The sequence below is a fragment of the Salvia splendens genome, chromosome 8 (genome assembly GCF_004379255.2).
Source record: "Salvia splendens isolate huo1 chromosome 8, SspV2, whole genome shotgun sequence".
Classification (NCBI taxonomy): Eukaryota; Viridiplantae; Streptophyta; class Magnoliopsida; order Lamiales; family Lamiaceae; genus Salvia; species Salvia splendens.
In genome coordinates, this window is record NC_056039.1 from 11060045 (window position 1) to 11204223 (window position 144179).

At 39.8% G+C, this 144179-nt stretch overlaps 9 protein-coding genes, 1 long non-coding RNA gene and 3 pseudogenes across 11 annotated transcripts; 2 read left to right on the forward strand and 11 right to left on the reverse strand.

Moving 5' to 3' along the window:
* Positions 1–389: 389 nt before the first annotated feature.
* LOC121743888 lies at positions 390–1250 on the forward strand. The gene is made up of 2 exons (XR_006038339.1): positions 390–717; positions 1016–1250. It is a non-coding gene; the product is annotated as an uncharacterized LOC121743888 (long non-coding RNA).
* Positions 1251–2184: 934 nt separating this feature from the next.
* On the reverse strand, positions 2185–8164 carry LOC121744042 (protein trichome birefringence-like 19). Its single transcript, XM_042137482.1, has 2 exons — positions 7566–8164; positions 2185–3117 (listed from the first exon to the last, which is right to left on the reverse strand). Exons 1-2 carry the CDS (start codon positions 8034–8036, stop codon positions 2332–2334), a joined length of 1257 nt encoding a protein of 418 aa, XP_041993416.1. The 5' UTR covers positions 8037–8164; the 3' UTR covers positions 2185–2331.
* Positions 8165–9158: 994 nt separating this feature from the next.
* LOC121745735 lies at positions 9159–11278 on the reverse strand (annotated as a pseudogene).
* A 927-nt stretch (positions 11279–12205) lies between these two features.
* LOC121745736 lies at positions 12206–15915 on the reverse strand (annotated as a pseudogene).
* Positions 15916–23515: 7600 nt separating this feature from the next.
* On the reverse strand, positions 23516–26901 carry LOC121746165 (probable 2,3-bisphosphoglycerate-independent phosphoglycerate mutase). 2 transcript variants are annotated; one of them, XM_042140073.1, is made up of 6 exons: positions 26745–26901; positions 26035–26371; positions 25482–25627; positions 25023–25299; positions 24638–24910; positions 23516–24263 (listed from the first exon to the last, which is right to left on the reverse strand). In XM_042140073.1, exons 2-6 carry the CDS (start codon positions 26341–26343, stop codon positions 23796–23798), a joined length of 1473 nt encoding a protein of 490 aa, XP_041996007.1. In that variant the 5' UTR covers positions 26344–26371; positions 26745–26901; the 3' UTR covers positions 23516–23795. The 2 variants fall into 2 exon arrangements, with proteins under 2 accessions (XP_041996007.1, XP_041996006.1); XM_042140072.1 differs by having other exon boundaries at positions 26035–26379; positions 26745–26899.
* Positions 26902–43718: 16817 nt separating this feature from the next.
* On the reverse strand, positions 43719–46542 carry LOC121744749 (probable galacturonosyltransferase 9). Its single transcript, XM_042138369.1, has 3 exons — positions 46167–46542; positions 44513–45751; positions 43719–44413 (listed from the first exon to the last, which is right to left on the reverse strand). The coding sequence occupies exons 1-3, from the start codon at positions 46323–46325 to the stop codon at positions 44138–44140; spliced, it is 1674 nt and encodes a 557-aa protein (XP_041994303.1). The 5' UTR covers positions 46326–46542; the 3' UTR covers positions 43719–44137.
* Positions 46543–51717: 5175 nt separating this feature from the next.
* On the reverse strand, positions 51718–52332 carry LOC121743836 (basic leucine zipper 43-like). The gene has a single exon (XM_042137206.1). It carries the CDS (start codon positions 52226–52228, stop codon positions 51782–51784), a length of 447 nt encoding a protein of 148 aa, XP_041993140.1. The 5' UTR covers positions 52229–52332; the 3' UTR covers positions 51718–51781.
* A 14723-nt stretch (positions 52333–67055) lies between these two features.
* On the reverse strand, positions 67056–77811 carry LOC121745738 (protein furry-like). The gene is given in 7 exon segments (XM_042139699.1): positions 67056–68506; positions 68509–69825; positions 69828–70107; positions 70564–71236; positions 76479–76561; positions 76945–77064; positions 77776–77811. Coding segments are annotated over 7 exon segments (3960 nt in total).
* On the reverse strand, positions 77741–92688 carry LOC121744011 (annotated as a pseudogene).
* A 20663-nt stretch (positions 92689–113351) lies between these two features.
* LOC121745536 (eukaryotic translation initiation factor 3 subunit M-like) lies at positions 113352–116661 on the reverse strand. Its single transcript, XM_042139485.1, has 10 exons — positions 116451–116661; positions 116064–116193; positions 115583–115721; positions 115293–115505; positions 115068–115206; positions 114372–114522; positions 114173–114282; positions 113988–114085; positions 113831–113900; positions 113352–113657 (listed from the first exon to the last, which is right to left on the reverse strand). Exons 1-10 carry the CDS (start codon positions 116541–116543, stop codon positions 113568–113570), a joined length of 1233 nt encoding a protein of 410 aa, XP_041995419.1. The 5' UTR covers positions 116544–116661; the 3' UTR covers positions 113352–113567.
* An 8703-nt stretch (positions 116662–125364) lies between these two features.
* LOC121743617 lies at positions 125365–128305 on the forward strand. The gene is made up of 6 exons (XM_042136948.1): positions 125365–126226; positions 126309–126390; positions 126535–126601; positions 127249–127434; positions 127537–127597; positions 127758–128305. The coding sequence occupies exons 1-6, from the start codon at positions 125371–125373 to the stop codon at positions 127934–127936; spliced, it is 1431 nt and encodes a 476-aa protein (XP_041992882.1). The 5' UTR covers positions 125365–125370; the 3' UTR covers positions 127937–128305.
* Positions 128306–128949: 644 nt separating this feature from the next.
* On the reverse strand, positions 128950–130904 carry LOC121745347 (transcription initiation factor TFIID subunit 8-like). Its single transcript, XM_042139210.1, has one exon. The coding sequence runs from the start codon at positions 130318–130320 to the stop codon at positions 129175–129177; it is 1146 nt and encodes a 381-aa protein (XP_041995144.1). The 5' UTR covers positions 130321–130904; the 3' UTR covers positions 128950–129174.
* A 5886-nt stretch (positions 130905–136790) lies between these two features.
* LOC121743558 (transcription factor TCP5-like) lies at positions 136791–137850 on the reverse strand. Its single transcript, XM_042136886.1, has 2 exons — positions 137729–137850; positions 136791–137630 (listed from the first exon to the last, which is right to left on the reverse strand). Exon 2 carries the CDS (start codon positions 137546–137548, stop codon positions 136955–136957), a length of 594 nt encoding a protein of 197 aa, XP_041992820.1. The 5' UTR covers positions 137549–137630; positions 137729–137850; the 3' UTR covers positions 136791–136954.
* Between the last annotated feature and the right edge of the window lie 6329 nt (positions 137851–144179).

Below are 144179 nucleotides of genomic sequence, written 5' to 3' on the forward strand. Positions count from 1 at the left end.
AAAATTAACATAAAGAAACTGAACACTAGATAATAGTCAGAAATGAGGCCATATCTGCCTATATCTAATAAGGTGAACAGACCCTAAGTATCAAACACCCGAGTTTGACCGAAATAAACCCATTTTCTAGGCTATTTTGATTTATTGGGTGAAATTGGTAGTTTTAGAAAATTGAAATCAAATTAGAAATTATTAGAGCAATTGTTTGATGCCTTTTTATTTGTGCTTATATGTGTGTGTAAGCTACATGTTAAATATTATGTGTGTGTAAGTGTGTGAATTGTGTCAATATGATGATAAAATTAAATAAAGAAATAAAGAAATTAAATCCTATTTCTAAACACACACACACACACACACCGACCCTTCTAGAACACACTATACACACTCTTTCACATAAAAAACACATACTCAACACGTATATTATACAACTCACGGACACATCTACTGTCTACACATACCCACTACTTCTAACAAACCCACACGAGCAGCTCCTTTTCCAGCCACCTCTGGCCGTTGTCCGCCACCTCTCCGGCGACGCCTTGGCTTCCAGCAACCCCTCTTCCTCTCCCTTCACATGGTTTCTTCATCCTCATCTTTTCTAACCTCCATTTAGGGATTTCAAGATTGAAGCTTTAAGGAGCGGCGCATCCGAGGCTCGAGGATGGACAACCAAACCAAGCTTGAAGAGATTATTTTTGGATTGCAGCTTTCGAGGTGGGGTTTACTTTATCTGTAAGCGCAGTGGTTACATGGTTATAATCATTGTTGTGTCGTGTGTCATTCATATGAGCTTATGGGCCCACGAGGGGTTAGATCCACGAGGGATCATATGGGTTGTTGAAAGCCCACCCACAGGTCCACGAGGGACCGAGACTAGTCTCATATAGATGTCAGCAAAGTTGAGATGGTTCATTATGTTATGATTCATTACACAATTGGCTATAACTGCTTGCAGCGTATTCCCCACTGAGTGTGCTTGCATACTCACACCCCGTTATTTAATGCCTTTCAGGTTAAGGAGTAGGTGACGGGGCAGCAGTCAACGTGGTCCACGGTCTCCCAGCTACTTTTTTTTTTTTACTAGTAGACCCTTAGGTATTTTGGGTAAAATTGAATTGTTTGGAGAAAAATCTCTGTAACTTTTATGCTATTATATTTTGAATGATGTAGGTTGTAATCGATTAAGCAGGGTATTTTATTTTGGTTGGAATACTAGATGAAGTATATATATTTTTAACATAGTGATACATTTTGGTGTAGATATCTATATACACTTATTTCTGATGTTGGGAAAAATATTCTTATTAGTGTTCTTCAAATTGTTTTATATAAAAAATATAATGTCAATGATGATTTTCTTTTAAGTTTATAAAATCGTTTTCGTTTTTCTTATTTCCATTTAAATATCTGAATTTTCAAAATAGAAGAAATTTGTATTTTAGTAAATTGGTAGGGTCACCCGTTTTTAAAGAGTTGGGGGCGTTACAACAGGCCTAATCAGAGCTTCATACTGATTTGGAGATTACGAATATTTGTTTGGATCCTGTCTTAGAAAATATTTTAGAATATCGGTGAGACTTGATGTATATGATTTTGTATATTATTAAATAAATAGTTAGAAAATTTAAATATTTTGTAAAGTTATATTTATTAGTACATTTAAAATTACATTCACAGCAAATAAATTCAATATATCAATTATTTAGTGTTATTTTCAGATATATTTAAATCATTTTACATTTTTTCTACTCCATATAATTTTTCATTCATCAATAATTTATTTGAGTGGCCTATAGGTATTTTAAAGATTTCTTAATTTAGAAACTTTGTATTCCAATTTCGACAACCTTGATATAATTGAGACTACATTATAATAGAGCCTTTCAAGTCACATTTTAATACATACAAAGTTAGATATAAAAATTACTATGAAATAAGGAAGATAAAAAGGTGAGGTTAGAGAAATGGGTTGGAATTTTATAATATCAATTTATTAATTTAGTAATAGGGGTTTTAATCGAAGGGTCATGATAAATATACATAATATGTACACATATAATCGCGCTTTTTTGACATCTTAAGTATGTGTATGCAATTGCTGATATCTAAAGTTGTTTTATTTATATTTTTGGAATTGTTGATTTAAATTGTTTTACATATCTGTGATTTTTAATCCTTAAATAATGTAATTGTTGATACTAGTTTAAAATAATAGACGAGGCTTCCTTTTAATGTACATGTAATTGACAAAGTCAATGCATCTGTGTAGGAAAATAAAAAACAATCAAGAGATTCAAGACACCCAACAAGAAAAAAAGACTACAACAACTACTGCATTTTCTTCTTCTTCTCCTGATACCATCTTCGGGCCTCCATCTTCAACATATGATGCAAAACATCGGCCCATGAATCAATTGGGCCGGGCAAGCACCAATGCACGCAGTCATTATACAACACCACCTTCTCATCGGCCCAATGCCCGTACCTACTCGGGTGCCCATCGGGCCTCAACAGCATCATCTGCGTCGCATCCATCACTCTCATCCTCCTATTCCCTCTCCTCTCCGCCGCCCGAAACTCCTCCACTTGTGTCATATACATATCCAACGTCTGCCCGTCCAACACCGTCCCGTTGCTCCCCACCGGCCGCCTCCGCACGCAGTCCCCGCCGGCGTTCCAGTCGCCGCCCTCGAAGTGCGACGGCGCGAACGTCCGCATGAGCGTCACGCCGTCAAAATTCTCTAGGGCCCGGAAGGCAGTCCGGAAGGCCCGGCGGAGGCCGTAGGTGGTCGGGAAGTCGGTGACGTTGGGGATCTGGCAGTAGCGGCAGCCGACGATGCGGCGGCGCTCGTAGTAGACGGCGGTGCGGGTGAACCAGTGGCCGGCGTTGATGATGAGGTAGTCGAAGCCGTGGATTTGAGTGGTCCACGACTCGTCGAACTCGTCGAGGTAGAGGTTGAAGAGGCCCGTGTGGGTCGGGCCGTCCGCATCCCTCTCGGCGGACCGGACGAGGAACGGCGACCAGAAATACGACATTGTGAAGTTGTAGCTCACGTACTTCCAATGCTTGAAATGCTCGTCGGCCGTCGGAGAGACGTCGATCGGGTACTCGACCTAATCGTCAAAGTCAACATGTCAATATTTGACTTGGCGTTTCCAACATTAATCAATTTATCATTAGGCCAAAAGATACATACAATTGAACATTAAAGAACAATTTAATAAGATAAATAACTCATCTAACTTGTAAGACGAAATTACTTAAAAGTTTGAGGCAACAGTCATAAGAGCATCTGCAACGGTGGACGGACGGCGTCCGTCCGTCCGTGCCGCTGGCAAGGACGAGCTCCATCGCCGCTGCGCTTGCGCCACTGGCACGGCGCTACTCGATGCATCGAGCACGTCCGTGCCAGCGAGCAGGTGATGTGGCGGCACGCGATTGGGCAACGGCTTAGCCGTTGCCTTTGAATTTTTTTAATTAAAAATCGGTTTTTAATTTAAAAAATCGATTAAAAAAATTCCACTTCCAAAAAAAATATATCCGTTTTTACCGTTTTCCATCATTTTTTAGATTTTTTTTTATTTTTTTCCCCCAAAAATACACATTTTCATCTATAAATACCTCACTTTCACACCCAAAAATTCACCCTACACTACACAATTCTCATCTACACTCTCTAATTTCCATTCTCATTCTCATTCTCATCTTCATTCTCTCATATCCATTCTCAATCTTTCTTCCACTCCTACAACATAAGCATGTCCGGTCAAGGTGATGACCCCCGCCCTCCAACGGTTGGAACCCCGAATGGTTCGGTTCACAACCGTTTCCTAGTCCAGAAACGGAATATTCGGCCCCTCCTCAAACCCAAAGTTCGGGCGTTCCGGGTGGCTACCGGCCATACCCAATCGACGACCAAGGTGCCCCCGAAGGGCAATACGGGTGGACACCGAAGCCTAGGCCGACCGCTCCCTCCCAAACTCCGACTCGTGGTGTCCGCACACCGTACACTCCGGCGGAGATGGATAAATTGTTCACGGCGTACTTGGAAATCTCTGAAGATCCGGTGGTTGGCACGAACCAATCCGGCGATCACTTTTGGTGGCGCATCGCTCGCCGGTACAATGAAAACCGGCGGTTGGGAACAATCGAGCGCAACGAGAGTATGGTGCGCAACGCCATCTACCGAGCCAACAATGAAATTGGCAAGTTCAATGGCTATTTCCTCCAGGAAGAGCGGAATGCGGGGAGCGGCCGGAGCGAGGTCGACATCATCACTGCCGCGTTGAGCACCTACCAATCCATGAACTACAAGTCGTTCAAGTACCTCAACGTTTGGCAGGAGACGCGGACGCACATGAAGTATATGGGAGGCGTAACATCCTCCTCTAGCTGCTCCTCCAAACGGTCAAGGTCGGTATCCCTATCCGACGCCGGCTCTGAAGAAGTGGCTAGCCAACTCGCCGGAGCTAACTTGGGTAGCCCCGACGCCGGCCCGAGCGGTTCCCAACGCCGAGCGCAAGGAAGGAAGAAGGCGGCGGCCAACCGCCGTCGAGCCGCGACTGCAACCGCCGATGCTCCCGTTCCCGTTCCATATGCGCCACCTTCACCTCCCACCAACTCGTTGTGACAGCTTTTGGCCCAACTCAATATGACCGATAGATCCACGAGGCCATGATATTGGGCCTCCAAAGACAATTGGGGGTAGTGCCGCCGGATGAGTAGTCGTCCACGGGGGTATTTTTAGCTTTTAATTATGTAATTTTTAATTTTTAGGAGTTTAATTATGTAATTTTTTATTTTTAGGTATTTTTAGTATTTTAATTATATAATTTTTAATTTTTAGGATTTTAATTATGTCTTTTTTATTTTATTTGTAATTTGTAATATTTATTGTGGTTTTTTAATGAATTGTAATTTTATGTAAATGTTTTTGTTTAATTGAATTTTAAATTGAATTGTGCTCGTCCTTGTGGAAGAGCACAGCTGTGGGTGTTGTGCTCTTGCCTAAGAGCAGATATGAATAGTGGTGCCCGGCCCACAACCGTGCTCGTTGGCAAGAGCACGGTTGTTGGTGCTCTTCCACCAAATTAGAAAAAAAAAACTCAAAGTTTATGTCATCCCAATACTATAAAATTAGAATATTTAACACTCGGACTTCATTTTTCTGATATGACCAAAGCCAACTTTATTTTATTTAAAAGGAAGCAATTAAAACCAACTTTCCAAGAGATGCGTAGAAAGCAAAAGGCAGAAAAGAGATTCGTTTATGTAAATAAAAAGTTACACCTTGACATGGATTCAAACAATTATTAAAAATTACTTTTAGAATGAAGAAAATCAATGACTTAAATGTACATTGGACTCATATGTAAGAGTTTAATACATAAAATATAAAATGAAACAAAGAATGCAATAGATAGAATACGATTGATATTGACTAATATTGGGAACAAGAAAATAATGTGGTGACGCTGCAGCATATTCTATAGTCTTTTCTTTTGGCCTATATAGATTTCATACACTTGATCTATTCGAGACAAATTAAACCACGCCATGGCACATGCACTGTTCCTCTTTACAGTTGCATACTATTTTTCTATATTATTATTGTTATAAAAATATGTATTCTTACAAATTTTACATACCTATAATATCCTTACTTTATTTTAAATTTTGACCACACGATATATAAGATAATAATATATCTAAAATTTAAAAAATTAAATGAGAGAGAGAAAGACTTTGAAACAAATATACCTTAATACATATATTGTAGGGACAAGTGTGTCATTTTCAAACAAATATATATACTGGAGAAGAAAACACCAAAGTGGGATAACACTACAGTTGTTCATGTGGGTGTCGGGAGTTGGAATTTTAATTAAAAATAAAACTTAGATCTTCAAAATCTGGAAAAAAATTCAATTAAATAATTTCCATTGCAGAGCTGGAGCTGGAGATGTTGTCAAGATTGGATTCCCTTTTGTTATTTTAAAATCCATTTTTATCTATTCCCGGAAAATTAACCAACATTTACACTACAAAAGGCATCCGCCCGAAATAACAAAGAAACGGAATACTACATGGTTTTATTGGAAAAAATTAGACATGCCCACGGTTCGTAAACCGACGGTTCCGGTTTCGAGAAATGTGGAACCGGAACCGAACCGTGAGGCTATTTCACGGTTCCGGTTCCGAACCGCCGGTTTCCTGGCGGTTTTTTACGGTTCTCATGGTTCCGAACAACCGGTTTCCGGCGGTTTTTCGCTGTTCCGGCTAGATTTCACGGTTTTTCACGGTTCCGGTTTGGAACCGTCCAAAACCGGCGGTTCCGGTACGATTTCGGTTCATAAAATTTGGAACCAGAACCGGCCCACGGTTCAAAATATGGCGGTTCCGGTTCAAGAAAAAAGTCACGGTTCCGGTTTAGAACCGGAACCGGCGGTTACGGTTCCACGGTTAACCGCCGGAACCGAAAACCTTGGGTATCTCTAGAAAAAATCATCAATCAACGATGCCGTACACAACCAAATTGTCTTACTTCACAACACAATTTTTCATGCTTGATGATATATACAGTAACATTACCGTTTGAATTTTTAATTTTTTTTATTAAATTCAATTTTTTTTAAAAATGATTTATTGCGTCAGCGTGACGAAGCCCACTCGTGGGCCGGCGAGTGGGCATCACGTCAGCGCGCGCCAGCCGTCTTGGCGAGACCGGGACGAGATGGGACGCTGCAACGCGTCTTGCTGCCGTCCCGTCTCGGAGGGACGAGATACGAGACACCTGCGCGACGTATTGCGGGTGCTCTAATACTCAATGAAACTGTAAGTACAATCATTGATTACTTTTAGTTCGATTAGTTTCGGATCACTATGTAATTACTTTAATTACTATTAATATTTTATTGAATGAATTCGAGAACATAATTTATTTGATCACTAACTACTTAGATTAAATTTTCTATATTACGGTAGTAAACCATGAATAAGCACATTATTATCTTTATCTAATTTCGTAGTACTATTAAATAAAACAGTTAAGAGAGATATACGAAAGTAATGAAAAGAAGTGGATATATGTACAGTCTTTTCAACTTTAATTCCCTCAAATAATTGATCTTAGCTGGCTAATTATAGGATGATTGCAACTTCTAATAATGATGCCAATAATTTCCCAAAATTTACCAACTAAATCGAATGATAGAGACCGTTATGGGGTCAAAACATCACGGTTGTCCACCTTAGGTAATCTAACTCCATTATTAACCTGTTTAAAAAATTATGAACTATCAAGTAACAGGTTACCTAAAACTCACAAATGCCAAAAACAAAAATAAACAACATAGTTTCTTTTCAGCTCACCTTAAAAATATAATATGTCAAGGTAGTTCTAGCGAGAATGGTCTAGTATTTAGATCTAAATTCATTTTTTTAATTAACAAATCACGATGGACTGAAACATGAGACCATGACGAGTCCGCCCAGCTCACAATACTTTTGATATGTCAAGCAAGATTAATATTTGAAGCAAAAAATAAAGAAGAGGATATACCCGGGACAAGAGGCAGATCATGGACTGCATCTGATTCCTCCCAACGGAATCCCCGACGAAGGCCAAGGACTTGTCCCGGACGATATCGAGGAACTGGTAGGGGTTGAACAAGGGCAAATCGCAGGCGTCGGGCTTCCAGCGCCACTTCATGAAGTCGGAATCGGGGCGTCCGTATTTCATGCAGTTTTGGTGCTCATGGATAGCCCAGCAGGTCTTGTTGGTGTAGTACGGAGCCTCCGGATTCGGGATCCAATCCCCGCTGAAGATGTCGCATTCTTCGCGGCTGTCGACTATCTTGATATCTTGAGCCGGAGGATTAATATTGTTCGTTGATGGGCTTTTTTGTGGCGGAGAGGAGTGTTGACTGATTGCGGCCACTAGTATTAGTATTATGGCTGCTGCTGTTGCTATCCAAATTATCTTTGTTCTTCTCTTCACATTTCGGGCTTTTCGAATGGGGAGAAGATCCATTTGGAGTTGGTTGAGAAATGTCTTTTGCAAGGATATATATATATATATATATATAGATGATGATGGCCTTGTTTATATGTTATGTGTGTGTGTGTGAGAGGGCAATATGGTTATTGTCTGGCTTTTTGAAAATAGAATAGTATCGAGAGGTCGTTGTAGATGAGTGTGCGTTTTCATAATTAATTAATTAGCATCATATTTTCTATTATTTCGGCTAATAATTTATTTGCGCTTAGTTTTGTATTATGTGATATAATTAGTAGGGCATGTGATGGAACAAGTGCAACTAATCAAATTGGAAAGCAAATTGCATATTTTGGAGTTTAATGAATTGGGATAGAATGTTATTTTTGTGGAAAAGAAAAAATTTAAATTGTTTAAATTCGTGGTGCACAAAGATGTAATTTCAATTTCTAGATTAGTTCAACACACGTAAGTTTTGCGGAAGGGAGATTCGAGGGGCCAACCTTGAAAATGACTTTTAAGAGTTTGTTTGTTTTGTTGTTTTTGTTTTTGTTTTTGTATTTATTTTTGTTGTTTGGTTTGCGAGATTCTTTTATGTACTCAAAACTTTTGAAAGGAGCCCTCCCCAAATTATTGCTATAATAAATTCAATTGTGTAACCAAATTCAAGCATGTCACGATTCCAATAGTTGTTGCATGTCTTGTTACATTCAGATAAGATCGAATACGCATAGATTAGATGTTACTACTTTATTTGACCTATTTCCGTTGTGCATATTATTTGACTGAGGATAAAATTTGATTGTAAACTGCAATATTTTTGGTCTATCACACATCTTTTGGACATCTTAATTATCCAATTAGAAGGTCGATCATCGGATCATGATAAAGAAGAGTAGGCTTTACTAACATATTTTTTCATCAGTGAACAAATATCCATATTTTTATTGAACTGATGAAAATTGAAATAATTGACAAATTTTTTAAGACAAAGAAAGTATATAAAAGTATTGTCCGCATTCTACTAACAATTTGCTCCTACTTTTATTCAAAGTCAAATAATTTCTTGAAACCCTTAGCCATAAAGGAAACAATCAATCACCCAAAGAACAATCAATGAAGAAAATACCAATTAAAATGAAAAAATAAAGTTGATATTTACCCCATTTTCTTATTCTCTTCATACTATCTGCGGGCCTCCATCTTCAACATATGAAGCAAAATATCGGCCCATGAATCAATCGGGCCGGGCAAGCACCAATGCACACAGTCATTGTACAACACCACCTTCTCCTCGGGCCAATGCCCGTACCTACTCGGGTGCCCATCGGGCCTCAACAACATCATTTTGGTCACATCCATCACTCTCATCCTCCTATTCCGGCCTCTCCCCACTGAGGCCCTAAACTCCTCCAATTGGGCCGCATACATATCCAGCACCGTGCCGTTGCTCCCCAGCGGCCGCCTCCGCACGCAGTCGCAGCCGGCGTTCCACTCCCCGCCCACGAAATGCGCCGGCGAGAACGTCCGCATGAGCACCACGCCATCGAAATTCTCGAGGGCGCGGAAGGCTGTCCGGAAGGCCCGGCGGTAGGTGTAGGTTGCTGGGAGGTCGGTGGTGTTCGGGAGCAGGCAGTAGCTGCAGCCGACGATGCGGCGGTTTTCGTAGTAGACAGTGTTGCGGTTGAACCAGTGGCCGGAGTTGATGATGAGGTAGTCGAAGCCGTGGATTTGATTGGTCCACGACTCGTCTAACTCGTCGAGGTAGAGGTAGAGGTTGAAGAGGCCTATGTTGGTCGGCCCGACATCGTCTCTCACGCCGGAGCGGACGAGGAACGGCGACCAGAAATATGACATTGTGAAGTTTTAGTTCACGTACTTCCAGTGCTTGTCGGTCGTCAGAGGGGACGTGTCGATCGGGTACTCAACCTTGTCGTTAAAAAATCAGCTTGTCAATATTCGACTTGCAATATCGATAGGGTATATTTTGTGTAAATTAATTTGATTATTTGCAAGTAAAATTGGATTGATTTTTAGAGTATAGTTAACTTTAGAAAAGATTGCAAGGAAAACCGAATCCAAATTAATGAATTGATGAGTGTGGTAATTGTTAGTAGCTTGGACACCGTTAAAAACAATCTTGGGCTTCAAAATCTGGAGAGAATCCTATAAATAAATAATTCCAATTGCAGAGCTGGAGATGTTGTGAAGATTGGATTCCCCTTTTATTATTTTAAAATCCATATTTATCTATTTCGGAAAAATATACATTTACACTGGAAAAGACATCACTTTTGTATATCAAAATTATTGATCTTAGCTGGCTAAATATAGGATGATTGCAACTTCTAATAATAAGGCCAAAAATTTCCCAAAATTTTCCAAAATGAAATGATAGAGACCATTATGGGGTAAAAAAATCATGGTTGTCAGCCTTAGGGTAAACTAACTCCATTAACTCTTTTATAAAATTTGAACTGCCAAATAACAGGTTATCTAAAACTCAGGTTACAATGAACTCAAATCCAAACTCAAGACCTTTGACCTCAAACATAAACCACTCTATTACTAGGCCAACTCACACACTGTTTATATTCATATTTACAGTTTACTCATACAAGTATTGTGTTATATGCATGTGTAGTGAAGGGAGATAATGACATAATTTATAGTAGTATTAACTAAAAAAATGGAAGGAGATGAATGTGAGTGTGATACCCGAGACAAGAGGCAGATGATGGACTGCATCTGGTTCCTCCCAACAGAATCTCCGACGAAGGCCAAGGACTTGCCCCGGACAATATCGAGGAACTGGCATGGGTTGAACAATGGCAAATCGCAGCCGTTGGGCTTCCACCGCCATTTGATGAAGTCGGAATCGGGGCGTCCATATTTCATGCAGTTCTGGTGGTCATGGATAGCCCAGCACGTCTTGTTTGTGTAATTCGGAGCCTCCGGGTTCGGGACCCAATCCCCGATGGGGACATCGCATTCTTCGTGGCCGTCGACTATCTTGATATCTTGCGACGGAGGATTATTGTTCAGAGGCGCGGTTGATGGGATTTTAGGTGGCGGAGAGGCGTATTGAGGGTTGTTTACACACATTGCCCCAATTAGGATTATCGCTGCTGCTGCTGCTGCTATTATCCAAATCATCTTTCTTCTTCTTATCAAATTTCGGGCTTTTCGAATGGGGAAAAGTTCCATTTGGAGCTTCCACTGGTTAGTTGAGAAATGTATCTGGCTGTGTTTTGGAAAATGGAATAATATCTACCCCAGAGGCATTGTAGATGAGAGTGCCTTTTCTACTATTTCGGCTAACAATTAATTAGAGCTTTGTTTTGTAGTATTATTATTTACTAGTAATTAATATAATTAGTAGGGCATGTGATAGAACAAGTTCACATAATTAATTTGGATAACAAATTACTACCTCCGTCCCCCAAATATTATCACACTTTGACCCGGCACGAGTTTTAAAAAACGTAATAGAAATTGAGTTGAAAAAGTTAGTAGATTGTGGGTCCTACTTTTATATATTATTTTTATAATAAAATGTGAGTAGAAATGAGTTAGTGGAATATAGGGTCCACTACCAAAAATGGTAAAAGTGAAATGGAATAAACTTTGGGCAAACTTTCAGGGACGGAGATAGTACATATTTTGGACTTTAATCAAGTATATAGCTTCAAATTAAGCTCGAAGGTCAAAGATTTTTTAACTTGGAAAATTGGATTACTCCATCATATTTGAACTCAAGAAAAAAAGACAAGATTTTGAACCTTGTTATTTTTGTGGAAAAGTGACAATCTGAATTGTTTAAATTCTTGGAAAACAAACATGTAATTTCTATTTCCAGATTAATTTAACACACGTATATTTAGCGCAAGGGAGATTCGAGGGGCCAACCTTGAAAATGATTTGGTAGTCACACTTAAGAGCCCTCATCGAATTAATTATTGCTATAAAAATTCCATTGTGTAACCAAATTCAAGCATGTCACGGTACTAATGGATATTGTATCTCTTGTTGCAATTAGATAAGAAATACTCATACATTGATAGTCAATATTGACCAAATAGATTTAGTAGTGTTTCACTATAGTAAGTCCTCATCCCCACAAAGCATTAGAGAGATCAGTCAAAAACGTTTAGGTGTGGAAGAATAAGATGAAAAAGTAAAAAACAACGTGTGTAAATGCTACGCTATAATCTATGTATTTCTCTCTTGAGCAACTGATGCAAAAAATCATTCCAAGCTTCAATGGGTCCAGGCAAGCACCAATGCACGCAGTCATTCGCACCGGCCAATGCCCATATCTACTTGGATGTCCATCCGGCCGGAGCAGCATCGCCACAGTCGCATCAAACAGCTTGAACGTCCCTCCGCTTCTTCTCCTCCCCTCTTCCTGCGCAACTCTCAGCTCCTCCAGCTGTATCAGATACAGCTGGAGGCCATAATCCTCCAGTGCCACCTCACTCCTCCTGTACGGCCGCCTCCGCACGCAGTCCCCGCCCTTGTCCCACGCCGTCTGTTAAGGGTGCACTCCCTTAACAAGATTCCGGCGACGACGAGCGGTCGACGACGGAAGGATAAAGGTGGACGTCACTGGCTTTCCTCGGGATCAGCTCCAAAACTAGTGTTTGCAGAAAATTAAAGAAGACGATAAAATTGGGAAAATATGTTATTTCTTGATTGAATGAAATGAATAACAATGTCCACTATTTATAATAGTGGATACTAACTTAATGAGCAAGACAAAAGATATGCACTCCCTAAATATCTAACTAGACAATGCAACTAAATAATAATGCAAGATATGAAAGATATATAAATAATAAACGTATCAACTCCCCCGCGGTTAAAGTCTACCTTGTCCTCAAGGTGGGAACCACGACACAACGAAGAGCGACGCGAACATAAGCTTTGGCGAGCTCTCCCCTCCTGGATCAAACGCACACCAAATAAATATGCATCTTCCTTCATCATATCCCTCCAAAATCACCAATGGAGGACCGTGTTGGATACGAGTCATGGCAGACTTCGAAGCAATATTGTGGTCATGATATTCCAGGGCTACAACAGGGAGCATGTCAACGCGTTCAAGAATACTCAAACAATGTGTGTCAATGCGCGGAGGGATCAACCGTGCATCAGCGTCGAGCGATGTTGATTGATGTTTCATACTTGCAACATCACCGACATGCAAATCCACATAGAGAACGACAATTTTCGTCAAACCTTTTGGAATGACATATGCAACTTCATCTCCAACAAATGCACCTAGTTCAGCACCTCCTTTCTGAACCAATTCTTCAGATTCTAATCCAAGCTCATCCGTAAACAACCTTATCCTAACTTCTATTCCTACTTCAAGCTCATGCTTTGTTGTCTCTGATGCAGCCTTGTGCTCATCAACATGGACTTCAATCTCCGTTCTCTCTTCACATTCATGCATATTTGTTTCTAACTCCTTTATTGAGCTCGGAACTGCAGCTTGTTGAGGCAGATCAGAGGCCAATGGTGGCGCTGTCACTGGCAGTGGCGGCAGCTCAAAAGGCGGTGCTAGAATTGGCTGTCGTGGCGGGCAATCTGATCGCGATAGTGGTGGCGGCTGCTGGTAGTATTGGTGGGACTGGTTTGCAGCGATGGTTGCTGTTAGTGGTTGTTCCCAACAATAAGTCTGTTGAGCCTGGGGCTGATCGTATAGCCGAAATCCGAGCTGTTGTTGCTGGATAGGCCGCGGATCCCAGCAAGTGGGTCTGAGCGCGGTGTGTTGTAGCTGTTGAGGCGGTTGATAAGGCTGATCATATGGTGAGTATCCATGCTGCGTGCACAACCTTGGTGGGTCCCAACAAGAGGGCGATGGTGGCGAGTACAAATCTGGCCCATAGGACGATGGTTGTTGATACGCAGTTTCCTGGCGCAGCCATGGCGGGTCCCAGGAAGTGGGCTGACGGGCTTGGTAGGGATGGTGTTGTGGGTGGAGTCGTCCATCCTGTGGATATGGATATGATGGCTGTTGATCTAACTCTCTGATCGGATGGTGCAGGGGTTGATATATGGGCTGCTCAAGTTCGTCCATCGCGTCCAATCTCATGTTTAATTTATTGCAGAAAGTCGTCATCCGGTCACATAGGGAAACGATATCCTCCGTGGTGTAACGAGTAATGAGTACGACAATGAAAGCATCAATTGTTAAGGGTGCACTCCCTTAACAAGATTCCGGCGATGACGAGCGGTCGACGACGGAAGGATAAAGGTGGACGTCACGGGCTTTCCCCGGGATCAGCTCCAAAACTAGTGCTTGCAGAAAATTAAAGAAGACGATAAAATTGGGAAAATATGTTATTTCTTGATTGAATGAAATGAATAACAATGTCCACTATTTATATTAGTGGATACTAACTTAATGAGCAAGACAAAAGATATGAAAAAGATATGCACTCCCTAAATATCTAACTAAATAATGCAACTAAATAATAATGCAAGATATGAAAGATATATAAATAATAAACGTATCACCACCCCCTCGAAGTGCGAAGGCGTGTACGTCCTCAGGTACGCCACGCCCCTTAACCCGGCCTCGTTGATGGCCCCGAAGGCTGTGTGGAAGGCGTGGCGGTAGCTGAAGTAGGCGCTGAGGTGGGACACGTTGGACTCCGGGCAGTAGAGGCAGCCCGCAAGGCGGCCGCGGAGGTGGAAGTAGGAGGGGCGGAAGAACTAGTGGCCCGCGGAGATGACCACGTAGTCGAAGAGGGCCATCTGGGAGGTCCAGTGGCGGTCGGGCTCGTCCAGGTAGAGCTTGAAAGGGTGGCACTCGTCGTTCGGGTCGTTTTTTTAGTTTTGACTAAGTAAGGAGACCAGAACATGGAGATGTTGAAGTCGTGCTCTTTATATTCGTACCGTTGGTTTTGGTCCAATCCGGTAGACATGTCTACCGGATTTGCAACCTGAACTCAAAAATAGATCATTTAACTATTTTAACAATCTGGCAATTCAGTTATGATATAATATGATATGATATACTCCCTCAATTCCCAATTAATTGACGCCAATTTCTTTTTTCATCCGTTTCGAATTAATTAGCACGTTTACTTTTTACTCTCTCATTCATACAAAAAGGTTGAAACCCCAACCCTAAGGGCCCCACACATCCAGGTCCAACAGTATTGTGAGGGGTGCACTGCCTACCAGAAGCCCACCTCCCAAGGCCTCACACTTGTGCCTGAGAGATGTTGGAACTACACGACAGTAGTGAGATTTGATCATTGGCCATTCATACAAATCTGCCCCTCCGGAACCAACTGCGCTGCCCCTGCGGACATTACTCTCTCCGTCCCAACTAAGTTGGGTAGTATTCATTTTTTGACCTCTTACTTTATTTCATCACCTACTTTACACTCTCTTATCTTTCCTACTTATTCCTCTCTCATACTACTTTTCAACACAATTTCTTAATCTTCGTGCCCAGAAGTTTTGACTCAACTTAGTTGGGATGGAGGAAGTACTACTTTTGATAATGGGTACCACAGTCCACTAATCTATTTAACTCATATTTTGTTATAAAATTTAATATTTAAAAGTAGGATCATTACACTAACTCTTTCAAATCACTTTCACTTCATTTCCGAAAACTCGTGACAAGTTAAACGGTACCAATTAATGGGAGATTGAAGGAGAGTACTTACTCTGGACAAGAGACAGATCAAAGACTGCATATGATTCCTGGCCACGGAATCCCCAACAAAAGCTAAGGATTTCCCTCTAACAAGCTGAAAAAACTGTCGCGGCTCGAAGAGAAGCAGCTCACAGTCATCGGGTTTCCACCATTTCAAAAAACCCCTATCGGGCCGCTGAACTTGAGACAATTCTGGTGCTCCTGCTTGTTGCTACCACATGAGAAAGTTACCATCAGTTAGCTTCACTGAAATTGGAAGTAGTTGAGAGAAGATTGGTGGCAGTGTTGCCACTGTAATAGTTTCATTGGCTTATGCCATTTTGAGTAGTGAAGAAAAGGAAACAAAAAACAAGAGTAAGAGAGCCAGGATCATAGAGATCCTGCTCTGATACCATGAAAAGAAGCTGCGAAAGCTATGAAGATACACATGCTAGAGTTATGTTTGGAGAGAGATCTCAAATCAGCATTTTTCATTGCCCCGAGTGTAACAAGTTACAATACATATATTCTTCACTCTAGGACATTGTACTAATCTACTTTAACAAACTCTGAACATTGTACTAGTCTACTTTAACAAACTCTGCAAAATCTCTCTCTTCTTCATTCTATTGAGCAACACATCTCTCCAAGTACAACGGTGGTCCTCAACCTTAGCGGGCATGCTTTGCTCAATCACAGCTGTAACTCGTGTGAGCTCTCGGATTGGTTCTTTTGGTGCAGCAGCCTTTGTCGTCTCTTTTATCTTTTATGTCGCCTTGGCTCGTCTGGAGTTGATGACTTGTTTATCACGCGTAATCTCAGCATTGCAAGCAGCAGCTTGGTCAACTCGCTATGCAACGGCTTGATTGACAGCTTGATCAACTTGGCATGCAGCAGCTTGACCACCTTTGTTATCTCTTCCAGCTTGATCAACTTGGCATGCAACGGCTTGACCAACAGCTTGATCAACTTGGTATGCAGCGGCTTGACCAACTTTGTTATCTCTTCCATCACGCCCCCTCAAACCAAGTGAGGCTAGAGATATTATTCACAACCTTTCTCTCAGCTTCACGACGGGTTGATGACTCAAGGGTTTAGTGAATATATCTACTATTTGATCCACCGTTGGAACATGCCTCAGCTCAATCTCCCTGCTCAGAACCTTATCTCGAACAAAGTGGATATCTATCTCAATGTGCTTAGTTCTTGCATGTAAGACAGGGTTAGAAGCCAATGCAATCGCACTCAAGTTGTCCACCCAAATCACTGGACTCACTTTCTTCTTAATCTTCAATTCACCAAGCATAAAAGACAACCAACTCACTTCAGCAGCTGCTTGAGCTAGGCTCCTATACTCAGCTTCTGTGCTGGATCTAGCAACCACATTTTTCTTTTTAACACACCATAAGACAAGGTTCCTTCCATGATAGGCACACACTTCTGTGGTGGATCTCCTATCATCTAGATCTGCTGCCCAATCTGAGTCAGAGAATGCACAAACCTCACCAGTAGAGTTTCTAATTTGAATTCCATAATCTAAAGTCCCTGAAAGATATCTTAAGATCCTCTTCACAGCCCTCGAATGTATGTCTAATGGTTCAGCCATGTACTGACTCACTTTGTTGACAGCAAAATTGATGTATGGTCTGTTATTAGAAGCATATTGCAGAGCTCCTACAATGCTTCTGTAGAGTTTTGCATCAGAAACTGGTTCTCCAGAGTTTTTGCTCAATTCTGAGTTGGAAATCATTGGAGTTGGACAGCCTTTAGCTCCTGTCATGTTAGCTTTCTTTAAAAGATCTTTGATGTAGTTGGATTGGCAAAGATGTAGACCTCTATCAGTAGTCTTGACAACTTCAACTCCTAAGAACAAGCTCACATCCCCAAGATCTTTTAATGAAAAGCAAGAGTTGAGCTAAGATATCACCTTCTGAATGGAGTCTTGAGAAGTCCATGTGATGAGCACGTCATCTACATAGATAAGCAAGTAGATAACCTCCCCACATCTCTGTCTAATGAACATGGAAGCATCAGATTTGGATTGGGAGAAGCCAAGCTTGATCAGGACAGAATGAACTGTGAAGAACCATGCTCTAGAAGCTTGTTTTAGTCCATAGATTGCTTTGTTGAGTTTGCACACCAAGTGAGGAGCCCCTTGTTCAAAACCAACTGGTTGCTTCATGTATATGTCCTCCTTAAGCTCACCATTAAGAAAGGCATTATTCACATGTCAAGAGACACAGAAAGACTAAGGATCATTCTGATTATAGTGGGCTTCACAACTGGGCTGAAAGTCTCATTAAAATCAAACCCAAGCTGTTGAGAGAAGCCTTGAGCAACCAATCTAGCTTTATATCTAGCAATGACACCAGACAAGTGAAGGTTAATCTTGAAAACCCAAGTGCACCCTATAAGATTCTTGCCTGGAGGAAGTGTTGTTAACATCCATGTTTTATTGTTAAGAAGTGCATTAAATCCACTCAACATAGCAGATTTCCAACAAGGGACAAGTAAGGCTTCTAGAGCTGATTTAGGCAGATGAGATGACACAGAAAGAGTGAAGACTATAGGCTTAAAAATTCCAAATTTTGACCTGGTTGTCATTGAATGAATTGCTTGAGTGGTTGCTGGAACAATTGGAGAAATATGATGAGGTGATGGATCAGATGATTGAACATCAGGTGGTGGCTGTGGTGAACGACTGTTCACTGACTCTATACCAGATGAGTGATCTGGTGCAGCATTTTCCCTATTAAGTGAGACAGTAGGTGCAAGAATAGGAAATAGGAAGAGTGAACACATGATGATGATGATGAATGATCACATGATGGTGGTGATGGAGTAGCAGTAGCAGAAGGGGATGGAGAATTTTGGAATGGAAAAACAATTTCATAAAAAATGACATATCTAGTCACTATGACTTTCCCTTCAGGCAGAAGAACTTTGTATCCTTTGTGAGAGATACTATATCCCAGAAAAATGCCCCTAGCAAATCTAAATTGGAGTTTATGATTGTTATAAGGCCTAGTAAGAGGAAAGCACAGACAGCCAAAGATTCTGAGAGCTGAGTAATCAGGTTTGGAGAGAAAGAGAGCCTCATGTGGAGAAATGTTGTTGATAATTTTAGATGGCATAAGATTGATATGATAAACGGTTGTGACAAAGGAATCATCTCAGAACCTCTGAGGGAGGAAGGATTGAGCTAACAAAGCTAGGCCAGTTTCTATAATGTGTCTGTGTTTTCTCTCAGCCAAACCATTTTGTTGTGGGGTATATGGACATGAGACTCTATGCACTATCCCACTCTCCTTTAGAAAAGGAACTAATCCCTGATATTCACCTCCCCAATCTGATTGAAGAATCTTAATTCTTGATCCTAGCAGGTTTTCTCTCATAACCTTGAACTGCTTAAAAACAGCAGTGAGATCACTTTTATTCTTGAGTAAGTAAATTCAGGTAAATCTAGAAAAATGGTCAACAAATGAGACATAATAAGAGTATCCATTTCTAGATTTAACTAGAGAAGGCCCCCAAAGATCAATGTGAACAAGTTCCAGTGGTGCACTGTGTTGAGAGACAGAATGTGAATATGGTAATCTATGAGTTTTAGACACACAACAAGGATAGCAAAGAGAAACAGTTTCCATTGAATTATAGGGAATATTACAACTGTTGAGAGCAAGTTTAACAACATCTAGAGTAGGGTGCCCTAGTCTACTATGCCACAAAGACAAAACAGAACTAGAAACTTGGTTGGAACTACTGCTGGAATGTGAGTTGCTCAAGCTCAGGGAATGGACAGCTGGACTCTCTGGACTGGAAGGAGAGATGGGGACAGTGCCATGCTTGATTGAGGTATGATATACTAGGAAATGATATAGGCCTTTTTCAAGAGTTCCTTTGAGCACTACCTCCCTGGTGCTCAGGTCCTTGACAAAACAGAAATTTGGATGAAATTCAAAGAAGACAGAGTTGTCTTGAGCAAATTTGGAGACACTCAGAAGATTTTTAGTGATGTTAGGCACATGCAAAAGATTTTAAAGATGAAGCTTTCTAGAGAATTTAGCTGAGTGAGATTTAAATGTACTTTCTCCAATATTTGCAATATTAACAGCAGATCCATTTCCTAGCAAGAGATTCTTACCTCCAATGTATTCAGTGCTTATGTTGAGATTGGTCAAGTCATTGGACACATGGTGTGTTGCTCCTGAGTCTAGATACCAGCTTGAAGATGCATTTGATCCATAGCTAAACTCTGATGAAGTTCCAACAGAGAAGGATGCTGAAGGAGACCTAGGCACTGACTGCACAAGATGAGCTGAAGGATTAAAGAATCCTTGATTATGTTGCTGTGGAGTACTTCCTCTGAAATGGACTTGAGGTGGTGTGAAGTTTTGCTCGAATCTATGCCAACATTTTGCTTCAGAATGGCCAGCTTCTCACACAGCTGGCAAACAATCTTGTTGTTTCCTCGGCCAAAAACTCTACCACCTCTTCCCCCTCTCTGAAATCTTCCTCCAAAACCTCTTCCATTCGTTGCTTCAAACCTGTTGTTGTTGAAATTCTGAGACTCCCTCTTCTACCCAGACTGCTGATGGATAAGATTCAATGATGGCTGAGATCCATCTGAGCTGATGGATTTAGCCCTAGTTGATTCCATTCTTGACTCAAAACTGAGCAAGAAAGCACTAACATCTCCAAGACTCCAAGGATCTAACCTTGAAGTTATTGCACATACTGCTGGATCATAGTCCTGCCTTAGTCCCCCAAGAATGTGGAGTACTTGCTCAGCCTCTGAGATTCTACACCTTACTGAACCAAGCAAGTCAAAATATGCTCTCATCTTACCTAGATAATCTGTCATAGACATTCCATCTTTCTTCAAATGCATTTGCTGGCGATACTGCATCACTTTAGCTGTGGAGCGGCTTGAGAAGTTAGTCTCCAGTGCACACCGTATGTCTCTAGCAGATCTGAGCCCTACAACCAAGGTTAGAGCATTCTCTGATAATGAAGACAAGAGCCATCCAGCTACTCTCCTATCTTGTCTCTGCCAACTTATGTAAGCTGGATTTGAAACCATGGACTCTCCATCTTGATCTGGAATCAGTTGTGGAGGGGGATCGGTGTCCCCTGTGATAAAGCCTTCAAGGCCGTAGCCGTACACAGCAACATCAACTTGTTGCTACCACATGAGAAAGTTACCATCAGTTAGCTTCACTGAAATTGGAAGTAGTTGAGAGAAGATTGGTGGCAGTGTTGCCACTGTAATAGTTTCATTGGCTTATGCCATTTTGAGTAGTGAAGAAAAGGAAACAAAAAACAAGAGTAAGAGAGCCAGGATCATAGAGATCCTGCTCTGATACCATGAAAAGAAGCTGCGAAAGCTATGAAGATACACATGCTAGAGTTATGTTTGGAGAGAGATCTCAAATCAGCATTTTTCATTGCCCCGAGTGTAACAAGTTACAATACATATATTCTTCACTCTAGGACATTGTACTAATCTACTTTAACAAACTCTGAACATCGTACTAGTCTACTTTAACAAACTCTGCAAAATCTCTCTCTTCTTCATTCTATTGAGCAACACATCTCTCCAAGTACAACGGTGGTCCTCCACCTTAGCTGGCATGCTTTGCTCAATCACAGTTGTAGCTCGTGTGAGCTCTCGGATTGGTTCTTTTGGTGCAGCAGCTTTTGTCGTCTCTTTTATCTTTTTTGTCGCCTTAGCTCGTCTGGAGTTGATGACTTGTTTATCACGCGTAATCTCGGCATTGCAAGCAGCAGCTTGATCAACTCGCCATGCATCGGCTTGATCGACAGTTTGATCAACTTGGCATGCAGCGGCTTGACCAACAGCTTGATCAACTTGGCATGCAGCGGCTTGACCACCTTTGTTATTTCTTCCAACTTGATCAACTTGACATGCAGCGGCTTGACCAACAACTTGATCAACTTGGTATGCAGCTGCTTGACCAACTTTGTTATCTCTTCCAACACTCTGATCGTCGCTTGCGCTTATCCACTGCACCCCCTTATCATCCTTTTGCGGCCTTCTCTTTCTCTTCCTTCTTCCTTTTCCCTATCGGCAAAACAAAAGAAAAATAAATATAATTAACAATATTCCACATCGATATAAAGAGAGAAATAAAGCCACTGTATAAGTCTTTCTATCATTTCCTTTATTGCAAACACAACGAAATGCTATTTAAAGAGGGAGTTATTTCCAATGCATTATTTACTAACAAATTCAAAGAGGAATCACCTTATCCTTATAATTGTTTTTCCTTATGGGGGCGAGGTGGTTGTCCATCGCCGTGGCCTTATTCTGGTGACAGTCGGCGGAGCAAGGGTTCTCAGTTGGCGGGGGTTTTATCGGAGTAATTGAATCCACGCACTACTAGAAAAATTGCTTCTCACTACACTTTTTTTATCACACTTTATAAAAAGTGTCAGCATAGATGTACTAACTACACACTAGCTTTTCACTGCACTTTATAATATATTGTTATTGCACTTCAACGTAAAAAGTGCCATCATAGATGTACTATCTACACACTACCTCTTACTACAGGTACCCGGTGCTGCACTTGCATAAGTGCCATTATAGATGAAGTGTCAGCACAGTAATTTTCTAGTGACAATTTTAAGTGTCATTACAAGCCAATTTTCTAGTAGTGACGTACGGTGGCGACGTCGTTTTGTACAATTGTTTCCATGAATCTCTTAACGCTGGATAATATAATGGAATTGTTATAACAAAGACTAGAGCAATCAATGGAGCAAGTCTTGATGTTTTTCTTCGTGGCTCAGGCTTCCCAACTGGAAGCTCGGACGCCTGAAATTTCATTGCAATTTAAGATTTAGACATGATGGTTGATATTAATTCTCTGAATAAGAGAAAAACCGAACCTCTCTTTATGTTTTGGGAGAAAAGAAATGGGAATTTTCAGAAATGAGAAAGGTTCCAAGGAAAATAGGTTGAAGATAGTTGTACAAGAAGCATTGGTTTACAATTTTCTAGTATATAGAAGTAATGAAAAGAATTACAACTATTGATTCACTCGCATACTTAGTATTCTTCATTTCGTTGTTAAGTAGTAAGTTGTTCATTGTGTACATATTTGTATGGATGATGATTTAATTGAGATCATCTATTACCGACATATGTGATATGATGTGGCGCGATCTATAGAATTCAAAATTATCAACAAATATAATATAAAAAGTCATATCGAAGGTGACTCTCTATTCGGCAATACAGTAATGTGGATTAGATTACAGTCGCACAATGGTCATTTTAGTCATTATAGCAATCCTATATTGATATAGATATAGTATATGACTAGAGAGGACTGGATATATGATTGTTACCATGAGATTCCCAATATATTTTGCCTGTTTTATTTTTAAAATACGTACAAATATATCATTCCATAGTTGGTCCTAATTAATATTCTAAATCCAACTGCCATATATTTTGCAGGTTTCGAACACCTTGGCGTTATTAGCACGACGCTCTAACCAACTGAGCTAATAGGCCATGTTGAAAAGGATTTGAAACCTTATATTCAAAATAAAGAAATAGAAGGCTGGTGCTCAGCGACTCACCCATACCATTTCAGCCCCCAACTGAGCAAAAGTCATTTTTGACATACAAGTTGCAACAAATACTTATTTCTGCATATTCACGAACAAGAAAAGGTGCTTGTATTCTTTTGAGTTTTGATCATCACGTCACGGCAAAACATTATTTAAAAATCAATTATTTTACCATACTATTCGTGACCAAAATCACTTCAACAATATCTTCCATGAGAAATTCCTTAGTTGAGAGTAGCGAGCGGAAAGATAGAAGAATATTTGATGTTTTCTGTTTCATTTATCAACTGGAAAACAGAGTGCAACGCACTGTTACAATAGATATTGTTACAAAACATTTTTGCCTCAACCTTAGAAGCTGATGAGGATTCCGACGGATGTAGTTATTTCACCTTCTAAACAAAGTATACAACGAAACCCATTATTACATGTGTCAAGAACTAGAGAAGAACTACTACTTACCTGCTGAAATGTTTTTTAGCACAAAGTCAAAAGGTATACTTGCACAGAAGTGGATACAGGAGCTATTATTAAAGCTTAAGAAACGCCTTTATGATCCCCATCATTTCACTACCAGTAAATCGCCCCAGAATTCCTCTGGCTGCTGCTATCTCATTGAACTCGAAAACTTTGTCACCGCTGAATGCCTGGCCCTGTTTCTCTTCTTGACTTCTGTCAGCTTGTGCTAAATCATCACCAGGTTCAACGGTTGGAAGAGGAAAGGGGTCGAGAGAAATACTAGAAAGATATGATTCCCCACCCACAGCACCAATGAAGTCTTTCAAACGACATAGGGTAAATGGGACTGGTTCGAAACTGTGATCACCATATTCAACTGGAGTAGAATGATCTCCAGTGACACAAATGTAATATTGGAAATCCCCTGTTGATTCTGCTAGCCACAGGAGCTTAGCTAGTTGGCCTATAGCTTTATCAACAGCTTCTAAGCCTTTGACTTTGAAGACACTGGCTTTATCATGACCAGCATCATCTATTGCCTGCAATTCCAGCAACAACATCATTGAAGATACTCAGATGGAAACAAAACAGAACCTTTCAGATATTTAGATTCAATGCGAAAAGGATAGTAGAGCAGAACTGAGACGGATAAGTAAAAAATGGATCCAACTCTCTTGCACAAAATTTAGCAGGTGGCTTCAAAAGTTCGAGGGGAAAAACATAGACGTGTCAAAAAGTAAGTTTCATTAACGACGTGCTTTCTTGTTTAACTTATGCAAGAAAAAACAGTAATGGCATAGTATCAAAGTCTAGAAATCAAGTATAGCAGATTTTAGAGTGAACCAAGTATGCTAAGCACAATTATATAAGTGACGAAGTGAATGGACGGGAATTTGTAATGTCATGTCACCACCTTAATATGAAAGAAGCCAAAGTCATAGCCATCAGGTCTGCCGGGTTTATGTTCATCTGAGCCAGGTACAAAGACACTGGGGCATGAGTTAGAAGGAGCCGAGAGTGCTTTGGCTATTGCAGTTGCTTTTGAGGTTAGCAGGGTTCTGTAGTCTCCTGTTGCTCCTGGAGCTTCTAAAATATCAATACCAAGGGATAAACCCAAACCAGCAATGATTTTAGTAGGAGCAACCATACAAGGCCACAAACCGTGCAATTTTTCAAATGAGGGGACCTGGATTTGTCCTTTTTGGTTAAGAAGCAGTTCACCAGTAAAATATGCAGTTATCTAAATGAAATTTTTAATTAAACAAAGCAAATGCTGATAAATTTTTATGAAAGATTACCTCAATTCGAATGCCACAACCTCGTAAAAGGACAAGATTAGCTATATTCTTTCCTTTGGCAATTCTTCTAGCATTCACAGGATGATTAGCCAAAATACGGGATATCACTTTCGATAACTCATTAATAACTGCAGCCGTATTCTTTGCTTCATCAGAATCGTCGAGAGGCTGAGCTTGTAAAAACAGGCGAGTATCCTTCAACGGGTCTGTTCCCGATATGTTTCCACTTAATTTTGGTCCTTTAACAACCACGCCACATCTATGTTCCGTGGCATACCTATAGAGATGATAACATTACATGACTCGTACTTGGTAACAGTAGCATTAGCATCTCATAGAAGAAGCCTGACTTCTTAGAAGTCACTACACAACTTGAATGCAATTGTTAACATTGGCATACTACTATTCAACAAAGTGAGGATGTTTGCTTAAATATGTAAAATCTTGAACAACATGCACCTGACTCTAACTTCATACTGAGGAAAAGTAGGAAGCTTAAGTCCATCCAGTGCTGCACAAAGAACGGGACCTTCTTCCTCAAAATGCCTATCTGCCCTCCTGCTGGTTACTACACCAGTACTTTCATCAAGAGTTGCAAAGTTGGACTGAGAGAAAAATGAGGGGCACAATGAAAATCAGCTACATTGTGTATGGTTCAGGATTATTAGGAAAGTGAAAATGAGTACTTAGTCGAGAAAATTCTGCGGAAGCAATACAGATCATGTCAATGAAACTGAGGCTATTGTTGGTACAGGGCAGGCTGTTGTTAAGATGCAGCAATAAAATACTTATTCTGTATCTTTCCTTATGAGTGGAAATAAGAAGAGTTTGAATAATACATCCAAACCAACTATAACAATTTACCAATCTAAAACCTGCATTAACTATTAAAAGTATTAAAAACTTAAGCATAAATACACAATAAAAGTACCGTAGTTTGAGAAAGAAACTAAACTTTGCAGGATAGTTAACAGTAAAAGAAAAAACTAAGATAGTAGTAGCACACACGTACTTTAAAAGCGATATCTCCAGGCGACATTGCCAAACCTGCGCCCATGGACTCGAATCCACCTCGGCCTCGATAATAGATCCTAGGATCATAGCCCAATAGGGAAAGATGTGCAGTATCACTTCCACAACCTAAGCCGACTTCAACAGGGTCCATAAGACCGTTGATGCCAGCTGATGCTATTGCATCCAAATTAGGGGCATTGGCAACTTGTAATGGAGTCTTATAACCAAATCTTGGCAGTGATACATCTCCCACCCCATCAATTAGAATAAAAGCAACCCTTCTCTTTGGCTCCTTTGAGTTAACCATTTCCCTAAGCTATTACACTGTTTTCGACCTATGCAACTGAGCAATCGATTAGCAGAATAACAACAAAATTATATTTTTATATACCAATTTCTGGTATCATCGTATAAGGCAATACACTTGATTACAGATATAAACAATAGAAACCGACGAAAAAGAAGCAAGATTGCAAACCTAACACAAATAAATAAATCAAATAGCCAACCAAATATGTAGGAGCAATTTACTTTTTAAAATTATTGAACTTGGTCCATGGTTGAGACCGAAGCAACTAAATACATTTGAAATCATCAATTAAGAAATCATATTCAGTCGGAAATCCACTAAAAAGCAACAATAACAATGACATCAAAAGGAGAGACTAGCAAATTGATGATCATCATGATTGCAAATAGCGTTTGAACCTGTGAAGAATCTAAAATCTTGAAACTGAGAAAACGATTTAGTCTTTCATATATCACCCGAAAATGAATTTGAGAAACTAGGAGTGGAGTGAGGTAGCGTCGTTTGTATGCGATTCCAACGAGAATTTTCTAGTTTGCATTATGACCCCATTAATTTCAATTCTCTTACTTTAGGCCTCATAAAATACACCAATTTGATAGTAGTATATTGGAGATTCATTCAACCATATCAACAAAATATTCTCATCATATCATTTCACAATTTCCAATTTTAAAAGAACAAATCTTTCCTTTCTTTACCAATTTCTATTAAATTAAAAAAGCCTACCTTGATAGATTAGATTTAATAGTTTTATTTATTTTTGATGTTTTTGCCATGATTTTGGCTACAACTCCTGTATTTCACCTAACTTGTAGACAGTTTGTGAAATATGGATTAGTTGTCAATTTTACATTTTTCCCGCTACCGTATCGATGTTGAATTATACTACTCCCCCGTCCCTAATAATTCGTCACCATTTAACTCGAAACAAATTTTAAGAAATAAAATAGAAATTGGGTTGAAAAAGTTGGTGGCATGTGAGTGTGAATGAGTTAATGGAATGTAGGGTCTACTACCAAAAATAGTAAAATGTGATAAATTTTTAGGAACGAACGAAAATGGAAATAAGTGACAAATTTTCTGGTATATGAATAAAAATTCCATGGTCCATCCATACCAAGTTGGCATAGTGAATTGGTGTACCTCATCAATAACTCTTCGACAAAAGAAAATAAAAAAATGACCCTATGCCACATCAATTAAATACCAATTCAATAAAAATAATTGCACCAAACAAACATATATTAATCATGGGAAGTGGGATTATATTAATACTATTATTTATGGAAATTATCATCACAGAATATTAGAATAGGCGTGCAATAAGCACCTTTAATGTAAGTACTTAATATTTTACACATAAAAATTTAATTATATTGTACTCCTTATTATAATACTTTTCATGCCAAGAAAAAAAATTATGTTAAAACTCCTTGAGAGTAATTTTTTGAGATTTTATGAATAAGACCTTTTTTTCTTGTAATATTGTATTTATATTTATATATATACAAAAACTGTACACAAACAAAAATTATGACTATAACTTATAATTTCTTAGCATATTAAGAAATCAATTATATTTTTCAATATTTTCTTATTATCATGTAAAAAATTCAAGAAATTTTTAAAATAAGAAAATAAAAAATCAAACTGAAAAATATAATTATTTTAAATAGAACAACTTGATGATTATCGAAAAGTTTAGTTACATCAAAATAGTACTACGATCAAAGAGTTGTAATATGAATTTTTTTTCTTGGCATGAAAACTAATGTAATATGATTACTTTTTTATGTGTAAAATATTAAGTACTTACATTAATAGGTCAATATACATATATATCGTAATTATATTGCACGCCTATTTTACGATGATATTTTCCAATTTAATACTAGTAATAATGCCACTATCTATGATTAATACATGTTTATTTTGTGCAATTAGATTTATTGAATTGATGTTCATTTGATGTGGCAAGTGGACCCATTTTTATTTTCATTTGTCAATGAGTTATTGGTGATAGTACACCAATTCACTATGCCAACTTCGTATGGATGGACCATGGAATTTTTATTTGTAATTGTAGACCTATATATAGTATTATACAAATAACGCAACCATTCTTCCTCATTTATCGCATATTGAAACACACATGCTTTCGAAAGCCTACTATTATTAGTAAAATAATTCTTGGGTTTGGCGCATGAACCGCACATTTCACAGACTATAAATTTACCTCAACCAAACCACCAATAATAACACACAAGCATTAGCAATTTGTACGTCATTGATAATAAGCAGAAAATATGAACAACACAGAGAGTGCAAGCTACAAAGCCGGCGAGGCCAAAGGCCAAGCCCAGGAAAAGGGCAGCCAGCTCCTCGACAAGGCCAGCAACGCTGCTCAATCCGCTAAGGAATCCATTCAGGATGTACTATACAATTCTTATTGCCTTCAATTCTCATTTCTAATTACATCATTATTATTATTATTATTATTATTATTATTATTATTATTATTATTTCATAATTAAAATTGTGTTTCAGGCTGGATGTCAGGCACAAGCAAAGGCACAAGGTGCTGTCGATGCTGTCAAGGATGCCGTCAACAAGAATTGACCATGCCTCCATCAGAGCATCCACCGTTTCTCGCGTTGATTGATTCTTAGTTTATTTCATCTTTTTTTTCCTAGAAAGATTATGAGTTAGTACATCTTTGGTAGGCTTCGTTCTGACATTGATGAATAGTCAGCGAAGAAGTTGCTCTCTATTATGAGTGAATAAATATTTTAAATAAATTAGGGCGATTGGCCCTTAAATAAATATTTTATATATACAAACTTTTACGTGATTACAAACGGGAGTAAGTAAAAAAAAATACAAATATCTTTTATTTAATAAATAAATACTAACAATTAATTCAAAATGTTTTAATTTTTGACACTCAATTTTGAAATTTAATATGGCTTTAATGAATTTAATATCTATAACTTCTACTGTTTTTATTTAATTAATAATTAATCTCTCCATTTTATTATGAATTTTGATGGCGTGAAAGTTTTCAATATCCATTTCTTTATTTATGTTATTCCCAATTATTGAATAAAATTTGTTAATTCTCCTATGAAGTTAATTCTGCAAGCCTAAGTATTTACTTATTTTTCCATTATTTTCGCCTACAAATTTTTATCATTTCTTTCAACCCATGTATATATTATGTGCATGCATATAAGTTTCATATCATGTAGTATTATCATATTTGTAAGTTGTGTTTTCTTAACTTTTTATTGTTTTGTTTTTCTTTACTTTGAAAGAATAGTATATAGGAGTACTGTTGATTACAAATTCCCAACAATATTTTGAAGAATATATTAGAAATAAATTAGTTTTTATAATTTATGTTACAGTTTTATGTGAATGTTAATGGATGTTAAACACGCGTTTAGAATCATTCGTTTTTTTGTCATTGGATTACATCCTACATTTAAAAATTGACAATTTGATAGTATTATCATTTCTATTTTTAATGCATAATATTTGATGTTATATGCATTTAAAATAAAATACAATGTGTTGTGCATCGCATGGGTGGGACACTAGTTGGTAGTAGTATAATATTTCAGCAACTTCCAATTTGTCTTATTTAGCACGGCGAGAAATTTTCCGAATGTAAAATGTTGTATAGTAAATGCAATGTTATATGCCAAATTTAGTTATGATGGTGTATATTTTCGACTCTGTGATTACACATAATTTTCAATGACATTTAACGCTCATAAAATCCAAAAGAATTCAGTTCCAAAAAAAATCATTCGATGTAAATTAAACTTTTACATATTATATGCCAAATTAAAGTAATTTTAAGAGGTTCTAAGGAAATCCTAATTGCATAATTTTTATATGAAAAATTTTGAATGGAAAAATATAAAGCATAAGTATATCGATCAAATGTCATTATAGTGAATTAAATCATATGAGATGAACATGAAAAATCGAATGTTTATGATTAAGTGTATTCTCGAATTTTATAATGGTTCAAATGGGAATTGTCAACTGCCCTTTATTATCTTGACTCTTGAGGTTAATTAGTGTAAAAAGGTAAAGTTTATAACCTCTCTTAGTCCTCCATAATTTTAAGTTTCTCCAAAAACTACATCAATTGTTAATCACCCCTTTAATGTTCTAAAGTTAAACATATCCAAATTTTGCTCCAATAGATTATTTTTAGTCTTTGTAATGCGTGTGAGAAAATTATAATGACAAATTTAATCTAATCTATCATAATCTACAATGCAAGTTTGATAAGTCCTTAATGCCCTTTTTGGAGGAAAAATGGAAAGATGAGGTGTCTTCTATTCAAAAATAATTTTTTAAGGCAAAAACAATAGGACAAATAATAGCCCAATAAAATGCTAACTTCTTGAAGAAGTTTTAAAACACATTTAAATAGTGCACTACCATTATTTTTTTTTTATAATTAAGTTATTAAATTTATATATTAATTAGACTTATATTTGAGTTAAATTGGAATTGTGCTAGAGAGTAGTTTGCCTTCCATTTATTTAGGTTAAAATTGAGATTTAATCATTTATTGCAATACTTTTTCTCCGAATTAATTCACAAGCTAAACGACAACACATATATGTAATGCTTACAATTTCCATCCTATATTTACTCAATTAAAGTTTTTAGTTCTTATATTTTAATTCGCCTCTAATTAAACAATACTACTAAGTTTATAGATTAAACCAAGGAATAAGATGACATTATATATATTTAAAATTAAATCTAACTTATAAAGTTTGTATAACTTCTTAATATAAAGAGTAGTGTAAATTCTCACATTATTCAAAACAAACAAAATGCATAAGATATTATCGTTATTTTAAGTGATAGTAGTAATTTACTTTTTATACGTATATGTGGCGGGAAGTAAGAAATTTATTCTTTCCAATAAAAAAATTCATTTAGTCTTTGACAATGTATATCAAGTTATGCTATGGTCTGAAATTAAAAGAAAGAAATAAACAGTCAACTAAAATGTGATTATTGGATAATACAAATTTTCTAACTTGACTTCTCAAAGAAGTTTTAAATTTATATGATTTAAATTATTCATATATTTAATGTGGATATGTTTAATATTCCATATATTTTTTTCAAATTAATTTTTTTATAAATTAAGCTATTAAATTTATATATTAATTTGCCTTTTATTTGGATTAATGACTTGCATAACACTTTCAATAAACATCTTTACTCACACATATTTTCTTTATTTGTATATCTTATTCTAATTAATTCATACTCTTAGATCATTAGTCACGCATCTTATTTTTTTCATTAATTTTATTTTTTTTACTTCACTTAGATTATAAATTAAAATTACATAAATGTTTCATTCACTGGGGAGTAGTAAATTCTTCATTTTGAGTGAGACAAGATAAGTACATTTTTGTTTTTTTAAATCTCCATATTGCTTTCAATTCTTATTTTCTATATATTTATTATATTTTATATTCATTATTTGAAACTCTTATGTCCCGTGCATAACTCGGGTGTTAATACTAGTTAAGACTAAAGGCCAAATGTGGTCCTAAACATATTGCATTTTTATGATTTTGGTCCTAGACATTGCGTTTTGAATTTTTCGGTCACATACATTTTAAATCGGATATGACTCAGTTCAAAATGGACGGCACAGTAAAAAATAAACGGTCAGTATTTAGTCAATTTTGATCCATTTAAGCATTTTAATTATGATTTTTTTTAAATAAAAAAAAGCCCTTGTCTCTTTCATTGTGCTTCCCTGCCGTTTCTCCATCACCGCCGCCACTACCGAAAACTGAACTCAAAACAGTAGGAGATCGAACCCATCCATTTCCGTAGAGTCGCACGGAAGAAAGCACTCCAAGGCCTCCTCCTCTTCATTCTCGCGCCGACGTTGTGCTCTCCGAGGCGACAGAGCCAAGTTCCAGCCAGTCGAGTATGCCAAGATTTTCTTCGGTTTTAGCCAACCGAGAGCTCCGAGACACGATGAACTGCCGGTGTCCATTTACAAGTCTCTCGAGCCCATTAACGGAACCGGGTCGCAGCTCGACGAAGTGAAGCTCCGATTCAACACATTGAAATCCAAATTCGTTGAGATTTTCGGCCACGTCCCTGATATCTATGCCCGATCTCCTGGTATTGTTTGCTCTACTTGGTTGGACTATGAAAGTTGTTTTTTTCTTGCCCAGATTTTCCTATTTCTTTTCTTGTTTCCTTCTTTATTTGTTTGGTCAATTCGATGTTAGTGTGCAGGAGTTGGGGCGGCGGCGGTGAAGGAGAAGCCGAAAAAGTAGAATAAGAAAGAGAGAAGAAGTGTTTTTGTATTTAGTTTTTTAAGAAAAATAAATTTTCATTTTTCTAAAAACTTATATTTCGTTATTAAAATTCATAAATGGGTCAAAATCGACTAATCTGCCGTTGATCGTTAATTTTTCACGGTGCCGTCCATTTTGGACTGAGTCTGGCCCGATTTCAAATGTGTAGGACCAAATAATTTAAAACGTAATGTCTAAAAAATGCAATATATTTAATAGTGTGATACTACCACACACTATCATAGTGAAATGTTTATTATAGATAGTAGTATAAAATATTTAGAAACCTTGGCATTTATAAAGTTTTCCCACTTCCACATATAACACCTAGGTCCACAATTTTCGCATATTCAAGCATAGATGTTAGAATGATCTTGCATTGGCCATATTAATATGGGGTGCCACAAGTTTGGTGCTCATCTTATAAATTATAAATACCACCCTCAAACAAACCACCAAACAGTAAAATACTTTTTTAGATATATAACACTCTCATAGCTTCAAAACATGAATAACACAGAGAGAGCGCAAGCTTCAGAGCCGGCGAGCCGGCGAGGCCAAAGGCCAAGCCCAGGAAAAGGGAAACAAGCTCATCGACAAGGCCAGCAACGCTGCTCAATCCGCTAAGGAATCAATTCAGAATGTACTAATTTATATTTCCTTCAATTTTTATTTTAAATTAATTAGTAGTAGATTAAATTGTTAGTAATTTTTATAATTATATTTGTGTTTCAGGCTGGATGCCAGGCACAGGCCAAAGCCCAAGGTGTCGTGGATGCTGTCAAGGACGCTGTCAACAAAAATTGAGCCTCTTTCTTCGACTTTTTGTTTTCTTTTTGAGGGAATTTTCAGCTTTTTGTTTAGATATGCTTGATTAGTTTTGCTATATGCTATAGAGTCAAGCATGAACCTGACTCTTTTCTTATGATAAGCTAAATAGTACTACTATTACTTTAACTGTTAGGTGTAACCATTCATCACCTATTGAGAGTAGTTGGATGTTCATGAAAGAAGATCAATGGTTGAAAAGGGAAGAGAATTGGTTAGATATTTTGGAAAGAGTTGTTGCGAGTTGTCAACCGTTTTTCTGTTATGTGAAGTGATGAGTGTGAACACTCGAGCTGGGACCACGAGCTACGAGAGGCTGGGAGCTGAGTATATAAAGGAACTCAACACCAAGAGCACACATATCACACACACTAGATTTAAGGAACGTATCATCATCATCATCATCATTTGATTAGCTTTGTATAGCAGAGTGAGATTAGAAGTGATATGAGATTGATACACAGTAGCCTTGAGTTGTAATCCACCCTCACGCATACATCAATAAAGAGTGAATCCATTTCTTGCCCGTGGACGTAGGTTTGCCAAAACCGAACCATGTAAAAATTCCCTTCGTGTTGTTCTTCTTGATCTCGTTCAATCGCGCCCCGATTATAACAAGTGGCGCCGTCTATGGGAACGTGGATTGCGTTTCTTGATCGGAGTTTTCTGGATCGGGGTTTTTGGGATCGTTTTCTGCATCGAAAGTTTGGAGCTGGTTGCAGATCGAGAAGATGAGCTCAGCGAGGCTTGATGTTGAGAAGTTCTCAGGGAAAAATGACTTCGGATTATGGCGCATCAAAATGAGTGCGATGCTCATTCAACAAGGCTTGGGTGATGCGATCAAAGATGGTGCGGATAAGGAAAAAGAAGCCGAAGATGCCGATGAGAAAGCGATGTTGAAGAAACAAGAAATGCTGGAAAAGGCCCATAGCGTTCTCATCCTTTCTCTCGCGGATAATGTGCTCTGAGAAGTGTCGAAGAAAATCACCGCGGCTGGGATCTTGTCTAGGCTTGGGTCGTTGTACATGACTTAGTCTCTGGCGAACAGATTTTACATGAAGCAGAAGCTGTACTCCTTCAAGTTCATGGAAGAAAAGTCGATTGGGGAGCAATTGGAGGAGTTTAACATATTGGTGGATGATTTGGAGAACATCGACGTCAAGTTAGAGGATGAGGACAAGTTTATTAGTGATTTGCCGAAGAGTTTTGATCATTTGAGGGATGCCATGCTCTATGGCAGAGAAAAGACTATCACTCTTGAGGAAGTACAATGCGCACTTAAGTCTAAGGAGCTTAGAAAGGCAAGCTCAAATCAAAGATTCATCATCAAGCCTAGCTCTGAATGTGAAGGGGCAAAACAAGGGAAAGAAGAAGAAGTCTTTTCAAAACCAGAAGCCCCAACATCAGAAGCAAACAGATGGATCTGGGAAAGAAACAAGAAGTTGCCATTACTGTAAAAAAACCTGGCCATCTTAAGAAGGATTGCCATTCATGGAAGAAAAAACAGAATGAAGATAAATTCACCCAAAATCAGGCAGATTTGGCTGAAGAAAATGAGGTCGCTCATGTCATGAATGTGATGGAACCAGGGATTGAGAAATCATGGATAATGGACTCAGGCTGTAGTTTTCATATTAGTTCCAACAAAGAATTGGTTGAGAATCTTGTTAGGGCAGAGGGTTTAGGGTTTAGTAATGTTGGGGAACGATCAGGTGTACTCCATAGAGGGAATTGGGGACATTAGGCTCAGAACAGAAGATGGAGCCATCAAGATTATCACTCAAGTCAGGTACTCAAGTCAGGTACATTCCTGACATAAAAAGAAACCTCATATCCTTAGGCATGCTTGAGTCAAAAGGTTTTAAGTTCAACTCTGAAAATGGATGCATGACTGTATCTAAAAATGGGGTAGTTATGATGACTGCTGAGAGAAGGAACAATCTCTATTATCTGGTTGTTGAAACTGTTGTTGGTTCTTCAAATGTTGCTGTGAAGACTAATCTTGTGTTGTGGCATAGAAGGCTGGGCCACATTGGTGAATCTGGGCTGATGCAGCTTGCTAAAAGGGGTGTTGTAATGGCTGATGAATCAGTGAAACCACACAAATGTGAGTATTGCATTTTGGGTAAAAGCAAAAAGCAGCCATTTGAAGTTGGCAAGCACACTTCAAAGGCTATCTTAGATTATGCTCACTCTAACCTCTGGGGGCCTGCACAGCCAAGCACTATGGGTGGAGGAAAGTATTTCTTGTCTATCATAGATGACTATTCGAGGAAAGTCTGGATTTACATTCTGAAAGAGAAGTCGCAGGCATTTGAAAAATTCAGAGAATGGTGCCAAGAGATGAAGTTGAAGCAGGGTAAGGTTCTCAAGTGCTTGAGGACTGACAATGGATTGGAGTTCTTATCTTCATAGTTTGAGATTTTTTGCAAAGATAATGGCATTCAAAGACATAGAACGGTGCCAGCCAATCCACAGCAGAACGGTGTGGCGGAGAGAATGAATAGATCTCTTTTAGAAAAGGTCAAATGCATGTTATTTTCATCTGGTATGCCTAAGGTGTTCTGGGGGGAAGAAGTCACCACTGCAGCTACACTGATCAACAATTCACCCTCTTCTGCCATAGGAAATGAAGTTCCAAATGCTAGATGGTATGGTAAAGATGCCAGCTACAACCAGATGAGAGTTTTTGGTTGTAGAGCGTATGCTCATTGCAAGCAAGGGAAGTTAGATCCAAGGGCAGTGAAATGTGTAATGATTGGTTATCAGCATGGGGTAAATGGATACAGATTGTGGTGCACAGAGAAAGGGAATCAGAAGATTATCATCAGTAGAGATGTAATTTTTGATGAAACCTGCATGCCTTATCTAAGAGATGAAGAACAACTCCAAAATAGTCAGAAGTCCGTGGTCTTTGAGTATTCTGATCTAGGTGGAGCTGAGTCCTCTGCAGCTGCTGAAGAAAGAACTACTCAGGGTGAAGGTATGTCTTTGACTGATGTGGCTAGGGGTGAATAATCTGAGCCAACCCGAAGCAGTGACAATGAGTGCATGTTTGCTAGAGATAGAGTCAGGAGAGTAGGGAAGAGACCATCCAAGTATAATGACTATGAGAAGAGTTTTTTTTTCCTTATGTGTTGCTGAGATTATAGAGCACTCAGAGCCTGCTAACTACTCAGAAGCTATGAAGAGCAAGGATAGAGAAATGTGGGTCAGAGCAATGAGAGATGAGATTGAATCTCTGTTGAAAAACTGGACTTGGGTTCTGGTGAAGAATCCTGGTACTCAAAAGCTAATCAGCTGTAAGTGGATTTTCAAAAGAAAAATTGAGGTTGGGGAAGTTGAAAGTATCAGGTATAAAGCTAGGCTTGTAGCAAGAGGTTTCACTCAAGAGGAAGGGGTGGATTTTAATGAAGTATTCTCACCCGTGGTCAAGCACACTTCTATAAGGATCTTGTTGGCTCTGGTTGCGAGATATGATTGGGAACTGCATCAACCAGATGTGAAAACAACATTCCTTCATGGTGATTTGGAAGAAACAATTTATATGCGGCAACCAGAGGGCTTCATAGCACCGGGCAGTGAAGGTATGGTCTGCTTATTGAAGAAAAGTCTTTATGGATTAAAGCAAAGTAATAGGTAGTGATATATCAAGTTCGATGAGCATATCTCTAGTTTGGGTTTCAGAAAATCTCACTTCAACAGCTGTGTATACATTAAGGAAAGTAAGGGGATTGCTGTAGCTTTTCTTCTCCTATATGTAGATGATATGTTAGTAGCAGCACCCAACATTGATGAGATGAGGAAGGTGGAATCTGGTTTGGAGATGAAATTTGAAATGAAGGACCTGGGGGAGGCAAGAAGAATACTCGGGATGGATATATTCAGAAATAGGAGACAGAGAGAGCTCAGGTTGGTTCAATCTGATTATATTAAGAAGTTGCTAGTAAAGTTCCAAATGAATGAATCAAAGGCAGTAAACACTCCCCTTGCCAGCCATTTTAAGTTGAGTATGGATCAGAGGCCGAGCACTGATGAGGAAAGGAAGGAGATACCATATGCAAATATTATAGGAAGTGTTATGTACACGATGTTGTGTACTGGGCCAGACTTAGCACAAGCCATTAGTGTGACTAGCCGGTTCATGGCTGATCATGGGAGAAAACATTGGGTTGCACTGAAATGGATGCTCAGATACCTCAAGGGTGCATCAAAATTTGGTATGGTTTACAAGGCATAAAGTGATCATCAAGGTGGAGCTCTCGCAGGTTTTTGTGATTCGGACTATGTTTTCAACAGAGATAATCGAAGTTCACAAACTGGTTATGTTTTTAATTTGTTTGGTACTGCTGTAAGCTGGAAGTCGGGACTTCAGCATGTGGTGGCCCTATCAACAATGGAGGCCGAGTATATTCCTATTACAGAAGCAGTAAAGGAAGCCAAGTGGTTGAAGGGGATTTTGGAAGACTTTGGTGAAAGACAAGAAACTGTGGACATATTCTGTGATAGCAGCAGTGCATTGTCTCTTGCAAAACACCAAGTTTTTCATGAGAGAAGCAAACACACATTGATGTAAGGATGCATTTTGTTAGAGATGAAGTTCAGAAGAGAGAGATAAGGATGGTGAAAGTTTCAACAGATCACAATGCTGCAGATATGTTGACAAAGCCCTTGCCAGCCGTGAAGTTTAAGTACTATCTAGGGCTGGTGGGACTTCAAGAGTAGATCAGAAAGGAGTTTGGCAAGAATCACAAAGTTGATGTCATGATTAAGGTGGAGATTGTTAGATGCAACCATGCATCACCTATTGAGAGTCTTCATGAAAGAAGATCAATGGCTGAAAATGGAAGAGAATTAGTTAGATCTTTTGGAAAGAGTTGTTGCGAGTTGTCAACCGTTTTTCTGTTATGTGAAGTGATGAGTGTGAACACTCGAGCTGGGACCACGAGCTACAAGAGGCTGGGAGCTGAGTATATAAAGGAACTCAACACCAAGAGCACACATATCACACGCACTAAATTTAAGGAATGTCTCATCATCATCATTTGATTAGCTTTGTATAGCAGAGTAAGATTAGAAGTGATAGGAGATTGATACACAGTAGCATTGAGTTGTAATCCACCCTCACGCATACATCAATAAAGAGTGAATCCATTTCTTGCCCGTGGACGTAGGTTTGTGAAGTGAGTTGGGCCTGCCTCTCGACTCTAATGTCGAATGACTAGACTCAGGAGTAAACAAGTGTGCACATATGAGAATTAATGCAAGGCTCGGTCCAGACACAACGCTCCTTAAATCCACTGGATCACTGGGTCCAGGAACTCAAGAGAACTACAGTGTTTTTGTCGTTGGACACACTCGACTCCCCTTCAAAAATAAATCCCTCAACCCGAATACTATGAATTAGTATAGGGAAGTGGGGTCGATCCCACAGAGATGGATTCGCAGGGTAGAGCTAAGAGACTATGGAAACAAATGGCTGCTGCCACGCAAAGGGGTTGAGATTTTAACTACCACTAGATCTAGGCAAGAAATGTAAACGCTAGACCTAGGACACAGAAAACTTACTGGAATCAGACATCAAATCCGAAGACACAATCACTTCCTTGACTGAGTAAATAACTAACTGATTGAGACTAGGCAGAAAGAATAAAACAGCGGGGAACATTATTCCAAATATAGCAAGTACGGTAAAAAGCTGCAGATAACAGATCAGCTCCAGCTAGCTTCGCATGCAAAGTTCCTAACAGATTCAGAAACGCAAATGCAGAAAACAGAGCATACTTCCAGATTCGATCAGAATATAGAAATTGAGATGCCGGAAACTTGCTACGAATCGGAAATAAACCAGATCTACGTAAACTAGGCGGAATGAAATGAAAACACGTAAGCTAGGCATGAAATTTAAACACTCTTGCTCAGAATCACGTCGGACGCTTAATCCACTCCGGATCCAAGCAATCCAAACTCAACAATCAACTAAATCAACTCCATAACTCCGATTCTAACAGATCTGCTCTGATCACCGCCAAATTCAATCAATCTAGAACAATCTGCAAACAAATCACAAACTCCAGCAAAACCCAACCTCCGATTCATCCAAAAACAGAACCATTCTTCAGATCCAAACGAAAAATATCAGCAAATAATCAGAAACCAACTGCAAAAAAAATAAACAACTCCGACAATCCAACTCGAAATCAAGCGCACTCAGCCAGCAAACCAGAAATGAACACAATAGACATAAGCGAAAGTAAAATCTGGAATAAAACAGGAAATATTGGTTAACAAAAGAAAACCGAGCTTCGAACAGCGAAGCTCGGCGGAATCAGTGTAAATAGCAACGGAAATGTAAATTGTTTCTTCGCCCTTGAACTAGGACTGTGTTACAACCCTCGAACCACTCTCGGAAAGCTAAAACGTGAACCTCAGCCAAGTGCTAACTGGAATTTCTCGCGAATTTGGAGTCAAGTGTGTGGAAAGGTGAATCGAGCAAGGGGCTGTTAATGAGGCCTCCACCCGAGAAGGTCCCTCCAGCCTGCATGCTTCTCCCTTTTATAGATGCAGACATAGCCTTCTAGAGTTTTCGTAGAAATCCCTATTCTACCCTTCAACTCCGAGGCTTCCTCCGTCTAGCAATTTTCTTCCAATTGTTCACCCTTTCGCCAGTTTCCTAGGACCATGCAAGCGTCCTCTTCTTTTCCTGGATCTGGCGAAAAACTTCACATACCTGACTTAATTCAATGCGTTAAACCCAGTAATTTCATGAAATGAACCCCTAGACCGATGCATGAAATTAGCCTTATCAGTTTGCCAAAACCGAACCACGTAAAAATTCCCTTGGTATTGTTCTTCTTGATCTCGTTCAATCGCGACCGATTATAACATTTAACATTTTTTGTTACTTCAAAAATCGTTTCATTTATTTCCTGCATATATGTTATAGTGCCATTCGATATTAGTATCATCTAGGGAGAAATCAAAGTTAAAGCAAATGTTATAGTGGCTATTTTTGTTTCTCGTCAAGTGATTTAATTTCTTGAGTATTAGATCAGGTGAAATTAGCGCAACAGATATTTGGTGTAGTGGGCGGCCATCCTAAACACACCTAAACACAGTTTTAACAAATGGAATGGCATTATCAGCCGACCCTAAGATATTTGATTAATTTCGAAGATTTTGATGAGTAATGATTATTTTCAAATTACTGTCATTTGATAAATTATTAGTACTTCTTCTGTTTCAATGAAGAGGATATATATTTCTTTCTAGGTTACGGTAAAGAAAATGATCCATTTCTAAAATAAAAACAGTACTATAGGGTGGTGTTCGGTTTACTAGATAAAATAATATCAACATATAATTTAGGATTAAGTTGTGAGATTATTTTAGTCATAAGGGGTTGGTTATGACTAATTATCTCATAATTATCCATCTAGATTGAGTTGTAAGATTGAATCTCATTAACCAAATACACTACATATTAATCTCGTAATACAATCTTGCAAACCGAACAATCTATATTTTATTCACTATCTCCACTTGACAAATAAAACAATAGTGCATAAAATCTCGTGTCGTCAAAAGAGTCATCTCCGTTAGGACGAAGAAAGTAGTAAATAGACCATAGTTACATTATTGATTGAATATACTATCTACAGTGGCAATAGCCCAGCAATAGCCCAGCAATAGTCCAGCCATAGCCCAGCCACAAACTCCTCCTGCCACATCATCAATACTAAAAATCCTTCTGCCACATCAGAAATAGCCCAGCCATAGCCCAACCATATCATAAATAGTCCAGCCACATCAATAGCCACATCACTAAATAACACAATATACGAAATTTAATTTACGAGACATATACGGGAAACATTAATAATACTATTTTACTTTTAAAAAAATACAAAAAAATAAAAAAGTACAATAAATTTAAAAAAGTACTAAAATTTTAAAAAAGTACATTAATAATAAAAATTACATTAAAAAAAGTACATTACTTAAAAAAAATCACTCGGCGGCTCCCTCGATTCCGTCGTCGCCGTCGCCGTCGCCGTCGCCACCGCCTCCGCCGCCGCCACCGTCACCGCCGTATCCGTCGCCACCGCCTCCGCCGCCTCCGTCGCCACTGTCACCGCCGCCTCCGCTGCCACAGCCGCTGCCGCCTCCACGTAAATCGTCATTCATGCTCTCGAGCAATGTGAAGAGAAATCTCTTCTCCTGGGGGTCCGTCGTCGCTCGCCATTCGGCTAACGTCTTCACCATCATCTGGCGCGTTTGTTGACGCGCGAAGTACTTGAGATCCTCTGTAGACTGGCGGTCAAAGGGGGATGCCGACTGGACCTCCTGGGAACCCCCGGCGGCCCCCCTCGCCGCCCGTTGCGCCCGCTTTTGCCCAACGGGGCGAGGTCGGCGGCCGAACGAACGAGGGGTGGGGAGCACCTGGTCCGTCTCGGGGAGGTCGTGGGAACCACCGCTGCTGCTGCTGAAATCCCCGGTATAGTTCAATCGTTGCCGTTTCGGCCAGCCAGCATCGACACCTACTCGGAATTTCTCAGAGTCGTTCAGCACAAGATAGCAGTTCCAGTAGGTGAAGTCCTTATACAACCCGGGCTGGGGGAAGGCTTTCTCCGCTATCCTCCTGCAGTCATCCTCCGTTTGGCCACTACTCTGCATGCGGAGGGCGTTGGCGTACAAACCCGAAAATCGGGAGACGGCAGCCCTGATTCGGTTCCACGCCTTCCGGCAATCCTCCCCGTTGTGTGGCCTCCCCTCCGGGCAAAATCGCTGGTAGGCTGCTGCTACCTTGCCCCACATGTTGACGATCCTCTGGTTATTAGAAACAAGAGGATCGTCGCAAACACTCACCCACGCCCTTGACAGGGCAACGTTCTCCTCGTCCGTCCACCTTCTCCGTGCCGTGGGGTCATCCCCACCCGGCTGCGACGACTCCCCGACCTTCTTTCCCTTGCCCTTCTTCTTTGGGGCGCCACTACCCTGCACTACTCCCCCCGTTTGAACGGGAGTTTCCGGAACTCCGAGACTATCAAACCCCAAATCCGCCAACGAAAATTCATCAAAACCGCTCGGCGTGAACTGCGCATCCGTTGGGGTCGATGTGTGCGACGAAGCAGTGCTGAAATCAAAACTGGGGCGATAGACGTTCCCCCGCGTCACCTTCGTCGCCGGTACTCCCCCCGGCGTCCCCTGCATCGCAGGTACTCCCGCCGGCGTCCCCTGCATCGCAGGTACTCCCCCCGGCGTCCCCTGCGTCGCCGATCCACCCCCGGGCATCATCTGCATATTGGGTGCCCACCCCGGCATCATCTGCATATTGGGTGCCCAACCCGGCATCGCCGGGAACCCCCCCCGGCGGACTCCCTCCGGTCGGCATCCCAGATAGCATCTGCTGCCACGGGTACATGTTGTAGTACCCGGGCATCTGATTCCATCCGCCTCCAACATTAATTGGGGGAGTTTGAGAACCACTCGTCCCTGAACTAGGCTCGTTGTTTAGATCCATTTCTCGGTGTTGATCTTATATAGAAATTTAGATAGAGAGAGTACTCGTTAATACAAGTGGTGCGAATGAAAATGAAGTGCAAATCGCGTATATATAGTGTCGGGAAAATTAAAAATAAAAAAAAAAAAAAAAACCGCTGGGCGATGCGCTGGGCGATCCCGACGCTGCAATGGCGCCGAGCGGATCGCCCAGCGCATCGCCCAGCGCCCGGCGACCGCCTAGCGCTAGGCGATTTTTAATTCCGAAAAACCGCTCGGCGGTTTTCGGAGGCTGCAATGGTTCGCCTAGCGCCGGCGCTCGGCTAGGCGGTGCGCTAGGCGCCATTGTGGATAGCCTAATAACAAATTATAACTTCAATTTCAATATTTTCTAATCAGATTAATTTTATTCATTAGTGGTGTTCGGTTACCAAGATATAATGTAGGATTGAGTTGTGAAATTATTTTAGTCCCATGGGGTTAGCTATGACTAATTATCTCATAATTATCCATCAAGGATTGAGTTTTAAGATTGAATCTCATAAACCAAACACCCTATATACTTAATCCGTGATACAATCTTGCCAACCGAACACGTGTAGATTTTACCATTTGCACATATATGAAAACACTATATGACCATTTGCACATAAGCAATGTGCTGTAGTTATCTGAGCATCCAAGAATAAAATTGATTTATAATCTTAGAATGCAAAAATATAATGATTTTTGTGTTGATGAAATATCACAATCCAGTCTGTAACAAAGTAAGCAATACCTCAGACAAGGAGCAGATTTTCACCAGTGTACCAAACTAGAGAATAGCTAAAAGTTGGCATAAGAACCCTGGTGAAATGATGCTGCTAGCCTTCTCTATTTCCGAATCATTATGCCCATCCTCTACAAAGAATAGGTTTATGAGTATACAAAACACCAATACAAGTTTCCTTCAGGCCCCTCCACATTAACTAAGATAAATAGCAGCTACCAGAAAATTTTCGTTGCGAGAACGTTATGTAGAATCATCGTTCTGAAAAGCTATGACTTGCATATATGCCTGATATCTTGTGATTGCTTTGGCCATAGTCGCACTTCCTCTACATGCCAAAATTACACATCTGCACAAAGTCCATTGTATTATCAACATACTTTGTCCACAGATGCTTGTAAAGGTTCATGGCAATATCCAGCCATGGCTTCATGTCTCCGCTGAAATGGATGACAGCAGCCTTCTCAATTTCCTCCATACTGATACTAGGATTGATACCGAGTCCCTGAACATGCCAAGCTTTATCCAAAGGCTTGGTGGTTGAGTAAAAAGTAACAAGCCCAGCTGGTAGAGTCCCCATCTTCCATAACGAACGATCCTCATTCTGACATTCATTAACCATATGATTAGTGAGCATTTAATGGGAAAGTAAATTAGCAACAAAATACCTAGCTAGTAAAAAGGTGAAAACACAGTAACTTACCAAATCCTGCCAATAATGATATTGCTCAGTGCATTTCTCCCGTCTCCAAGCATCAAGGTCAAAAATATTCATGCCAAAAGCCCAAGCACAAGCTCCGGGACTAAACTTCTGCTTGATGAGAGGATGAGAAAAGTTTAAATATTCAGAATAACGATGGAAAGAACCAAAGCAAGTGCTGACAGCACCATTAACCTTCCCATCCAAATCAATTTTCCACAAGGCAGTCAAATCCTTCTGAACTACAACATCATCATCCAGAAATAGAATCTTGTGCAGCTTTGGGTAGAGTTCAGGCAAGTAGAACCGAAGGTGATTGAGCATCGATAAATACTTTGGGTTTCTATACTTCATGTTGTTTACATCTGTAGAGGTGTTCTCAGTTCTGGTCTCAAAGTAATACTTCCTTAACTTAGCAGATTGAAGCTGCTTAAGCACAGGTGCATATGAAGGATTTAAGAACTTGAAATCATCCACTGCCTTGATCTCAATATGAGCTCCCCCTTGTAATGGCCTCATCTTAAACCAAACCTTAGTAGCAGCATAATTCATTCGATCAGTAACAACATGGAATACATGTTTCCATGGCTCCTCTGCATTCTTAAGGGTGGAGTTTACCACCACAGAGATTGCAATCACATTGTCAGAAAACAAAGCATAGTGGTATAAGTTAGGATCTTCAAGCTCAGGGCCAGGCTCATCATCCACATACTTTTCAGGATGAGCAATTCTCTCCTCCATAAGCCGCATAGCTAAACAATGCAAACTCTTGGGAGTTGATTTGGCTGCAATCAAGCTAGCAAAGACCCCATTTTTCTTGGCCTTCAAAAGCAATTCGTTCACAGCAAATATTGTGTCCTTCAATTTTTGAATCTTTAACTGATTGTCGTATGATTCCTTATTCTCCGCAATCATTAGCCTAGCAATCTTAACTTTATCTTTTACCTCCTTCTCAAACTGCCTCAAGACATCCTCATCAACCGGCCCATCAGATTCAAACAGTGCAGCACGGTAAGCCTGCTTCAGTTGGATGTTAGAGAAATTCTGAGCCAAATCATCAAACATCTTAAGCTGCTTGGATATCTCAAGTTTGAGTTTTCTAGCGTAGGTGGCATATGCATTAAGTAATGCAACATGATTGTTTGCCTGGTTATATATCAAATCTAACCTAGTCTTCACCGGATCTGACTGCCATGCTAGAAAACTCCGCCTTACATGTGCATTTCCTGTAGCATCCATAACCTGCTCACAACAATTTTTAACAAAGAAACATCTTATTTAGGTTCGATTTCAACCAAACAGGTATCAAACTGATTGAGGTAGATATATGTTCATCATACGCAGTAAATATATCTAAACACACAACATAACACATTCAGCTACAATCATTGGCAAATTCCAATATCTGGATTATAAAGTGAGACTATTTTTAAATAATTCTGACTCATATGTAAAATTACACACACTAAAATCGATCGAGCAAATAACCACATCCATAAATATAAATGTCAATTGCCACAATTCTCCTCTAATTCCCAAAACAAAAACAGATATGATACTCCGGAAATAATAGAATACTGCAACATAGTAATACTAATTGCATTGCAACTAAATCATGATTGAACACTGGAAAAAGGAATAAATTGTGAATACTAACCGAATCGTTGTGGGAGGGGTGAGATGTGAGGAGGACGGAGAGAGTAGCGAGGAAAAGGAGAGTGAACATGGCGGAAACGAAGATCCGGTAGCTGAAAAAGCTGCGGAGGACGGATCCGCCGCCCGATCCGACCCGATTGCCCCGGACCGCCACAGCCATCACGACCGTCCCAAGACAATTCCTCAATCAGCGCGCGAATCCGGCCAATCCTATACTCGGTCGTTGCTTATCGAAACAGTAGACAAGTTCTTAGTGGTGGATTGGAGTGTGAGAACGGATATAGATACACGCAAATATATGTTGTGTGTGTGCTGGTGAAAGTGGGGGTGAGAGAGAGAGATCTGAGAGTTAGCTGTGGAGTTGAAGAGAGAGAATGTTAAAGGTTCGATTCGACCACCGCGTCGGTGACTAATGTACTCGATTAATACTCCCTCCGTCTCGGATTAGAAGTCACTTATTGTTATGGCTCGGGTTTTAAGAAAGAGTTAAATTGTGTAATAAATGAAGTGAGATGGTGGAGTGTGTAATAAATGAAGTGAGTTGGTTGAAGATGGGACCCTTTTGACTTTTTGGAGTGTGTAATAAATGAAGTGAGATGATAGAATGTGTAATTAAATGTTTAATTTTTATTTTGGTTTATTTTAATGTAGAGAATGACATTTTTATGTAATTTTGATGAAGAACGAGGTAAAATTGTATGACCAAATATGAAAAATTCTAAATGTGACTCTTAAATTGGGACAGACTTTTATGGCAAAAAGTGACTCTTAATCTCGGACGGAGGGAGTATCTAAATTCTCAACCATTTCCCAATTTATATAACCATATGAGATTACTTAATTTTTTATAGTATTATCTGTTATTTCATTTTATCTTATACAGAACTAGAAATAATTTCCTATATAATCCAACTCAATAAAATATCTTCATATCTCAACATACCAGTAAACAAAGGGCAGTTGCTAAAAACATTTTGACTCTTGTATTAGAAGAAACATCTTAATATATATAAAACTTTCTTTTTTTCTATAAAAAAAACAAAGGGCAGTTGCTAAAGACCATCTAGACCTAGTAATAATTCACCAGACCGAGCACTTTTCTGAATATTGATTTTGTAAGTTTCCTCATAGACATGTCAGATTAATCCTTCTCGAATTCCATTTATAGCTATTTCCAATGATTGTAGTTTTTCACGTACATGTATTATTGGAATTTCCATTTAGTCTATGAATTAACCCGAATATTTTGATCATTGGTTCAAAATTTATAACAAAAAAAATACAATTAGCACAAATGCACAATCATAAATTCAATAGCCCGCAATCTTATTAAGTTGGCCCGAAATTACAGCAACCTCCGTAGGATTTTGGCCCAAAATTAAATAATTTGTATTGTTATTTAATTTTAAATTATCATTCATTTTTAAAATAAATGTAAAGTTAGTAAAATAATTTTTTTTCAAAATGAATGTGAAATCATATTTTGATTCATGTAATGAAAGGAAAGAGCATCCACATCCGTGTTCTTGCCAACGAGCACGAATGTGGGCCCGGACCCACTTTTACTCCCTGCTCTTAGGTAAGAGCACAACAACCACATCTGTGCTCTTCCGCAAGGACAAGCTCAAGGGTCTCACCATTCTATTATTCAATTTAAATAAAAACATTTCCACAATATTAAAATGCATTAAAAATAACCGGAATAATATTACAAATTACAAAAAAAATTAAAAATTACATAATTAAAATCCTAAAAATTAAAATTTTCATAATTAAAGTCTTAAAAATTAAAAATTACATAATTTAAATCCTAAAAATTAAAAATTACATAATTAAATTCATAAAATTAAAAAAACTCACTACTCGTGACCGAATTTCACCCAAATTTGTTTGATTAGGTCTTCTTGTAGCTCAAAGTGGGTTCGGGTATCGCGCATTGTGTGCCTTGTTTCGATCCTCTCACCCACCGTCGTATGCACACCTCGGCGTGGGGGAGACCTCGCGGTTGAGCTTCCGGCTTCATCCTCATCGTAAAAGCTAGCCGCCATCGGTCCTTCGTCGGCTATAATCATGTTGTGCAAGATAATACACGTGTACATGATGTCGACGATATTTTTCACGTACCACAGCCGAGACGGGGCCTTCACAATGTTGAATCGGGCTTGAAGGACCCCAAAAGCTCTTTCGACGTATTTACGAGCGGACTCTTGACGCTGCGGAAAAAGAACTCGTCTCAGGTCTTGCGGGTTGCTGAGCGTCTCACGAAAGTCGACCACCTTGGGTAGATACCAACGGTGAGATAGTAACCCATGTGGTATGTATTTCCGTTGACAGTGTAGTCGATCGCCGGTGCTACACCATTCAACACATCATTGAAGAGTGGTGAAGAATAGAGCATGTTCAAGTCGTTGTTGGATTCGGCAACACCGAAATATGCATGCCAAATCTATAGGCGGTAGTCGGCGACCGCTTCAAGGATAAGTGTTGGGCTGTTGCCTTTGTGGCCGCTTAAGTATTGTCCTCTCCAAGCAGTCGGACAATTCTTCCACCTCCAATGCATGCAGTCAATGCTGCCAAGCATACCGGGAAAACCATGGACTGTTTCGTGAAGATGAAGCAACCGTTGGCAATTATCGGTGGTGGGTGCCCGAAGGAATTCATCCCCGAAAGCTGAACGAACGCCCTTGCAAAAAATTTTAAGGCAAAGGATTCCAGTGGACTCACCGACATGCAAATACTCGTCGAAGAGGTCAGCCAGTAGCAAGTTGTCGGATGGCACACGTACACTTCTGCAACGCCGAGAGACTTTGCCGACCGGCTGCGTCTGTACTTGTTTGAAAGTATTCAACACGGGCGGACAGTGTGTTGACAATACGCATAAACAAGCCTTTTGACATGCGAAAACGGCACCGAAAGTAATCCTCCGGAAATCACGGCTGGTCGGAAAAATAGTCGGCAATGAGCCTTTCGTTGGCTCCATCCCGGTCACGATGGATGTATCGGCAAGTTGATCTAGTTGGTTGATGAGGAGGGGTGAGAGTATTCGCTGCGACATAGGTGGCACGATATTGTTCATAGTATTCTTGTTCTTCGCGCTCCGCTTCCGCAATGAGATGGGTGAAATCCATTTGAGGGTTTGAATGAGAGAGGAAGATGTAGATATAAGTTGTATGAAAAAAATATAAAAGAGATGAATGAGAGATTATTTGATGTGAAAAATGGATGATGAATGTGTGTATTTATAGATGATTTTGGGGATGATAAAAATAAAAAAATAAAAAATAAATCCAGAAAAACGGTAAAAAAACAGCCAGCTTTTTGGGATTCTGAAAATATTTTTTTTTTATTTTTTGGTATTATTTTCGATTTTTTTTTAAAAAAATTGAATTTCCAATGGAAATGTCGTTGGCCAATCAGAACGCGCCACGTCAGATGCTCGCTGGCACGGACGTGCTCGATGCATCGAGCAGCGTCGCGCCAGCGGTAAGAGCGCAGCGGCGGACAGCGGTGTTGTGCTGCTGGCACGGACAGACGGACAGCGTCCTGCTCACCGCTGCGGATGGATGTCCGTCCGCCCTTTTAACACCCTAGCATCAATTGGACCTGGATCCATTAATTGGGCCAATTTACTTATGTTTGGAGGATGGGTTTATAGTGGTTTTGTTGGGCCGATTTAATTATGTTCGGAGGATGGGTTTATAGTGATTTTGTTTGGCCCGATTATTTTAAAGATTAGGGCACTATCTGATATGAACTTTGATCTGCCTAGTTGGGTTGAACAAATTAATTTATGGACCGGCTTCAATTAAGCAATGGACTTAGTACTTAATTATTCATTACCAGAATGAAATTAACTTTCTAAATTAAATCTTTTAATTTAATTAATATTTTAGTAATTTTAAAAACCACAAGATTGAATTAGTAATAGGTAATCAAATTTCTTGATTTAATTAAAATGGAATGTCAGAAATCTTTCACGCGAGACAGCGGCAGATCTACGTGGGGTCGGGCGGGGTCAGCCGACCCCACCGCCAGCCGTGGAGAGTCGCCGGAAGACGCCCTCCATCGGCAGCCGACCCCATAGTCTCCGCACCTTCGACCCCATCCTCAACACCCATCCGATGACTGTCTGGACTGGAGTTTAATTTCCTATTAATTTTCTATTAGTTGGGCTTTATAAACTGGACCATCTTATTTTATTAAGTACTAATTAAGTTATAGCCTAACTCATTTTTCACCTTGTATTTTAATAGAAATTCCAACATTAATTCAATGTTTCATAATAATTGAAGTTGAACGAAAACCGTGTATAAGTTTCAAGTTTCAACACTAATATTGATAATCTTTAACTCACTTTTCTATAATGAGACTATTATTATTTTCATTCTTTTCACTTTGTAGACTAATCAATAATCTATTTTGTTATCTTAGTCATTTTTTTTTTCTAATTTAATTACTTTTGCTTTTGATTATTCATTTTATTACACTCCCTCGTTCCCTAAAAATAGAAAAATTTCAAACGGCACGAGTCTTAATGCAAAATTGATAAAGTAAGAAAAGATAAAAAGTAAAGTGTGTTAATAGAAAATGAGTCTCACTTCGTTAGGGAGAAAAAAATTACTAATATAAAAGTATATTTTTAGGGGACATAGGAAGTACTAATATTTATCCTATAGACCCGATTAATAAGTGCTATATGAAAAGATTGATAATTGAATATATCTCGACTATTAATAATTTTATTAAATCTATCCAAACTATCGCGAATAATTTCTAATGAAATAATTTCAAGTCATTTTGAATATGTATACTAATTGGAGTCAACTTTCGTGTACATTATAACATAGTTTTATTTAAAATTAAATATTTTTATTAATAAATAATATTTGAATATTATATTACTGTCTCGTTTGATTCGACCCCATGAATATGAATTCCTGGATTTGCCATTGACGTGAGACCTAAAATTTATTCTAATCTTAGTAAACTTAATTCCCTTTTTATTACCTTAACCCCGATCATGGAAGAGGTGAGAGTCCTTTATCGAAGTTCTTGTGACCAAATGTTGACTATTATGAATTTGATTACCCCTTTGTTTTCCAAATGATCATTCCTTCATTTGCAATCTCTTTTCTTTTTCCCTCCAAAGTATGATCTTGACAATTTGTTCTTAATTTTTTCTCTTACTTTTAAACTTTATAAAACAGCAAATAAAATGTGGCAAGCAATTCCTTATTTGTGATAAGACAGAAAGCATGTAAACCACCACGCGTACGTGGAGGTTTGACTGCCACTGCTCAAACAGGACAAAATTGGCCATAGTTTTTATAATCGAACCATTTATATACTTGATCGCCTCAGTTTTTTAGCTTGCATGATCATGAGCACTGAGGTTCCATTTCAAATAATTAAATTATTGAAGTTGGCTTTTTGGAATCTCAAAATATAAATTTTTTTTGATCCACTAGAGTTATGCTTCTTTGTTAAAAAAATTTGGTTGGGTTGAGTTAGGAATTAGGATCACCATTTTGTGGACGTGAGACAAGAAGGAATTTCAATAAGCAGTAGCAATAATAATTAATGTACATATGAAAAGACAAGAATAGTAGCATTAATTCAATCAAAGTGAGAAGGAGGAGGGGGAGAATTGAGGTGCATGTGAGCGAGCATCTGTCGAAGCTCAGACGCGTCCTCTTTAAGCTGCGAATTCTCGTGCAGGAGGCGATCGTTGGTGTGGAGGGCGTGGTTGAGTTTTTCGATCAGCTGGTGGTTCTCATTCCTGAGGCAAAGCACTTGCGACCAGAGCTCGTCCAGCTGCTGCTGCTTCCGCATCCTCGACCGCCTCGCGGACTCCCTGTTGGAGATCATCCTCCGCTGCTTCCGCTCGTTTATAATACTCATCTGCTGCTGATCCTCTGCCTCGTCCGAGGTCGCCGAGTTGCTGCTCACGCACCCCCATTTCTGCACTTGGTAGAGGGGGTTCGTGTTGTTAATGTCGACCAATTGGGATAGGTGGTTTGATTGAAGGAGATACTGAAGCTCATTCATTTGGTTTGTTTGCATTTTTGTTTACTCTACGTTTGTTGGTTGTTGAGTTCGAGGATGAAGAATGGGTTTGTATTTATAGCATCGGAAACAAGTAAAAGACCGTCTGGACTGTACTAGTAATAGTATGTAATTAGGGAAACTCAAATATTCTTAATAATTTTAAATGCATTCAAAACAAACCAAAAGAAAAGAAAAGAAAAAAAAAACAAAACTAAATAAGCCTAGTATTGTATACGTATCGTATGGGATTACTATCAATTTCTATCTTTATTTGATGAAAAAACTCATTTGTTGCTTTAATCAGGGACGGAGATACAGTGGGCCAAGCCGCCGCTCCAGCGGGGGCTTAGCCGGTCCCGGTCGCAGAACTTTCACCATGGCCGTCACTGCTTTTGTTTCAGCTGCGGCGAGTTTTAATTTTATATAGACAGAAGAGGGGGGAAGGAGAGAGAGTGAAAGCCAAAAAAGGGAAAAGAGAGGGTTAAACTTAAAAAACAATTACACATTTTACTTTACAGCGGTCATGCGGGGTCCACTTTTCGTTTTGTGTGTACGTATATTTCTTAAATAAATTAAAACAATGATATAATCGAAGATGCACTCTTTTTTGTTGAATAATAGTATTAATATTAAACACTAATATTTTGTATATATTTAACAGATTAATTTGCATGTTTCCATAATACTTATTTATTTATCTCGAACTCAGTATAATAAACTATGAATTTTTATTTTTTTCTCAATCATCACATACATGTACAAAATGTTTTTTTTTGGTATTTAAGTGTACAAAACTATGTTTTTATTAGAATAAAGATCTTTCTTTATTTATTTTCTTTTTTATCTTTTTCAAATAAAAACTATCATTTTGAACGCCAAGGATGAGAAATATTTATTAAACGCATTATTTTGATACTAATTTGAAATTAAATGCATATGATTTTTAACAGTAATTTGATTATCATATCCAAGGATGGAAAATATATTTTACTTTGTTCATCAAATGAAATACTATCTTTAGTAAAATTTAATTCATTTTGTTGTTTTTTTATCTATGCTCAATTAGGTAGTTTACTAATTGGCTCGGAAAATGAATTATTAATATTATTAATAATTTTTATTTTTCAGCACCGGCTTACCTAAATTTCTAGTTCCGTCCCTGGCTTTAATAATATGCTTACATCGCCTGGAAAAAAAGTGGAGACTATAACAAGTGGGGGCATGAATAATGCAATTGGTTCATGGAAAATATATAAAATATTGGGAAGAAAATATTTGTTATTTGTCACCCAAAGTAATGTTTGGAGTCGTGAAGGAATGAGGAGTTTTAGAGTAGAGGGTGACTAAAATCCCTTTTCCTGATTAAAGTAGAAGAAAAGCTATTGGTTTGACAATATTAAGTAATTTCTTTTCAATTGACGCTTGTTATCAAATGAAAGGTTAATGTACATTTTTTACACAAACTTTGGGTCTTCTTGATAAAACTAAATAATTTCATTTCAATTGACGCGTTTAATACATTAATGTACATCCCATTTCTTATCCCCACATTAATAAAATGGTAATTCTAATTCTTCTATATATGAGTCGATATTCCCATCTTTATAAGGCCTTTCGAAGGGATTAGTGAGTGATTCATTTCTAACACTTTTTTTTTTTGTGGCATTTTCTACTACGTTGCGCTATTATACATATGGAATACAAGTTGAAGAGCTGCATTTTGATATGGTGAATTTAGGCCGTTGATGGGTGTTGAGAAGGAGCCAAAATTTAAAAAGATGAATCCCCACAAATCTCATCTCCCTTTGTTGAATCTTTTTGACCAAATGACGATATCTAGTTTCGTGTATGGACCTTACCTATGTAGACTTTATTTCATTTCCATCAACTTTTTTTTTAATCTTTTTTAGTCCATAATTAAGGGATTCTCGAATGTGTCTTCTCCATTCGTGCAAGATTTAATACTATAATAATGTGCAAGGGAAGCACTACCCCATTCGCATTTCAAAATTTTAACCAATTGTGTATGCCAAATTATAAATTTAATATTTATAATTTCAATGTTATTAGACAATCGACTCTATCATTTGATTTTCAGCGACTGAGTGTGTGAAAAATTAAAGTGATGATTGAAAACCTAAAACATATTATACAACTTATATATTGTAATTAAGAGTGAGATGGAGTAAAGTGTTATGAACAAGTTGAGTTAGAGAAGTAGTACTATATTATTCAAGGACGACTCCACTACAATTGATTAGTTTTTTTGTTACTACTTTATATAAATATTTTTATTATTGCATGGACTCAAAAGTTGACATTAAATAATAGATTAGAACGTAAAGATTTCCTTTTTCTTTGAGCCCTAAAGAGAAAAAGATTGGAGTCGGTTTCTGTTGATTGCTACTTTATGTTAATTTTCTTCTATCAGTTCCTCTTTCATTTCTTCAAAGCTAATTTTGCTTACCAAATATACAAAATATACATGATTTTGAATTTTTGATCTTTGGCGGAATGATTTTGCACCTAGTACCCCTATATGACACAAACCTTGTCGGCAAATCTAATCTATCCTTGAAATCGTATCTCAATTGTTTGTGAATATTTATGAGAATCTTGTAAATGCTAGGCTACAAAAACTCAGGGAAAATGCGGTTCATTAAATCTAAGTTTAGTGGCTACTATGTATGATTAATTATAAGATGAGTTATAAGAGCTATTGAGTATGTAAATGCCTAAATTGCCCTCGAGAAGGGGACTACTTTTTGTAGGGAAAAAAAGGAAGTAGTAACTTAAATATTATGCCCTTTCACAAAAAATAGTATCATATTTTTATTTTGGTCCATCCTCAAACAAATGTCATCTAAAAATAGAAAATTTTCCCAAATTATTTTTCTTATGTTCCTACTTTATTTACATCTTATATCTACCATTTATTCATATTTTCTTTCTCCTACTTTAACTACTTTTTCTCTTTCCCTCTTCTATTTTACCCACTCTTTCTACTTTTCTCTTAGTTTATCAAGTTTTCAATACTAAAACTCTTGTCGTATACTTATAAGATTGTTTTTAACTGGGGGGGGGGGGGGGGGGGTGTTAATATATTTTCAAAGTGCCTAAAAGTCACAACGAAGCTAATAACAAAATTCTATAGGTACAAACTTCACAACTCATCCCTTAATTATCATTTTTTTAATATAATTAATTTCTTTCTTAAGAATTAACAGCCACACATCTAATCCTTTACAAACCTTATTCATCACCTTCCTTCAACAATTAGAGGCAGTTTAGTAGGATACATATCTGATCATTTATATTGGAATTATATAATTGAAAATAATCTAAAATATGTGTCCTGATTATGTTTTGTTTATTTATCTTTCTTACTAAATGGACTTTTAACGTGTCGTGCGTCTTAATTTTTTGCTCATATCTTATTTCTCATATCTAAATTAAATTCATATGCTAATTATACATGTGTTTGTGGATTAAATTTTTATTCTAATTACGTTGTTATATAAATTGGACTCTTATGCTAAAAAAATTTAAATATACCATTCATAAAAATGCAAAACAATAAAAAACTGAAACTTAAAAACAACAACAAAAAAGAGAAATATAAATATATAATCATCGAGAACTCGTACTTACTTTGGTTAATCAAGCAGGAAGTACTTATCTCGATGTGATTACCACACTTTCGTGCCAATATCGGTCATTCAAGATAGGAATTAAATTTGGATCGGCATAATCAACCGTTCACAATAGAATGACTTATATCTACAAGGTAATGACTGAAAAAAATTCTGTAATCATACTACAATGCAAGAGAACTCGTCCCATAAAAACATGTACACTTTCCATTTTCATCCGTCCCATAAAAATATGTGCATTCCATTTTTGAAAAGTTATATCAATTGAATAATGTAGGTCTCACTATCCACGAACTCTACTTTAACTATCATTCTTCTCATCTCTCTTACTTTATCATACCATTCTCCTCTTCTATCTTACTTTACCAATTTTGTCTTAATTTCCGTGCCATATCCGTTGCTCATATCTTTATGGGACGGAAGGAGTATTACTTTTCCCGAATTCAATAAACAAATTATGATAAATGTTAAAAATAAGGAATTTAGAATGCAAACAACTAGAAAGCCATATACACCCATAGTAGATTCACCCTTATGTTTTATGTTACGTACTTCTGATGGAGGTCGTATACTTGAAGCGAGTCGAAACCACTTCCGAACATGATGGTTAGTTCATCCCATAGTTCCTATGTGGTCGGGTATCGTAACATTGCATTCACAGCGCTTGCGTTCTAAGTAGTTTTTATGGATCCAAGCAAATAGCTAGTGATCGGATTTCTCCTACTATACGAAGTTATGATTTGTATTTGAGGGGGGCTTCAGCACACCGTTGATGTGAGACGTCAAACCCTTACCTCCGAGATCTCTCTTTATAAGAACTGCCTACAAATCCAAGCCTCCTAGCTCAACTGGTTGAGAAGGGAGGCAAGGATATGACGCCATCCAGGAGGTCCTGAGTTCGAATCCTGGATGGCGCAACTTGGGATTAATTTCCCTGTGGCCCCAAGGCTTGTTGCCTTCGGACTTTGCAAGCATACGAGCCTGGACCAGTCTGAGGGTGGTCAACTTACGAGCCGAGACCCGTCTGAGGGTGGTTAAGCAGCTAGTTCGTGGGCCACGAGGGAAAGGGAGAGGTCGGTGCTTGGCCTGGACCCGTCTGAGGGTGGTTAAGCGGCTAGTTCGTGGGCCACGAGGGGCAGGAGGAGGCTGGTTCGGACGTGATCACGAGGGGCTGGAAGAGGCTGGTTCGCTTGCCAATGTATCTCGAACTCCGATGTGAGTGTATGTGTGTGTGTTAAAAAAAAAAGAACTGCCCACAACAGATAGTATATTAATTATAATTATATACTGTAGTATAATTTTTATAATATAATAGTGTAATTCAAACTTTGTTAATATTGCCGGTTCTTGAATTTATGAAACTAAAATCGGTTAATCAGGTGGTTAAAATTAGAACCTACCGAATAAGCAGGCCAATTGGCCCCATGCCTTGATTAACATTATGCTCTAACATTGATTTGAGCTTCATTGGGAACTTCTTCAATTGTAGTTCCTCTAATTCGAGTACTTATATTCATAATCTAAGTCTAACAGCTCCTTAATATCTGAGCTGTCCAACTCCGACCACACATCATTAACTCTCAATATTCTTAATAAACTGACTTCTTTATTTGAGTTTTTTCAGAAGTATGTTTTCCGTATTTCCATTACACTGATAATATTAAATCCTTCGTATGAGTAATTAATTGGGTCTCATCTGTATCCAAGGACCAAGATTAATGTCGAAAAGTTGAATCCTTTTAAATAAAAAGGATTGTTAAAAAGTCGATGAAGGTGAGCTATGAAGTTCTGGTTACAAGCATATATCCCACGTTATTTAATTTGTGTGCTTTTCAAAAAAATATTAAGCTCAAAATTATTGGCAGAATTTGCTTTATATTGGAAGAAGATGTTTTCTAGTGAACATTGCTAAATTAAATATGTTCATGTTTTTCTTGTTTGGTTTTATCTTTTCACTTGTACTATGCAGAAACTATACTCAAATTTAACAAACATAAAACATAAACTTCAAACATGGTTAACTCTTTTTTCTCCTTCAAATTAGCTACAAAAAGGGAGAAAGTTATGTATCTGGAATCTGATAAGTCTCATTATAATTTCCAAAGTAAAAGAGAAAAATAAAATGAAAACCTAATAAAAGAAGGTTAATTAACATGTACTATTATGTATCTGGAATCTGATAAGTCTCATTATCAATTGGACTCAGTTACTAAGATGATTCTCCTCCAACTGATAGCTATGTTGAATATGTCAATATTAAGCAAAAATTATTAACACTCTTTCACAATTCTAACAAAATTACAAACAATTATTCTTGGTGATCTAGTACCACTTTGCAGAACTAAAAACTGCAATCCAAAAGAATCTATCCTCCCAGAAATCGACAGCGCATCGAAATGCACAGTACCATTAAGTACAGATCATATGATCTTCAATCAAAGGAACAAGCCAACAACAAATAAATAACACAAATGTTTTGTTAACACCAATTTTATCTGAAGAAAAGTATTGCCCACTTTCTCTAAAAAACCAAGCAACTTTGAGCCGACATTGTTAGTGGACCAAGACTTGAAAGCTAGTACAAATGAGTCAAAAATAATTGCAATAATTCAATTGCAGCACCCATCAATGGCATCTACTAGGGATCAGACCACCATGACACTAGTTACTAGGACCTCTTTTGTTTTACACCGTTTACTGAGTTGGCTAGACTCAGAAAGAACAAGCCACAATACAAAAGATTGTTACACAATTTATCTAACTAGTAACAGATTACAATCGATAAACCCTAACTAGAACTGGATCATCGTCAGGCTCCAGACCCCTAGATTAGGTCGATTTCACCACCTGCACACTAAGTAGAAGAGTTAGTATAACAAGAAAATGGTCCCTAAGGATCTAAGCAATAGCTAAACGAAACAGAACGGAATCAGAGAATCCGGTCACAAATGACTCAGGTCACAGCAGTGACTGCTCTAGGCCTCAGACCTCCCCAATCCTCACAGCAAGTCACAAAGACGAGCACCGCTGAACGGACCACCCAATCTGAGATCACTGAAACCCTAGAACTCACCGATTCCCGTGCACCACGGCCATCTCAACACTCGGATCCACAAACACCCTTCGAACACAGCCTTGCTCACAAGAAACTCCCACACAAGACTTTCAAGCACACGGAGGATCGGTCACCGGAAAAGACCGAAACCCTAGTTTTGAGAAGGGAACCGAATAAGTGACCTAACTCACAAACTACACCGATACATCTCTTTAGAACTGAGAATCGTCGGTGGAAAAGAGAGCTTGAAGGAAATCGCCGGCTAAAACCGCCGAAAAACTAGAGAGAAGGCGGAGGAACTTTTCGAGGGAGGGAGGGAGAGAGAGAGAGAGAGAGAGAGAGAGAATATCTGAATGACTGAGATAGGAGAGTAACAGTCTCCTAAACAAGCCCAAACAAATAAATCAGACCCAGATGCAAGATCCGTGTGGAGGTGCCAAGTGTCGGCTATCCGGCGCATCAGGTAAGTGAGACGCCTGAACTTGGGCTACCAGGGATTGGGCCCCAATATTAAAATCCAGTTGGGCTCCTCATAATATTGGCCCAGGCTAATATTAATAATAGCCCACAACTAGAAGTGGTCCAATTTCAACATTCTCCACCTTTGGACTACTTCTGGAGAAACAGTGGAGAGCCTTGGTCTACTGCTTCATCATAGCCTACAAGGCATTCCTAATCACTAAAGAACACAAAGTCATTAGATAGGGAATACCAGGTTGCCTAACAAGACACCAGATGACAATCCAATTAGTCTTGTAGGACTTTAATTGCCTTGTGACTTTAAAGAGCCAAAACTCGGAGTCAGCAAGGTCTTAATACCCCCGGGACATGCACATGCTAGCCACAATCAAAATGCAAACTCCTAATGCAAGTGAGCAGTTTATCAACAGGCAAACACTTTGTACCCATGTCAGCAGGGTTCTTATCAGTATGCACTTTATGCAACAAAACCTCTTCTTTTTCAACAACATCTCTAATGAAATGGAACCTAACATCTATATGCTTAGTTCTATCATGAAAAACAGGGGTTTTGCATAATTATATGGCAGACTGACTATCAGAATACACAACAGGAACAACTTTCAAGAATTTAAGTTCACAGAGAACTCCCTTCAACCAAATAGCTTCCCTCATAGCCTCTGTGATAGCTATATATTCTGACTCTGTGGTAGAGAGAGCAACAATGTGTTGTAACCGAGATTTCCAACTAATACAAGACCAACACACAGTAAATACATAGGAAGTAGTGTACTTTCTTTTGTCCCTGTCATTGGCATAGTTAGAATCCACATAGCTCAACACCATCATCACATTTAGAAAAACACAGACCATACTTTGCAATATGTTTCAGATATCTAAGAAGCCACTTTAGGGCCTCCCAGTGCACAGGTCCAGGATTAGACATATATCTACTAAGGCAAGAAATAACATAAGCAATATCACAGAACCTATAGCATTAGCATAAGGTGCCTTTTCCATGGCAGCAATATCAGTATCAGACTTTAGGCACAGATCTTTACTCAACAGAAAATGAGCAACTAAAGGCACATAAGCAGATTTAGCAGCAGACATGTTAAACTTTTGCAAGATCTTATGCACATATGGTTCTTAGTGAAGGATCATAACAGATTCTTTTCTATTCCTATAGATATTGATTCCCAAAATCTTTTAAGCATCACCAAGATCCTTCATGTCAAAGTTATCACACAAAGCAGATTGCACAGACTTAATAGACTTAAGGCAGGGTCCCATAATCAGCATATCATCAACATATAGCAATAAGAAAACAGAAACTTTATCAAGGTTTTTAACATACAAGCATGCATCAAAGGTACTTTTCACAAACCCAAGTTTCCGCATAAAACTTGATGTTCCATTGTGTAGGGGACTGCTTCAAGCCATACAGAGTCTTCTTAAGTAAGCAAACATGATTAGGATATTTAGGATCAACAAAGCCCTATGGCTGTTTCATGTAGCTAGGTTTATCTAGGTCACCATGCAAGAAGTCAGTTTTAACATCAATTTGTTTCAATTCCCAATCAAAGTGAGCACGTAGAGCAAACATAAGTCTAACAGTAGTAAATTTCACATCAGGAGCAAAAATTTCAGTATAATCTACTCCATCTTGTTGAGTAAAACCTTTGGCCACAAGTCTGGCCTTGTACCTGAGGCCATCCACCTCATTTTTAATCTTATAAAGCCACCTGCGGTCAACCACAGAGGCACCAGCAGGCAAGGGAACAAGCAACCAAGTACAATTAAGTTTTAAAGAGAGCATTTTATCTTCCATGGCTCTTTGCCATAATTTCCAAAACTTAGATTTAAGAGCATGTTTAAAAGACTGGGGTTCATTCCCATCAGATTCATGCACATTAAAAGCAAAAGCAATTAAATTCACCAAGCCAGTAAACCTATCAGGAGGATTTATATTTCTCCTGACTCTATCTCTAGCTAGGAGGTAATCTTGCAGGGTTATCTACTTGTGCAGCAGTTTCATTGACTTGGTCAACATGGGCAGGAAATGGGCCAGGCTTAGGCTCAGGGGAAATAGGGCTGGAATTCCAGAAGTGCTCCACCTCACTTGAAGTATCCTGAGATGACTCCACCTCAGTGAGAGTGTCAGTGGACCTCAATCAGAGGCTCACTGTCAACACTTGTTGGAGAGGGTTTAGGGACAGGTTTAAGACAAGGGAATTCATCCTCATTGAAGACAATATCTCTACTTATAATGACCCTAAACTCAAGTTCACTCCTATTCCACATCCTATAACCCTTCACACCCTCAGGGTATCCAAGAAACACCCCTTTCTTAGATCTGGGGTCCAACTTGTCAGTTTTGGAATGAATAAAAGCACTACAGCCAAAGACTCTCAAATGGGATAAAACAATTTTTCTACCAGTGAAAACAGACTCTGGACACTTCCCTTTTAGGGGAACAGAAGGAGATCTATTTACAAGGTAGGCTGAAGTCAGGAGGGCTTCACCCCAAAATTGTTTAGACAAACCACTTTTAGAGAAAAGACACCTGACCTTTTCTAAAAGGGTTATGTTCATCCTTTCAGCAACTCCATTTTGCTGAGGGGTATAAGGAGTAGTCTTGTGTCTTTTAATTCCATACTTGGAGCACAAAGCATCCAACTGGGATTACAAAACTAAAGACCATTGTCAGTCCTAATGACCTTAATGGTTTTTCCAGTTTGATTTTCAACAAGATTTTTCCATGTCAAAAACTTTTCAAAGACTTCAGACTTTTGTTTCATTAAAAAACACCAAACTTTTCTGGAAAAATCATCAATAATGGACAGAAAATACACAGACCCTAAATGAGTAGAAACAGAGGCTGGATCCCGCACATCCATGTGTAGGTATTCTAACACACTGTGATTGGTATTCTCAGTCATAGGTGTAGGGAATGTGACTCTGTATCGTTTGCCCAGAACACAAGTGTCACAAAAAGGAAGACCATTTTGAAACTCATTTTCAGGTAAAAACTCATTTTTCTTCAAAATATTAAGACCTTTTTCACTCATATGACCAAGTCTGTTATGCCACAACATGGTTCTATCAACCTTGACCACATTTGCAAGATTACTCAAACAAGCCACAGACTGAGTAGAACAAACATAGAGGTTACAATTCTTAATAGCTTTAAACAGGCACATAGCACCGTTGCATATTTTCATAACCCCCTGTCTCCATCTACTCTTAAGCCCATCATGCTCTAAACAGGTACAGGAAAGCAGGTTATAACACAAGTCAGGCACATATCTCACATCTTTCAAATTTAGCACATAGTCATTACTGAATTTCAAACACACAGAACCAGTGCTAAGAATTTGACACTTCTTGTCATTTGCCATTGACACAAAAATATTTTCAATATGTTTGAAATCAGAAAACAAGTCTTTGAAAGGGAAGATATGAAAGGTGCATCCTGAATCAATTAGCCAATCACTTTTGGTAAATGAACACTCAGAGGCAGAATTTACAGAGAACAGATTATGGTTCATAAAACACACCATCAGAATCATTATCCTTGGCCAAATTAGCAACTGAATCCACTTGGTTGTTATTATTGTTGTTTTTACCTTTCTTCGGTCTAGTGCATTCCTTTTTATAATGACCCACTTCTCCACAATTAAAAGACTTCATTTTAGCTTTAGGGCCTTTGCCTTTTGAATTAGACCTGCCTCTGCCTTGTTTCTTACCATTCCCATTAGAGTTCTTGCCATCCCCACTAGATTGAGACCTTCCTCTAACATTTAAGGCTTTAGTTTGAGAAGATTCACTGTCAGAGTTTTCCTTAAGTTCAATTTCCTTTGATTTTAAAGAACTTATTATAAGGTCTAGAGGGGCACTATCCCTGCCATACTTAATGGCAGGCTTAACATCACTGTAAGTATCAGGGATAGCATTCCTAAGGGCAATGCTGGTATACTCATCAATAGTTTTGTCCACAGACCTTTTAATGTCTTGGACAAGTTTTTGAAAACGGTCAATATTATCATCTATGTCCTTAGTAAGATCCTGTTTGAATTTAAAAAGTTTTTCAAGAAGATACATCCTACTTGACATAGAAGTTTCAGTAAACAGAGTATCCAGATTTGTCTACATTTCAGCAGCAGACTCTATGGTCCCAACCTTCCTAATTACAGAATCAGAAAGGTTAAGAATGATAGTGGATCTAGCTAATTCATTAATTTCAGCCACTTTATCATCAGGTTCAATATCAGGGATAGTCCCTTCAACAGCCTTGAAAACTTTTTGCTGAATTAAAATACACTTCACTTTTTGTTTCCAGATTACAAAATCATTTTTCCCATTAAAAGGAACAATGCCAACAGGCTGAGTCATTTTGAAGAAACGTTTTACACACACAAAAGAACTCAACACAGGTAAGGCACAACACTTAACCCTCCTAGCACAGATAGTGGACTTAAACAAAGAAGACACAGAGAGTCCACCAAGAACAGATATGCAGGGATTTTTCATGCAAGAAAACACACTGATTCAAGTTACAGCAGGCACACACACACAGACTACAATCTCAAAGTGATCTCAGACACACAGATCAAGTCCAAATTGAGTTCATCCTTATCTGTCACGTGTACCCCAGCAAGAGGATTTCCCAGTTCGCAATCACACCCAGTGACTGGGGGCGCAGGGGGTCACTCAAGGCGGTTAAGGCATAGGGTGGATAGGTAATTCACTCAAGACATAGAGCTAGAGCTCTGAGATACACACTTTGAGAAAAAACCGACAAAGATAACAAAAAGCAACGGAAGCAGGAGAAGTTGTAACAGAAACATAGATCATGCAAGAAAGCAAGAGCACATAAGCCTAATACCGCAGCCAGCGGCAACTACCAGAAACAACTGCCCACACCTAAAACTAAAAAAACTGAAAAGTTTTAGGGTTTCAAGCCAAAATACCAGAGCGGGGTCCTAGATCAGGAACACCCGACTTACCTCTGAGCCTATACTGGAGGCTGAGCTTTACTCTGACGAGCCTACCTCCTTAATTTTGCTACCTAGCATGCCACGGTGATCCCCCCGTGGCTCTGATACACTGTAGGGATCAGACCACCATGACATTAGTTACTAGGACCTATTTTGTTTTACACCACTTACTGAGTTGGCTAGACTCAGAAAGAACAAGCCACAATACAAAAGATTGTTACACAATTTATCTAACTAGTAACAGATTACAATCGAGAAACCCTAACTAGAACTGGATCCTCGTCAGGCTCCAGACCCCTAGATTAGTCGATTTCACCACCTGCACACTAAGTAGAAGAGTTAGTATAACAAGAAAATGATCCCTAAGGATCTAAGAAATTTCAGGCTAATATTGGCCACCAAGGATTGGGCCCCAATAATAAAATCCAGTTGGGCTCCTCATAATATTGGCCCAGGCTAATATTAATAACAGCCCACGACTACAACACAACTAGAAGTGGTCCAATTTCAACTATATTCATTTCCACCGAAATGGCAACTTTCATATTCTCTGCACCTAAGAAAATGGGCATAACAAATGTTTATTCTTTACACGAATGTATGACATTTTCTACTTTTTTTTCTTGAACATTTTTTTAATCTAAATACATAAACTTTAAGTTGATTTTTCCACCAATTTTTTTTTCAGATTAAAGTGACGTGTTTGTTAAAGGCTCCTGTGTAAAAAAATGATCGATCATTAAAACGATATCGTTTTTAATTAGAAGAAAATAATTTAGATTAAGATATTAGGGATTAGGATTTGGCAGAAACTTACCCCAGGGCTTGCATGTTTTTGTTAGTCAATTGAGTTGAATTTGGAAGCATATAAACAAAATTTCTTAAAAAATTCTAAAAATGGAAATATGTTCTTAATAAGTAAAGTCCGAGGTGAGTTTCCTCAAATGCATAAACAAATTTGCTTTATGTATTTCTCAATTTTGGAATTGATATTCTCTGAAATCGATTAATGAACACTCACGAGATTCCGAATCGTATAAATTCTCAACATATGTATGCTGAAAATTAGTACAAACCTCAAAAATATTCTATCAATTCCAGACGATGTCTCTTTCCAAAGATATTTCTCATAATAGCTCGTGGCTTAAAACGATTTTATTCTTATCACCTGAAGAAAATATTTGCCCAAAAATAATGATCAATTGCCATGCCTAAGAATCATGAGAAAAAGACAAATGCGAAAATAAACAGAAAAGACATCATAAGATTAGCAATGTCCAAGATAAAGGGTGCATATCACCTCCTACTTCTTACACCCTAGTTACTCTCTAATTTTCAATTTTCTTTCATACTCCCTCCGTCCCTACGTAGTAGAAGCGTTTCATTTTGAGCACTCGTTTTGAAAAAATTATAATAAATAGCTAAAATGTAAAAAAAGTAAAGTAAAAAAGAGAATAATATAGTTAAGAGTCTTCTCTATATTATTTTTTCTCTTATTTTACATTTTTTCTATTTTAATTATTTATTATCATTTTTTCAAAATCAGTGCTCAAAATGAAACACCTCTACTACAAAGGGACGGGGGAGTACAACTTAGTGCCATATATTTATCAAATTAATACTGAATATCGAAATGATAGTTGGTGTACTTTACTATTAATGAAGTTTGCACTCAGTTTTGATTTTTAGGGGTAAATCAAGGTTGATTTTTAGGTTTGTTGAATGAATTAATTCGGTTTTCACCTAATATTATCACTGATGTTGTGGAAGCAATCAAATTTTTTTCATGCTTAGTGAAAGCAACAAAAGGGTTGAAGATGGGAAGGATTAAAAGACAATAAAGAACAGAGGTGGAGTTCGAAAAAATTACTACTAGTAAAATATATCCATTTTTAGTGTGAGCATATAAACATCTCATTAACTAGTATAGGTGTAGTGTTTTTTGTAATTGGAAAGTCATCTGCAATCCTTTAGGTTGATATTTTTTGTGTACCTATAATAGTAGCTAAACATTTAAAACAATTATAATATGTCACGTGAAAAAACACATAGAATAACTATCAAATTGAATGTAATTAATTAATTATACTGCAAGTATAGATCTAAAAGAAATGTTTATCACATGAGTTTCACTATCGATTTGGAAAACAAACTCATGAGCCCAAGAGAAAATCCTCTATGGTCATGGGAAATAGACAAAGCTGCGTAAGAGAAGAAATCAAATCATAGAAGAAAAACAAACTTTATAAAACAAATTCCTATAATTCAGCCAAACAACACAAGAAATAACACCAAAATTTGAATTTACATTCAGTTGAAAATAATGTGGAAGATAAAATTGTGCTAAAAATGATTGAAAACTAAGATGATAGTACTATCTAACTTAGCTACCTAATAATCCATGACAAATATCTATATGTAAACCTCATTCCTGAGACCTGAATGTATGTACCAACAATTGAGATCAGAGAATTCATAAACCAACAAAGTTTCACAAAACTAATGCAAGAGAGATTATATTACCTCCTACCTATGAACAATACTTATCAACCTCGCATCATGGAACAACAACTATTTAATAACTATTTACATTCATTAACCCCCACCCCTCCCAAGCATCCCCAGTGGACTGTAATAAACCACACGCGGGACGAGGAAGTGTGGTGCAGAATGATCTACACGTTCCCGATTGTGGTTACGAAGGGGACCAGCCTTCTATAATCCCTCCGCCTACCAAGCGCACAACTATCAAGGACTCGCCCTAGCATCAAACGGGTATTCTGCAATGCTAATTCTTTTTGTGATGTATTAGATTCAATGGCATTGGCTTGCCCAGACGGAGTCAAGCCTGTTCCGAATCCTAGTCCACCAGCAAACTGCAATGGCCCACTTCGAGCTTTGAAAGATGTCTGAGGGGCGAGGATCTTCTCATCCATTCCCATAAATCCATTCTCAAAAGAACCCGGATCGTGTGGATGGGAACCTGGTAAAGAGGTACAGCTTTGTAAGAGTGCTTCGAGAACACTAAGAGCTTCCCAGTACAGTGTACTCTCGACCAGCTGGGACACAATCGCATACATGTGAGGACTCTGTGCCGCATCTACAGGAGTATGTTGGAGCAGAGCCTTCAGCATAAGAAGTATAACACGTTGATACTCGACCGGTCCTTTCTCCAGAAGCCGGAGGAGATGCCCAAAAGCCAAAGCAGAGTGTTTAGGGAACCACTCATTGCACAATAATGGTGAGACACAGGCAAGAAGATTTTATAGACCCTTAATCTCTCCAGAAGCATAAGCCGTGAACACAGTTGCTAACTCATCCAATGATTTGGCCTGGCACCATATTGCAATGTTCGTTGCAACAGTGCAAGCCTTATGATAGTGTTGTTGCAATGGTGAAGCTGGTTCAGCAGCACCCTGACTCAGTTGTAAGCAGAGCCATGGAAGTAATCCTGTAATATGCTTCAAGAGGCGGGTTTCTGCATCACCAAATATTGAGTCACAGGAAGGCACTGTTATTTGAGAGAGAACTTCAATGGAAACACCATGGCTGAAAGTGGACATCAGTCCTTTGAGCACAAGAGGCTGCACTCCTTCGAATGCAGGAACCTTTGAAGTTGATGATGATACTTCTGATACAATCCTGGACTCCATACGCTGAAATTCAAGACCATCTGAAATGCATGTGTCAAGCTCATCACGTGGCATGCTTGAGAGCAGCACATTTTCTGTCGTTGTATCCCTGAATGACAGACGATAAATTACCCGAGAGAAAAGCTCAAGCACCTGACAATATACATGAATGAAGTCTGTGTGCATGTGCATCATGGCAACGCAGCCCCAGAAAAGTTGTGGATATAATATTACTTTTTCAGGTTCCATATTTTCCACCATTACCTGCAAAGTTAACAAAATTTCCATAACAAATCCCAAAACTGATGTTACTGGATTTCCCAGGCATCTGTGCAAGCAGCGAAGGAGAGAGACGCATGCATCATTTGTGACACGTGGTCGTAATGCACGGTACATTTGGTGGGACTGGCAAGCAAGGTGACTTGATGTACATTCCATAGTCCATTTAAGTGCTTCTGCCCCCCATGTTTCTCGAAGATCTCCTTGAAAAAAATTGCATCCACCATACTCTGCACAAGAGCAGATAAGAGTGCTGCACTTGGCAGCTCAGTCCTGGTAAGTGTGGGGTCCTCATTCTCCCACATCATGCTACCTCTCTTTGATTGGACATATTTGATCAGGCTGACAACCTGTTGCTTGTTCTCTCCTTCGTTATGCTCAACAGCATACAGTTCTAAGTGCCGACCAGCGAGTGAATACAGCAGATTAACAAGGAGATGTTGGCAATGCTCCAACACAATATCCTCTGAACTGTCCATTGAGACGAATGTCACATGAAAGAGAAGTGGCAAATGCTCTCGAAAATCCTCATCATTCTCATAGGCAATTTCAGCTAAAAGAATCAATGCGATGTCCGCCTGCGTCAATGTATGTTGCTGGTGACCTTGCAATGCTGACACAAGTTCTTTAGCATTCACACCATGAGCTCCAATTCCTGGGTGCAATCCATCTTCCCCAGAATTTGGGGTATCAATGAGGTAATCTCCACTGTCTCGAGACATATGGCGACTTCGTAAACTTCCTGTTGAACTCCGCACCCCAATTAGTGGTCCAGACATGTTGACCAGTGCGGGTAGAAGTTGCCCAGAGCGACCAGCAGTTACAGGAACAACACCAAGTTCTGGGGGCATAGGAGTCAATGGACCTGAAGCACTTCTGCCACCAACAGCTGCTGTTCGCCAGCTCAAGCTTCCGCTGGTGTTCCTTAGTGGTCCGTCAAGAGATCCACGGACGAGTAAAGGTGACATGTGAGGCTGGCTGTCCACAGTGGAGGTTATTTGGGCCACGGCAGGTGCCCGAGAGAACTCTAGGACAATTCCTCCCCCAGCATCACCTTTATTAGCACCAAGTCTGAGAGGCTCCACAGTATCTTCAAGCATCCTCTGTGCCAATTGGTAAACCAAGTGATCAATGGTGCGCTGGGGGCAAATTCGAGCTAAGTATAAACTAACTCTCTTGGCAAATGCTCCACTTATTTCAGCTGATGCATTTGAATCACAATCCTCGATCCCTTTTGTGATCAAGAAATCCAAAACTGGACTTATATTCCTAGGTTTACTAGCTATCGTGCTCCATAGCTTCTCAATTTCATCAGGGAACTGATCCCCATGTCGCCATGTTACGTAATAAAGACTCTTTAACAATCTATCACTCCAACCAGAGTCCTTCAATTTCCAAAAATTGAGGTTCTCAATCCACGGAGCCATGCACGTCAAAACTTGATGTTGTGCAATTATGTCCACGGCATCAAGTTGCCTCTGCGTTATCTCTTCACAAAGAAGTTGGCTCAATTCTGGATGGTCTTTAGCCAGGAGAGTTTGTATTGGAACTGTCGATAAGAGTCAGGAAGGTTGCCGACAACAGCAGCTCGATAGCTACCTGCACCCTCAAGACCATCCTCAGCCCATTCTCGAACAGAGAGTGTCTCAAGCATTTGAAGAGCATCATCGCGAATTTGCCTAGATGGATCCACCACTTTGTAAAGAATCAAGCTTAATAGCCTCTGAATTTCACATTTAGGAATCTCTTGACGCATGTAGACTTCAGGCAATACACTGAAGTAGCCGTCAGCTATTGCAGCATCAGAATAGTAGCACTGCACCAAAGATCCAATCTAATCAGTACTGCCCGATAAAATTAAATTAGGTATTGTGAATGATGAAAGAAATCGCAATCTGGGAAGCATACAACCTGAGACACATGAATACAGAAAGTGCTATGCATATCAAATATTCCTAACGAAGAAGTCTTTGCCATGTCAACTTACTACTACAATGATGATACGAGATGCATTTAGGCAGCCACTTCTAACTAACAGTAAGAGCAAGATATGGACATCAAGTAAAACTCACAGAAGATTCAGTGATTATAAGCATAAATAATTCAAGCAGTACGTTCAAGAGGGAATATTTGTTTTTTAACTTAATAACACAAATCTATTTTCATTGTCAACAATATGGTTAAACAAACTAGCCTCCTTTGAGGATGCCCATGGAAAACATGCAAACTGATAGTTTAGTGCGGTACAAGAATTCACGGTTTACCACTTTACCTGATCAATGCAGGCAGGAAATAAGTCTAAATTAGTGAGGAGAAGGTTCTTCAGGGCCAATTTCGCCAGAGACACCCGATGGTGAGCACCTCTATGCCTATCACGGCCGGTTGCTGCCCACCCAACATCTCCAGTATGTTTTGTATAAGATGATGGAGTTCTTGGATCAGCTGGTGAAAATCCAAATGGTGCTCTGGCTGCAGGCTCAATAAAGAGGCTATTGATCCAAGAAATAACACGGCCGCTCATCTTGCGTGCACTATCATCAAAGCATGGTCCATACAACAGAGAGGCCATTGCATTCATCGAGGCCCATTGTATTGCTTCGACTTGTTCGCCCAGCTCTTTATCAAATGAAAGTTTGTCAATAGAGTCCTTTGACCTAGAATGCTGACTGGACTTGTAACGTTCAACTTCACGTCGATAATCACCAACGCCATCCTGATTCCAGGTAATGAGGAGATCAAAAAGTCTCTTTCTAGTCCTAATATCAAATTTTTCTGACTTTGAATCAACAAATTCAGGAGCCAAAAATCTCAGAATAGAAGCTAGTGCATATCGAAGGGGTTGTATCTCTTGAAAATTCTCAGGAGGCGATGTCAAAATCTGCCTAGTTATTTCTTCAAGGAACTTCAAGTAATGAAGGCGAAAAACAGGTTTGCGGCCTAACATGCTGGTGCGAGAAACACAAACACCTTTTAATAAGTGCGAATTGGATGGGAGCTAAATAAGTGTTGCGTGGGTGCATGCAACACGTGAGAAGTAGAGGATCAAATTTACCATACGCGCGGCACGTGGATCATGAATCATGAAGTTAGTTAGATTGTTATTGTGATTGTTATTCCGTACATGCAGCATATATAAGCTGCTTCCTTCATTGTATTTGGAATTATTGATGAATTAATGCAATTTACTTCCCCCTCATCTCTCTCGTCTTCTCCTAGTAGCTCTCTGCGTATAGGTGCGATCTCGGTCACCGTTCCGGTCATCGGAGACCCCGGTCTTGCACCAAGTGGTATCAGTTTTTCAGATCCTGTTCCTGTGATGGTTGAGACTCGCTCCGGCGACATGCGTCGTTTGGAGGAGATGCTCGCGGCCTCCATGGCTGATCTCTCCAATCGCTTTGCCGATTCTGATCGGAGACGTGAAGAGCTTGACAAGCTCCGAGACACCTCTGATGGCTCTCGCGATATGGCGATGAAGGAACTTCGCGACGGTCTCATTGCTCTGCAACTCCAACAGAACGAGATCTTCACTCGTTTCGCTCAGCCAGCTAATGGCAATGCAGCTGGGCAATTTGCTGGTGGTGCTCCGATTGGCCAATTCGGTGGTGGCCCTCAACAGCGCCAACAATACTTCGCTACGCGTCAATCGAAGGTCGGCTTCCCGATCTTCGCCGGCGAGGACTTAGCCGGATGGATCCTACGCTGCGATCACTTCTTCACGGTGGATCTGACACCGGAGGATTCTAAGGTACGTTTGGCCGTGATCAATTTTGAGGGTCGGGCTCTTCAGTGGTTCCAGAATTGGTCTAAGTATCAGGAACATGCTATGGCCACGCCTTGGCCTCTATTTTTGCAAGCTTTGGAGGGACGATTTGGTGATCACCTGCTGGGTGACCCTATGACCGAGTTGTTGTCCCTCAAGCAGACCGGATCGTTCTCTGATTACCATGACAAGTTCGAGTTACTTCTGGGCCGGGTATCTCTCTCTGAACCTTATGCTATAAGTCATTTTATTAACGGCTTGCGCCCGTATGTTCAGAAGGTTGTTCGTTTGTTTATGCCTCAAACCTTGGTTCATGCGTATGCCTTAGCTAGACTTCAGGAGATGTCTAGTTCAGGAAGGGAGGGATTTGCTCAGGTTCATAAGGGAAGCAGGGGTTCTGAACTGAAATCATCAGGATCGGGTGTGACTACTACCCCTCTTTTACCCACCCCATCTATGCCTACTATCCGGAGTAGGAGACTATTAACCCCTGAGGAGATGGCTGATAGAAGGGCCAGAGGTTTGTGCTACGGCTGCGATGAAAAATTTGAGCGTGGTCATGTATGTGCTAAGAAGCAATTATTTCTATTAGAATTGGAGGAGGGATGGGAAGGAGCTGATTCTGATGCTACTGATAATTCCCCTGATGAGGGTGTTGAGGATGATAACCCTTTAATCTCTATTCATGCCATTAGTGGCTCGGTTTCTAGAGGATTTCGAACCATGAGAATCACAGGAAGGGTGGGCAAGAAGGCTGTGCATATCTTAATTGATTCTGGCAGCACACACAATTTCTTGGACTTGCAGTTAGCCAAACGCTTGGGCCTTCCCTTAACACAGGTCAGACCAGTCATGGTTGATGTGGCTGATGGGAACCGATTGGAGTGCAACTCCATGTGCAAGGGCTTGAAATGGGTGCTGAGGAACACTAAATTTATCACGGATGTTTTGTTGTTGCCCTTGGGCAGCTGTGATATGGTTTTAGGAATTCAATGGTTGGAGACTTTGGGAGTTATTCACTGGGATTTTAAACACTTAGTGATGGAGTTTAGCTTGCAGGGAAGGAAACATGTGCTACGTGGGGGCCAATCAGACCACATGGTTCAAACTGTCTCTGAGAAAGAAATGAACAAGCTCATTTCTCACAGCCACGATGTTCAGCTCTGTTGTATCAGAGTTACTGAAGAGAACCATCCTTCCTTGCTGTCTCTGGAAGGGGATGAAGCATTAGATGGAGTTTGTCATGATATTCGGCAGTTCTTGGATGGTCAGGAGGCTGTTTTTGCTGAGCCAACTGCCCTCCCTCCCATGCGTTCTCACAACCACCAGATTGTGCTCACTAATGGAAGCTCACCAGTCAACTCTAGACCATATAGACACACGGCCCTACAGAAGAATATCATTGAGAAGATGGTTGTTGATCTACTGAGGCAGGGGTTCATTCAACCAAGCACTAGTCCCTTTTCTTCCCCGGTGGTGTTGGTTAAGAAGAAGGACGGGTCATGGCGAATGTGTGTTGACTATCGGAGGCTAAATAAGATCACTGTGAAAGACAAATATCCCATTCCATTGATTGATGAACTCCTAGAGGAGTTACATGGGGCTGCTATATTTTCCAAAATCGACTTGAGGGCCGGCTATCACCAGATACGGATGAAGTTGGAAGACATTCCCAAGACAGCTTTTAAGACGCATGATGGCCACTACGAATTCACGGTGATGCCTTTTGGACTCACAAATGCTCCGGCAACCTTTCAAGGTCTTATGAATGACATCTTCCGGCCCTACTTGAGGAAGTGTGTTTTGGTTTTTTTTGATGACATCTTAATTTACAGTAAGGATGAGGAAGCACACCTAGCTCACTTGAAATTGGTTTTTGAGAAACTCAGGGAGCATTCTTTGTTTGCTAAGAGGAGCAAATGTGACTTCTCGAGGGAGAGAATTGAATACTTAGGGCACATCATCTCTAAGGAAGGGGTAGCCACTGATCCAAGGAAGCTGCAGGCAATGCAAGAATGGCCGGTCCCCTCTGACATTACCAAGCTAAGAGGCTTTTTGGGGCTTACTGGTTACTACAGGAAATTCATTAGGAACTATGGAATTATTTGCAAACCACTCACTGATCTTTTGAAGAAGGATGCATTCAAATGGAGTGATGAGGCAGAGTCAGCTTTTCTGGAATTAAAAAGAGCCATGATGAGCCCCCCGGTGTTATCCTTACCTGACTTTTCATTACCCTTTATTGTGGAGACTGATGCATCCAGTTACGGTATTGGGGCAGTTCTGATGCAAAAAGGGCATCCCCTTGCTTTCATCAGCAAGACCCTCTCCTCAAAACATAAGCAGTTGTCAGTGTATGATAAAGAGCTTTTGGCCATTGTGTTTGCTGTCACACATTGGAGTCACTACTTAGGGAATCATCCGTTTGAAGTTCGAACTGACCACAAGACTTTAGCTCATCTTATGAAGCAGAAACTCTCCACTCCTGGCCAGCTGAGTTGGCTATCTAAATTGATGGCTTTTGATTTTGAAATTACCTATAAGAAAGGGGCTGAGAATGTAGTAGCGGATGCCCTATCTAGAGTGCATTCTTCTGATATTTTGTGTATGGCCATAACCTCTGTTTCTACAGATTTGTACCCACTGGTTGAGGCTACATGGACCTCTGATCCTCAGCTGCAAAAAGTGATATATGAGCTGCAACAGAATCAGCAGCAACACTCCAAATATTCATGGATTGGGAACCAGTTGAGACGAAAAGGCAGATTGGTTGTGGGCAATGATGAGGCCCTCAGGTTGAGAATTATTCATCTCTTCCATAACTCAAGCTCAGGGGGGCATTCGGGAGTGCTAGCTACCTATAAACGGCTCTCTTCTTTATTTTATTGGACCAACATGGAGAAGCAAATCAGGAATTATATCCGGGAGTGTGATACTTGCCAGAGGTTTAAATATGATAATAGTGCTTACCCCGGGCTGCTGCAACCCCTTCCAATCCCAGCTGAAGCATGGACTCAGGTCAGTTTGGACTTTATTGAGGGCCTACCCCTGTCCCATGGCAAATCAACTATTCTAGTGGTGGTAGACCGGCTCACTAAATATGCTCACTTCATGAGTTTGACTCACCCGTACACAGCTATGACTGTTGCTCAAGCCTTCTTGGACTATGTGTTTAAACTCCACGGGCTGCCGACTATTTTGATCAGTGATAGGGACAAGGTTTTTCTTAGTAACTTCTGGTCTGATTTCTTTAAACTTCAAGGAGTGGAGCTGCATATGTCTACTGCCTACCATCCTCAATCAGATGGACAAACTGAGGTGGTGAACCGTTGCTTGGAAACTTATCTCAGATGTATGTGTGGGGATCAACCAACTGAGTGGAGCAAATGGTTGAGTTTAGCGGAGTTCTGGTATAATACATCATTTCATTCAGCCATCGAAACCACTCCTTTTGAAGCTCTTTATGGCTACTCCCCACCCCTTCATATTCCATACTTTAAGGGTGATTCTACTGTCCATGATGTTAATGAGAGTCTCATGTCTCGGGATGCTATGATGGAAGTATTAAAACATCATCTGAGTCGTGCCCAGCAGCGTATGAAAACTCAGCACAATAAACACAGATCAGAGAGGAAGTTTGTGATAGGGGATTGGGTTTACTTGAAGCTGCAACCCTACAGACAGAATACACTGAGGGATAGGCAATTTCAGAAGCTTAGCCCACGCTATTTTGGGCCATTCAAGGTGGTGGATAAGTTTGGCGAGGCTGCGTATAAACTGCAGCTCCCTTCGGACTGCAAGATACACCCCGTGTTCCATGTTTCCCAGTTGAAAAAGAAGATGGGGCCCTTGGTTCAGCTGCACGGGACCTTACCTACGATGGGCAATTCTACATTCTTGGAGCCGGCACAAATCTTGGGAAGGCGTTTAGTGAAGCGAGGTAACAGGCCGGCAACTCAGGTTCTTGTTCACTGGGCGAACTCATTTCCAGAAGATGCTACTTGGGAGTTCTTGCATGACATTCAAGAGAGGTTTCCGCATTTCAAACCTTGAGGTCAAGGTTTATGTAAAGGGGGGAGATTTGGTGCGAGAAACACAAACACCTTTTAATAAGTGCGAATTGGATGGGAGCTAAATAAGTGTTGCGTGGGTGCATGCAACACGTGAGAAGTAGAGGATCAAATTTACCATACGCGCGGCACGTGGATCATGAATCATGAATCATGAAGTTAGTTAGATTGTTATTGTGATTGTTATTCCGTACATGCAGCATATATAAGCTGCTTCCTTCATTGTATTTGGAATTATTGATGAATTAATGCAATTTACTTCCCCCTCATCTCTCTCGTCTTCTCCTAGTAGCTCTCTGCGTATAGGTGCGATCTCGGTCACCGTTCCGGTCATCGGAGACCCCGGTCTTGCACCACATGCCAGGCCATACTTTTTCAGCAACTGTGCGATAAATGTTTGAGATATGGATACGAAGTTCTTCTCGGCGAGACTTTTGACTCTGCATAAATACCAATTACAAATTAAATCAATCAACTATGTGTGTCTGAATTTGATGTATACTCCTATTAAAATCTCTAATTCCCTCAAGTAAAACCATATGAGGGATGAGTCTTGCAAAATACACGAACCGGAAGACCTATTGGTGTATTTTGCTGACAGTTTGAGGAAAGAGTTTCGAAAATGTAAAAAAGATCTACTTTGAAACATTCATGTAATAGACCTGCAATCACAATACACTCTTTAGAAAATGAGTGGGTGGTTACAGAGAAAGATTGCAGCAAGGGATACATAGCACATACTATAAAATAAAGAGAAGGGAGACACACACACACACAGAGCAAAAGGCTGGGAAATCCTATGGTCTTGCATTGTGAAATGTACCTTCCACTTTGGTTTTCCCTCTGTTTCCATAGACACCTCATCTATAAATGATGCAAGCTCACTGAACATTATCTCGCAAATATCCAGATGTGAGTGACCAAGTGCCATGGTGGCTCCATGCTGCAAATGCGAAGAAAGTAAATATTATAATTGACATTTAATTTAATTTCAAAATTATTATAAACAATGGTAGGTGTTGTATTATTTGTGAATTTACTCAATTTGTTACTACTCCTTTGTACAATACTAAATTGTTGTATAGTGGTACGTATTTATTTATAGAAAGAACTATATAAATGGAAATGGTACGTGATCTTTCACTTTTGAACACTAATAGTTCTTGATTTATTTTTATAGTAATTTTTTACTTTATTTTTTCTCCACTTTAACTATTTATTACTAATATTATTTTTTCAAAACGAATACAGAAAATGAAACGTCTCTATTAACATATGGAACAAATGGAGTATTATATAATTGAAATTTTCAAAAATACCCTCCATGGTGCAAAAGTCACATGTTTGGTACATATAGTTATTTTCGTCACGAGGTACCGAAAATGCAATAAAAAAAGATTAGTTACTATAAATGGTGTTCAAAAGTGAAGAGATGAGGTGTCATTTATGTGTTCACTTTTGTCCAGAGCCTTTGTATAAGGTGCCGAATTCGAGCCCTCTTGACATCAGTTGTAATTTCCCCCTTTCTATAAGAGTTTATTTGTAATCTCCTCCTTAAAAAAAATTAAATAAATAAATTATGTGTTCACTCTAATTATAAACCACTAAACCACCAAGTATAATCAACTCCACTCATTTATGAATGATAACATACTATTCTAGTACATATAAAGCAAGCACCACATGCCATTAATCAAACCAGTGAAACAAACAGAATAAAAATACAAAGGGGAAACCCCAAACTATAGACAAATTTATCTATGTAAAATAAGTCAGTACGAAAAGAGCAAGCACCAGCCTCTTCCATATCCATTCTCCCCATATAATTTAGAGTATCCTGACCAGCAACTGCAACTCTTATGGTAGATCAATATACGAACCAATACTACTTCGACTTGGATCAACTGGTTTCAGTATCAAACTCAACGATGATGAATTCACACTAGTATTCACTTGTCATAAAATGCAAGAAGCTGCTTCACATGATTCTGCCAAGCAGCAACATTTTTTCCGTCTACAGCAATCCAATCCACCACAGTAGATGCTGGTTGTTCCCACCATTCATCAAGCTAAAAAGAACATGTACAACATCATCAATAGGCTCTCAAATAATCAAACAGTGGAGTTCACATTTTTCTGCTGTTGTCTAATTCGGGTCTGCCTACAAGGTGGTGGTGGTGATCAGTTTATTTGTCACAGGTTAGTACCAACACGAGATTGATACTTGCCAATTGGTCCCAGCCCTATACAACTTGTGTCACAATTAATTGGGTAAGCCATTTAGCTGGTCACCAAACTAAAAGAGGCGGTGCATCATGAAGGATATTGCACAGCACAACAGATGTAGGAAGCACGTAAATTTTTTTTAATAAGGTTGAAAAGCCACAAATTATGAGTGTGTTCGTATAAGGTGTTAATATAGCAAGCATTTATTTAGATGATATAAGGGTAAATCCTCCACTAGCATATCTTGTTCATTTCATTCAGTTAGAAAGTGAAGTATATACTCCCTCCTTACGACAAGATTCTCGAATGGCACGAGATTTTACTAAATATGGAAATAGGACATCTTAGTTGGGACAAATTAAAAAGGAAATGTGAACAACTTGAATGGGATGGAGGGAGTAATATTCACATTTGATCTTTAAAGATGAATGGTTTTAACAGGAGTAAACAGCATAGGGTTCTTATCTCCTATGAAAGTAAACCCACAAAAGAGACTTCGTTTTTTAAAATTGTTTTGATACAACTTCTGTGGTTCTCACTCCCACAAACCATCCATTGGTGAAAAAGTCTAAACCCGTTAGTACTCCAAGACTACACTTGCAAACAAGATAATTCTTGCAGGAGAGCATTTTAATGCAAAAGCTTTGACTGATGGGACACGCTGGTTATTATCTAGCAGAAAGTACTACCAAGAAACAATTATATAGACATTGGTACTGACAAAAGAATTATTCGTATCAGAACTCTGGAAGAGTACTCACCAACCCTCGGACATATTTGCAGTCCTCAAGACACTTTTGAGAATTTGAAACTGCGTTTGTTAGTTCTGGTAACCATTTTTCTGAAACAGTCTTCTCTTGCTCAGCTGCTACACTCAAGCAATAATTTGTTGTCCTACAAAACAGTTTTGATGAAATCAATAATTAAAAACCATACGCAATCTACATCCAAGGAGAAAACCAAATCAGAGCATCATGGTATTTTACTGGTTATGCTCATAGGGATACAGCATTGAGGCTTTTCCGAATAAGAACTAATCACCAATTCACAGTTATAAGATATTCCTTCCGACCACAAAAAAATCCATATTGTGGAAGGCACAGGTTTTTAACAAAATGTTGGTAGTGTGACTGAAGTAAAGGTCCTACTTTCAGTGTTTGATGAGAATTGTGAGTCGTGTGGATCGTACTGTTATAAAGTAAAGGGGCAAAAAAAATTTGGCTGGACGGAAAAGGAAACTGTGCCAAATTTTCATGGACGGAGGGATTAACATTTACGATTATAAAAAATAGAAATTAAAAAAAATATCTAAAAACAGAACCCAAACATAAAGCTTATTTTTCTGATCCTAATGGATGTACCTATCATAATCTTGTTGTGCACAATGAGCATGATTTAACAAAGAATGGCCATTTTCTACTAGATTCCGCCGTACATGAACCAAATCAATTGCCTTTGCCAAATCCTCCAACACGCAAGCCTCAGAACCACGAAGCTTCAGACAGAACTCCATGGACTCCAGAATTGAGGCCAAACCAGCATCTAGACCATCAAAGCCTGCACAGAGATAAATTAGTCCAAACAAATCAGGGTCTGGACACAATAACACTGGCTGCATATATTAATTTAAGGGGATTCAAATGAGTTTTCTCAAATAATTTATCACATTAATAATCATGAGTTTCCATATAGAGGTTGTATGAATTTGCTCAAGTTGGATATCTCAAAAGAAAATGCAATAATTCATAAAGACCATGTTTCAGGAGAACACCACCAAAAGTGATTTCTAGAAAACAATGGAAAACATGGAAATACTGAGCATCATGAAAAAGCTCACCAGCAGGATACTGTACGGCAGCAGAAATGTGACATGGAAGGAACTGCAGAAGGATCTCTGTTGCCAGCTCTAGCTGTCAGCACTGCTGCATGCCTCTCAGCGCAACTGCTTCAGGTCCTGTGGAGGCATTTGCACCCATTGACTCCAAGAGTGCCTGAACAGGAAAGAAGAATGCACATAAGAGATCTCCATGGTATAACTGATCATGAATAATCTCATGAAAATGCTAGAAATTTTAGAGTCAGATCTCGGAAACAAGCTCCTTATCCATTCCTATCAGGTATTTGTCATACTTCAAGTTCAAGGTATCATTTACCAGAAGCCGAGAAAGAATCCCCCCAGAATGCAGATTAATTTCAACATAACACATAATCAAGGTAATAGGAACATGATTCTGGCTCCTAAATTGATAGTTTATACCCAGGCATACTGTTTGGAAAAGGCATGGTGCTACTGGAAACACATATCATAGTAAAAACAAGTTAGCCATATACGATGAAGAGTCGATCAGTTAAATAAAGCAAAATAATTTTAGGATGAATTTCACTATTTCAGATCATCAGTTAATAGTGAACTGATTGGCAATCTGTGTCCTACCAGGTCCCCATGTCTGATCAAACTAGAGTACAAAGGGAACATAACATAGCTTGAAAGTCAAGACTGTTGTGTGCTGTTATGAACTTATGATGGATCGCAAGCATGAAAATTACAGAGAAGCAGCAAGTTTCAAGATTCAGTTATATAGTAAACTCTAAAATGCTCCATCAGAGCAATCAGAACCTGAGGTGTTGATGGAAGCATGTAGAGGCTATTGTCGGGTGTCCGATAGAAGGCTTGAACTTCTTTATCAATGAGGTCTTTTGAGCTGTTTGATAATTCCATGACAATATTACAGGCAGGAATTACAGTGCTTGATGCATATTCCCTTGCAGCTAGCGGCTGTTGACTCCAGAATGAAGCAGCATCCTATGATGACAGGACAAATAATTAGTGTTCTGCCATAGAGCTACAGAAAACCATGTATAACCAAGATTCCTAACAACCGAACCATTTATGACCCAAACAACAAATCTTATCAGTTCCATAAATGAATGTAACACAACCATAGATGTTATCATCTTACACCAAGACTTTAATGAATGATAAATTTCAAACATTTAAGTATTATGATCATTAGATTCATCCCACAATAAAGCTTTACAACCAGTTAGTTCTATCTATAACATAAAAAGTAGATCACTTTTTCATAAGATTTTTACTGAAGTTTCACCACATTATGCATAAGCATGATGTATATCTGCAGACACATTTTTAATCACCTTCAAAAGACAAGATTGATTTATTAAATAAGATAGGGGGATACAACTCTACTTGTATCACTAAATGTTTTCCCCTTCACATATCATAATAATGGCCAGCAAAGTGTCCATACTACAGTTTATCCAGATAGTCAATATAGGGAATGATATGTGTGCATAAGCGTGTCTGCATGCTTATCTTACCATGTTTGCCTTAAGTAAGGTTTTGTAGATCACTTCCAACTCAGATCTGCGAGCATCGAACTCTTCAATCTTCTTCCACTTTTTTCTTAAAGAATTCTCAGCCTCCTTCCTCTCAGCACATAATTTATCCAGACGATGTACTTCTGACATCAATGTGTTCAAACTAGCACGAAATCCAACAGCTTCCCTTTCCTTGGCCCAAACCTCTAACTAAGGCAGAAAACAAGGCATAGTAAGAAAGACATTGCAAACCATTGTATTTTAAGTTTAGGGGGTGAAAATTCACATAAACAAGGGCATAAAAATGCTGTTTAAACAAGTTAGACAATAAAACATAATATGGCATACCGCATACAGCAGACAAGGCTGAGGAAATGAGCAGTTTGATTAACTAAACCAAACAACAAAAACTGGGAGCAGTTCTTTTTCAATCTAGGAGAGCAAAGCCAAAAACCTACCAAATAGTAACCAAACCACACAAAAAGCATTAGGTGTGCCTAGGCTGCCTATGGGAATTCAATGCATTCATAGCATCTCTTTTTGTATCTTTTACCCCTTTCTGAACATACCATCAACATGGCGTTGTTTTGGTCTTTATTAATCTTAAGAATATCTTACTAGCTGTTTTTAATTTACAGCAAAACTCGTCTTAGTGCTTTAATTATCTAGTTCTATTGGTCATTTAACTTTGATTCAACCTGAATATGAAATAAATGCATGTTGGTGATAAATTATGGCAAGATACGTATGTATTTCTGCTACGAGATGTGAATTACATTTAACAAAAATTATACAATGCATTAAAATAAATATGTAAACCACAAAACTACTATTCCAAGGCTTTACATTGACCTGTTTACTTAATCCCAGCTCTAGGCCCAGTTTTCCACCTACCCATGCACCTTCTAGAGCACCATTTTTTATTTTAACTCACCATGACATAATTGGCATAAGACTTAGTAAAAGAATATATCACCTCAAGTTGCCTGAGGCTGCTTATATTTTGAGACGTTCCTGCAGTAATGCTCAGGTTAGAGGAAACTGCATCACTACTTCCATGGAGACGTTTCAAAAGTAACTGACTCATGTTTCTAGCTTCTGCGGCCCTGTTGAGTGCATCTTCAGTCACCAAAAATTGTTGCACATGCGCTTTCTGTAAGAAACATATTTAGGCATAAACAAAGAAAAAAAGAGAACTTATGATGATTGACAGATGCATGTAAGTGCATAAGGCCATCCACAACGTTGTTCCTATACCGTTCCTATACCGTTCCTTAAACCACTATTTGAGGGCCCCACTGTACTTTTTTACTCCATTCCTTAACTAAGGAACGGAACCTGCAACCCTTCGTTCCTTAACCGTTCCTTAACCGTTCCTTAAATTACTATTCATTCAATTTCATTTTTTTTATTTCCAACCCAATTCAATTTAAATAAACACACTTTAATAAAAAACAAACACACTTTATTAAAAAACACACAACATTAAAAAAAATTAAACTTAAACTTAAAAAAAATAAAAAAAAGCACACAATTAAAATCCTAAAAACATAAAAAACACAAAATAAAAAACACACAATTAAACGTGGGAAAATAAAAAAACTACTCCGCCGGCGAATCATCCTCCGGAGGCGGTCGAGGTTGAAGGGGAGTCGGAAGGCCAAGTTGTGCTGCCATATACACAATTCCGTTCCACCAGGCCGTGAATTGGGCGTACGAGAAGCGGGAAGTGTCCGCCATTGTGGCGGTCATGTACGCCACCGTAAGTGTGTCCGAGCCTCCCCGCGAGCCCGATCCCGAGGCCGACTGGCTTGATTCGCCTCGGCCCTTCCTCGCTCTAGCCGTCTTCGCCGCCTTCGTCCCTTGCGGCCGACGGCGCCCACGGCTGGATCCCCCGTATTCGTCGGGCGTTGGATCCCCAGTACCCCCAAACACCTGCGGTGTACCCTCGCTGGCCTCACCGGTGTCACCAGACGAGTAGTGGCCGCTCGCCGTGTGCTTCGTGCGCTTTGAGGTTGAGCCCGAGCTCGAGCGGACACCGCCGGCCCACCTTTCCTCGTCCTTGACGAGCTGCCAAATATCAACATATTTGAACTGTAGACCGGTGTCCTGGTAGAAGACGCGCAAAGCCGCCCTCAGAATGTCGGCGCCCGCAGCTCCGCTTTGGTAGTTCGCCGCTTCGGCCGAGTAGATGCCGCAAAATTTTTTGACCTGTGCGTCGACTCGGCCAAAGTGAGCACGGAGCATTGTATATTTGCGCTTCCGGGCCCCTTTCGGCTTAGTCTGGTGGTAGACATCACGGACCTTTTCCCAGAAGCACTTGGCGGCTTGTTGGTTCCCGACGATGGGATCGTACGAGACGGTGAGCCAGGCGGTGTACACCGCCTTAGTTTCTTCGTTGTTGTACGGATGCCGGCCCAGATCCTCCTCCTCCTCCTCCTCGGGTGCCTCAGACGCAGCCCTAGAGCTTCCACCGCCTCGGCTTCCTCCCTGGGTGGGTTCTACGGGGATATCCTCCCGAATCTGGGACAAACCCTGAGAAAGCCGCGAGCCGGGTGGTCGAGCGTAGGCATCCACATCGAAAGTGGGTGGTTGGTACCCACCCGGCGTCGCCGACCCCTGGGTGCCCGGCGTCGACGACCCGGAACCACCTAGTGTGTTGTACATGGTCTTCCAATCGCCGAACGCGTTGAGATCCCACCCACCGGAGCCACCACCGCCGTAATTCCCGTCGCCGGACATTTTGTGAAGGAGATTGAAATAGAAAATTGGAGAGGAATTGATGTTGGTTTAGGAAGAGTAGATGTGTAGCTGTGTGTGAAATGTAATAAATTAGGTGTATTTATAGAATAAGAAAATAAAAATAAAAATAAAAATAATTAAAAAAAAGTTAAAAAAACGGTAATATGACCGTTTAAAAAAAAATTTATAAAAATATATTTTTTTTAAAAAAATTAATTATTGCGTCATCGCTGACGTGTCCCACTCGCGGGCCGGCGAGTGGGAAGCACGCACGAAGCGGGGAGCGCCACGTCGCCCGAGCGCGTGGCGGCACAAGCCGTACCGCGTTCCGTGCCGTCGGCACGCGGAACGGAATGGGAGCGGAACGGTGCGCCGCAACGCGTTCCGCGGCGAAACCGTTCCGGCGGAACGGCACGCGGAACGCCGGCGGCACGCGTTGCGGGTGCCCTAAGCCTTAATAATTACATTATGAAAAGTGAAAATAAACATTTGTGGAAACCGACATCTGCAGAGCTAAAAGTACAGAATAAAGGGAAGCTCCAATGAAATACATGTCATTTGATTTCTTAGGCCTCAAAAGTAATCAGCAAAAACATGGTCCATGATTAAAAAATTTGAAGAAACTACTCCAGGATATGTGAATCGTAAAGAGGTGGAACACAGCTGCAAATGGAATGAAATACCTGTCTCTCCAGGAGTTGGTTTTCTGTCCCTCTTGAAGGAGCATCACCCCCGAGCTTCCCATTACAATAAAGATGATGCTGTAGTGGAGAGCCTATATCGGTAGAAGAAGCCTCAACTATTGTGTCATTCTCGTACTTGTACCTTTGTAATAATGGAGTGCTCATTTCAGTTGGAAGAAGAAGAGAAGAAGAAGGAAGCTCGGCTTTGAGCTCGGCTTTGAGCTCGGCTTTGAGCCGAGAAGACAGTTGGTCTTGAGCCGAGAAGCAAAGGAGTTCGGTTTGTGTACCGAGAAAGGAGTTCGGTTTGTGAACCGAGAAGGGAGCTCGGTTGTGAGCCGAAGAGAGTGCTCGGTTGTGAGCCGAAAAGAAAGTTCGGTCTTGAGTCAAGAATAGAGTTCGTCTTGAGCCGAGAAAGAAGAAGCAACAGTTCGGTCTTGAACCGAGAAGGAAGTTCGGCCTAGAGAAACTAGCCGTTGGAGCAGCAGTTAGTTAGCCGAGATGTAGCAGTTATTCTTCTTGCTTTCTTGATTCTTCTTGTAGTTAGTTAGTAGCAGTTGCTACTTGATTGTAGAGCTTTAAATAGCTCAAAACCATGTACGTAGTGAGTAGTGAAAATCAATAAAGAGTTTTCAAGTTTTCTCTCCAAGATTACCATCTTCGATACTCTAAGTGTGAGTGTGTGTTCTTCTGCATTGTGAGTTATCATACAACTGTGAGTGTGTGTGTGATTCACCTGAGTGTGTGAAAGTCTTGTGCGTATTGAATCCCAACAAGTGGCGCCGTCTGTGGGAAGGGGATATTGAAGCTGATTTGCAGAGGATCAAACGGTTTCAGAGATGGCAGCAAGGCTTGATGCAGAAAAGTTCACAGGCAAGAATGATTATAGCCTGTGGAAGATGAAGATGAAGGCGGTCTTGATTCAACAAGGCTTGGCCGCAGTTCTTGCAAATACTGAAGAGAAAGGAAAGGCTCCAATGCTTGATGATAAAGCTCAGGCAAAGATGGAGGAGATGCAGCTCAAGGCACATTCTGCAGTGATTCTGTGCCTTGGAGATAAGGTCTTGAGGGAAGTTCAAGAAGCCAAGACTGCGGTGGAGATCTTGAACAGGTTAGATGAAGTTTACCTGGCAAAATCTTTGGCTAACCGGCTGTATCTCAAGAAGAGGCTCTATGCCTATAGTTTTTCTGGTGAAAAATCTATCATAGAGCAGTTGGAGGAGTTCAATAAGATCATTGATGATCTGGGCTCTGTGGATGTTAAAATTTCAGATGAAGACAAGGCCATTCTTACATTGAATGCCTTGCCTAGCTCGTATGACCAGTTGAGTGATGCAATTATCTATGGCAGAGATAAGCCTATCACCTATGCAGAAGTCTACTCGGCCTTGATGGCTAAGGAACTCCAGAAGACTACCAGCAGAGGCTCTGCAAGCTCCAATGTTCAAGCTGCAGAGGCCTTGAATGTGAAGAAGTTCAAAAAACAGAACTTCAAGAAAAAGTTTGAGGGCTCTAAACCCTCAAGTTCTGATGCTCAGAAGGAAACCAGAGCATGTTTTTGGTGCAAGAAACCAGGGCACTTGAAGAAGGACTGCCATGCCTGGAAGAGAAAACTAGCCTCTGAGGGCCACAACACTTCTGATTGTGTAGAGAGTACTGATCCCCCTGCTCAACTCATGAATGTCAGTGATAATGGGATCAGTCACAGGTGGATAATGGACTCAGGGTGCAGCTTCCATATGTGCCCCAACAAATCTTGGTTTCATGATCTTCAGGAAGCATCAGGGACTGTAGTTCTTGGAAATAACCATGTGTGTCAGATCAAAGGGATAGGGAAAGTGAAGCTAAGTTTGCAAGATGGCTCTATAAAGATCCTAACTGGGGTGAGGTATATTCCGGAAGTGAAAAGAAATCTCATCTCATTGGGAATGCTGGAGGAGAAAGGGTTCACCATATTGATGAGTCAGGGAAAGATGCTTGTGAAATCTGGGAATGCAGTGATGATGGAGGCTGACAGAGAGCACATTCTCTATTATCTGAAGGCTAAGGCTGTTGATGGAGAAAGCAATGCAGTGTCAGATGATTCCATAATGCTATGGCACAAGAGATTGGGCCATCCAGCAGAAGGAAGCTTGAAAGAACTCATCAAGAAGGGCCTGATCTCTGGAGATTTCAACAAGATGGACCCCTGTGAGCAGTGTATACTTGGAAAAGCAAAGAAGGCACCCTATCCTACAGGTATTCACTCTTCTACAGCCCCATTAGACTACATACATAGTGATCTCTGGGGCCCTTCACCTGTAAGCTCAATTGGTGGTGGGAAATACTACCTTGCTATTATTGATGACTACACTAGGAAACTGTGGGTGTACATACTGAAAGAAAAATCAGAGACATTCACAAAATTCAAGATATGGTGTAAAGAGGTGGAGCTAGAGAAGGGAAGGAGTGTTAAATGCCTAAGAACTGACAATGGCTTGGAATTCTTGTCTACTGAGTTTGATCTGTTTTGCAAAGAGAAGGGTATGAAGAGGCACCGCACTGTTCCTGGTAACCCCCAGCAAAATGGTGTTGTGGAGAGGATGAATAGGACTATCCTAGAGAGAGTAAGGTGCTTGTTACTCAGTTCTGGTCTGAGCAACAGATTTTGGGGAGAGGCTGTGTATACAGCAGCCTATCTCATCAATAAGTGTCCATCTACTGCCCTTAAGTCTGAGACTCCTGATTACATGTGGTATGGAGCCCATAGTGACTACTCAAAATACAAGGTGTTTGGGTGCGCAGCCTATGCTCATGCTAGGCAAAGTAAGCTTGAGGCTAGGGCTCTGAAATGCATATTGCTGGGGTATCAGAGGGGTGTTAAGGGGTATAGGCTCTGGTGCATTGAGCCTGGTAGGCAGAAGGTGGTGGTGAGTAGGGATGTTGTGTTCTTGGAGGATCAGATGCCATACTTAAAAAGGAAGCTGGACTCCAATGAAGTTGAGAGTGATTTCCTCAAGGTGGAGCCAGTGGGACTTTGCCAAGGAGCAGGTGGAGCCTCTGACTCAGAAAGTGAGTCTGAACCAGAGGATGATGGTGCTCTAGCTCGAGGTAGAAAAAATGATGAGCCTACAGCAGATTCTGCCAGAGAGTACCAGATAGCAAGAGATAGAGGCAGAAGAAATACAAGACCACCTGAAAGGTTTTCTGATGTGGTCTACTATGCACTTTGTGCTGCTGAGAGCATTGATATTGCAGATCCTCTCACATATAAAGAAGCCATGAAGAGTAAAGACAGAGAAAGGTGGATTGAAGCCATGAATGAGGAAATGGAATCTTTACTCAAGAACAAAACATGGATTTTGGTGGATAAATCCAGACTGACTACAGATGGAAAAGAAAGGAGGCTGATCAGTTGTAAGTGGTTGTTTAAGAAAAAGATTGAGACCACTGATAAAGATAGAATCAGATTCAAGGCAAGGCTGGTGGCTAGGGGCTTCACACAGCAAGAAGGAATTGATTTCAATGAAGTATTTGCTCCAGTTGTTAAGCACACTTCGATTAGGATCTTGTTGGCAGTTGTGAACCAGCTAGACTGGGAGCTACAACAGCTTGATGTGAAGACAGCCTTCCTCAATGGGGATCTAGAGGAGACTATCTTTATGGAACAGCCAGAGGGCTATGTGAAGACTGGAGAAGAAGGCAGGGTGTGCCTGTTACAGAAAAGTCTTTATGGACTTAAGCAAAGTCCTAGACAGTGGAATAAGAAGTTTGATGCACAGATGAAGAAGATTGGCTTCTCCAAGTCAGAATATGATGATTGTATTTACATCAAGAAGGCAGGCAGGACTCCCATTGCCTACCTATTACTCTATGTGGATGATATGCTACTTGCAGGCCCTTCTATGACAGAAATTCAGAAAATTAAACAAGATCTGAAGTCGAGCTTTGAAATGAAGGATCTAGGAGAGTCAAGGAAGATCCTAGGCATACATATTCAGAGAGATAGAGGCTGCAAGAAGCTGTGGATGCTGCAAACTGATTATATTGACAAAGTTATGCAGAGATTCAGAATGGAGAATGCTAAACCTGCCTCAACACCCTTGTCCCAGAGTTTCAGATTATCAAAGGAACAAGCTCCTAAAACTAAGCAAGAGGCTGATGAGATGGAGGCTATCCCTTATGCTAGTGTTGTTGGGAGTATCATGTACACTATGATTTGTACAAGACCAGATCTTGCTCATGCTATCTCAGTGACTAGCAGATACATGGCAGACCCGGGGAAGGAGCATTGGAATGCTCTTAAATGGATATTGAGGTACATGAAGTCAACTAAGGACTGGGGGATTGTGTTCAATGGCTGGGAAGGTGGATCTGAGGAGGTTGTGCAGGGGTATTGTGATGCAGACTATGCTGCAAATCTGGACACCAGAAAGTCTCAAACAGGTTATTTGTTCACCATGTTTGGAACTGTGATCAGTTGGAAATCAGGTCTGCAGAGTGTAGTTGCTCTCTCAACTACAGAATCAGAGTATATAGCTCTCACTGCAGCTGTACAGGAGAGCTTTTGGATCCAGGGAGTGATTTCTGATTTTGGTTTTGACCAAGAAACAATGGTGATTCATTGTGACAGCAGCTCAGCTATATGCTTGGCTAAACATCCGGGTTTCCATGAAAGGAGCAAGCATATAGACATAAAGTTGCACTTTATTAGAGATGAGATTGAAAGGGGAAGGGTGAAGGTGGTTAAGATTAACACCTTGCACAATCCGGCAGATATGCTAACTAAATCTCTAAGTAGAGACAAGTTTGATCATTGCAAGAAGTTGATCAATGTTTGTGCGAGAACTGAGATGAGCCCTCAGGTGGAGAATTGTAATAATGGAGTGCTCATTTCAGTTGGAAGAAGAAGAGAAGAAGAAGGAAGCTCGGCTTTGAGCTCGGCTTTGAGTTCGGCTTTGAGCCGAGAAGACAGTTGGTCTTGAGCCGAGAAGCAAAGGAGTTCGGTTTGTGTACCGAGAAAGGAGTTCGGTTTGTGAACCGAGAAGGGAGCTCGGTTGTGAGCCGAAGAGAGTGCTCGGTTGTGAGCCGAAAAGAAAGTTCGGTCTTGAGTCAAGAATAGAGTTCGTCTTGAGCCGAGAAAGAAGAAGCAACAGTTCGGTCTTGAACCGAGAAGGAAGTTCGGCCTAGAGAAACTAGCCGTTGGAGCAGCAGTTAGTTAGCCGAGATGTAGCAGTTATTCTTCTTGCTTTCTTGATTCTTCTTGTAGTTAGTTAGTAGCAGTTGCTACTTGATTGTAGAGCTTTAAATAGCTCAAAACCATGTACGTAGTGAGTAGTGAAAATCAATAAAGAGTTTTCAAGTTTTCTCTCCAAGATTACCATCTTCGATACTCTAAGTGTGAGTGTGTGTTCTTCTGCATTGTGAGTTATCATACAACTGTGAGTGTGTGTGTGATTCACCTGAGTGTGTGAAAGTCTTGTGCGTATTGAATCCCAACAACCTTCATAATAAAGAATCATACATTCTGGGAAAAATGACTAGAAAAACATGAATAGAAAAAGTGGTGATACAACACGGTGCATACAAGTGAAACTACATGCAATAAATAAACAGAGTCAAAAGACACTACCAATGCGGAGTACTAAATTAGGAAAAAGGTAGTTATGGCATTTGAGAGAAGTAGAAAGATAATTATTATCCGCAGGGATCAAGAAACACAGAATTCTTAATATGTTGCTACAGAAATAACGAGAATGCTCCACAGAATGACATACATGAGTTGCTGGACATATGCAAAAATTTTACAACTAAATAAAGACACTAATAATGTTATCTCCACTATAAATAAAAATCCATCACAATTGTTATTACTATGCAGATGCTGAATCAATCTGATCGTGCTGTTTTCCTTATAATATTATGCAACAGTTTTAGTCATATAGAGATTAATACTTGCTCCGTGAAACATTTTTTGATATCAGAGAAATAGAGCAAATATAAGTATATAAAACGGAAATACTGCATGATGGGTGCATATTCATCATAATACCTTAATGCTTCAGCATCAGCTCTTATATCAATTTTGTCTATTTCCTTTGTGATTTGAGTTTTCAACCATTGGGTATACGAAGTGATAGCTAGCAGTAACTGAGGAGGGCTTTTCAGACTTTCAGCAAGCATATCTTTGATTTCAGCAGGTAAACCAAAATCAAAATCAATGCCTAATTTTGCAGCTTCTGATTGTGGATTAACATGAATTCCATTCCCTTCATAAGCAGGAAACGAGCTACGAATTTTTTCAGCCATCTGAGTAGCAAGAGATTCACAAAGTTTCCGGATATTTTTCTCTCTTGCTGTTTCTATAAGAATTACATCATCTCCCGTTTTGCTGCCTTTGACATTTGAATAGAGTTCCTGGTGACTATTTGCAGGGAAGATGGTCACTGTTTCATTAGAGTGGGCACTTGATCTCTGGGCATCTCTAGCTTGGTTTACATAGCGCCTGAGACGTTTATGATACTCGGCGAATATTTTTGTTGCTTCATCACTCTGTTGATCATAAGCCTCCAACATCACCTGTTTGTGCCTACAATCAGAGAATCACATAGACAATCTAATTATAAGATCAGAGCATATTATGGATAGCTCCTTAGCCACAACAGGAGCAAACCTGTAACTCGACCGCTCGTCAAGCATCCGTTTGCGCTCAGCCTCTTCCCTCGACACCTCAATCATCCTGGCCTTGAGCTCCTTGCGCTGCCTCCTCACAATCTGCCTCAACCTCTCCACTTCCTTCTCCGCCAACTCTCTCTCCTGTAATGCCATCTCCCTACTACTGCTCTCCCCTTTCCCAACACCCAATTTCTCCCTCCTCCGCCCCTTATCACCGTCATCCGCGCCATGGACAAGGATATTCCTCCTAATAATCTCCACCGTCTTCTCCGACTTCACCCTTTTCAGTAAGAAATTCCACACGGGGATCATATTCCCGCGGCATATCTTGCGAACCGAATCCGCCGTGGGCGCCGCCGCTTTTGCGGAAGAAGCATACGGGCCGAGAGGCCTGTAACCCATCTCCTTCTGGAGCCATTCCAGGATAGCATCGGGCTGCGCCGCTGATCCCGACGAGCTCTGCATTGCTTACGTTAATAACCTAGGGTTTTGGCAGTGGAGCGCAGTGGATTTTCATCCAACTGAACTTTGCGCAGCCCTAATACAACAGTGATGCATTGTTGATTAATTCAAACACGAATTTTCGCCAAGCATCTTTGAAGTAGACTGGATTTGATAAAACTGTACTGTAGAGTGTGGGAACAGGAAAGAGTTGAGCAATTTTGAAAGCCAAAAAAACCGCCCGATTACCCCGACACTCTAACTGTATCAGGTAATTGGGGTAACAGAAAATTTGAACTTGGACCAAATTTATGATTGGTGTCTCGCATCCCTTACAGATACTTGCCTGTATTCGTCACAACTGCCATTGGGGAAATCCCTGTTCAATTCGAGTACATATTCATTTGTCTCTTTGACCAACAGATTCTTGCAATTTCATCCCATCATACGCCAAATAAAGAGTAAAGACCAATTTTTTTCTACTAGTTAAAGCGAAGTTGATCAGTGAGAGTGAGATGGTTTACTAGGGTCAGCCGACGATGTCAGACATCGATCGCCAATAACATAAAATATTGATCAAACTTTTCTAGAAAAACTTAAGAATTTAGATTATGTTTTTAGCAATTCTACTGTAGTTTTTAGTGTTTAATCTAGTAATTATAGTAATTTAAACTAGGTATTTTTTAAAAAAATTAATAGTATAATTCTGGACTAATGTAATTTTCAAATTTCTATTGTTTTCTTTTGGCTTTACAGATATCAATTTTAAATAAATATATATGCACATTGGAGTACTATGATGAAATGAAAAAAATGTAGTTACTGATATGACAGCAAAAAATATGAAATTGTAGTACTTGAAATGAGGCTAAAAAAGAGTGAAAATACTTTGAGTATTTCAAAAATCAACAGTGCTCTGTGTATCTATCAAAATGTTCATATTCTCATTACAATCTTATACACAAACAAATACTATTATCTATTACACTATCTACTTGTAGGAGTATCATGCAACTGAAAGAGAAAAGGCAAGCCTTGTGAAAAATGAGCCACAACTGATGAAGCATGAATTGGAACCATTTTTCATGGCCTGCACAAGTTTTCGTGCACCTGAATCCACTGTTTTCTGTATAGCAACGACAAGAATATCGAATCCTCTTCTATGATGCCAGATGTGTTTTAAAAACACGCAAACAGAAGAGCCAAAAGAGCGACGAGCAGCTGAAGGAATGAGACACTGTGGCGCGTGGTGGCACTTGGAAGATACGGATACTCATCAGGAGGTGGCATCACGCAGTTGTCACCATTGAAGTAGATCCTCCTAGGGAAGGCCCAACCCTTCTCGAAAGTGAAGGTGGACTTATCTTTGCGGAATAGGAACCTGACTGCGCGCTTCCTAGAGGGCAGGCTTCCATAAGCAGGTCGTTGTAGTACTTTACTCCCCATAGCATTGCAGTGTCATCTGTCCCAACACAAAAAAATATGGATTTCATGAGATGATGTGAGCAAGGAGGTTATTGAAAGGATATGAGCTAGATTAGATTAATATGGATTAAATAATTATAGTTGGGCTACAATTATAATTAGTCCATAAGCCCAACAATCATGAAACCCTAATGACTCTTTGTCTATATAATGGTTATTTATTCTCCATTGTGGGTGATGAGAAATAGCATAACATTAGAGAGAAAATACGTAAAGCTTTATAGAGAGAATTCCTAGCTTTCTTCTACGGAGTGATTGTACCGAGGAATTGTTCCTGCATCGGATTGGAATACACGTGGACCTCGATAGTAGTGGATTCAACTTGCAGGATTCAATCGTAGAAGAAAACTACACAACAAGTAAGATTTAGTTCTGTTGTATATTACGTGCTCAATTTGCAATATGATTATGAATCTAGATCTGTTATTCTTGTCTGCAATTTCCGCTGCGCTCATTAGATGAATACAAGAATTCCTAACAGTGGTATCAGAGCTCAGGGCTCGATTCATAATTAATTGTGTTTCCTAATTAATTTGTGGATGATTTTGGAAATCAAAATTCTTGCAATCGAATCCGATTTGATTTGATTCATTCAAAATTGAAAATTTCCTGAAAAACAATCGAAAGAAGTGAGGGGAGAAGGCAATGAGTTGTATGAAATTAGCTTTCGAGAAATTAGATTTCAAACTAATAAATTATTATTTTATCACTATTTTGAATATTAATAGTAAAATTAGCTTTCGAGAAATTAGATTTCAAACTAATAAATTATTATTTTATCATTATTTTGAATATTAATATTAAATGTGTTTTAAATATTATTTTAGAATTAATATTAAATATCTGTTTATATTGGTTTGGAATTGATATAGATCAGATGATAAATTTATTAATTGGATTAATGGATGAATGAGCAAGAATTTGTTAATATTATAATTTTGGAATAATAAATAATATATGTGTGCTTGATGATGATTTGGAGTTATTACTTGATTTACAAATTTATTAATTTAGAATTAATATAGATTGAATTAATTTCGTTAATTAGATTAACAAATTGGGACATAGTTATCATCTGGAAATGATAATATATACTCCACAGCACAATATTAATTTGGAATTAGTATTAAATATGCATAATTATATTAATTTAGAATTAATATAATTAAATCCACATTTAATTAGTGAATAAAATTTGATTTTATTTGTTGATCATTATTTGATATCCTATGTGATAAGCATGCTATTTGATTTATGCTTATTTATTTAACTATAGTAGTTAGAGACCGTGTTATATTATATCTGGGTAGGCGGCGCCCAGTATGTGTAGTCCGTGTTATGCTATGTCTGGGTAGGCGGCGCCCAGTATTTGTAGTCCGTGTTATACTATGTCTGGGTAGGCGGCGCCCAGTAATTGTTTGAAATTTAATATTGGATATTATATTCACAAAATTAGTATCACAAAATTATTCCCCACAAAATATAAGTCTTGTTTTTGAAATAAACGCGTCGTCCATCACAATTGTTTGATGCTCCTAGCCTTTTCGACCACGAGTTTTATGCCCTCGCGTTTACTCTAAATCTACAAGGTTTAGGCTCATTCATAGATGCATGGTTGGCATCGTGTGATGGGGTTGACTTGCTTAAATTATTTTGAGTAGCCCTCGCAGCCAGAATAATTTATGGACGTATATTAATTAGATTAATAAACCAAGAATTGTAAAATTGTTGTTACAATTGGCTTGGAGGCCTACCTGGTGATATTATTGTAGTCATCAGCCCTCGCAGAGGCTGCAATAATATAGACTTGGATCTTGGACCACTAAAATTTATATTAGATATAAATTCGTATTTTATGTTTGGGGGGCATAATATATGTTAAAATTAGTGGGAGCTAATCAATACAATAAACCCTTGTTTGATTAGTGATGCGAATATGATCTTTGCATGCTTTTCTGATTTGCTTTCTTTTAATTTCTGTTCAGATAAAATGTCAAACTTGGCTTACAAATGTTTGATGGAAACAAACAAGTTGACTGGGTCAAATTTCACGGATTGGCTCCGTTGTTTGCGCTTGGTGCTAAGACATGACAAGGTTGAGTATGTCCTGGACAAACCAATCGGTGTCATCCCCGATAAGGAATCTCTTGAGTTTGCTACGTTTGATGTTGAAGCTCATCAGAAACACATTGATAATGCTTCTGATGCTCAGTGTGTCATGTTGTCATCTATGAGTTTGGAACTGCAAAGACAACATGAACACATGATTCCATATGAAATGCTAAAGCACTTGAAGAGTTTGTATGCTTCACAAGCTCAAACTATGGAGTATGAGATACTTCGCGATCTCTTCAACTGCAAGCTTCATGATGGAAGCAAGGTTTCTGAGCATGTGCTGAAAATGATTGGTTTGATTGAGAGGTTAGCATCGATTGGAACGGTGCTCCCCGCAAATATCTCAACAAATCTAATTTTGCAGTCTCTTCCTAGTAGTTTTGAGAATTTCATTGTGAATTTCAACATGAACAACACGAAGGTTGGGCAGCCAGAGCTGCACAATAAGCTTAAGACTTATGAGTCTTCCACTGCTAAGGTAAATTCTGTGCTCATGGTGAGCTCTTCTGCGAAGTCTTCGAAATGGAAGAATAAGCAGCAACAGAAGAAGAAAGTATCTAAGGATGCTGTTCTAAAGCCTAAGAGTGGAGGGTCCAATAAGAAGTCGAAATTATCAAAGGATGAGTGTCTTTTCTGTCATGAGAAGGGACACTGAAAGAGAGACTGCCCAAAATTTAAGGCACAAGGTGCAGAAAGTGGGAGCTCAGGTATGTTTGTCATTGAGATAAATATGTCTATGAATAATTCATAATCTTGGGTATTAGATACAACTTGTGCCTCACACATTTGTAATAATGTGCAGGGTCTAAGTGACGGCAAGAAAGTGAGACCTGGGGAAGTTGATTTGCGTGTTTGGAAATGGAGCAAGAGTTGCTGCCGAATGCGTGGGAACTTATAGATTAGATCTTCCATCAGGACATAGACTAGATTTACATAATTGTTATTTTGTTTCAGTTGTTTCAAAGAATATTATTTCCATTCCGATGTTAGACATTGAAGGTTTTTCCTTCCATTTTGCAAACAGCAGATGCTCGTTTTCTTTTTAATGGATTGTTTTATGGAAATGCCACTCTTGAAAATGGATTATATATACTTGAATACAAACGAAATATTCTCAATGTGCAAAACAAAAGACCTAAGCTAAGTAATACGAATAATGCAACTTATCTTTGGCATTGCAGACTTGGTCATATTAATGAGAAAAGAATAGCAAGATAGAGAAAGTTAGACTATCTCACTTCATTTGATTTAGAATCCTATGGAGCTTGTGAATTCTATCTCAAAGGAAAAATGACAAGTAAACCATTTTCTGGGAAAGGGGTGCGTGCCAAAGATTTGCTAGAGTTGATTCACACTGATGTGTGTGGACCGTTTCCAACTCAAGCAAAAGGTGGTTATTCGTACTTCATTACTTTCACTGATGATTTGACAAGGTATGGATATGTGTATCTTATGAAACACAAATCTGAGGCCTTTGAGAAATTTATAGAGTTTAAGTGTGAAGTTGAGAAACAACTTGGGAAAAGTATAAAAACTCTTCGATCAGATCGAGGAGGGGAATACTTGAGCCGAGAATTTCTTGATTACTTGAAATCGCATGGAATTCAGTCGGACTGGACACCTCCTGGTACACCACAAATGAATGGAGTATCTGAAAGGAGAAACCGAACATTATTAGATATGGTTCGATCCATGATGAGTTTAGCTAGTCTTCCTTTATTTCTCTGGGGTCATGCTTTATTGACTGCTATTTACATTCTGAATAGAGTTCCATCTAAATCAGTTGAGAAAACACCATATGAGTTATGGTATGGCAAAAAGCCTTGTCTTAACTATATGCGGACCTGGGGTTGTCCAGCTTTTGTTAAGAAACAAATGACTGATAAGTTGGAATCTAAAAGTGAGAAGTGTTACTTTGTGGGATATCCTAAACAAACTAGGGGATACGATTTCTACTGTCCTGAAAATCACAAGGTGATAACATCAAGGAATGTGACGTTTCTTGAAGACAGTTATGTCTGCAAGGAACAAGGTCAAAATACAGTAGATCTTGAAGAAATTCAAGAACCACAAGTTAACAATGAGGATGATGTATTGTCAAATGGTTTGAACAATAACACAGTAGGAGTTTTTGATGATCTATTGGGAGGGGAAAATACTATTAGAGGAGACCTTAGAGGGACTCTCGAAGAACCTCCTCAAGACAATGAGATGCATCAAATACAAGATGATACAATAGTTGCATCACCTCTACCTCAAGAAGATCATAGTGATATTCCTGAACCTACTCACATTCAGAATGAACAGCCCGAGTCAGAAGAAAACCAACTCAATAGGCCTAGAAGGATTCGTCGTGCACCTGAGAGACTGAATCTAATGGTTGAGAACTAAGATGATGAAGCTGATTTAGATGACGATGAGCCTAAGACCTATACCGAGGCGGTGTCAGACACCGATCGAGAGAAGTGGCTTGAAGCCTTGATATCTGAAATGGACTCGATGTACTTCAACTTAGTCTGGGAACTAGTTGACTTGCCAGATGAGGTTTACCCCATAGGTTGCAAATGGATCTTCAAAAAGAAGAGAGATGCAGATGGCAAAGTACAAACTTACAAGGCTAGGTTAGTGGCAAAGGGTTATAGTCAGCGCGAAGGCATTGACTATGATGAAACCTTTTCGCCAGTTGCTAAGATCAAGTCCATTAGGATATTACTTGCAATTGCTGCATACTACAATTTCGACATTTGGCAAATGGATGTCAAAACCGCATTTCTCAATGGAGAATTAGAAGGCGATGTCTATATGACACAGCCAGAAGGTTTTGTATCGAAAGAAAGGCCGAATGCAGTGTGCAAGCTAAAGAAGTCCATCTATGGACTTAAGCAAGCTTCGAGGAGTTGGAATATTTGTTTTGACAGAACAATCAAATCGATTGGTTTTGTCAGAAGCAAACAGGACCCATGTGTTTATAGTAAACGCGAGAATGGAAACGTTATCTTCCTCATCATATATGTTGATGACATCTTGATTATGGGAAGCGATCGTTCCATGATGCAATCCGTGAAAGAATGGTTGTCTAGTTCCTTTATGATGAAGGATCTGGGTGATGCTTCCTACATCCTTGGAATCAAGATCTATCGAGATAGACCGAATAGGATGTTGGGATTATCACAATCCACTTACATAGACAAGTTGCTAAGGCGCTTCTCAATGGAGAATTCTAAGAAAGTTTTTCTTCCTATGGGACATGGCATTGTATTGTCAAAGAAGGATTGTCCTTCTAATGACAAAGAAAGAGACAACATGAAAAGGATCCCGTATGCTTCAGCGATAGGATCTATTATGTATGCCATGATTTCTACTAGGCCAGATGTGGCCTATGCGCTTAGCATGACAGGCAGATTTTAGCAAAATCCCGGTGAGGAACATTGAAAAACTGTTAAGACTATTCTTAAGTACCTTAGAAGGACTAAAGAATATTTCTTAGTCTATGGTGGACAACCAGAGTTATCAGTTACTGGGTACACTGATGCTAGTTTCCAAACAGACCATGACGACTATAAGTCTCAGTCTGGATATGTTTTTGTCCTCAATGGTGGAGCAGTGAGTTGGAATAGTTCCAAACAAGGTACAACTGCCGATTCCACCACCGAAGCCGAGTATATTGCTGCATCTGATGCTGCCAAAGAAGTTGTTGCTTTGTTAGAGTTCGTTAAAGAACTGGGTGTCATTCCGAGTGCCAATAGTGCAATACCTTTGTATTGTGACAACACTGGTGCTGTTGCGCAAGCAAAAGAACCCAGAGCAACGAACAGGAACAAGCATGTTCCCAGAAGATATCATCTGATCAGAGAAATAATTGAAAGAGACGACATAAAATTAGAAAGAGTACCCACTGATGATAACTTGGCTGATCCTTTCACCAAACCGTTATGTATAGCAAAACACAACAAGCACTTTGAGAGCTTAGGTGTTATGCATGTTGGTAGATGGCTTTGAATCAGTGGGAGTTACAGTTTTATATGTCTTAGAAACATTTTGTGTTGAGACAATATTACTTGATCACATTATATGAAAATTTTATTTCCTATGAGTTTTGTGCACTTATTGGAATAATTGTTTTAAATGTTTGATTTTATTCTAAATATTTGTTCCCTTGAATTATGACTGTTGTTAATGGTGTGAGACATTAATGATATAGTATAATTCTAAAATAGCCCTAACCAATGATCATCAAGAATGAGATATTGGTGATATGTTATAGGTTAGCATGGGGTTTGCATCACATTCTTCGAGAATGTAGTTGTTCTCACAACTATGAGATATTAGATACTCGTGATGGACGCATGGTATACTTTGGAGAGTATTGGTATACCCTACTATTAAACTGTTTTGTTGAGTGTCTACAATTTATTAGTACATGAAGTATGTAATAGTCCTTGGATCTGAGGTCATTACACATTTTGTTTGTTGAGTGGTGTGCTTTGACCTTGTACAACGCTTTGCCTCCCCTCGGAGGATTAAGACACGGACTTGTGTTGGGTACATCATAAGATAAATGGAAATGGTAGTTGAGCCAAGAATGAGATTCATTCCTCGATTAGAATTTCGAGAGAACACTCAAATTCTCTATATTACTTGACCATTAAGTCATTGGCCAATGCAAAGATATATTCAATTAAAGTAATTGAATATGATCGAATGGGTCATTTAATAAAGATGAGATAAAGTGATTGAGCTATTTGGATGACACATGACAAATCTTAGGCTCAATCGGGTGGTTCGTGAATGAAAGGATGTTACTATAAACTTTGTGTAAAGGTTTGTTTACCGAATTCACGTAAACGTCCGTCATATATCGAGCTACGCTGCCAACGCAGTCTAGGAGTTTTGTGCAGACTTCGATTAGATCGTCGTCGATAATGGGGCCCTAAAGGGTCACACTATAAGTGTATTTTGATCCGCTCAAGGGTACAAAGTTGGAACTGCGTATTATATCTAATGCTAGTCCAAGTGGGAGATTGAAAGGATATGGGCTAGATTAGATTAATATGGATTAAATAATTATAGTTGGGCTACAATTATAATTAGTCCATAAGCCCAACAATCATGAAACTCTAATGACTCTTTGTCCATATAATGGTTATTTATTCTCCATTGTGGGTGATGAGAAATAGCATAACATTAGAGAGAAAATACGTAAAGCTTTATAGAGAGAATTCCTAGCTTTCTTCTACGGAGTGATTGTACCGAGGAATTGTTCCTGCATCGGATTGGAATACACGTGGACCTCGATAGTAGTGGATTCAACTTGCAGGATTCAATCGTAGAAGAAAACTACACAGCAAGTAAGATTTAGTTCTGTTGTATATTACGTGCTCAATTTGCAATATGATTATGAATCTAGATCTGTTATTCTTGTCTGCAATTTCCGCTGCGCTCATTAGATGAATACAAGAATTCCTAACAGTTATAACTAGCAGCATGACTTACTTATGTCTTGGTAGGGGTTGAGTGGCTTGTAGTTGAAGATGAATATCTGTGTTAGGTTGTCGAAGTTGGGGTGTTGGGTGACTAATTTCCAGAGGGTGTAGTTCATCCTGTAGTTGAAGTTTGTTATGGTGACCTTAACTCTCCAATACTCCTTGTAGTTCTGCTTCACGTGCCAGTGGATGCGAATGGGGCACATGTGGCTCGTGCATTGGACTAGAGGTGCAAACTTGTTGCTCTTCTCTTGTTGCGAAACGACAGAAGCTAGGTATGGTGAGTCCGGACTGCAGGAAATCTGTATAATGATTAGAAAAACAGATAGGGCGGGGGGAGAGGGAGAGGGAACGGAAAGACTTACTTGACAAAGCTTCCTGGATCCGTGGCATTGTTTTGGCATCCGCAGGTACAGGTTGGGCAAGGGACGATGGTGTCGTTGTAGAACGACGAGAGTGATACACAGCAAGAGGGAGTTTTCTGAGCCAGAAACTGCGAATATGTACATGTAACATTCCATGTCACTGCAAGAAGAGAAACACGAATGAGGTATAATATTCAATGAAAAGAGCTAGCTAGTCAAACATCGTAGAGGTGTGAAGGTGAAAAGAAGTTACTCATAGCCTGAGTGACTCTCCTCCCATCAGAAGACACATATATAGTAGGCTTGACGATTTTGGCAGGGCCGCAGGTGTATCCAGGACCGGGTGCTCTCAAGGTGAAGTTCCTGGGGCCCTGACAGTTTTGTTAGTGGTTCCAGCAGCGCCAACGCTGACTTGGAAGGAGCTGGCAGCATTGGTTGGATCCTACCCCCACGAACCAATCACCCCTCCTTTACAACAGTTTGCAATCTGTCGGTTATAGGGAGTTCCGGGCAGAAGGTCCACCACCGTGGGATCTTTCTTGCAGCAATGTGACTCCACTTATTTTAACACAAGAAATTCCCGCAAGTGTACGGGGCTAGTGTAGCACAAAGTAAGCAAGAGTATCGTATCCCACAGAGACAAATTGTGTAAACTCCACGAACCGATTTCAACTACTATTTAGACAAAGCAATTGTTTGGTTTTGATATTTAACTATTAAACATAAACAAAGTAAAACAAAAAACAAAAGATAAAGTTCCAAATAAGAGAACGAGGTGGAGCTTTGGATCCGACTACAATACCCACAATGTAAACAACTCAACAACTTTGATTACCCGTTGAAGTCTCTAGGATTAGTAGGATAATCGCTATTCTAGGCTAAGCCCCCTCTCGAGTGCACTCAACCCGTTGATTAACTATTAATATTGAAGTCTCCTTCTAATACTTCACAATTAACTCCTATACACAAAAGATTCAAGCCCTCACTCTAGAATTCCTTCTCTCGAATGCAAATTATCTAGGTGTTGTTCATTCTTTTATCAATCCTAATTAGGTATCTTTCGATTACTCAAAACTAGGTCAATATATCCAATTGTTAGCTAGGCAATTGAATTGAAAGGCACAAGAATGAAGCAAAATAATCACAAGAGCATAGGTAATCAAAAGCTATTGAATTAATCACAAGTGTTCATTGTAGTCCTCACCAAAACTCTACAAATGATTTAGCTACTCATATTCAACTCAAAAACATAAGAATAAACCATAGTCATTGAATAAAACATGAAAACCAATGAAAATACTCCCAAGGGTGGATTGAACGGAAATTCGTCTTCGTCTTCAATCTTGTTGAGGATCGGGACGCCTTTCCTCTCAATTCCACTCTCCAAACCTTCAAAAGCTGCTATGGGGCGTGTATGATGTGTTTGAGCACGAAAACCTAGGTCCCTTTTTATACCCGGGGCAGAAATAATAGCAATATCCCGCACACATCGCCCGGCCGGGCGATTTTAAGTCGCCAAAACGCCCGGTCGGGCGAATTTTCTGGAGTTTGCGACCAAAACGCTCGGTCGGGCGTTTTTCCATTAAAAATCGCCCGGTCGGGCATTTTCTCTGGAATCCTCCAAAAGCATTGTCTTCGTCTTCGAAAGGGCTTCGCGTGAGTATCTTGCACGCCCCCATCGGTGTCCGGATGAGAGAGTTATGGCTATTATACGAAAGTCGCGCATTGAAGCGCGCCCGGTCAGGCGATTCTTCCTTCAAGCTCGTTTTCAAGTAATTTTCACCTGTTTTAGCTCCAAACACTCGACAAACTCGTCAAAACACTTATGTAGTGGATAATGGATGTAAACTCAAGTAGTATGCTACAAAAACACTGAAATGTTCACGTTAAACATCCAAAATACTTGCTAAACCACGAGTTTATCACAATGCGGGACATTCCCTTTATACTTTGAGAAATCCCCTTGCTCTGTAGTTTGGCCTCCCATCATGCTCCATATCACCTCCTTCTTCGCCCACGTCCACCCCAGAGTCCAACCCGGTGCTTCAATGTGACGATATTGTTGGAAGTTGAACATTGTTCCAACAGCCTGGATATCCAATTACAAATGCCAAGTTCAGAACCAGATTTTGGAAACTTTAAACATCACTAATGCAAAATGTGAGATTAGTACAACGCTCGCTTACCACATAGCCATCGGGCGTCCAAGTGATAACGTCCCATTTTATCGTGATATTTCCATTTGGATATATGCTTCTGAAAGGGGATAAACACAAGTTTAAATCTATCATCTTACCATATCAAAACACAATCTTGTACTGCATTTTTTAGGTCAACAATTCAGAAAACTCTTCTATTTTTGTTACTCAATTTGGAACATAGGACAGACATAAACTTGGTTGGAACATACTTGATGTTAATCATACTATAAAGTTACTGTTAAGGACTCACTCCTCAACGATGATCGGCGGCTCGATGGCTCGGCGATCCCAGATTTTTCCGGCGTCCCGTGAAGAGGGATCGGCGGGGATGCTAGCGGCGGCTGTGCGCGGAGGCTCTCCGTCGGGCAGCGGCAAGCTAGGATTATAGGAAGAACTCGTTCTTTGTGGGCAAAAATATATGTAAATTTTATTGATGAATGAATTAATGAACATAGCCCTATTTATAGACTAAGGACCCTAGGGTGGTTCGACTTCTAATCCTAACGCATCTCGGGAAAGAACCACAAAGAAAACCCGAAATAAATATTTAACAAAAATAACTAATTACCAAAAATAAAAGATAAAAAAAAGAAATTAATACTCCTAATTACTTCGGGACGTAATCCCCGAACAAATCGGGCGGACGTCGGTTCCTCTTCGCCTTGGTCGTCGCGATCGACGTGTGCATGTCTTTCTCCCCCGACGGCGCGGCGCTTGGCGTTGGTTCCACTGCTGTCGCCGGCGTCGCCGTCGGTGTTTGCCTTCCCGCGGCTGCCTCTGACGTGGGGTTCGTATCAACTCCCCCCTCCATAGCGACCTCCTTGTCCTCAAGGAGCACATTTGGAAATTTCCGCTGCACCAGTTCAAGAGGCTCCCACGTAGGCGAATCGGTGCCATCGGACCAGCGAACCAACACATGCTCCACGGGTCTATCGTCGTGCCATAAAACCTGTTTATCCAATACCCGAACCGGATAAACCACCGGCATGTCCCCACAGAACTCCGTCGGCAGTACTAACCCGGCGGTGCCGTCTGCCACGAATTCGCGAATGAGGCTTACGTGGAAGACGTTGTGAATCCTACTCCCTTCCGGTAGCCGCAAGCGATACGCGACCGGTCCAACACGTTCCAACACCTCAAATGGCCCGTAGTAACGTCGTGCTAGTTTGGCTGACTGAGGACGAGCCACCGAATGCTGCCTATAAGGTTGGAGTTTCAAAAGAACCAAGTCACCCACTTCGAATTCCACATGGCGACGGTGTTTGTTGGCTGACTCGCGCATACGCTGCTGGGCGCGCTCTAAATTCCGCCGTAACTCCACCAACAGCTCCCCTCGTTGGCGGATCAACTCCGCCGCTTCTGGAGGCGTTGCCCGTGTAGGGGCCGCATAAACCAAGTTTGGCGGCTCCCGTCCATAGAGCGCTTTATAGGGAGACATCCCCAAGCCCGCATGATGAAAACAATTGAGAGCAAGCTCAGCCCACGGAAGGAAATTCGCCCATTTGGATGGTCGATCGGCCGTGAACGCGCGCAAGTACTGTTCCAATCCCCTATTTCGCACTTCCGTCTGACCGTCCGACTGGGGGTGGTACGCCGTTGAGAAATTCAATTTCGTGCCACTAAGCCGCATTAATTCCTTCCAACACAGGTTTAAGAAAACTGAATCCCTGTCGGAGACCAAGGTCTTTGGAAAACCGTGGTGGCGCACGACTGTATTGATGAACAGTTGAGCCACGCGTAAAGCATCAAACCTCGTTGGCAACGGAGCAAAATGTGCGTATTTTGACAAGCGGTCTACAACCACCATTATTACCGTGTAGCCCCGCGAATGAGGTAAGCCTGTAATAAAGTCCATGGACACGTCTTCCCATACTTGGGACGGAATTGGCAGGGGCTGTAGCAACCCGGCCGGCTTTTGGGTCGAGTATTTCGTCGTCTGGCACACGATGCATGCTTCCACAAACCTCTTAACTTCTCTCTTCATGTTGGGCCAGTAAAATTCGGCAGTCACGCGGCGCAACGTACGCTCGAACCCTGGGTGACCCGCCGATTGCGAGCAATGATATTCCGTCAGAATCGGCATCCTTGCTGACGACCGTGAGCTCACAAATAAGCGCCGGTTGTAGTATACCAGGCCGTCTACTAAGGTCAAATGAGGTGGGGCCCGACCTTCCTTGATGTCGCCCACGATCTCTCGCATTTCTGGGGACGTCGCGGTTTCCCGCCGAAGTAACTCTAGCAGCTGCGGAATAGGGTGTGCCGCGGCTGCAAGGAGTTCGCCGTTGCGCGCTGCTCCTGGCTCGTTGTCGGCGTCCGGGGGCGCTACTGCGTGCGTGCCGTCGGAAGGCTCGTCTGCCTCGCGCCGTGACAGTGCGTCGGCTGCGCGGTTCGTGATTCCCTTCTTATACTCGATAACGAACTTATACCCCATGAGCTTACGCACATATAGCTGTTGCTCCGGCGTCTGCACTATCTGCTGGAGCAGTTCTTTTAAACTCTTTTGATCACTCCTAATAATGAACTCTCTTCCCAGGAGATACTGACGCCATTTATGTACCGCCTCGACAATCGCGTACAATTCTTTGTGATAAGTAGACGCGACTCGGCGGCGAGGCCCAAGTTTCTTGCTAAAGAAGGCAATCGGGTGAGTTTCCTGTAGTAATACTGCGCCAATGCCCGTATCCGAGGCGTCCGTCTCGATGCAGAAGGTCTTCTCAAAATCAGGCAGACGAAGTACCGGGGCTGTTGTCATGGCTCCCTTCAGATCCAAGAAACTAGAGTCCGCCTCCGGGGTCCATACAAATGCGTCTTTCTTCAACATATCGGTCAATGGTGACGCAATCAGTGCGTATCCTGCCACGAAACGGCGGTAATACCCGGTGAGCCCCAAGAACCCCCGGAGTTGCTTAACATTCTTTGGCTTCGGCCAGGCTGTCATCGCACTAATTTTATTGGGGTCGGCCATAAGAGAACCGTTACTGATCAAGTGTCCTAGATATTCAACGGTGGGACTGCAGAAGGAGCACTTGGGCAATTTGACGAAGAAACTATTTTGTTGTAAAACTCTCAATACGGCGGCCAAATGTTCCTCATGATCTTCCAGCGTCGGACTATAGACCAGTATGTCATCGAAGAAAACAATGACGAACCTTCTTAACATCGGCTGGAAAATTGCGTTCATTGCTGCCTGAAAGGTCGACGGGGCATTTGTTAATCCAAAAGGCATTACCAAGAACTCGAAATGGCCGTCATGTGTGCGAAAGGCCGTTTTGAATACATCGTCCTCTTGCATCCTGATCTGATGGTATCCTGACCGCAAATCTAGTTTCGTAAACACCCTGGCCTTTCCCAATTCATCAAACAGCTCATCCGCCGTGGGTATTGGAAAGTGGTCCGGTACAGTGGCCGTGTTCAGCGCACGATAATCAATGCAGAAGCGAAAAGATCCATCTTTCTTACGGATCAGTAGCACTGGTGAAGAGAATGGACTGTTGCTTCTCTGAATAATCCCCTGATCCAACATATCCTTGACCTGGCGCTCTATCTCGTTTTTTTGAAAATAGGGGTAGCGGTAAGGCCTGACATTGATCGGTTTTGTGCCCGGCAGCAGATGTATGCGGTGATCATAAGGGCGCGATGGTGGCATCCCGGCCGGCATGCTAAAAACCGGCCTGTAAGACTCTAGAACCGCAGCTATGGGTGGCGCCAGATCCGCCGGGAATTCCTCTCGGTTCTCGGACGGGGTAGTGGTTGGTTCCGGATCCAAGAGCATGATCTCATATACCTCCAAACCTCCTGAAGGGGACATCATAGCTGCCAGTGAGGCGCCATCTATCTTGCGGGCGGGTGGCGTAACCCCCGTCAACTTAATACGGCTCTCCCCGTGCATGAATTCCAATGTCTTTCCCGCAAAATCTGCGGTCACTTTCCCCAACGATTCCAGCCAGTCCATTCCTAGGATCACATCTGGCCCGTGAATAGGCAGAATATGGAGATCCACCATAAAAACCGTGCCCTGCACCTCCAATTTAGTCTGTCTGGAGACGTGTGTGCAAAGAAGGGCCGCCCCGTTACCCACAATCACCTTGAATGGTCGAATAGGCGACAGCGGCAAGTGCAATGATTCTGCAATCTTCGGGTGGAGAAAATCCCGGTCGCTCCCTGTGTCAATTAATACACACACCTCACGATCGTGTATAACCCCCACGACCTTAATCGGTCGAGATCGACGACCCCCATCCATTGCGTGAACATGTGACACGTCTGTTGGTACCGTCTCCTCTCCCGATAAGCCATCCGCCTCCTCATCCTCCTCTGCTTCGTCCTCGGCGTAGCATAGTAGTCTTTGTTTGCACACATGTCCGACGATCCACTTTTCGGGGCAATAGTAACACAAACCCAAACGGGCGCGCTCCGTCTTTTCGGCTTGGGATACCCGAATGGCGCCGGGTCGCAGCCTTTCCCCACCGCGGCTGACTGGGCCCGCCGTCTGGCCTGCCGTGGCCGAGCCCGCTCCTGACGTTGGGCCTACCGAGGTAATAGGTTGGCCTCGGCCCTCACGGTTCTGCCAAGGCCGACGTTGTGGCGCTGAAAGGGCCGGCTGAGGCCCGCGCTCATACGGAACATCTGTCCACTCCAAAACCAAGGCCATTGCGGCTGATAGGGACCCTGGTCTGTGCAGCCTCACGCGTTCCTGGACGTCCGGCTTGAGGCCCGCCACAAACAAAGTGAACAATTCTGATTCCGGGACCCCTTGGACCCGATTCAAGTATTTTTCGAACGTATTGTGATATTCCAACAGTGGTCCTGTTTGCGTGAGTTTTGCCAATAGACCAAAATAATTCTGAGAGCTTCTTCTATCGAAGCGATGGCGAACATCCTCCAGAAAGTCGTCCCACGTGACGAACTCATTGTTTGTACAATAATTAAATACCCATTCTGCCGCCGGCTGGTCAAATAACATCACGGCATAATGTAATCGTTGGGCTTCGGGCATCATAAGGTGATTGAAGTAATATTGGACTCTAGAAATCCAGTTTGTCGCATCCGACCCGTCGAATCGCGGGGGATCCATCCTTACCCCTTGCTGCCTGTCGAAACCTTGGCCACCCCCCTGATATCTCTGTGGAGGGTCCCAACATGTTGGCGGTCGACTAAAAGAATGATCGAACCCCCCAGATGATTGCCTCGGATTGCGGTTGCCTTGTGTTGTCCATTCGGGCCCATTACGACCGATTGCATCGCGTCGTGCCCTAGCGTCCTGCGGACCCTCGTAAAAACCCCAATTAGGGTTTCGTCCGCCAGCGGCCCGATCGCCCGATCTTATGCGACGCGTCTCGTCGTACCCCCAGTCACCTCCGACTCCAAAACCTGAAGGTTGGTCCGTCTCCCGTGACCAAGAATGGTCAAGATTGTCGACACGACGGGCTGGATCCTCTCTCTCCGTCTCGAATTTACCCAATCTCTCCAATCTCTCCAATCTTTCCAATACAAGATCTAGGGTTGCGGGGTTGGTTTCCTCCATTCTCGGCTCCTCTGGTTGGCGACTCTCGCCGTCACCGTCGTCCCCATGTGGACCCCGAAACCCGCCATTCTCGCGGCGGTTTGCTCGCGGCTGTCTCCCCCCGAATCGCGTCGCCGGATAGGCGTCGGGGCGGCCGGAGTTCCAAACGGCTTTGCCGTTGTTGTGATTATAGTTGTTGTTCTCAAAACGTGGCATGAGTACTGGATGAAAGCACCAGATGTTAAGGACTCACTCCTCAACGATGATCGGCGGCTCGATGGCTCGGCGATCCCAGATTTTTCCGGCGTCCCGTGAAGAGGGATCGGCGGGGATGCTAGCGGCGGCTGTGCGCGGAGGCTCTCCGTCGGGCAGCGGCAAGCTAGGATTATAGGAAGAACTCGTTCTTTGTAGGCAAAAATATATGTAAATTTTATTGATGAATGAATTAATGAACATAGCCCTATTTATAGACTAAGGACCCTAGGGTGGTTCGACTTCTAATCCTAACGCATCTCGGGAAAGAACCACAAAGAAAACCCGAAATAAATATTTAACAAAAATAACTAATTACCAAAAATAAAAGATAAAAAAAAGAAATTAATACTCCTAATTACTTCGGGACGTAATCCCCGAACAAATCGGGCGGACGTCGGTTCCTCTTCGCCTTGGTCGTCGCGATCGACGTGTGCATGTCTTTCTCCCCCGACGGCGCGGCGCTTGGCGTTGGTTCCACTGCTGTCGCCGGCGTCGCCGTCGGTGTTTGCCTTCCCGCGGCTGCCTCTGACGTGGGGTTCGTATCAGTTACATCTTGCCCTCCATTGAAACATGACTAATACAAGATTCATAACAATCAAGAAACATATTTCTTCGTCCTTTTTCGTGTTAAAAACTCCAATCACTCGACAATGTAATTGTTTTAAACAAAATTCTATAGATCATCACATCCCATTTAACAAACTTCATTACTTCATCAACAAAAAAATACTTAGAATTGAAATTGTGTTTCTACACTAAACCAATAAGCTAAAGCTTGAGATTACCTGATGAAGGAAAGGAGCAAGAGAGCAAGAACAGCAGCAAAATAGTGAGAGTTGCGAATTTGAAGCAGAATTCCATAGTTGCAGACTATGAAGATCTCAAACTGAAGTCGAGGAGAGACTAGACATGCACAAACCGAACCAGACCGCCGGTTCGGAACCGCCGGTTCACAAACAGGAACCGGCAGTTCAGCGGTTCAAGCGGGCCGGTTCAGGTTCAAAAAAAGTGTGAACCAAAACCGCCGGTTCGCCGGTTTGAACCGACGGTTCAGCAGTTCCAACGGTAGGATTCCGGCTAGGGCGTAGGTTTTCAAGCTAGGTGTGCAGAAAAATCGGCGGTTTCTGACGAAAACCGCCGGTTTACGACGGTTCAGCACCTTTTTCAGGTGGCAGCGTATAGTTGGCAGTGTATAGGCCTGAAAACTGGCCAGAAACCGGCGGTTTCAATCAGAAACCGTGGAATGAACCGCCGGTTCAGGCGGTAAACCGACCAAATTTTAAATTTAATTTTTTTTTTCTTCCAATTTTACTCCTATAAATACCCCACTTCCCCCATCATTTTTACTCACCTCATTCTTATGTTAAAAAGGATTTCATTCTCAATCTCAATTTCTCTATTCTCTATCTACATTCTCTCTAATTGATCAAGTTGTTTGCTACTATATTTGTTGTTGTGTTCGTAATTTACCATTTATTCAATACTCCATATTTCATACTACTTTCATTTTGCATTATGTCTTCTTCTCGTGGTGGACCGGGACGTAGTGATCTAGGCAAAGGAATTGCCCAAGATCAAAGTAGTCGTCCCCAAAGATCAAAGCGACCTAGTCGTCGAGAAGTTATGGAAGAGGTTTCCTGAGTGGCGTCTGAACGCATGCAAGTAAGTTCTAAAAAATAAAATTATTTTTACAATTCATAATTTCATAAGATTGAGTTTTTAAATTTTTTTTTTGTGTTCCTGATTAAAACTTCAACTTATGTAATATTTATAGATAGAAGAAGATCATTTGGTGACAAAGCATACGGTTGAATGTGCGCAAAGGATTATTAAAGTTGCAAATGGATTCATTTTTGCTGTGTCAGAGATTTCTTTTGAAGCAGTCCATGCAGAGATAATAAACATTATGGACAGATTAAAATCGTTCACTTTGGCCCTTCTATCTATTCAACTGTTGCAAGCCAAATAGGAAGTGCAACTTACAATTTTTTCCAAATTATTTTGGAACATTCAGGCCACAATTCTTTATAGAGTACAAGGAATTCTTTAGTTGCTAAACTTAGGGAATCTTGGAATGTGAAACTATGTTCTTGATATAAAAAAAAAAAACTGCACTCTAATGTCATTTTTTGCTTTTGAGAATCTGTTGTATTGCTCTTTCACAAAAGTGTACAATAATAGCAGAGCATTTTTCTGTAAATGAAGCAAGAGGCTTTAGCTAGAATTAAGATTGAACGACTTAAACCTCGTTGCTCTTTTGTTCGCTTGGATTTACCTAGTGCTCTTGCAGAACACATTTACGGACTGATATGAAATAGCAAATGCAATCGAAAGATTTGCGAAGAGAGGCCACCGGTCTTTCATGATCAGAGCTACATGAGCTTGCCTTGATAAACGTCGTCAACTAGCAGAACTGTTGGAATATATAAAAAAATTGGGGATCATTTGAACTTGTATTCTGAAACGGGAGTGTGAAGAACTCTATTTTTCATCACATGTCAAAGCAATGGAGGTCTAGAATAAATGGAAATCGAAGCATTTCATCTAAAAAAATCATCATATTTGTGTGCAAAATACAATTCATGTAGCAGATATGTAGTATCAATTTTTGGCTATATTTTAGTCACCGTGTATACAATACCCGCACTTATCTCTAGTTATACTATAATCAATGGACTGTTTTAGTGTTGCTTCAGCTAGAATCAAGGGCTTGTTTTCCCCGACTACATCGTCTCGAGTTGTCGAATCTCCAGGGACGAATCATCACCACACGTAGTGGTCGAGAGTGATGATGACGCTTTCAAATTTGATTCGTGTTGTAGGCATTCATAACACCCATACAAGTGTTTGTTCTTCCATGTATGCCTCCACAACATCCATACGAGCGTTATGATATTCCACAGCCTTTTGTAACGTTTTGACATGAGGATCCAAGTTTCGTGTCAGCATCATTTCTTTCCTTGTTTACCACACCAATTTGTTGTAGAATTAAAGTTTGTGAACATTTTGTGAACGAAATGAGAAATATTAATGAAATAAAATATAACTCCAACAACATAGAGGTCACCACCTCTCGACTCCCTCTCATGTAAACATGCCATGTATGGTCCTGATTTGTATAGTTTTTGGAGTATTTACCTTTTATTTGATCTTGTTCTTATCATTGTCCTTCAATCTCTTGGTGATGTGTATTCTGTTTAGTATTCTTCCCAGTGGTAGCCTGGATTTCTAATCATGTCTATGCCAAGATATTGACGAATACTTTCATTTTTTTGCCTACCACTCTATATCACATTCACCTAGTAGTCCACATAAATTACTCCCTACTTATGACTCATTTGCTACGAGTTGGGTGCATGATATATCTTTGATACTCTTATCTCTTATTTAACACAATATGACCTAAACAAAATAGGTAAAGTCATATGTGGGGAACTTTATATGATAGTAACAGATATGCCAATCAGAAAGTCTTATTCAATGCTCTGAAACGAATAAATCCGAATATGGTTACAATAACAACCTTCTCAAGAAATGCTTCATAGCAAGAGAATGGCCAAGTTGATGGGATTCTGTAGATACGATCTGTTAGTTGTGTATCTAATTTACTTTGTTACTATAGTCTTAAATAAGACACAGCTGATGAGAAGATGGCAGTATTAATAATAGGTAAAAAGTCTTCGCCAAAGTCCAAAACTACGTCAAAGCAATGAATGTCAAGATTAAATGGAAACAGAGGCATTTCCATCGAAAACAATTCATATTCCTGCAAAATAAACTCATGGAATGGAAGTTAATAGTACAATTCATGAAGCTATCAAAAAACAAAATTGGAGCAGATCTGTAGTTTCAATTTCGGCTACCAAAAAAAGGGGGGATGCCTACTCTTAACACGAGCAACTATGTTGTCAAAGATTGTAAAATTACAGCCGCAGAAGATAATAGCAAACAGTACTCTCAACGAATAGTCAGTCCTTGCACCGCCTGGGTGCCATCGTCAACGATCTTGTTTGCTTGAATGGTGCTCATTACATTAGCAATGTTTCCCTGCAAGAAATTAAAATATACTATGAGACGCAAAGTTAGGCTGTAGAATTTGACAACTTTTTTTTGAGCTACAATCAAAAAAGATTTAGTAGAGAGAATCGCAGAAGCAGCTGTCATAAACATATATCCTATCCTTTTTAACGCGCTAGAAGTGATTGTTCAAGATTCAGTACCCTCCAAGCTGCAAGCTTCGATCGAAGGGATTGCCATTCATGAAGTCCAAAAACACGCTTTGAGCACCGGCTGAAGTAAAATAGAAGAGTGGTTGGAATCATAGATGGTTCACCATAATGCTCAAAGAGATAGTATTAAACTGGAATCGAATCATACTTTACAATAACTACTTGGTTAATTTGATCAATTCTGCAATCTAAAAGCTTAGCTGTAATTGCCTTGACAACCCATGGCTCAACTTCACTGTCCTCGATCTAGAAGGAAAAAAATTGTATTATCAATACATCAGATGTAATCTGTTGAGCTGAAACATCTTATACAAGTATGATAAGTAACATTACCTGGAGGGTTTCCTTGATTAAGGAGTAGGAAATTTGATCAGATTCATTGGTACCGAGATCTACTAAGGATATCAATCTCATCTTAGAAACACACTCTTCATGCACAAGACCTGTATCATGTCCCGCAAGTGGCAAGCAATTTTAACGATATAGAAGACAGATTACATTCATTATCTCACAGAATAAAAGAGTGGCATACCATGGCTATTTAACAAGTCTGAATGTGATGTTTGGAAATCCAGATATGCATGGAGCCTCTTAGTAAGAAAGATATCCAGAAGTTGGTACACCGGCGCATATGTACTGTCTTTCTCCAGTTGAGCTATTGCATGGATATCTAATAAGTCACCCTGGGACAGGAATATAGAAAAATCACTCCATGACAAAAAAACACACCGATCACTCACTTTCTGAAAGCAAGCTTCCAGAACACCACACAATCACAATTCCAACCACCCACTTTTCCCCACTACCAAAAAGCAGAAAAACAAAAGGAATCAAGAACTAGCAGTGGCATTTTGAAGAAATAGGTCCCGAAGTAGTGCACAGACCTGCATCTCCTAGTACTATTTAGCTAGCTAGGTTGATCTTTCACCATACATGGAGGAATCAAGTTCAAAGTTTATCATTCAACAGAAATTTTACAAATAAACTTCTATATGGCCCCTGTTGGAAATTATATACAGTGTTATTCTAAGTGATAATATCAACTTTCTCAAGCAAACTTCCCATAATAAGTACTTATGTGTGCTTTGAGGAACTACCAATTCTCATTCAGTTATATAAATTCCTTACAAATACAAGAATATATAATGAATTATATAAGTTTAATATTTTTAAAAACCAAGACCAATGTGCTCTTCTCTAGTCAACTGGAAATAATTCCAAGCATTACCTGAAACATGTCAGGTGACTTAACAAATTCAACGACAGCACGAACAGCTTCTTCCTTAGCTTCAGCCAAAGCCAATGCATCATCACCAGAAAAAGTTTCAAGATACTTGATGAGGTAGTCAAAAGACTCTTTTGTTGAGCTGAAAGAAAATAATAGAACTCAGCAACTAGTTTCGGTATCTTCAGCCTCATCGCATCACATGCATAAAGATATAGACATGCTCACCTCTTGCTGTCCTTCAAAACATTTGCAACTGTGAGAAAGAGGTCTCTCTTATCCTTGGTTCCAAGATTCCATTCTGATAGGAAGTCATCCATCTTCTTAAAAGAAGGTACAACATGTTCAGTGACCTTCCCACTGACTGCTAAGTTGAGGACCTTCATATAGACAAAGAACTGGCTATATGGGTTCTCCAATAGGTTGTAGAGGTTAAACAAGCTAAAAGAAAACAAAAGAGAAATGTCAGAATTTATGAAACTGAGCAGCCTCGAGGACTAAGGCTTTCAGTGTATTACATCTTCAACCGCAGACCAGGTTTGTCATTAGGCTGTTGAGTAACCTTTGTGGCTATAAGTTCTGCTATCTCATGCACTTGATCGAGACTCTCAGGCTTCTTTACAAGGTGGCAAATAACAGTGTAAATGCATTCAAGGTCTGTGGCAGAACAACAAAAAACTTCAGAAACCTTCCCAGCCAACATCACCACGTGTAACTTTTTGGATAGAGAATGCTGAGTTCAAATATCACGCGAACCTTCTAATAATTGAGTTAGAGCCAAAAATATAGGATGGCTGATTCCATATACGATTTCAAAAGAAAGTACATCAAATTGGTGAAACATATCTAAGTCATTTGAACTCCTTCAGAAAGGAAAAGAAAGGAAATCTAAATATTGTGCCATCGATTCCAGTTGCAAAATTATACAATTTCAAGCTCCCAAGTTACGTGATGAAAATTTTGATATTCTTAAAACCACAATTTAAATACAGCGCTTACCTTTCTCAGAAGCCTTAGAGAAAATGATATCAGCAGAAGCAAGAATCAAAGAAGCCAAATCCAACCACCTCTCTTGTATTAAACATTCTTGCGCCTCCACCAACAATCTACTAACATGTTCCTCTGCTACCTATCATTATTAAAAAAAAAAGTAACTTTAAAAAATAGTAATTGGCTACCTCATCTAATCATAGTAATTACAGCAACTCCCAAACAGTAAACGGAAACAATAAGCCTAAGGATTTAATCTGATTTTTTATGTCACAAATATTTTCAGTAAAATTTCACAAAAACGGATTTTTTTTATTGAAACTTCTCTACGAACAAATGAAAACTTATACTCCATAAACTGCTTCGCGAGGGAATTAAGAGGCATGTAAGAGTTACCTCCGGGCCAGCATCAGCCCACGACAACTCGGCAACGAAACGCACGACGGAGAGAGCGGGATCTTCTTCCGATGTGGGGACAATCGTCGTCATTTTCCAAACCTAGGTGTGAAAATTTAGAATTCTCTGCAGATTGTAATTGAGGGATTGTTCAGCAGAGAACTCTGATGGGTGTAGAGAGAGGGGGGATGTGATAGAGTGAGAGGAAGGCATAAAACCCTAATTTGAGGATGATAATGTAATTTTGGCAGTGATAAGGGGTAGATATGTAATTTCTGGATTCGACGCTCTAAGAGCATCTCCAATAGAAATAGCTCAATCATAGGCTAGCCACAAACTCCTCCTGCCACATCAGCACCACTAAAAACTCCTCCTGCCACATCATCAGGACAAGCAACTGGACAAGCAATAGGTCAGTCATAGCCTAGCCACAATAAACAAAATTATAAAAACAAATAATTAACAATCACACAAAATATGGAATTAAATTTACGACACAGATACGGAAAAACTCAATAATAATATTGAAATTTAAAAAAGTGCATTAATTAAAAAAAGCACATTAATTAAAAAAATTACATTAATCTAAAAAAAACTCCTCCGCCACACACGAGCCCCCCGCCTCCGCCTCACTCCTCGCCGTCGTCGCCGTTGCCGCCGCCGTTGTCGCCGCTATCCGGGACCCCTAAATCTACGGCATCTGAGCCGGCGTCTGAGCCCCCCACCTGTGCCGCGGCGGGATTCAAATCGGTCTGCATACTCACGAGCATTGCGTGAAGAAAACTCTTCTCCTCGGGGTCAGTTGCCGCCCTCCATTCAGCTAAGATCTTGTACATCTGAGCTCTCGTTTGTTGACGCGCGAAGAAGAGGAGCTCGGCTGTCGACCCGCCAACAGGGGGACGCCGATTGGACCTCCTGGGAGGCCTGGCGAGCCCGTTGCGCCCGCCTTTGACCAACCGGGCGAGTGCGGCGAGCAAACGCGGGAGGGGACGGGGGAACTCCTGTACATCCTCGGGGAGGTCGTGGGAACCGCCGCTGTAATCACCGGTATAGTTCAGGCGCTGCTTCTTCGGCCAGCCGGCATCGACACCTGCCCAAAACTTATCGGAGTCCATCAGCACCTCATAGCAGTTCTAGTAGGTGAACTCCTTATAAAGCCCGGGCACGGGGAAGGCTTTCTCCGCTATCCTCCTGCAGTCGTCCTCAGTTTGGCCACTGTCTGCATGCGGAGGGCGTTGGTGTACAAGCCCGAAAATCGAGAGACCCCAGCCCTGATTCGGTCCCACCCTTCCGGCACTCCTCCCCGCTGCGTGGCCTCCCCTCCGGGCAAAATGCCTTGTAGGCTGCTACTATTTTAGCCCACAAGTTGACGATCCTCTAATTGTTCGAGGCTAGGGGATCATCGCAAACACTCACTCACGCCTTGGACAGCGCGACGTTCTCCGCGTCCGTCCACTTCCTCCGTGCCGGACTGTCGTCATCAGCCGGCTGCGACGACTCGCCGACCACCCTCTTGCCCTTCCCCTTCTTCTTCTTTGGCGCGCCACGACCCAGCCCTACTCCCCCCATTTGAAAGGAGGTGTCCGCATCCCCAAGATCTATCCCCAACACATCTAAGGAGAAAGTATCACACCCAGTGAACCGCGTCTCCGATGGGGTCGATGTGTGCGAAGAAGTAGTCACAAAATCAAAACTAGGGCGATAGACGTTGTCCCCCCGGCGTCCCCTGCATCCCCGGGTACCCCCGGCATCATCTGCATCCAGGGTGCCCACCCCGGCATCATCTGCATCCCGGGTTGCATCCCCGGTACCCCCTGCCCGCCCGTCATCGCCGCCCCCCCCCCCCCCCCCCCCCCGGCATCCCCTGCCATTCGGCATACCACCCCCGGATGTCGTCTCGGGCATCACCTACTGCCAAGGGTACATGTTGTAGTACCTGACCATCAGGCAATCGTATATAATTGTACGTGCATAATCGAACTTTTTTGAACATTTTACATTAAAATCGATTTATAAATATTAATTAATTTAATATAAATTTCATATTAGTCATTTTGCAACCCTTCAAATTTTTTTGAAATTTTAACTTAAATATTTATATAGTATTTAAGAAAAAAATTATTTTTTTACTAAATATTGTATAATTAATTCAAATCAAGCTCGAAATTATGTTACAAATTGACATAAAATTCCTATATTGCTTATTTCTTGTTGCTACATATAATACAACAAATAACAAAATTAATATTTAATTAACTTTAAAAATTAGAGGATATTATGTACATTTGTACATCTATCTTTTCTCATATTGTTATCAAATTCGATTTGTAAATTTGAACTTTAAAAAATATCTGATCCGAACTGGATAAACTCAAGTTCGAATTTGAAAATTCAAAAATCAAATTATGAAATCCGATCCAAACTAAAAAATCTAAAATCACACAAAAATATAAAATTCCAAAAATTCTCAACTCATTTCTTCTTGGCCAAAAATAAAGTTTTAACCAACCTTATATGGTTACATAATTTATAATCTTTCTAAAAGTCTTGAACTTTATAAACTTTCTAATAATTTAATTTAGAAAATAATACTACTCCGTATACTAGAGTTAAATATAGAATCATAACATACGCCATTTGATTAAGCAATAAATGCTACGCAAATGGTCCCTGAACTATGCCTTTTGCACACCAATAGTCCCTGAACTTTAAAAATATCGTGGGTAGTCCCTGAACTAAGGTGTAATCACATTTATGGTACTTTCCACTATTCATCACAATTTTACACCCAAAATGCCCCCAAGGCATGAAGGGCATTTTGGGACTTTCATATCTAGGTATTGAATTTGATATTTTCGTTATCTAGTACTAAATATGATATTTTCTTATAGTTTGAGTACCTAAAATGATATTATTCACTTCAAGTACCTAAAATGATATTATTCACTTCACTTTTTCAACATTTCTTCTTTCTCTCTTTCTCTAAAAATAAAAATAAAAAATAGTACTATGAAATTATTAAATATATTAATTATAAAAATCAAAATTATAAATTTAATTATAAAATAATTTTCACAAAATTTAATTTTGATTGTGATTTGATTATTTTTTTAATATTAAAAATTAATTTTTTAATTAAAACTAAGCATTAATTTTCGAAAAATTCTTAATTTTTGCGAAAATTCTTAATTTTTGATGATATATTCTCTTGATCTATTATAAGTTTTGATGATATATTCTCTCAATTAATTTTTTTAATTAAAACTAAGCATTAATTTTTGAAAAAATTAAGAATTTTCGCAAAATTAATTTTTAGGAAGTAAAAAATTAATAAGCTTACTTGCATGTAAAATGTGTTGAAGTAGTTGTAGCCATCCCTACATACATGGTAAAAGAAAATTTTGACGCTTGAGTACGAATGCATATACAAGGCTCATCAATCAGCAATGTTATTAAGTTATGACTATATCCCAATTCCCATGGTCAAAAAACAGTTACAATCATAGATTCTTGGCCAAAAATAAAACTTCCATAATTTCCCAAAACATCAAATACTTTGTGAATTATAAGAGTTTTCCCTCCACACCAAACTGACAACAATCAATCTTCATGTGAGTGAACAATAATAGATCAAGAGAATATATCATCAAAAATTAAGAATTTTCGCAAAAATTAAGAATTTTTCGAAAATTAATGCTTAGGTTTAATTAAAAAAATTAATTTTTAATATTAAAAAATTAATCAAATCACAATCAAAATTAAATTTTACGAAAATTATTTTATTATAATTTTGCTTTTTATAATTAATATATTTAATAATTTCATAGTACTATTTTTTTTTAGAGAAAGAGAGAAAGAAGAAATGTTGAAAAAGTGAAGTGAATAATATCATTTTAGGTACTTAAAGTGAATAATATCATTTTAGGTACTCAAACTATAAGAAAATATCATATTTAGTACTAGATAAATAAAATATCAAATTCAATACCTAGATATGAAAGTCCCAAAATGCCCTTCATGCCTTGGGGGCATTTTGGGTGTAAAATTGTGATGAATAGTGAAAAAGTACCATAAATGTGATTACACCTTAGTTCAGGGACTACCCACGATATTTTTAAAGTTCAGGGACCACTGGTGTGCAAAAGACATAGTTCATGGACCATTTGCGTAGTTCACTCTAAAAAATAAATGAATGAAAGGAATGTCTACTGTAGTTATAATAAATTTCAAATTTCATATTTTTGCTAGTAAAATTGAAGTTTTTCAGTTTGACATGCTTAGTTTAGTTGGAGAATTTTTGTTCATCTATAATTGGTATAGAAAATATAGGGTTACGGAACCTTCTTGTACGGAGTACTATATAACAATATCGAAACATGTTTAAGTTATTTTGATATGTACCATTCATAAGTTTTTGTTGCTAGTTCATTTGTGAATTATATAATACAACTTCATTCTCAAAGAATATGCTCTTTAAATTTTAATGTAAAATTGGTATGGTAAAAAAGAGGTAGAATGAAAACGTAAATAAAATATTGTTAGTGAAGAATGAGTCTCATCTCATTAGAAAAAAAGAACTTTCCCAAATTAGAAAGTGCATATTCTTTTGGAATAGACTAAAAAGGAAAGAGTGCATATTCTTGATGGATGATGGACGGAGTGAGTAGTTCGGATTTGTTGTTGAGCTCATAACAAAACAAATACTCTCTCCGTCCCACAAGAATATGCACTCTTTCCTTTTTAGTCTGTCCCATAAGAATATGCATATTCCAATTTTGGAAACTCTTCTCTCTCTAAAAAGGTAGGACTCATTCCCCACTAACAATATTTTAATTATTTTTCTCTCTACATCTCTCCTACTTTACCAATTTTGTATTAAAATTTGTGCCGAACTCAAAGTGCATATTCTTTGGAAACGGAGGGAGTAAGAGATAATTTTTTAATAAATTGATTAAACACATCAAAACATACCACTTATTTGATTTTATAATTACACAATTTACCAATAGAACAAGATAGCACATCAATCTTGAAAAATTATATATGTGTAATATAATAAATCAATAAAAAATCAAACTAAAATAAAAATAAGAATAAATTTTGGAGTTTAATTAAACTTTAATAATATGGAAGCATTAAACTTTAGGAAAATTTTGGAGTTTAATTAATACCCGAACTATAATATTTTTATAAGAAATTAAATATCCGAATGCTTGACATTTGAATATTGAATAAGAATATCCCAAACTCATATTCTCAATTAAATACATTAATTGTTGAAAAGCAAGCAAAAATTGAACGTTTGGTCATAGAAAGATTAGTCACGGTAAAATTTATTACTATTGTTTTTTGTAATTTCAGATTGTAAAAAAGTTGATGGTTTGATGCTAACATTTCTACAGTAATATATTTGTGTTAAAAACTTAGGTTATCCGCAGTGCTGTCTTTTATCCGTCTCTTAACCGTCTCATCTCTTAACTATTCATGGGTCCCACTGTATTTTTCACTCGATCTCTTTAACTAAGAGACAACACCTGCATCCCTGCATCTCTTAACCATCTCATCCCTTAACTATTCATTCAATTTCATTTTTTTTATTTCCAACAAATTCAATTAATAAAAACAAACTTCATTAAATAAAATAAAATTACAATTTAAAATCCAAAAAAATAAAAAAATACATAATTAAAATCTAAAAAATAAATAAAAAAGACATAATTTAAAATGCTAGAAATTAAAAATTACACACTTAAAAACTACTCTGCCGACGAATCATCCCCCGAAGGCGGTGGCGGTGCACTCAAGCCACCTGTAGGCGGAATACCAATTTGTCTTGCCATATACTTAATTCCGACAAGATGGGACTGATATTGGGGAGGCGTCATGCGAGAAGTGTCAGCCATCGTGGCGGTCAAGTACATGGACAATAGGGTGTTCGAGCCCGAGACCGAGCCCGCCTGGCTTGATTCGCCTCGTCCTCATTTCGGATTGGGTTCATCCGGAAAATCCTCCCTAATTTGGGATAATCCCTGCGATTGCCCATACCTCGGGGCGGAGGGACGAGAGTATGCATCCACATCAAAATAGGGTGGTTGGTACGCCGCCGGCGTCGACGAGCCTTGGGTGCCTGGCTTCGACGAACCAGAACCGGAAGCACGCAAGACATTATACATGCCCCCAGTCGCCAAACGTGTTCAAGTCATAGCCGCCGGAGCCGCCAGAGTTTCCATCGCCGGGCATTTTGAGATGAAAATTGGAGAGAAAAGAGAGATGAATTGAGAAGAATAGATGTGTGTTTGTGTGTATAATGAAAATGAAAGAGAAGTATTTATAGAATAAAAAAAAAATTAAAATATTACCGTTGAACGGTAATATTACTGTTTTTTAATTTTAATTTTATTTTTTTTAATTAAAATCGAATTTTTAAAAAAAAATTATTTATGTCAGCATGACGACGCCCACTCGCGGGCCGGCGAGTGGGCGTCACGCCTAGCGCAAGCGCTCGCCACGTGGAGCTGGCGCGTGGCGAGACATCTCGCCAACCCACCCTCCGGGCCAGACGCCCACCGAGACGAGACCGAGATGGATGGCTGCATCACTGTCTCGATGCCGTCTCGTCTCTCCGAGACGAAATAGAGACAACATCGAGACGCGATGCTAATGGCCTTAAAATTCCCAATAGCGCATGCTCATGATGAGCCATGATCTATTTTCGTAATAATTGTTTTTGATACTCCTACGTTTCTTTTTATTTATGGTATAGTTTGAGTATTTATTCACGATTATAAACAATTTGAATTATATACGATAAAATATAAATATCATAATTTAGATATCCTTTTTTTATTTTACTTTTTTCTTATTACTGTACAATTTTATAAAGTAGACAATTCGGGTACTAGATTGTAATTATCGGAGAGTAGAGAAATATATTTAAATTATTTGGTTTAAAAAGTTACCTTTTTTCTGCAAATTGCAATCCCTCCCTCCTCTCCCTCTTCTCCTTTGCTCACACAGCCATTGCCAATGCCATTCACCATTAGCAAAGGAGCAATAGCTGCGGCCGCAGCTAGGCGACTCGGGAGTGTATCAAAACTCCTGACATCGGCGGTTTCTAATTCTTCTCCAGCCGCCGCTGACTCAAAAACAATTGCTACCCCCTAACAATTTCCCGGTTGCGGACCCCTGGTAAGGGCATTTAGTGGCTGTGCTGTTGATTTTGGTGTTAGTTTGCTTGTTATGAATCACTGTGTTTGTTTATCTTCCCAGTTTATAAGTTGTAATTGCAAATTCTTCCTCTGTCAATGTTAGAATTTTATCATATACTCCGTATGCATATACATGTATCAATGTTGTGGATTGTGAGCTTTTACTTCATGGATGGCTGCTCCTTTCTCGTCTTCTATCAGTACTTATGTTTTGACTGTCAAAGAATGTGATATCTGAATAATACACATGTATATTGTTAATGGATTATTATGGGAATAAGTTTAGGGCATCCATTGTTGATTGAGAAAAGGAATTCTGTATGGATAAATAATGTGTGTTTCATTGATATAGTGGTCACGGCTGCTTGTAAATTTAGAGCTCCATTATGTTTTCTAACCTAATTTAATTTTTGTATTGGTATAATAGTGTAGGTTAATTATAGTTTCTAGTGCCTGAATATGGATATGCTTTCAACAGAAATTTGCTGTGACGAGAAATCTAACATACGAAAGAAAAAGACACAAGAGCAAGAAGACAATAGTTAAAGATGGAGTTCGAAGCTTGGACCAGAATAACACGGATACTCAGTTGGTGAACAAAAGTACTGACGGAAATGTGTTTGTAGACAAGCTGATTAAAGATGAAGTCTTTGCGGGTCGAAGTGAAATGGCTACAAGGTCAATGACAAAACTTGCTGAAGGAAATGAAATTGTTGAGAAGCCTATAAATAAAGATAAACACCAACTCTCTTGCCAAAGTAAAGTGGATAGAGAGTCATCACAACATCTCACTGGAGTAAGTGTGGCTATCGAGAATTCAGAATTACTTGATGAGTACCCAAGTAACATTGATACAGGGTCAACAGAAATTGTTGCTCAAGGAACTGTCCCTGGGAAAAGGACAAAGAAACCAAAAAGAACTGCAAAGGCAGAAACTGCGGCAGAAGCCCAAAGTGAATTGAATGCTAGAATTCTTGCCGAAGAAAATCCGATCACCAAGGAATCAAAGATGAAAGATGAAATCCAAAAAAATGGCCTGACTAAAGTGGTGATTGGGAACCAGAAAATTCAAGATGAAACTCAAAGCATGTGCTGCAGTAACTTGAACAATGGGCAAGTACAGACTGCCATCACAAAAACAAAAATAAAGAAGAAATCAAATCTGACCAACGAGAAGCCAAAGGTTAAAGATGAACTCCAGACCTTGGACCACAATCAAATGAAAAAAGTATCACTAGGAAATCTTTCTGATGGAAAGGTTATCACTGAGAATTCAAAAACTCTAGATGAAGCTCAAAGCATGAACCAAAATTCCGTGGACGAATGGCAGCCGGCAGAAAATCTTGCTCAAGGAGATGTGGCTGGTAAAAGGATAAAGAAGGGGAAAAAAAAGAAGAAAGCAAAAGTTAATGATGAATTCCAAAGTGAAGTGGATGCTAGACCAGTAAATTTAGCTGAAGGAGTTGCAACTCTCAGTAACCAAGAGATTAAAGATGCAGCACAAAGTGTGGCCCAGACTGAAATGGATACAGGTTCAACAGATAGTGTTTCTGAAAGGAATGTGACTATTGATAATCCAAAAGTTCAAGATGAAATTCAGAGCATAGACCTCGCGAAAAAGGATACACGACCTACACAAAATCTCGCTGAGGGAATTGTGATTGTGAAAAGAAAAAAGAAGCAAACAAAAACCAAGAAAGAAAAAGTTGAGGATGAATTCTTGGGCAGAATGGATGCAAGACCAAGAAAAGCTTGCTGAAGCAAATGTCAATATTAAGGTTCCGGATAATAGAGATGAAGTACCAAATATGGTCCTGGCAGAAATGGATATTGGGTCAACAGATAATGTTGCTGAATGTAATGTGTCTATCAAGTTACCAAAAGATGAAGATGAATTCCAGATCAGAGAAAAGGTGGATACAAGACCAACACAACATTGTGCTGAAGGGAATGCGACTATGAAAAGAGAAAAGAGGCGACAAAAAAAAGATAAGAAGGCAAAAGTTGAGGATGAATTCTCTGGCAGAAGGGATACCGGACCAACAGAAAAGCTTGCTGAAGTAAATTTAAATGCCAATGTTCTAGCGACTAGAGATGAAGTGCCGAATGTGGGTATGACCCCAATGGATACAGGGTCAACAGATATTGTTGCTGAAAGGAATGTGATTATTGAGAAACCAAAAGTTCAAGATGAATTCCAGATAATAGACCAGGCAAAAGTGGATACAGGACCGACACAAAGTCTTGAAGGAAATGCGACTGTGAAAAGAAAAAAGAGACGAGGAAAGGCCAAGAAGGCAAAAGTTAAGGATGAATTCTCTAGCAGAATGGATGAAGGATCGACAGAAAATCTGGAGAGGGGAAACAGTCATGCTGAGGAGAGGAGTGCAGTCCCTACTTGCAATGCATGTACTGCGACGGATGCGGAAATCTTATGGCTTAAAACGACTCCGATTGTTTCAGTTAGGAAAAAACTTATTGTCCTTGATATAAATGGTCTGCTTGCAAATGTAGTATTCCCAGCACCAAAACATTATAAAGCGGATATTAAAGTATGTGGAAGAGCAGGTCAGGATTGAATATTGCTTTGTTTTCTTAGGATAAAAATATAGTGGATTGGATTTGACTGCTGGTCGTTATCTTGTTGTAGTTTTCAAGAGACCCTTCTGCGATGATTTTTTGAAGTTATGTTTCCAGAACTTTTATGTGGGCATATGGTCATCAAGAACCAAGTACTGCTTAAACTATACTATCTCCTTTTTCAGATCCCTGCATTATTTTCTTTCATGCTATCTGTTCTAGTTTTGGACCATCTCCAAGTTTGTTGTGTTGAGACTTAATTTCTAACTTTGGCATATACATGTGAAACTATACAGGAAAATACTTGATGCAGTTGTGAGATATTTACTGGGAGATCAAAAGGACAAGTTGCTATTTTGTTGGGTAAGCTTTCTCCGATATTGATTATTGACCAAAGTAGCTTTTGTACATTTAATGGTCCAATAAAATCTTTTTGGATTATTTCGGCATTATTGATGAATATTCATGTAGTACTCAATTTCCTGTGCTGCCTAAATGCACACGTCCTAGTTACTAACTATACTATAGTATAAAGAAATAAAAAGTACGAGATGTGCATTTAACATGCCATGGGTGGGGGCTATAATAGTGCATATAAGTTTGTCTATCGAATTGTTCCACTGTTGTTTGGTTGATAGTATACAAATCCTATTGCATATATCCTAGTGGCTTACTATATATTGAAAGCTACATAACCCTCCTCATAACCCTCATTGCCTATCTATTCCCACCACCAAGGCACCAACAAAAAATATGAGATTTGCATTTGAACACGCCGTGAGGCTATAATAGTGCATATAATCATGTCTGCGGAATTGTTCCACTGCTGTTTGATTGAAAGTATTAGCTCGCATAGGTGCTCGAATTGGTCTAATATCAAAATCTTCTTTGCCTATGTAATTATCTACTGACACCATTTAATGCTGGTTTCACCTCTTGGAATTGACTCTTCTCTTGAATGCAAATTATAATTTTATAATTTTGCATCATTTATGTACATTATAATGCAGGATATGAGATATTGTACACAAACAGGGTCCAAAACTCTTGAAAATTGTCATAAGCCCTTGGTCTGCAAGGAGCTAAGGAACATTTGGGAAAAGGATGATCCTAGTCTCCCATGGCAAAAAGGAGATTTTAATGAAACAAACACAGTGTTGCTGGATGATTCTCCTTACAAGTCCTTACTAAATCCTGTAAGCTTTTCTTCCTATTGATTTAATGGGTCTTGTTTTTCAACTTCTATTTCTATTAGCTGTTTCTTTCTACTAATCCTAACTTTTGTTTGGCTTGTTTAGTTGCATTCAGCAATCTCTCCCAATCCGTACCAGTACTCTGACACCAATGATAATTCACTAGGTCATATACTTTCCATGTATACATCTTTTTTTTTTGAGTTCTCAGTTTCATTCCCCAAAAATGTGTACATACTAAGTTTGATCTCTATTGGTTAAGGAGATGGTATGAGCCTTGATCTTTTCTCAATTGTGACGATAGGTGATGATTACTTGTTTTGCAGGTCCCGGAGGTGATCTTCGAGTTTATTTGGAAGGTCTGGCAAATGTGCAGAATTATGTGGAGCAACACCCGTTTGGTCAAAGTCCTATAGGTGAACAAGACCTTTCTTGGGAGTTCTACTGTAGGGTACTCAAACAGATGTCCAACAATGAAATATCCCAATCCGAAGTTGAGGCTTAAATTAGCTCAAGAGGCTTTTAGGGCTTACGTTTAGGCTTATAGCAAAGGATGTTTTCTTTTTGAACAATGATTTTGTGTTAGGTGAAATGTTGATGCGTTGGGATTCACCCGAGAAGGTATATTTGCTACATTAGGAGCGTTAGCCAATGGGACCCGTCAAGGAATTTGGCTATCTTGGACTGGTACAGTCGTGGCCGTCGTCCACCATGGCTTTGGTCTATGGTAGAGGCTCACCTGTCAATCTGTCATTATACTGACCTTGGTTTTGATGCCGTTAAAAGGGGGTGGTATTTTTGTAATTTACCCTTGAAGAAAAATATTTTCATTTGATCCTCTCATTATTGCATTTAATGTGTATGAAAGAGCAAATATTGCATCTCAATTTAACCCAAGGAGTATGATCGAGTGGCATAAGACTCGTTCATCCTTAACCAAATCGTCAGGGAAAAAAAAAACCAAATCAGCGCAGGCCGCCGGCAGGTGGATACCCTTGGTAATTACCAAAAAAAAAAAAAAAACAGTTCCTGAAAACTGAAAAAACTACAATTAAATTTATACTGTGTATGAACAACACAAGGAGCAATACTGAAACTTGAAATATTGCGAACTAAATCAATGTTGAAATAGGACAGCTTACAAGAATAAGTGTTTTGACTCTAACCTTAATGGAACTGGCAATACCTATGGAATCATTGATTATGTTTGCTATGCAGTAAAAGGACTGATTACAACATTCTTGCTTGAAATGGTATTCCAAGTCCAAGGAATCCATTATGCAGTATTATGCAATATAAAATACTCCCTCGGTCCCCTAAAAATAGAGATCTTGGGGACAACACGTATTTTAATGTTGTACAAGCTATAGAACCTGCTATGTTTATTGTTGGAATAGTTTTACAGACACAGTGCATCTTAAGCCGAATCATCCCAATAAGCAACAAATGCAGTGAAGATAAGGTAAACATAATAGCTTAACCATTGGGTCACAGGATATAAGGTGAAACAACAAAAACTCCGAAAACTAATGATTTTAATTTCAATTATGAAAAAAATTTCAGTGACATGGGTTCATGCAAAATAACTGACAACTAACCATCAACAACTCAGCGAAACTTCCCATTCAGAACTCTAAAATGCTTGTGTAGAGAATATCTAGCTTCTTGACCATGACTACTACGAAGCACGCATTGATGCTAGCTCCGAAAAGAATTATACAGTCTCCAATTAAACATTCTAATTTACACATTAGACACTTCTGGTGGATACTCCGTATTTCCCCAACGGATCTTCCCAGCAATATCGTTCTTCTCGTCTGCTTCATAATGATCATCACCAAACCAAGAAGTTCTCTCAGTGCCGTTGTTTTGAGGTTTTGTTACCATGCTTAAGGATTTCTTAACATTCCCAACCTTAAATTGTACACTGGCCCTCCCATTTAAAAGAATCTTTCTCCTTTCCTCAGGTTCACAAGGACCACTCCTTGCAGCTTCACTGGCTTGCAAAGATGGCTTCGTAATCGAAACATGGTGTTCCATAACTTCGTGACTTTGATGATACCCAGATCCCAAAGACTCATCGATGAGCCTAGCTGGCAGAATAGGCAAAGATACCTCCTTTTCCCAAGATTGCAGAGGGGTGGCAAGAAATGGATTGTTTTCTGCTGCTCGTTGTGCCTTTGCAGCATCCCCTTGTTCAACAACTGCTCCTGCTTCAGATCCATTACACATAAACTTCTGCTGCAAATTCAACAAAGATCTCTCAGCTCTCCTGTTCTGTTGTTCAGCCTGCTGAATCTTAACAGCTTCGGTTTCTGAGCCTTTCTCATTTGCAGAACTTAACTCCGCATAAGTCACAGGATCAGGAAACTTGGGCAACCATCTAGGTATATGTTCGTCAGGGGGGGTTTCCTGTGCCTGAGCAAAACTAAGGTCCAATACCCTTTCTCTAACAACTGGAAAAGCAGGAATCGGATATACAAATGGGATTTCATCTGCTTGACTAACAAATCGAATTATATCCTTCACAACACCGGATCGTGTAAGGCAATGCCTAAAATCAGAAGCACCTGGAAAACCCTGAACTGAGCCCAGATGCTCCAAACCCTGAATCACATCAAAGACATTACACTGCGACCTATTAGCTAAATTCGCATAAGAGGACACCGTTTTTCCTATTTCCTGAATATATCTCACCGCTACATCAGTGAGATTATCCAATGCAGACTGCTGAAAGCTCTGAAAACCTAAACTTTCACAAACCTGCGCCACCACATTCCTGGCAATGGCTTGCGTAAATTCGTCTTTTCCCAACTTCTTTTTCTTCCTCATTGACTGCAGATTATCTTTTTCACCCAAGAACTTATCTTTTCCCTCTCCATGGCTCATATTAGACAACAGTTCATAATATCACACTATCATCAAATTGAATAACCTTTATCGAACCAATTGATCGATTTAGACCAAACAACCACTTTACCGATCACGATTCATCGGCCTAACATTAAACAAGAACCTAGTTCTGGCACTCCGATCCTATTGAGCTAACAAAAACGCTAATTCACAGAGCAATCAATTCGTACCTGGAATTTTCTAGGGTTTAAGCCGGGCCACATGGAAAGAAACACAAATTGAGCTCCCGCATAAAAGAAAATTGGGTGAATTGATTTGGCTAACAAAAAGATTGTGAATGGTTGATCACAATAACAACTAATCAAAATCCCGAAACAACCAATTCCAGATAAAATCGAAGTTGGGGGAAAACCTATTGGAGACTGCGGTTTATAGACGTTGAAGCAGTGTGTGTGGTCCGACTACGGAGATCGTCAAAGTTGTGAGTGTGCATTCAATTCCGACCTCAATTGAGTTAATCGCTATTCAAAAACGATTTTTGATTCGAAATTGGCACCGAACGTCGCTGCTGGAGAAAGGACTGTAGGAGTCAGGAGACAAGATAATTCGAATAAATAAACCGACCAAAATCAGAATTTGATTTTCGTTTGTATTTAGAACTTTTGATTTGAATTTATTTTCAATAAAAATTGAACTATTCGGATCGGTTATAATTTGACATTTTCAAATCGAAAAAATAAAATAAAATTCGAATTACTAGCTAATATTGATATTATTATTTTGTTTTGATTTTTAGAATATTGATTCAAAATTCAATTATAAAATTTGGAATAATTCAATTCATATTTTAAAATAATTTTAGTAAAAAACAATAAATCGAGTTTAGCAAAAATTCAACGATAATATATATGAATGCACACCTCTATTTAATTAATACTATAAAGGTGCTATAAACAAGTTGTCGCAATTGGATGAACAACAAATTAATTGAACTGCATCGTAAATTTGAAATCACTGGCAAAATAGCTACATAATACCAATATGCAAAATAAATAAAAAACCTTAGTAGCGGAATATATCAACTGCTATTTATATATGTTATGCTACAATCCATTACCATTTCGTTGCTAAATTGATCATTTTCTGATCGTATTCTGATGTCAGTATTTAATACTAGCAGATTTGATCTGTTGGAAATCCATTCCTTTGTGTCCATTACAAATATTTTAGCGGTGAGTGAAATAACAACATTGATCCGTTACTAATCTAGTAATTGGTTTGAGAAATAGGATTCAGCTAGGGATTTACTAAAGGAAATGTTCGTTAATAATTGACGAGATTTCTGTAGTGATATGAATGCACGCACGCCCCTATTTAATTAATAGTAAGAATAATTGGGTGTTATAGCTCATTTATAATCTTATGGAATTTTAAATAAAACGAAACCATTCATGTTTATAAACGGCTAAAAATCAACTGAAAAAAAACGGTTCCTAAATAAATCGAATTGTGCCTTTTTAATTAAAATAAACATATTCTTATTCTATTTATATGAAACAAAGCATTGCAAAAATACAACAAAACAGCAAAAATCCTAAGGAATTGATCAAAACAAAAATGTCCAGCAACGCTAAATCAAGGCAATTCGAAACAAAAATAAATCATTCCATGAATCATTCGCATCACCACAAATGTAATACTACTACTACTACATATATAAGCTACAGACTTTAAAGAAATTAATGATCAAACAATTACATATCAAACTAAAGAGATAAAAATAAATAAAGATCTTAGTGCTTGAACTAAAAAAACTTGGAATCAAGACAAAAATAGAAACGCAATTATTTGCATTGACAAATTTTTAAAAATAGCCAACAATTTAGAATGTACTACTAGTATTCATTTTACTTTCTTAACCATTCTTGAGAACAAACGAAACTTCTAATAATTCTAGGATACAACGAACTCCTAAGACTCTTTTTAATTAGTAGTAGTATTATGGAATTCTTAGTACGACGGAATGAAGGAAAAAATTGACTAGTAGTATTCATAGTCCAAGTAGTACTTTTCTAGTCAACCTAATTAGGAAGCAACACAGTTTTAGGACACGAAGAGTTAGGAACAACACCCTACTTTCTGGCCAGTTAGAATAGTTCGAGATTCTCCTAGTAATTTTATAATAGCATAGAGTCCATTTGCCCAAATGAGTTAAGTTACGTACCACAATTTCCTTCATATCTTAAACACTTAAGTTCTCATGCACCGCCTCCCCAACTCAGGGTCATCAGTACCGGTCAATCAAACTAATTAAGGCCATGGTGACTTCGCCAACCCAAGACTTAAGGCGATTAATATTTATAACATGATGTTCTCTGTGGGATTCGGCCCCTCTTGCCTTATACTCCCTCCGTCCCATTTGAAATGAACATTTGTTTTTCGGCACGATATTATATGTGAGTTAACGGGGATAGAATAAAATAAGATAGATGAAAAAGCAGAGACGACGTTTCGTTTTAATAAACGTTTCATTTTTAATGGGACAAATGGAGTACATCTTAGGATCCGAGCAAATAAAAATATACTCCATTTGTTCCATAGTAGTACAATCATTTTTCCATTTTGGGCGTTCCATAGTAGTAGAATCATTTCCTTTTTTTAGTAAAAAGTTACACATTTTTGTACTCCTACTTTTCCCTATCTCTTACTTTATTATCTCTACTTTTTCTTCTCTCCTGTTTTATTATCTTTTTATTTAATACATTATACACTTTTTTCTAAATCTCTGTGTCAAAATGAAATACCTCAACTACTATAGAATAGATGAAGTACTATTTTTATTGAACTGTTAGGTAGCCAACAACAATATTGTGCATTCAATTCATCTTACTCCCCAGCCGAATAAGATTCACTCACCACATTGGGGGAAATGCATACGGTCGGTAGAAAAAAAACTAGTTCGTGCAGTGGTCTTCACTATCAAACGAAGAACCAATGGTTCCGTTTAGATGTATAAGAAAGATAGGTAGCCAAATGATACACTCAGACCTATGTAGCGTACTACTCTGAAACCTTCTTTCCAATTGCAAAAATGAACATTATTCAAGCATTGTTGTCAATTTCTACAAATAATGGAGGGCCTCTAGAGGTACAAATACATGGAGGCACCCCTTGGGTTCTCTAGCATGAGTTCGGATATGGTGAAGTGTGCCTCCTAAAAAAGACTTTATATGGTCTAAAGCAGTCTCCCAAGGCAGTTCAGGATATTTACAAACATAATATAAAATATGGATTCAAACATAGTATCATACCTTGTTTCTGAATAGACAAGGAGATAAGGTAACATTTATTATAATTTATATAGATGACATGATCAGAAGACGTCGGGAAAATTGAAGAATTGAAGAAAACATCTCCCAAGAATTCAACATGAAGGAACTAGGAGAAACATGGGCTATAGATTGCATAAGATGCACTATTGGCAGGTCAAGAGAGGTATCAACGAATTGTAGAGAAATTAATTTATCTTTCTCATACGAGATATAATATTGCTTATGACGTCGGAGTCATGAGCCAATCTATGCATCAACCTCGAAACGATCACTTGAAAGTTGTGATGAGAATTGTGCGATACCTGAAAAGTAATGTCGGACATGGGATTTTGCTAAAGAAATTAAATGAGCATTTGGAGATACATGGATACACGTATACTAGTGTTTATGGGCTGGTAAACCAATTGATAGAACATCAACGACGTGCTAGGTCACTTCTGTTGAAGGAAATCTAGTCACGTGGAGAATTAAAAAGCAAAAAGTGATTCCTCTTTCTAGTGTAGAGCCAATAGTGGCTTTAACAGAGATTTTGTGGTTGAGGAAACTGATGAGTAAGACTGATCATCTATTATTGTCTACATAAAGAAAATCCAGTATAACAAGACAATACCAAGCATGTAGAGGTAGATCGATACTCATAAAAAAGAAGACTGAGAGTGGTATAGTATAGTAGAGTTACCATATGTGATCAATTGTCAGATATTTCAACAAAGGTTGTGACACTAAAAAGCTTTATTGAAGTACTTAGCAAGTTGAACTTAAGAGATCCCACATTTTATTTTAATGAGAATTGTTAGAAAAGGAAAGTGATATTAGAGGATACAGATAATGTTCGGAAAAGCAATATGGATCATTTAATTAATGCACATTAAATCCATAAGTCCTTCCTTACACTGATTTAGGTTCAATGATGAACATATAAATAGGAACAAAAAGAGTTTAGGGCATCCACAATAGGGCGCCCTATGCTCTGCCACATCAGCATTTCATCCTCCTACCATTCCACCTGCAGTGGGATGCCCTATAGGCCACCCTATAGTCCGCCCTATGCATTTTATTTATTTGAATATTTAAAACACTACAAACATTGGAAAAAAACTTCATTTCATTAAAATTCAAACATTACACTACGAAATAAAAAAAACTACAAATTCTCAACGGCGGTTATGGTCCCAAACTTCTTCAATCATGCCGTTCATGAGCTGAGCATGGTCTTATTGGTTGCGCATTGAGGCCTGTCTAGATAGAACCTCATTGAAGCCCATCGGTAATCCTCGAACGTGGGGCGGGGCCGCCGTACTGGAGCTAGATTCACCTTCATCATCGCTCCAATCGGTGACTCTTCCACCTTCGTGTTCGACTATCATGTTATGCAAGATGATGCACGCATACATGACATTGACGATGATGTCCTTGTACCAGAACCGCGTCGGACCCTTCACTATTGCCCACCGCGCTTGGAGCACACCAAATGCCCGCTCCACATCCTTCCGCGCAGCCTCCTGATTTTGTACGTATAAAACTCTCTTCTCACCCATTGGGCAACTGATCGTCTTCAAAAAAAACAGGTCACCTCGGGTATATGCCATCGGCCAAGTAGTACCCCATATGATATTGGCGTCCGTTAGCAGTGAAGTCGATGGCCGGGCCGTTGCCATTGCATTGCTCGGTGAAGAGGTTGGATGAGTTGAGGACGTTGATGTCGTTGTTCGAACCTGCTACACCGAAGTAAGCATGCCAGATCCAGAGCCGATGGTCAGCGACGGCTTCGAGGATCATCGTCGGGTGGATGCCCTTGTATCCACTGGTAAATTGGCCTCTCCACGCCGTTGGACAATTTTTCCACCTCCAGTGCATACAATCGATGCTCCCTAGCATTCCAGGAAAGCCGTGCGCCGTCTCGTGCATCTTCATCAGGGCCTGGCAATCCTCAGCAGTCGGCCTTCGCAAATAGGTGTTGCTATAAGCCTCCACAACTCCCCTATAAAAATTCTTCAGGCACTCACAGCCAGTTGTCTCCCCGATGTGAAGGTACTAGTCGAACATGTCCGCCGTGGTGCCGTAGGCCAACTGTCGGAGCGCAACCGTGCACTTCTGCAACGGCGTAAGTCCGGGTCTGCCGATGCCATCTTCCCGATACTGGAAGTATTCATCACGTGCATCCAACGTTTGGACAATGCTGAGAAAAAGATCTCGCTGCATTCTAAAACGCCGGTGAAAAACCGTCAGGCCCCGCCGTGGTTGCTCGTCAAAATAGTCTGCGAACAGACGTTGGTGAGCTACGTCGTGCTCGCGGCGGACAAACGTCCGACCTCGAATCGGACATGGGATCCGCAGCGCCTGGGCCTACTCCGCCGCTTCGCGCTTCATTTCAGCCAAGCATTCTGCCGCAGCCTCATGAAGGCAATCGAATAAGGCCAGAGTAATGCCCTCCGAGGTACTCCAGTCGTCGCCAGGTCTTATTTTTTTCAGTGAGAGAGATTGGGAGTGAAATATTGGTGTGTGGGGAAAGTGAGAGATGTGAGAGAATTATTGGTGTGGGAAATGGAGGTTTAAATAGATAAAAATTTCGAAAAAAAAGGAAAACACGTTGCATCGTCCGCGTGACCCGCAGTGGGGCGGACGATACCGCGGACGATGCGTGTTCCGACGCCATCGTCCGCGGACGATGCATCGGGCATCGTCCGTATGACTACAGTGGCGGATGATAGCCCGCCCTCTTAAAATAGCTCAATTTAATGTGTTGATGATAAATACAACCCTTACCCAACGGGGACCCCAACTTGAGTAATGTGGTCCTTGCATATGATTAATACCCACACACACATATTGAAACAATAAAAAAATACAACCCTAATTTACTACTTTTACCCTATCTCTGTGTATCTTTTTTTTTTCTTTCTGAATTTGGACCACAGTCACACACAATAGGCACAGATCCTTTTCGCCTCTTTCTGATTCCGAGCTAGTCCTTCAAGATATATACACTAATCAATCTTTGGATTTACTGTGTTGTGTTGGATCTTGTGCAAAGCTGCCATATCTGTTCCTGTCTTATTCATCTCCTAATAAACCCTCTTAATTATTCCCCCCTTCTTCCTTTACACCTTACTTTTAACGATTTTATCAGAAATAAAGAAAATTAATTGAAATTCAACCGGGACCATTTTAGGGTTTTGTCATCGAAAAGTGAGAGGCGATTCATATTTCAGGCCTATATAGGTTTGCATACAAATAAATCAAAATTCTCAAGAAAAAACATATAGAGTAGTATGACCTTATAATTATTAACTGCAGCCACAAAAATCTTCTTGATAATTAAGCTCAAAGCCATGAAATCACACTAAACGCTTGTTTTGCGAAGGCAGAAGATCCGCATTCATGTTGAAATCCGATGGCCTGACTTGTGAAGAATTTGAAAACTCCGAGCTATGGAAGCTCGGGTAGTAGGGCCCGGTCTGATACGCCAAATCTTGGTGTTGATGAGCAGCCAAGCCGAGGCTGATTGGGGTTTGGGAAAGGCTCAAATTGGAACTCATTAGAGTTGCAAATGAGGAGGGATTTTGGGGGTTGAATTCATGGCCTTGTTCATTTGAAAGTGGAAGTTTTTCTCCGAAGCAGATGGCTTGAGGGATCTGGACGGGAGGCAAGCCATCGATGTCGTTTTTCGCGACATTGAGGAGCCAATCGACGACTCTGCTGGGCTGGTTGAGGCCTAGTCTCTCTTGGAGATCGTAGAGCTGGATGGCCGTAGGGACCGAGAGCCTCACACGTCGGTCCCTCAAGCCCCGGACCGTGCACACCTTGCTGTGCCTGTCCTTGCCCCCCACGGCCCTCGACACTCGGACTATCCGAGGATCCTTCAGCCTTGACCACGCTGATGTTGTCGAGGTGAAGTCGCTCCCGGCCTTGCTGCTGCTCTCTTTCATCATATTCTTGTGTGTGTGTATATATATATATATATGCGAATATCATCCAATCATTTCTTGGTGATTTTCTTGAAGATCTGATCACCTAAGAATAAGACAACACTTTGAATTATGATTTTTGTAATGCTAATTTCTTGAGAAACATATAAGTAGGATGAGTAAAACAAGCAGAAGATTTCTTACAGTTGAATTGAGCTGGTTTGAAATGTCTTGATGATAGAGTATTAAACACTGAGAGAAGATATAGTTATAGACCAAAGAAAGAAAAGAAAGGCACACAAGCAGCCACGTGTGTATTTGGCACACAAAAAATCTTTTCAAATTGTATGTATATATACTAGGGTTTTGGTTATAGTGTTTCTCCTGATATGATATGCTTTCCATTTCTAGATGCTTTTTTATGAGCATCGTTCACATTTAGTCTTCAATATTTTTACTCTTATATTTAACAAATTAAATCATTGTCAAGTTCTTCAAAATTTTAAATTTTACACTACAAGAAAATAAATACATCGAAAATTGGACAAAATATCACTGGTGCTAGAAACAAATTATGACCCTACCGCCAAGAATGAAAGCTGACTTTTCAAATTTTAAACTTAATATAAGTATTTAAATATAAAAAGAAGCATTGCGTGTGTAACAAAACATTAATATATGTATAAAAGAAGAGAAAATTTTATATTGTAAGTTGAAAAGTGCTGATTGATTAGGTTTGAAACTTGAAAGACAGCCTCCATGTGAGCAATATATAGCCTAGAAGGTTGGTCAATTAAAGACAACAACTTCTAATAGCAATTCTTTAATTAGCAAGTTCATATAAAGAAAATACTATCAAATATAACTCTTCTTGTTTTTATCTTATTAACTGATCACATTGTTTATGGTTCAGTCGATTCTGCGAAAGCGCTTTGTACCCTATCGCCAGTAGCCATTATGGGAGCAGTCTCCAAAAATTAAATTTATTATAAATAATTGACTCTATTTCAGGCTATACAAATATTGATTTAAGGCTTAGAAAGCATAATGAATCCCACGGAAGAGAATCGAAATAATTTATTTATTTTACTTCTTTAACATAACGATTTTAGGCTGGAACTCGTCATTATTTTTCCAACATTAACAACTGACAAGTTGAGTTGAAATGGTAGTATAATATTAGAAATAATTCTTGTAACTAAATGAGGGTTCAAAGAACAATATTAATTTCAATTGTTTTTTTTATTTAGAAAGGTATTAATGTAATTTTTGCTTTTTAGGGCATCCACAATGGGGCGCCCTAAGGTGCGCCCTATGGCGCGTCACGTCAGCAGTTTTATCCTCCTACCTCCACCTGCAATGGGGCGCCCTATGGCGCGCCCTATGCATTTTATTTTATTTGAATATTTAAATAACAAAAAATTGAGAAAAACTTCATTTCATATATAAAAATTAATACATTACAATATGAATTAAAAAAAATACGCAAACTCAACGACGGCGGTTACATGCCCACACTTCTTCAATCATGTCGTTCATGAGTTGCGCATGGTCTTGTTGGTTGCGCATTGAGGCCTGTCTAGCTAGAACCTCGTCGAAGCCCGACGGCAATCCTCTAGCGGGGGGCTCGGTCGCTGTATTGGACGAGCTAGATGCACCGTCATCATCGTTCCACTCGGTGATGCTCTCACCTTCATGCTCGACTATCATGTTGTTCATGATAATGCACGCATACATGACGTCGGCGATGATTACCTTGAACCAAATAGAAAAAAAAATAAAAAAGGGTGGCATCGTCCGCGACCATCGTCCCCCGATCCCGTAATGGGGCGCCCGATGGCGCAGACGATGGCCTATCGTCCGCGCTCATCGTCCACTGAGCCCACAATGGCACGGACGATGCATCGGGCGTGGGCGTAGGGCGCGGACGATGGCGGGCACCCACAATGGGGCTGACGATGGCACCCGCGGACGATGGCACGCATCGGGCGTGCCATCGGGCGTCCCATTGTGGATGCCCTTATGACTTAATGAGATTTCAAAGAACAATATACTATAGTTTATCAGAATATTTATTATGCCTAGCTAAAGGTCACATATGAGTTGTCACTATATGTAATTAATGAGCCTACTACTACGAAATATTTCTCCGACTAATATTACCCAACATTTATCTATTATTGACAACACTGACCACTTTATACATTTTTACTTCATAATTTTATATCGTTATGTTTAATTGAATATGGTAGATTAATGAGATTTGTTATACTATGGTACGTCTCACCCTCATAAGTCATATAATTGAGTGGAACAGAATACAATGGTTATGCATATGGTCATTACTATATATCTAGATATAAGGCATGCTATAAAAGAAATCGGTTAGTTTTTATTATTTTTTATGACATGTACATTGGATTTTTTTATATTAATAAAAAGGCTCGAGCAGGTAAGGGGCGAGCCAAGGTTCAAGACAGGGTGGTCAAAAGTTACACCACAAACAACCAAAACAGAAAAAGCAACAACCTAACACCATCCCAACCAAACAAGAGATAGAAAAGCTCACTCTGGGTTTCGATGGGTGACTTGAATTGTGTTCGATCTTGTTGGGGCCCTGCCTGTTCCTTTTTGCTTCTTGGTTTTTTACCAAGTCACTTTGTACTAGCCCACTTGTGGCTTTTCACTTGTTCTCTCCCCGAGTATGCCCGAGTGTAAGATGTAAACGTTTAGTTTGGTTATATTCAATTCATTTATTCATAAAAAAAAAAGATAGAAGAGTAAATACCAGCCAACAACAAAGCCTAAGAAACACGTTTAGCAACAAATCACAAAAATAAGCCAAAACGCAAGGTCGGAAACTGACGGCACAAACCTGGTATACATCTTCACCTCAAAATCTTATGTTGTTCACTTGATCGCTCGACAGTTCCGTTGCAGAGTAGGCTTGGACACCCACTTCTATAATATGATTTTTAAAAGGAATGGGCTAGTTATCTACGACAAACATGCGTGTAACAAACGGAGAAGCATTTTTCAATAAAGATTTTATATAACATAAACTTGATAAAAGAGCAAAATAAATTAATTAAAGGAAGAGTGACAACAAAGTGAGAATCACAAGAGGAATGATACCTTATTTCCATTAAAACAGTTATTAAATTATACATATTTGGAGATGAGAATAATGGTTTCAGAGCTCTAAATCTCTTAGTGTTACGAAAACGGAGGTTGATGATCGATCTAGCAAGAAAGTAAATCGACGCGAGAACTTTACGTGGTTCGGCGTAAGCCTACATCCTCGGACATGAGAAATGAATTCACTATTTCGATCTGAAATTACAACGCACGATCACTCAAGAATCACACTATACAAGATCTAAGTCTCTTCTTCCTCACTGAATTGGAATAGTCACTGCAAGTGTTTCTTCCCCTCTCTATGATCTAATGTGTGTGTGTCTAACTAAATATGAGCTACACTGTGAAGACATTAATTGCTCAGTTGCAATTTGTTGGTAGATTGTGATAGCTCGGCAGTTCGCGCACCGAGTTCGGCAAGTTCGCCAGTTCGCAAGTTCGGCAGTTCGCAAGTTCGGCAGTTCGGTAGTTCGGCAGTTCGGCAACAAGCTCGGCAGCTCCGTGATCTGGAGAGAAAGATCAAAACATGAAGAAGAGCTCGGCTGCTATGACAACTCGTTTTAACAGCCATTAGATCTGGTTGGTAGTCAAGATTTAATCCTAGCCGTAGGATTAAAAATAGCCGTTAGTTTGTTAAATAGCTAATCTTTTAGTTAGCTTTGTACAGTAGCTTTTACACAATTCCATTCCAATATTCCAAGAAGGAAATTCTCTTCAAGATTCGAAATCTCCAAGTTCTTAATCCTCAACGCCTCATTCATCTAATCCCAACAAGTGGCGCCGTCTGTGGGAATCGGAGAGGCGTCCAGAAGGAAAGCTCCAGTGGTGAATCGATCAAGCCCTAAAATCGATTTCAATGGCTTCGCGATTTGAAGCAGAAAAGTTTACCGGAAAAAATGATTTCGGTTTGTGGAGAATGAAGATCAAGGCGTTGCTAATCCAGCAAGGGTTGGCGGATGCACTCAACAAAGATGATCCGGAAGTAGTTCTCGATGAGAGATCAAAACAGAAGCGAGCTGAGGTACTTGCTAAAGCGCATAGCGTGGTAGTGTTATCTCTCGGAGACAAGGTCTTGCGAGAAGTTTCAAAGGAGACTACGGCGATCGGAATTCTTGAGAAGTGCGAGGAGTTGTACATGACAAAATCCCTTGCCAATCGACTTTTTATGAAGCAGCGGCTGTATTCATACCGCTTTAGTGAGGAGAATAATATTTTGGAGCAATTGGAAGATTTCGGAAAGGCAATCGATGATCTTGAGAACATCGACGTCACCATCGGGGAAGAGGATAAGGCCATACTCCTATTGAATGCCCTGCCTAAAACATACGATCAGATGCGGGATGCAATTCTGTTTGGAAGGGAGGGGACTGTGACTTTGCTACAGGTTCAGTCGGCCCTCAGATCAAAGGAATTGCAGAAGAATGGGGACCAAGGAACTCAGGTAGTCCCCGAGAGCTTGACTATCAAAAAGTTCAAGGGAAAAAGGGGATTCAAGAAGGACAAGGAAGCCCCCAAGTTTAATGGGAGCGGCCAGAAAGAGACACGCTCTTGCCATTGGTGCAAGAAGCCGGGGCATCTCAAGAAAGATTGCTTCGCTTGGAAGCGGAAGCAAGCCCAAGAAGGTGACAACCCCAAGCCCAGCTCCGATTGTGTTGAGGAGCAAGAGACCACTCATGCCTTGAATGTGATGGAATGGCCGGGAGTAGGATCATGGATTCTTGATTCCGGATGTAGTTTTCACATGTGTCCCAGTGTTGAGCTATTTGAAGAGATTTCAGGGGCACAAGGGACTGTGGTGTTGGGCAACAACCAAGTGTGCCAGGTTAAAGGAATTGGGAGTGTTCGATTCAAGCTTGAAGATAACTCCACTATGATCTTGAGTAATGTCAGATACATACCTGAAGTAAAACGTAATCTGATATCTTTGGGGTCCCTTGAAAAGAAGGGCTGCTCTTTTGGTTCTGTTAATGGGGCAATGGAAGTCAGGAGAAGTGGAAGTTTGGTGCTTAGAGGCAAAAGAAATGGCAGCTTGTATTATCTATGTGGATCTGCTGTCAGAGATGCTGCTCAGGCAAATGCGGTGAAGTCAGGGTCTATGGAGCTTTGGCATTTAAGGCTTGGGCATCCAGCTGATAGGAGCATTAAAGAACTGATGAAAAGGGATGTGATTGAAGGATCTGAAGAAAGATCCGGCAAACCATGTGAAGAATGCATCCTGAGCAAAACCAAGAAGCTTTTATATCAGAAAGGTAAACACACCTCCACTGCCCCACTTGATTATGTGCACAGCGACTTGTGGGGGCCTTCTCCGGTTCTATCTGTTGGGGGAGGGAGATATTACATGACAGTAATAGATGACTACTCTAGAAAGATGTGGGTTTACATACTAAAGGAGAAGTCAGAGGCTTTCTCCAAGTTTAGGGAGTGGTGCCTAATTGTGGAGAAAGAGAAAGGCTGTGCAGTCAAGTGCTTAAGGACTGACAATGGTTTGGAGTTCCTATCTAAAGAGTTTGAGACCTTTTGTCAGTCTAGGGGCATTAAGAGGCATAGAACCGTCCCCTTAAATCCCCAGCAGAATAGTGTAGCGGAGCGGGCTAATAGAACTATTATGGAGAGGGTAAGGTGCATGTTGTTCACCTCGGGTATGGAGAAAAGGTTTTGGGCAGAGGCTGTGTCCACTGCTGTCAAATTAATAAATAAATGCCCTTCCTCTAGCATTAAAAGTGACACTCCGGACTTGAGATGGTATGGAAGTTATGGAGATTACTCACAACTCAAGATTTTTGGGTGTAAAGCATATGCCTATATGAAGCAAACAAAGTTAGATGCAAGAGCTTTAAGATGTGTGATGTTGGGCTATCAATCTGGGGTAAAAGGCTATAGACTCTGGTGCTTGGAGCCTGGAATGCAGAAGGTAGTTGTGAGCAGAGATGTGGTGTTCACTGAGACTGAGCTGCCCTTCAAGAAAACCGAAAAGCCATCTGGGAATGCTGAAACTTCTGTGCCTGGTGCTAGTGTTGAGGTTGGGGGAATGGATGACTCATCAGAATCTGAAGGCTCTGATGGAGATACTCCAGTAACTGTAGCTGGAGAAACTAACCTGAGAGATTATCAACTAGCAAGAGACAGGACAAGAAGGCAGAATGTAAGGCCACCAAGCAGATTTGCAGATGCAGAGATGTTGTACTTTGCTCTCTGTGTGGCTGAAGAATTAGACTTTGCAGAGCCTGGCTCTTATGCAGAGGCCATGAATTGCAAAGAAAAAGACAGATGGTTAAAGGCTATGATTGAGGAGATAGATTCCCTCATCAAGAATGGGACTTGGATCCTGGTAGATAAGGTGGAGGGCAGAAAATTAGTCAGCTGCAAATGGCTTTTCAAGAAAAAGATTGAGTCCGCTGATAATGAACAAATAAGGTTCAAGGCTAGGTTGGTAGCCAGAGGATTCACTCAGGAATATGGGGTGGACTACAATGAGGTGTTCTCACCCGTAGTCAAGCACACATCAATTAGGATT

Excerpts from the sequence above, each read along its gene's own strand:
- LOC121744042 (XM_042137482.1), bottom strand. The coding sequence starts at position 8,036 with ATGGATCTTCTCCCCATTCGAAAAGCCCGAAATGTGAAGAGAAGAACA. Across the intron at positions 3,118-7,565 it reads TGATCTGCCTCTTGTCCCGG|GTCGAGTACCCGATCGACGT; the intron begins GTATATCCTCTT and ends TTTGACGATTAG.
- LOC121744749 (XM_042138369.1), bottom strand. The coding sequence starts at position 46,325 with ATGGCTGTGGCGGTCCGGGGCAATCGGGTCGGATCGGGCGGCGGATCC. Across the intron at positions 45,752-46,166 it reads ACCCCTCCCACAACGATTCG|GTTATGGATGCTACAGGAAA; the intron begins GTTAGTATTCAC and ends TGTTGTGAGCAG. Across the intron at positions 44,414-44,512 it reads ATCATTATTGGCAGGATTTG|AATGAGGATCGTTCGTTATG; the intron begins GTAAGTTACTGT and ends AATGAATGTCAG.
- LOC121743617 (XM_042136948.1), top strand. The coding sequence starts at position 125,371 with ATGAATTCTTGGGCAGAATGGATGCAAGACCAAGAAAAGCTTGCTGAA. Across the intron at positions 126,227-126,308 it reads TAAAGTATGTGGAAGAGCAG|TTTTCAAGAGACCCTTCTGC; the intron begins GTCAGGATTGAA and ends ATCTTGTTGTAG. Across the intron at positions 126,391-126,534 it reads ATATGGTCATCAAGAACCAA|GAAAATACTTGATGCAGTTG; the intron begins GTACTGCTTAAA and ends GAAACTATACAG.
- LOC121746165 (XM_042140073.1), bottom strand. The coding sequence starts at position 26,343 with ATGGTTAACTCAAAGGAGCCAAAGAGAAGGGTTGCTTTTATTCTAATT. Across the intron at positions 24,911-25,022 it reads GTTGTGGCATTCGAATTGAG|GTCCCCTCATTTGAAAAATT; the intron begins GTAATCTTTCAT and ends GGACAAATCCAG. Across the intron at positions 24,264-24,637 it reads TTGGCTTCTTTCATATTAAG|GCAATAGATGATGCTGGTCA; the intron begins GTGGTGACATGA and ends CTGGAATTGCAG.
- LOC121743836 (XM_042137206.1), bottom strand. The coding sequence starts at position 52,228 with ATGCAAACAAACCAAATGAATGAGCTTCAGTATCTCCTTCAATCAAAC.
- LOC121745347 (XM_042139210.1), bottom strand. The coding sequence starts at position 130,320 with ATGAGCCATGGAGAGGGAAAAGATAAGTTCTTGGGTGAAAAAGATAAT.
- LOC121743558 (XM_042136886.1), bottom strand. The coding sequence starts at position 137,548 with ATGATGAAAGAGAGCAGCAGCAAGGCCGGGAGCGACTTCACCTCGACA.
- LOC121745536 (XM_042139485.1), bottom strand. The coding sequence starts at position 116,543 with ATGACGACGATTGTCCCCACATCGGAAGAAGATCCCGCTCTCTCCGTC. Across the intron at positions 114,086-114,172 it reads TAATCAAGGAAACCCTCCAG|ATCGAGGACAGTGAAGTTGA; the intron begins GTAATGTTACTT and ends TTTTCCTTCTAG. Across the intron at positions 113,658-113,830 it reads CGAAGCTTGCAGCTTGGAGG|GGAAACATTGCTAATGTAAT; the intron begins GTACTGAATCTT and ends AATTTCTTGCAG.